Source organism: Psittacula echo (assembly GCF_963264785.1).
Source record: "Psittacula echo genome assembly, chromosome: Z".
Classification (NCBI taxonomy): Eukaryota; Metazoa; Chordata; class Aves; order Psittaciformes; family Psittacidae; genus Psittacula; species Psittacula echo.
The window spans coordinates 12,032,805-12,171,343 of record NC_137742.1 but is presented as its reverse complement, the minus strand read 5'-3'; the positions used below and the strand labels follow the sequence as shown (position 1 = coordinate 12,171,343).

Here is a 138,539-nt window from a genome sequence, read left to right as displayed (position 1 = left end):
GAACTACTTCTACATCCACAGCATCTGGCACCTGCTCATCGCCGGCAGCGTCGGCTTCTTGCTGCCGCCCCGTGCCAAGCCCAGCAGGCGCCTGGGGCCGCTGCCCCGGCGCAAGGGCTGCGGGTACCAGCTCTGTGTCAACGAACAGGAGGAGCTGGGGCTGGTTGACCCAGCTGTGGCCTCCATCAACAGCATTTGTACCAGCTGATGGTGACGGCACCTGGACTCCTGCACGGACAGCAGCCCTGCGGGGCCTGGCACCCACTCTCTTTGCCAGCCACCCCTGCCCAGGAGCACCAGGACTCCTCCAGGAGGGCACAGAGCCATTCGTGCCATCCTTTTCTTGCAATTACAGCCTGGTTGAACTTGTCTCCAGGAGTTGTTGTGGCTCAGTCCGGTGCAGAGCTGAGGTGACTTGAGGTTGAGCTGAGGCCATGCTCCTCTCTTTGGATGTGGCTGGTTACAGAGTGAGGAATGGCAGTGCCCTCCAGCTCTCACTCAGGGGTCTGTAGCAAGAGCTGTTACTCTGCAGTAGGGCTGACACAGCACTGGCATAGAGCAAGGTGGCCAGCAAGAGGCAGGGGGCCAGCAGCTCAGTCCTTTGGCTCGCTGCAGGGCGGGCTGCAGAGCTGGGATGACTTTGCCATGGCACTGTGCTCTCACAGGATGGCTGCAATGCCTGACCCATGGCAGCTGTGCTATGCCAGGGCTGCTGGGGTCCCCTCCAAGTTGGCAGGACCATGGGGAGCCCGTAGCCTTGGGGGTGACTGCCACTGGGGAGTGGCGGTAGTGCTGCTTGCCACGGCAATGCGTGGGTCTGTGAGCACTGTGCCTGCAAGGACCACATCCTCAGGAGCCCACAACCCCTTGGCGACAGCCCACTGCCTGGAGCAGCCTCCCTTGGTGCCCAACACAAGTGCACCCACCCAGGAGCAGTGAGTGGAGCAGTGATTCTGTGTCCCCATTGTTGCCACCAGCTATGAGCAGCTGCCCTGTCCCTGCAGGGCGCTGGGCATCAGTGGGAAGGGTATTGCATGGACTGTACCTCCTCATGGGCTGGGACAATCCTGTTCCAGTCCCTGTCCATCCCACCTCATGGCTCAGCACCCACTGGAGCCAGTGATGACTGTGGTGTGATAGCAAACACCCGTGCTTTGTGTGTGGCCCAAGGACAGGGCATTTCCATCCTGCTCCTGCAGCTCAGTGCAGGGAAGATGAGGAGAGGGGAAACCTCACTGCCCCTTCTTGCACTGTACCCAGGGAAGAGCGCAGCGTAGGTAGACTTAGTGGATGCCTAACAGGATTAGCAACTGCAAGCGGGCAGGCAGCTATGTAAAGGGATTGCAGTCTAATTAAAGCTGCTGCTTGGGAGCTGGGCCGCAGCTGACTGCAGCGGGGTAGGCTCAGGGGGCTGCAGGAGTGGCAGCGATGGGGTGTGCAGAGCAGAAGGAGGGGCGAGCCAGCGAGGGCCATGCTCATGGTAGCGGATTCAGGGCTTTGCCGCCTGCCTCTCTGGGCCTTTCGGGGGGCGATAGCCATAGGGAGCCAGCCTGGCTTGGAGGTGTTCTGGGCAGCCTAGGGGGGACAGGCAGGAGCCCTGTTTGCTGTGCAAGGAGGCTGGGGGACTTGAATCCACCACTGTTGCTCCCCCCAGGAGCTCACCCTGCAGCCCTTTCCGTGCCATGCAGAAGGCCCTGTCTGGCCCAGCCAGGCGGCTGATTAAGGATTAATTTTTTAATTAAAAACATTACTCACTTCACCAGCTCCAACTGCATCCCTCCTCCCCCACCTCTCACAGCAGCAGCAGCCTCCAGAGAACCAGGAGCTCAGCTTTGGCTCTCCCATCAGCAACGCGCTGGAGCATGGTGCACACCGAGCTTGGGGGTCATGCTGCTCTGGGGCAGGCACACCCCAGTTCCATACAGATGTCAGGGCTCCATGCAGCATCCTTACCCCTCCTTCATCCCCCTGTTCACTGCTGCAGGGCTGCTTGCCATGCTGGTGTAGACCCTACAGTAACAGAACCTAGCAAGCACTTGGTGGGATGCACATACTCCTTGCAAGCAGCTGTGCAGCCCTTGGCTTGCCCATGGCAGACACCATGGGATGGCACATGCAGGGCTGGACCCCGCAGTGTCCTGGCAGAGGTGGGCAGGGGATTTAGCAGGCAGAGCTGCCCAGGAAAGCCTGGAGAAGCCACTCATGGGCTCTGGTGGACTCTGCTGCTCCAGGCGGCCGGGTGGCTCCCCACTTCTCATGTTAAATAAACCTGCGGCTGCATTTCTCCTCTCAAGGACAGGCCAAGCAGCCAACCATGCTCCCAGGAAGGGAGCTCGGCCAAGCAGCACTGGAGGGGATTCAGGCACTCTGTGCCATCCCATCCCATCCCATCCCTTGGGGCCTGCTGTAGGCTGCCCACTGAGAGCTGGGGCTCCCCGTCCTCACTGCAACCCCAGCCCCAGTGGGGCAGAAACCATCCCTGTGCCTAGGAGCCTGCAGAGCACAGGGGGCATCGTAGTGGGGTGCAAGTACAGGACATGAGGTCTTGCAGCACCGACAGGTTTGTGCCCAGTGCTTATGGCACCAGGCATGGTAAAGCTGCTCTCTGCTGTGGGACATCCAGTACAGAGAGTGTGGCACCTTGTGTCCCATCAAGCCTGACTGGGACACTGCATGGGAGACTACATCCCCTCAGCCACTTCCTCTTCATTGCAGGGTTGGAAGTACCAGCCAGTTCATCCCTATGAGGCTGGGTGAACTTTGATGGTTCATTCTCATGGTCTCCAGCGTCGTCCCCATGGGGATGTGCTTGGGGTGAAGAATGGGCTCTGGCTTTCCCCGCTGCTCAGAGAGAGCTGGGATCTCTGTGACTCCCTCCCCCTCAGTGTAAACAACCTTCCGATGCTCCATCCCTGCCTCCACCAGGCACAGCAATCACATAACCATGGCAACAGTGTCCCTATTACAACCAGGTACATCTGACATCTCCATGGCAACTGACTCCCCGAACAGCCGGTGGAGAGCTTCGCTTCCTCTCCTGTGCGGAGGGATGGGGGTGTTTGGGCCCTGTGAGGCCAGGTGGCTGCAGGGACGTGGGGATGGACACAGCTGAGAAGGGCTTTGAGCTGATGCCTGGGGCAGCACAAGCTTTTGTGGCCTCTGTCCTGCCAGGGAGGCTGCGGGGGACACAGGTCATGCAGGAGAAGAGGATGGTCCTGGGGACAGCATCACCCTCAGCTCAGTTTCCTGTATCCCAGCCCTGGAATGTCAGCGCCATTAGGCCAGCATTCCCATGCTCCCAGCAAATGCACATCCCAAAAGCCGGGACTGTGCTTCCTTCCACAACCTCATCCCACCTCTAACTCCCACTGCAGGGATGCTCTGCCCATTGCCCGCACCCTGCCCTCCCTGTGGGGCTGCTGGACCCTCTTGCCCTCCCATGTCTGTGGGGCCAGGCTCACCAGGCAGTGGCTCTAATGCAGTCTGTCCTTGCAAACAGCAATAGCACGTCATGCAACTTTAATGTGTGAGGCCTGAATTATTGAGCCCTGCAGTGGGCTGTGTGCGTGCGGGCAGGACACAGCATCCTCCTCCTCTCCCTGCCTGTGCCCACCCCAGCAGGCAGCTTGGAGGCTGTTGAGAAAGGTCTTGGGGGTCTATCTGGGTGCAGGAGGCTGCTCTGCTCTTTACTAACCCAAGGGGCTGTGAGGTTTGGGTGGCAGGGTGGCTGTTGGTGCCATCAAATTGGTCACCTGGGGGTTGGTGGTCTGTGAGCGTGCTCTTTGCAGGTTGCAGGGACAGGCGTGTAGATATCCTGCTCTGTCCCCACCACAGGATGCTCCCTCCCTGCATCCTTAATGAAACCCCATGGCCAGAGGCAGCAGATCCCCCACTACTGCCCTGGGAGCTCCTTACCGCCCCCTGTTTGCTGTGACACCAGGTCCCAGCGAGACAAAACCTTTCCACCACAGTCAACGTAAATCCCGCTGTGGGAGCAGCCAGAGCTTGCTCCCTGGCCGGGCAGGGCTGTCTCTGTGCTGCTCTGGGGATGACGAAAGCCTGGGAGAACGGCCCGGCTGCTCTCTTCTTTAGCAATTTGCCTGCTGCAGCCTCCAGCCACTCGATGATTTTCTCATCAGAGCAGCAAGCCTCGACCGCCCTCCCCGTGCAGACCCATCCATCACCCGTGGCTGGCATCACTGCACAGATCACAGGCGCTGGAGCTGCCTGCCCTGCTCTGTACCTGCCATCCCTCAGACCCCGGACAGTGTCCCCACCATGGTCAGCCTCGGGGGAGCAGCTCTGAGCGTGCAAAGGGATCCCGTTTCTCCTGCATGAAGGCACACAGAGCCTGCTTGCTCACCCCTCTTCTTCCCCATTGCTAACGCTGTGTATCACCCTCCCCACTGCCTTTCCGCAGCCCTCATCTCATGTCAGAAACCCCTCAAACCTTCAACCACAGTCTGCAGATTGTTGGGTGAGGACCAGATAGGAGCCGGGCACCTGCAAACAGGAAATACAGCTACAGACAGAGCAAGCACAGCCTCACTGCCTGCTCCTGCATTGCTTCCGCCATGGGGCTTCTCCCCACGTTCCTGCTCCATGGCAGCACCATGGCATGGGTACCTGTCCTGTGCAACTGGGACAGAGCTGAGCATGACAAAAGCCAGTCCAGAGCAAGGACAAGGAGCTCAGAGGTGGATCCAGGGCATGAGGAACCAGTATTGCCCAGCAGCATCCTGTGCCACAGGATCTGGAGACGTGAGAAAGCGGCAGGGCATACCTGGTTTTAAATCATGGTATGGGTACCAGGAACATGGAGATGAGGGGCATACGGCTTAGGTGTATCCACAGGAACTTAAGCATTGCAGGGGGACAAAGAGCAACTGCTACAGTCTCATGGCTGGAGGGGAGCAGTGAACAGGGAAGGGGAAGGAGACCATGCAAATGTGGTGGTGATGCAAAGCATCACGATTTTTAGCTGCTGGTAATTTGTTTCTTGGAGAGGCTAGGGCAGGAACTCGAAGGGGGCTAGACTCAGGACTTTATCCCTGGCAATTTAGAAGAAGGCTGTTGAAGAGCTGTTCTGCCAAGCGGAAAAGCCACTTGAGTCGTGCTTAACTTCATCAAGAGAACTGCATAGAAATCAGGGAGCTTGCTAAAAGAAATTAATAGAGCAGCCAGGAGGGCAGAGCGCCTGCAGGCAGCATAAGAATTGCTCAGAGCAGCATGCTGGAGACTTCCAGTAAATGAGCACGTCCTTTAATGAGATTTGCAGAGCCAGCATGGCCAAGGAGAGAAGCGGATGGATGGGTAGGAAAGGTCATTCCTCAAGAAGGGAAAGCTGTGTCAAAATGAAAAGCACTGGAAAGGGGATGAAGTTACATGGAAAAAAACCAGAGCAAAACAACAACCAAAAAGTCTTTGGGGAAGATCTTGGCAACACCATAAAACCAAATAATTTTGCAATGCCAACTTTGAGGCGTTGCTGTAGCAATGAGACGTTGGGGGTGTGCTTTGACCTGGACCTACCTCCTTCAAATGAGTCTTGGGGTAGGACCTGCATGTCCTGCAAGGCTTTGCCTGTTGTGCTAGGACAGCAAAGTTAAGCTTTTCTCCCCAGGCAGACACCTGGGGCCCATTTAGCAACACAGAGGGATGCTGCTGGAGGAACAGCCTTGGTGTGCTGTGGCTGGCGAGCAGGGGAAGGATGTCCTGCGGGCTGCAACTGTGAGAACAAAGTCTACAAGTACAAAGTGCAGCTGTGCTGGCTGTGGTATGAAATTAAGGCAGTTACTCTCGTGAGAAATCAGCCTCGCACCAATAGAAATCAAACTGCTATGCCAAATGCAATCCTGGATAAATTTATCTTAAGAAGCCAGCCTGCAGAGGAAGATAAAACCATGTTAGCGGAGGCTGAGAACATTTTCCATGGGATGCAAAGCCACTGTTCCCTTTATGGCTTGCAGATTAAAGTTTTCTCATAAAAACCATTTCGCCCCACTCAAATACCTCCACTAAAATTTCCCTGGAGAGAACCAAGTGCTAAGCAATACGTTGTTATGTATGAATAGTGCTCTCAACGGAAGCTGGATTAAAAAATCACGTTGAACCTTCCTGTTGGAGTGTGAGTGGTGCCTGCACCGAGGGGTATATTATGGTTTATTCTAACTTCAGATAAAGATGCTTCCCCACCTCCAGGGATAGAACCCGAGGCTCCACATTCCAAGGAGGAGTGTTTTGGCTAAAATTAAATGGACTTGGAACAAGTGCAGCCCAGAGGCTCCTGGCTCAGCAGTAGCTCCTGTTGGGCTCCATGCAGCGTGTCCTCCTGAGGAGCTTTAACCCACTGCTCAACCGCAGTCAGTAAATCTCCTTCCAGCACAGCTATGAAGGCATCTCCTGTGGGAAAGATGAACTGGAGGCTTCCTCCCTGCTTGGGGGGAACCCAGAACAACACCCAGCTTCTCTCAAGGGACTCCATAAGCTTTAGTACACTCCGAGGCTCAGGGGTTGTGGTGGGGAAGTGCTAAGTGCTCCGAAACGCTACACATCTCCCTGCACCCTGCCTTCAACCCAAATTCAGTCTCAGACCCCTGGTGTGCTCCAGTTTAGGGCTGCCTTCAAAAACCCACCCAACCCCATTCTCTGCCTGATGGGTCCAAAGGCAGCTTGTCTGCACTCATCCCTGAGCTTCGCTTCTGTTTCATCCTGTCTGCTGCAATGTGGAGGCTGTTTTTCTGTTTCCAGGAAATCACATGAGAGAAATTAACTTCTGATGAGGGTGAATCTGTGCAAGAGCTCCGGAGCCACAGCCAGGCGCAGTGCAGGGAGGATCCACTTCAAAGGGGGGAGATGCTTCATTAAGGAAAGTGAAATAAGGCTTTTGACATCAAGATAATCATCTTGATACACTTCAAAGTAACTTCCTCCCCTTGTCCTTAAATGCCCTCTCCTGCTTTGCTCAAATCTGGAGTTATACTTCTGCCTAATCAGTCCTGTGCCGTATCCCAGATGGGTGGATGATTGGAGGGGTTGATGCTGGGTATTGCTCTGCAGCGTGTGACACCTTCAGGGCATGACCATGAACTCAAATACTCCATCACCGCCTTCTCGCCCACCTATGCTGAGTTAAGAGTTGCAGGTGAAAGTGACTCTATTTCTATTGAAAAACATAATGGGTTTAAAAGCGTAATGGAGAATTGCCCAAGGGCCAGCTGGGGTATCTCCATGCCTGGAGGTGTCCATCCCTCCAGATACCCTGCTGGTAGAGGCTGCAGACTCATCTCTTGCAGCAGGTTGGGCATTCAGCATCCTAGGAGAAAGCTCTGGGGTGTGAATGCCAACCACTTGCACAGGGAGAGGCATGAGGAGGTGGAAGCGGTGTGTGCGTGGGGTTATAGTGAGAGTCACACTTGCACTCATGGTAAACCTCTCCTTCAGCATTTGGAGTTGATGAGAAGGATTTCGCAAGGCTCAGGTCCTGGGCGACTGCACTTAATGCCAACACCCTGTGCTTTTGCCAAGTCTGGGGGCTTTAGCAGTGTTGAGAGATTTTTATTTAGTTTAAATAAGTAAGTTTTAAATAGTTTGAATAATTTAGTGCAGATAGAGAAGGTTTTGTTGCAGCTTTTGGCGGTGTGTGGCTTGATCAGTGTAAAGTGCACACAGCGGTGGGATCAAGTCCTTCTTAACAATACAATCCTTTAGACATAAACTGTTAACCAAGTCTGCGACTAAGACAGGATCCAGTTGCACCTCAGCTCCTCTCTGAGGGGAGTTTAGAAAGCAAGGGTGTCTGAACCTTGAGACTCAATGGAAGGGTCTCCCTGACAGTTATTTTTGCTGGTAATGGGGAATATACCCCACACAAAGAAGGGGGCACCCTTGGCTGAGGTAGTACAAAATTGAAAGGGAATTTCTGGTACAGCAGATCTGTCGGAAAAGCACACAGATATTTTGTTTTGAGAAGAGTGACCAATTATAGCTAGAGATGGGACCCTGGCAGAACAGTGGCCACCACAAGGGCTCTTTCAACCAGCACAGACTTACCTTTCTATGACATCGGCTAGAGGATAGGTTCCTGGGACACACGGGTTACTGATCTGTTTGGCATGTTTGGGGGTGGGGGAGAAAATGCACAAGTCAGGAGTGCAGGATGAAAGAGGCATTGCCAAAGGTAACACTCACAGTAGCTGAGCCTACTGGCCTGGACAAAGCTCCAGATAATCATAGAATCATAGACTGGTTTGGGAAAAGACCTTCAGATTACCCTGTTCCAACTCGGTGCCATGGGCAGGGATGCCTCGCACTAGACCATGTCACCCACTGTGCCAGTGCCTCACTACCCTCACAGTAAAGAGTTTCTTCCTTATATCTAATCTGAACTTCCCCTCTTTCAGTTTGAACCCATCACCCCTTGTCCTATCCCTGCAGTCCCTGATGAAGAGCCACTCTCCAGAATCCCTGTAGGCCCCCGTCAGATATTGGAAGGCTGCTCTGAGGTCACCATGCAGCCTTCTCCAGACTGAACAGCCCCAGCTTTCTCAGCCTGTCTTCAGCTTCACTTGTCCTACCTAATCTTCCATCTCTGTCCTCCAATTCTGCTCTGCTGGCTGATGGACTCGACTCTATAGCTTCTAATGTACTGCCTAATCCCACTGCCAGGACACTGGGGCAGTGGACAGGGCTTCACCTGTAGTGCATCTTCTTACTAACCCACCTTGGAATCCTAGCTACTTGGCTCTATGGGGAATTAAAAATGCCAAGACCGAGGGAGGATGCTGAGAAATGTGCTCAATTATTTTCTAACATGTCCACTGGGCACAATCCCAGCAGGGAGGGAATTATTGCAACCAGATGAGAGAGATAAAATAACTAATAAGGATCCTGAATTGGAGGTAACAGAAACCCAAGGCCAGCAAATGATCCAAATTGGGACTATAATAACGTAGGGAATCGAGGCATTTGTCAGACAAGGCTCCAGAATTCGTAGAAGCTATCAGAGCATTTGGGGAATGAGGAATGAACTGGACTAAAGTACAAGAATGCAGGCAGAGACCCAGCGAGCATCCTAGTGATTTCTGGGGATGGCTCTGGCAAGCTTTGGGAAAATATGGAGGAATGACACCATGGAATTTTAATGGTGCACTTGCAGTTAACATGTTTGTGGATGAAGCATCCCCCGATATACGGAAATACTAAAAAGAACACATGCCTGGGTGTCAGAGAGAGAATTTGCAAAAGATTTTTAGTGTGTTTGTATATGATGGGGGCGAGGAAAGGCAAAAAGCTGAGCAGATTAAAGAAAGGAAAAAACCAAAAGAACAGGAGGTAAATTTACCATCTGTGGCTTTAGAAAGGAACTTACAAGTGAAAGACCTGGGCCTCAGAGGGAGAAGCCCAGACACAAGGTTTGAACTAAGACCTGGACATAGGGAAAGAGGAATGGGAGGGAATACTGGAAAGGAGTGTTATTATTGTGAGAATTTAGGGCATATAAAGCAATAATATCCACTTTGGCCATGAGAAAGGGCAGAAGGGAAGGACCCAGGAGAATTCACCAGGAGAGTCACAACCACAATGACTAGAGAATAAGAACCTGTGGATTTTTTTGGGGACAACTAGAAAGGTTAGACGTTTTTAATACCTGTGTAATTCATCTGAACCCACAGGGTCATACTGTAGGTGAAGTTGAAGGGTGTGAGGCTGAATTCTTGGTAGATACAGGAGACACATTATCCCTTCTGAATTGTACCCCAGGAGCCTCTAGGACTACAGAGAGAATTTTAATACATAGACTCACAGGACAAAAGGAGCAGAATTTGACTAAGCCCTCATTAGTAATAATAAGAAATGAGTATATGGGAGCAATTTGTATTAGCAGGGGACTCCCCACAGTGCCTGCTAGGGAGAGGTCTCTTGCAGGCTCTGGATATTGAATTACATTTGTCACCTGAAGAGATGGACTTAATAATTATGGGGATGAGTGTGATCACCAGAAGCTTACAAAATGAGCCAAAAAATCTGGAGTGTTGAAATCAGTACTAACAAAGCTGTGTGGTAAAACTAGCACTGAGGTGGCATTACTAGTTTAGCCCAACCTGTAAACATGGAAACAAAGGGAGGAAACACAGTCCTATTCGCCAAGAATATGAGAAGAGCATTTGAAAGCATATAGAATGGTATTTAGTCCAAGGAATTTTGGAAGTGTCACCATATAATACTCCTATAGTCCCTCTAAAAAGAATAGATTAGATGAACATAAGGATCCAGAATACTGTTTAGTGCAAGATCTGGGGGTAATTAATCAGAATCCAATGGCTCCTCACCTAGTGGTGCCTGATCCCTCTACCATACTTCTGCAAATACCACATTGTGCAAGATAGTTTACTGTGATTGATCTAATTGCTGCCTTTTTTAGTGTCCTTTTAGATGAGGACAGCCAACTTTTGTTTGTCTTTACATGGAAAGGACAACAATTTACGTGGATGTGTCTTCCATAAGGATTTGCAAGGTCTCATGTATATATGACACCTTGCATATATGTTTTGCAAATACTGAGAAATTGTTTGAAAGACATAAAACTGCGGGTGAATCAGCTCTTGTACAACACGTAGATGTTGATACACATTGATAGCAAGTAAAGATGAAGATGCCTATGTAAACTATATTATACATCTATGCACTGCCTTAGCAGAGAAAGGTCATCACACATCTCCCTCCAAACTCTAGCTGTGTAGAAGGAAGTTAAATATTTAGGGTTTATCCTAAGGGAAGAACAGTGAAGAATAGCCCCAGAAAGAATAGAAGCTTCTGCGTTCAATTACAAAGGAGCAATTGTAAGGGGATTTTGTCGACCATGGATTCCTGGGTTAGGAGAATCACAGAATTCTTATGAAGCAACTAGAAATGAGGAGGTGGAACCTATTGCATGGGGTTTGGGAAGGGAACAAGCTTTTAAAGTGATGAAAGGGGCTTTGCCATCAGCTCCCGCTCTTAGGCTCCCAGATTATACAAAGGCTTTTAGTGTATATGTGCATGAACAAAAAGGAATAGCCAGTGGAGTGATAACACAGAAATCAGGACTGCTCCAGAGACCGGCTACATACTACTCTGTGCAACTAGATCTGGTTAAAACAGGAGCACCAGCCTGTATTGAATCAGTGTCAGTAGTGGCCACAATGTTAGAGAAAAGCTGCCCCCTCATTCTAAGACACCCTGTAGCAGTTCACATCCCACACGAGGTGCAAATATTGTTAAAACAATATGCAACCCAAGCATTATCAACACAACAGGCACACAGATACAAAACTGATCCTTTTAATGGCGAATAATGTAATTCTGATAAGATGTAATACCTTGGGTCCATCAACCCTGATGCCTTTACCTGAAAATGAAGAAGAACAGTGCAAGCAGGTGATGAGCACTTCAAATAAACCATGAGTAGATTTAACCCATGTTCCTTTGCAGAGTCCCGATCTAACTCTATTTGCAGGTGGCTCTTCTTGTTACCTGCATGGACAGACAGGATATGCAGTGGCCAGCCAAGGACGTGTAATCGATGCTGAACCTCTCCCAGCAATGATGAGTGCACAAGAAACAGAGCTGGTAGCTTTAATGTTTGCAATACCTCTGGGAAAAGGTAAAGGAGTTAATATTTGTAGAGAGTCTTGGCATGCCTTTGAGGTATGTCATGCAATTGGAACGCTATGTAAAGGACAAGGGTTTGTCACATTAACCAGGGAAGGGACTATCCAATGGAGAATAAATATATAACTTGGAATCAATCCAACTACCTAAAGAAATTGCTGTCATACAGTGCCCAGCCCATACCAAGGACACTATGGGAATTAGTGAAGGATATGACCTAGTTGTTGGAGCCATGAAGGCTGCAGCCCAATAAACTCTAAGAAAATGCATGGTTTCAACTCCAGCAATAGGCAAAAGTGAATGAACCCCAAAACAACTGCTGGGGAGACGAAAAGCAACAGTGGAAGAAATAGAAAGCAAACAAAGACGGCGATGGAAGATAGACAATTGGAGGGATACCTATACTAGCAAAGGGATACGTAATTACTGTGGCTAGCTGGTTCCACTACAAGACTCGTAGGGAAGCGGAGGTGATAGCTAACTCATAGGGTCACAGAATGGTTTGGGTTGGAAGGAATCTCAAAGCTCATCCAGTTCCAATCCTCTACCACAGGCAGGGACACCTTGCATTAGAGCAGGTTTCTCCAAGCCTTGTTCAACCTGGCCTTGAACAGGGCCAGGGATGGGGCAGCCACAGCTTCTCTGGGCACCCTGTGCCAGCGCCTCAGCACCCTCACAGGGAAGAACTTATGGCTAAGAGCTCATCTCAATCTCCCCTCTGGCAGGTTAAAGCCATTCCCCTTGCCCTGTCCCTACAGGCCCTTGTCCAAAGCCCCTCTCCAGGTTTCCTGTAGCCCCTTTAGTCATTGGAGCTGCTCTAAGGTCTCCCCTTCAGGAGCCTTCTCTTCTCCAGGCTGAACCAGCCCAGCTCTCAGCCTGGCTCCAGAGCAGAGCTGCTCCAGCCCTCAGAGCATCTCCATGGGCTCCTCTGGACTTGCATCCAGCCCCAGATCCCTCTTGTATTGGTGGCCCCAGAGCTGGGCACAGGACTGCAGAGGGAGTCTCAGGAGAGCAGAGCAGAGGGGCAGAATCACTTCCCTCCACCTTCTGAACACGCTCCTTTTGGTGCAGCCCAGCACAGAGCTGACCCTGGCTGTGAGCACACACTGCTCTGTTGTTTGGAGCTTTGTATCAACCAGCACCCCTAGAGCCTCCTCTTCAGGGCTGCTCTCACTCCATGAATGAAATGCAATGTTTTAACACTGTCTCAGCCCTAGTGAGTACTACAGGATAGTTATGTATAAAGTAAAGAGAATGGTGGTCAAGTCTGGCCATGTTGTACCTGTTACTGGTAGAATAGTCCCCTTGGATGTGAAACTGTTGAGACTGATCGCATGATTTGAAAGATTTTGTGAAGCTTGTTCACTATATTAGCAGGAATGTCTAATAAAAACAAAGAGAGAACTATTGGAAGATGTTATTTAGCTTAAATAAGGAAGTTTAAAATAGTTTGAGTCACTTAGTTACCTTTTTTGTGGTTTAGTGTGCTATTGGCTTAGCTTTACCTGCTAAACTAGATTTGCTGAAGCCTTGGGCAATAAGCTGTGGACTTTCACCTAGATATGCTTTTGGCTGGTACGGAGTTAGTTTTCTTAGTGATAAGCTGGTACACTGCTGTGTTTTGTGTTTAGTGTGAAAATAACTCTGATAACACACTGATGGTTTAGTTGTTGCTCAGTAATGCTTATTCTAGGTATAGGACTCTTTAATGGCCTGTGGTTTGCTGATGAGCAGGAGCAGAAGAACTGCAAACCACTTTACAGTTATCTTCATAGCTCCCTGCCTTCATAAGGAAGCCACCAGCATTAGCAGAAGCTGCAGCTCAACAAGATAAGAACAGCTTGTGGCCTGCCAGTATGGGGATGGAGAAAGGATCGAAGAGGTGTTCCCAGACCAAAAAATCCCCATTGAAATAAAAAGGTGCATGAGGTGCAGGTGTATAGATCATAGGGGTATAACTGCCCAGGGATGTCTCTGTTTGGGGTCCTACTCTGCAGGCACCCAGCTGGAGCTGCCCCTTTTTGCAGCACCACATTCAGTTATTAAACTGCTTTTCCCTGGAACTGAACATCTGAGGCTCTGCTGTGGGAAACCTTTGGGAAGCCAGAAGGAGGAGGGGTGAATCCTGTCCCAAGAGTGAGTGTGAGTGAGGAGAGAAGGGGACTGGTGCAGTGGGAAAGCCGCAGGGCTGAGCGTCAGGAGCAGGCAACCAAAGAACACAGGCTGAGAGAGTTGGGGCTGCTCAGCCTGGAGAAAAGAAGCTGCGCGGAGAACTCATAGCATCTTCCAGTATCTGAAGGTGGCCTATAAGGATGGTGTGGAGGGACTCTTCATTAGGGACTGTAGTGATAGGACAAGCGGTGATGGGTTAAAACTGAAACAGGGGAAGTTCAGGTTAGATATAAGGAAGAAGTTCTTTGCTGTGAGGGTGGTGAGGCACTGGAATGGGTTGCCCAGCGAAGCTTTGGCTGCCCCATCCCTGGCAGAGTTCAAGGCCAGGTTGGACACAGGGGCTTGGAGCAACCTGCTCTAGTGGAAGGTGTCCCTGCCCATGGTAGGGAGTTGGAACTGGGTGATATTAAGGTCCCTTTGTACCCAAACCATTCTGTGATTCCATGACACGGCTGCTATCAGGGCTGTTGTTGTGATCACACTCCTATTGCCTTTGCTTTGCAGGATGGGAGGAAGATGCAGGGGACACACAGCATCACACCCAGGACATGGTGTGTCAGCAGCGGCTGGGAGCAGGGTATAGGGACAAAGGGGGCGCTGCCTGCTCCACTGGCAATTCTATTATTTCAGTTCCTGCAGACAGGCTCTGGGCTGGACAGGCCACATTGGAAGGAGAGGATCGAGAGTGGTGCAGCTTTGCCTTGTTCCAGAGCGGGATAAATCCAGGGAGGAATCTCCCCAACACTACCCCAGGGGGCCCTGGGGTTTGCATGGCTGTCAGGGTACAGGGGCACTGCTCAATGCGCTGTGGCTGCCCTGTTGCAGGCAGTTGTCTGGGATGGAGGGGGAAGGAGCCGTATCCATCCCCATCCTGGCTGCCTAGAGCAGGACCCTCACGCTCCCTGGGCCACCAGTCGGCAGCACTGAAATGTGCTGGGATCTGCTGCTTTTACCTCCATTTCCAGCTGGATGCATGGATTGCATGTCCCAAAAGGAGCCTGCCTTCCTCTCCCCAGGCTTACCTCATGTTCTGGTTGTCGCTTTCCTGTTCCCCTTCAAGCACGGGCACATTACCTGTATCCAGGGAAAGAGGGATCCCACCAGGCACAGGGGTCATTTCAGACGGACACCCCAGCAATGGGGGGCCTTCCCCACTGCACTGGCTTGGTGCCAGTCCCAATTCCCCTTGCTGAAACCGCTTGATGCCTGCATCCCAGGGCTTGGGGCTTGCTGGAAAGGGGCTAGGGTCCCACCATGCCCCACTGCCCCCCTGACATCCCCCTGTGACCAAGTGTTTAGGGGCACGTTTGGGCAGGGAAGGGGGCAGTGTGAGTGCCAGAGGGTGTCTTTGGAAGAACACCCCCTGCCCGCCCAGCTGCCCACCACAAACACCACTGCTCCCGCTATGGGGAAGCTCCCAACTGGTCTCACCCCCTTGGTACTGAGGGGTGACACTGTGCTCTGGGGGGGCAGCCCAGGGGGTGGCGATGCCCCAATCCTGGGTCAGACTGGACCAGACTATGTGCTGCACCACACTGTACACCACTGCATCCCACTGCACAACAGTGCACCCCCACTGTACACCAGTGCACATCACTGCACTTCCAAATTACCCCACTGCTTCCCCATTGCACTCTGCTTCACCTGCACTTCATCCCCACTGCACCCAACTGCACTCCACTGTACCTCCATGTCACCCCTGCATCCCACTGCACCCCGATATCACCTGCTGCATCCCACTGAGCCCTCACTGCACCCCCACTACACCCCCAATGCACCCTGCCTCACCCCACTCCACTCCACTGCACAGCACTGCACCTCACTCCACTCCTTCTGTACCACCACTGCACCCCCTGTACCTCCTTCTGCTCTTCACTGCACCCCCATTGCACCCTACTGCACCCCATTGCACCCCACTATACCCCCCACTGCACCCTCACTGTAACTCCCACTACACCCCACTGCACCCCACTGCAACCACCTCACCTCCACTGCACCCCCATTGTAACCCCTACTACACCCCAATGCACCATGCTGCACCCTGCTGCACCCCACTACACCCTCACTGCACCCCCATTGCATACTGTCTGTATCCCCACTGCACCCCACTGCACCCTGCTGCACCTGCACATCACCTTCTACATTCCACTGCATCTCCACTGTGCACCTACTTCACCCCCACTGCATCCTACTGTACCCATACTGCGTCCCACTGTACCCATACTGCATCCCACTGTACCCATACTGCATCCCTGGTGCATTCCCATTGCAATCCGCTCCACACCCCTGAGCCCAACTGCACTCCCACCTCACCCCAGTGCACGCCACTGCAACCCCAGTGCACCCCAGCTGCACTCCACTGCAGTTCCTCTGCACCCATTGCATCCCCACTGAAAACCACTGCACTCTGCTGCACCCCTTGTGCACAGCACTCTGTGCACTGCACCCCAACTGGACTCCACTGCACCCCACTGCACACATTGCATCCATACTGCATATCCTTCACCTCACTGCACCGCACTGCACTGCGCATTCCCTGTCACACAACCTACGCCTCCTGGACCCTGGTTCTGCATGCTGCTGTCTCCCACTGCACCTCCAATGCCACCCTAAGCTCTGGAATCCCCTCTGCACCCCAGACTCCTGCAGCCAGCCTCCTGCTGCACTGCATCCTAGGGCACCCTCCCCACGATTGCCCTGCTGCCCCTCTCTGTGTGGGGAAACAGCCTGCCCCATGGCCCCAGCACCACCAGGGCTCAGGGAATGGGTGCCATGGAGTCCCGTGGGTGATGGAGGGACAAGGCTGCAGCCTCCAGTGGGGAGCACCGCAGGATGGCAGGGAAGCAAGGATGGTGTCTTGACCTGGTTGGAAGACACATGAGACTCAGACCTGGCCACAGTCAATAGATGTGTTGCCTGGTCGGAATGAAGGCACAAAGGAGGCCAGCCCCTGAAACCCTTTATCAAACCCAAGTGTTTATTCCTGGAGAGATCAATGCAGGGAGAGAGGAGAGGGGGAGAGAGAGATAAGATAAGAGGAGCTGCAAGCAGATAGTCACCACTCACAGATCCAGGGGCATCTCACTGGTCATTACCCAGGGTGTTGCAGAGATGGGAGCTCACCCTCTGAGCCTGTTCGTGTTCTTTGGGGTGTTACCCATAACTGTGTGCGGTGGGTACAGAGGCGTCACTGTGATAATGATGGATGTGCTTTAGTGAACACGCGGTTCCAAAGGTGGGGTTCTGCGAGGGTCCTCTGGGTGATTGCTGTCCCTCATAGTGTGTTTGCTATCTGACCGCATCCTTCGGGTCAGCACTTTTCACAGCCCTGTGGAGGGTTATCAGCTTCGGACAAGGGGATTGGGATGATCCTGCCTATGCAGAATTGAAACCAACATCCCTGTTGTCTGCTTCGATTCTGATAATTTTTGCAAGGCCTCCCATGGTTGAATGCAAATGGTATCTGAGATTGCGGTGTTTAGGACAAACACAGTTTCCTGGCTCTCACATCTGGGCAGTGGGGAGCTCAGTGGGACGATGGGAGCACATCTGGGTGATGGTGAGCTCAGTAAGGTGACAGGAGCACATATGGATGATGGGGAGCTCAGTGGGATGATGGGAGCACATCTGGGTAGCTGGGAGAACAGCCGGGTAGTGGGGAGCATGGGCAACTACAGCCCAAAGGTGCCTTCTGATTGCAACCTCATTGGCTGCAAGCAGCCAGGCTCAGGAAGGGAGATCCCACGTTTCTCCTACCTTCATCCACCCTGGTCATGCCCCAAGGAGAAGAGCCAGGGCAGACCTCTCTGCAGGCAACAGCCCAAAACCATGAGGCTTCTGGGCAGAGCTTTCTGTTCCATGCTCAGGAGCACAGAGGACACCTCACTGGTGTCACAGCACCCAGCCACCTCGCTGGTGGACTCCCTTGGCCTCGCCTCCGGCCCCATTCCATGGCTTGGCCACATGTGGTGAAGGGCAGGAGTTGGGGGACATCTGCAACCTCACCTTGAAGGTGATGCATGGCATCGGGGCAGCGCCAGCCCTGCTACATCCTCAGGAGAGATGACAGTACGGATTGCTTGCCCACCTTCCTGGCTGGGCTTGACATGGCACAGATCAGCCCCTACATTGGGTCCCTCTTTTGGGAGAAGGGGCAGGTCACCCACCAACAAATGGTATGTGGTATGACAGGACTGCCATCCTGATGTCTATCCACCCTACACCAGCACCATCAGCCACATTCTCTTCTAGGACATTGCCAAGAGATTCTGGAGGCAGCCAGTACACCCACCCCACCCCATAGAGGATGTGGGCATCCTGTGCAAGAGCCAGTGACCACTTTGCCAAGCACAGCATGCTGTGCATGTCTGCAACTACTTCTGATGGTGATCCATGTCCTGAGCCCTGGGAGCAGGGCAGGGCACACAACAGCATGCTGCCAACTCCACTCTATCAGCTGTGACAGCACCAGCTCATGCACTGGACGCGACCCACCAAGGATCTGGTGACCAAGCGAGCACAGCTGCAGCAGCACTGCCTCCCCAGCATTGCCCATCATGGGCCCTTCCCTTGCAGAAGGATGGGACACCACATATCCTGTGCCCTGTGTGGTCTCCCCTGTCCTCCACAGCCCTAGCAGCATGTTCTCCAGGCTGGAGTCCTGCCCAGCTGCAGCAGGAAGACATCAGGCAGTGGGACGGGGTGAAGAAAGTACTTCTGCCTCACGGTGCGTGGCCTGGGAGTTTCTCGGAGGCTGTAAATAGCCAAGTTTCCCTTCTGCTCATCTCGAAAGTGAGAAGGGGAACATCCCCCGAGGAGGGGGAAAGAACTGGTCAACTGTCATCACTGGTACAAAAGCTATTTTTAATTGTATTAAAATGTCTCTCTTCTATAAACTTCCAAAACATCCGGTGCCTCTGCTATAAAGATCTGTGGCTGTGAGTGAACCATTGTCCCTGTGTCTGCGGATGGTGGCACTCACGGTGGGATGCAGCCTGTGACAGGGGACCCCCGAGGCTCCTCTTTGTGATCCGGGGAGGTGTGGGCACCGCTGGGGGAGCAGGGCACCCTGGGGCCCCCCTCGAATAGGGGTACATGGGGGATGTAGTGGCCAAGGGAGCTCGGGTGGGTCTGCGGCCGGAGCAGGAGCTGGTGCAGGGTCTCCCCCACTTGCACCAGGCTGTGGGAGAGGAGGTGGAGGTGGGTGACGGTGTCGCTGGCCAGGCTTTCCAGCAGCGCCTGCTGCTGCCGGGATGTCTGCAGGATCTGCACCAGGAGCTGCTGCACGCTCTGGAGCAGGCCCGGCACGCTGGAGCCTGTGACGAGGAGAGGCTCAGTGGCTGCAAACCCTCCCCACAGCCCCGAGAGTCCCCTGTAGGGATGCTGCAGGGAGGACCCACCGTGCAGGCTGGAGCCAGATGCCTCTTCACCCGCTGCCGGCTGCTCGATCACGGCAGCCGTGCCCGGGGAGCACAAGGCTGTGGTGGCCACCGGTAGCACTTGGCTTCCTCTTGCCATCCCCAGGGATGTCTCACCAGGAAAACCTGACACAATGGTTTGGCACGGAGGAAGTAATCAGAGTGCCTGCAGGAGCCCCTGCCCTCTGTCCCCATGGCAGGACACAGCTGCTCCATGGGGCAAGGAGACCTGCTTGAAGGCACAGACACTTACCAGCCTTTTGCTCATCTCCTTCCTGCTTCAGGGCAGTGTGACAGCCTGAAAGGAGAACAGACACAGCCTGTGAGCTGCAGCTACCTCCTGCCCCAGGGCACCTAAGCACAGTGGCCAGGGCATGGTACTCACCCAGGAATGGAAGGGGAGGGAAGCAGTCACCGGTGTCTGCAATGAGAACCGTATCAGACCCTGCTCGTGGGGCTGAGGGAGTTTACTGGACTGAGCAGGGCAAGGAAAGCCTTACGTGGCACAGCGTGGGGAGCGGATGGCCCTCCAGCGACGTGGTCCCCATCCGCTGCTGGGAAAGAGCAGAGAGGAGAGATGCGCGGTCTGATGGGACCTGCTGTGGGGGTCACCACCAGCCCAGGGTCTGCCCGGTCAGCCCCGCAGCCCGACATGCCCTAGCCACAGCTCCACAGTGCCCTGCAGGGCCCCAAAGCATTTCACAAGCTAGATACAAAAGCAGGAGTCACTCACCCACCACTGCAATGCAGCCACCTCTGGGCTGGAAGGCAGCAGCGGCGTAGCAGCACGCAGCAACGCTACACAACAGACTAGGACTGGAAGTGAAGGAGAATCCCACATCCACTTGAAACTGCAGGGGGAATTTAGGGAGACAGAAGGTGATTACCCAGTGCGGGATGCTGGCTGGGGCGCCCTCACAAATCAGACCCAGGGACATAATCTGCATCACCTCTGTGCCAAACGCCTGCGATGTACAGTGAGAGGGATGCAGGATCTGCCCCTGGGTGGGCTGCAGGGCAGGGGAGCTGCAGCACCTCTGGCCCTCACATCCAGCCCTAACTCATCTGAAGATCTATGTTGTTACCAGGGAAGCAGGAAGCCAGGACCTGCTGGAGGAAGGAGTGTCATGCCCTGCAGTGCTATACAGCTGCCAGAGCCCCCTGGCCTCATCCTTTAGAGACCTAAAGCCATGAGGCTGCCCTCAGACTGGGTCAGAGCTGGGGAACCCCTTCTGCCCTGTCCCAGCCATCCTGTCATGCTCTGGGACTGGTCTGGAGCCAAAGCCCCTGGATGGAGAAGTCCCAACACCCATGCTGAGGGACTTGTGATGGGGCCCCCAACCCTCTAAGCCCTCCATTCCCACCATGCTGGCATGGGCTTGGGCTGGAGCCGTGGCCGTGCAGCCCGGTGCAGCGGGGCAGACCGGTACTTACAGGTCTCTGGCTCGTCCTTCACACACCGCAGCAGTGGGGACATCAATGTGCCCGGCGTGTCCCCGTCAACGCTGTGCTCTGCAGGAGGGTGAGTGGGTGCAGAAAAGAGCTTCAACAATCAGAACACAAGGGGGAACCTGACACCCCACAGCCAAGACAAGCCCCCCGCCGGCTGCCTGAGCCCACAGGTACCTGGTGGCTCTGGTGAGGATGAAGAGCAGGCAGCATGGGCTGACCTGCGCTTCCTGGAGGAGAGCTTCACCATGTCTAGAGGAAGAGAAAGAGAGCGTTAGCAGACCCTGGGTAGCCGTGCAGCACCAGTGCTCACCCGGTATCCCACATCCAGCCACCCTGCCAAACCCATTTACTCATGCCGGCACTCACCTGGCATCCTCCGCTCCCCAAACACGGGCCGCCCGGCCGCCTTCCATATGCTCTTCATGGCTCTGTAGTGCGGAGGCAGGCGGGCTGAGTGGTGTCCTGCCCTCTGGCGCGTCTCCCGCTCCGAGTGGAAAGCCTGCTTCAGCGCCTTCCACTTGGAGCGGCACTGGGCGACGCTGCGCGAGTACCCGGCCGCTGCCAGCCCTTGGGATATCTCCCTCCATAGCGCCTCGTTGGGTCGCGACGTGGAAGCCATGAGCAGGGCGGCCTCCCCCGAGCCCCCCACCAGCGCCAGCAGGCTGCTGACCTCCGCCTGCGTCCAGGCTCGCCCGCGGGGCATGCTGCCAGGGCGGGGGAAGCTCGGCTCCGGCCCGGCGGTGCGGCACCCCCGAGGGTCTGCTGCGCCCGCAGCGCACCGGGACCCGCACTGGGGTCTGCGCAGGGACCCGCACCGAGACACGCCGAGAGCTGCACCCGGAGCAGCACCGGATCCCCACCGAGCGCCTCCGCGCCGCACCGGGCGCCGCGCCGGGAGCTGCCGGGAGCCCGCACGGAGCATGTGCAGTGCCGGGAGGAGCCGCTGGGAAACGTAGTCCCGGCCATGCCATCCAGCGCAACGCCGTCCAGCCGGGCGGAGGGTCCGTGGTCTGTACCTGCCCGGCTGTAGCGGTGGTGTGCCGCGGACAGGACTCTCCCGCAGCTGGGGGGCTCTGCCCTCCACCCCGATGGCCATCACGGCAGCACTCAAGGCTCTGGGACGGGATGGAGAGCCCCAGTGCCCTGCTTTCCAGGGCTGGGCTGCAAGCAAGGCTGCAGGAGCCATGTGTGAGAGCAAACACCCCACAGCCTTGCTGCTGTCAGAGTGCAGAGCGTGGGGATGCAGAAGGGGCCCTGCTCCCGAAGGATACACAGTCCCCCAGGGCAGATAGGCTGAGCACTAGGGGGGCTGTGGCTGTCGCAACATTGTGGTGGGGGGCACAGGAACCTAGATGACCTTTAAAGACCCCTTCTAACACAAACAATGCTGTGACCTTTCAGTTCTTAGAAGAGGCCTGTAAGGAGGATGGGGAGAAACTTTTTAGCAGGGCCTTATTGCAGTTGCAATAGGAAGAGGGGTGATGGTTTTAAACTAGAAGAGGGGAGATTCAGGCTTTATGTGAGGAAGGAGTTCTTTGCAAAGAGGGTGTAAAACACTGGCACAGGTTACCCAGAGAGGTGGTGGATGCCCCATCCCTGGAGACCGTCAAGGCCAGGCTGGATGTGGTTCTGGGCAACCTGATCTACTTGAAGATGTCCCTGCTCATTGCAGGGAGTTGGGCTAGGTGAGCTTTGAAGGTCCCTTCCAACCCAAATGGCTCTGATTCTATTCTGTAGTCCCATGTCTGAGCTAGCAGCCATCCTCACAGCTCCCTGCCCCGCAGTGTGGGTGCAGGGTTCCCTCATGCAGGGAATGCCTGGGTGCCAGCCTCGTGGGTCTCCCCCTTGCCCCAGTCGGTCACTGTCAGCACTGTGACCCCCCCCGGGTTGTGTCCCAGGTGGTTCCCCTGGGGCCCCACCAGGAAGTGACACTTTCCATTACACGTCACAACCATCTGCCAAAAGGGGCTGGGAAGGAGTTGCTGCTTCCCCTATGGGTGCAGAGCGAGACTGAGGGAGGGATGGACGAGGGGGTCACGTACGCTGATCTGCGCTTGCCCCCCACCCCAGGTAATGGTGAGCTGCTCTCAGCTCCTGGCACCATGGAGGGTCCCCTGCTCTTCTGCAGCCCCTTGCCTTCTGTGGGACCATTTCCCTGACCCCTTCTTTTGGGTACCCTCTCCCAGACAGCTCCTCTCCAGCACTGTTGCAGTCTGCTTGCTCATGGGGCAGAGGACAGGAGGAGCTCAAGGGCAGGGGATGCCCACTGCACCCCACTCTGCTCTCCCTGCCTCATGCAAGCGCTGTCTGCAGCGAGACACTAATAGGATCAAGGTGATGCAAAAGGGCTCTCTCTCAGTTTTCTTGGGTTTCCCCACTGCCTCCTGAGACCCTGACCAGGGTTCACAGACATCTCCTGGCTGGGGATGTCCCCACTGCTCCAGCCAAGCCCCCAGAGTCCAGGTTAACTCTGTTTTTCAGCTCCTCAGCAGACGGTGCGGCTGCCCTGGTGCTGGGCTGCCCTCAGCCTGGCTGTCCTCTCCCTGCTGCTCCTGCTGGCACAAATCATCCTCATCAGCTTGAGCTTCCACTGTGAGTACCTGCTTGTATGTGGACCTCTCTGGTCGGGGTGTTGGGGTTGACACCATGGGGACCATGTACCAACAGACAGAGCTCATGTCCCAAGCATCCTCCTACGTGGGGCTGAGGGTGTTGCGGGTTCTGGGGCAAGCAGGAAAGTTGGTGGGGCAAGACTGTGCCTGCCTGGATTGGAGAGGAAGGTGGTGGGACGGCGTGGACTTGGGGACTGCATCAGGGCATCCTGCTCCATCACATGGTAATGAAATGAAGACAGGAGGGAGAGTGGTGACACTGAAACTGAAAGAAGCACTTTCCCCGAAAGCCTGTTCTGTGATGGGCTCCCAAGCACAGCAAAAACCACAAGGACCTTGTCGGGCTTGGCTGGCAGGCCACCTAAAGGGGGGGATGCCCTCAGCCGTGGGGCTGTTGCATGGGAGAGGTCGCTTGGTGCTGCTGGGAACAGGAGCGCAGGGTTGGCAGTGGCAGTCTTGTATTCTTCTTCTGTAGATTTAGGACAACAGGCGAGCTGCAGCCGTGGTGCCTGGAGCGTGGAGGAGAGCCCCAGCTATGCGGGACAGACGCAGCAAGGTAGGAAAACCTGGTGTGAGGCTTGGAGAGGGTTTGGAGGGGTCCTGGGTGTTCTTTTCAATAGTCAGGACCTGTCCCTGCTCCAGAATGTGCCTCCCCCCAGCCTCCCTTCACCCTTGCTGCCTATCCCCTGGCTCATACCATGGTGCTGCCCTGGTGCTGCTGAACAGGCTGCACTGCTGGGATCCCTTGGAAGAGATGGCCCCAGCATGGCTCTGCGTTGCCCATACACTCCACCAGCACCAAGATCTTGTTTTCCATGTGCTGGACAGCACTGGGGGTTGTCTTTCAACCAGTCTCTGGTGAAGCTGAAATCTTGACTGCATTGCCTGGGCTTTGCAAATGATGTTTGTATCACAACCCGAGACCTGGATCTCCCTTCTCTAACCCATCTGCCCGATACCATCACCTTCGTGTAACCAGCCTGTTACACTGGGATGCAGGAGCTGGGCTCCAGAGCAAGGGCAAGCAGAGGGTCTTCTCCAAGGGGTATCCGTAGAAGTACATTGAGTTGGTTGGTACTCTGGCTGCCACTTGTCACCCTCCTGTCCCTTGGGCTGCAAGCTGTGTTTCTGGTGTGCAGGGCGATGCCAGTTCTGCCCAGCTGGCTGGCTCTGGGATGCGGGGCAGTGCTACTACTTCTCCTTCACCAAGAAGAACTGGGAGCAGAGCAGAGAGGACTGCTGCTCCAGAGGGGCACAGCTGGTCACCATCCGAACCAACACCACCCTGGTGAGTGGACCCATCCTCACTGGTCCAGTTCCCCGTGGGCATCTGGCTGTGCTGGTTCCCTCAGCATCATTATCACCAGCATCATCTCAGCTCTCTGGCTCTGACCCTAATCCCCAAAGCCTCCAGACAGAGAGCTGAAGATGCTGTGTCTGTACTCTGCAACCCTCATCACAGGGAGGGGCCTGCGTTTTCCCCTCAGGTAGCTCATGCAGATCCTCTCTTTTGCTAGGCTTTCCTGATGCGCACAGCCAACACGGGGGTCTTCCACGTGGGGCTGAAGTGGGACAGCTCCAGGTCTGACTGGAAGTGGCTGGATGGCACCGCACTGAAGGGGTGAGGCTGCCCGCTTGTCCCTAGCTAGGGATGCTGAGGGAGGTGATGGGGAGACAGGCAGCCTGCTTGCATGCGGGGATGTTGTCAGGGTCCGATTGGAGAAAAACCCCAGTGCTGGACCCTGTTTCAGGTCATGATCCCAAGAGTGAAATTAAGACACAAATGAGGTCAAGTACCATAATTGGACACTTTGTTTTATTACAAATTGCAAAAAGACAGTTATTATAAAAAAGGGAAATTATTGTAATAGAGGGGATAGCGATAAGAGAGATTGGAAAAAAGGTAGAAAATGAAGCAAGGATTCGGGGTGCAGAGAGAGATAGAGAGTCACCACCACGGATCCAGTGGTGTTCCAGGGATCCATTGTCGTCATTGGTGGTGGGAGTTCTTCAGGATTCGTAGTCGGTATCGGAGCAGAGTGTCCCCTAAGAGTCCATCGGAGGTGGCTGTCCTCGTGGAGGCGCCCTTCTGGAGTCCCCTTGAAGGTACCCCATGGAATGTGTCTCATGGCAATGTCTCATGGAGGGTGCCCCTCAGGATCCGGAGTAGTCATCGACGGAGAGTGTCCTCATGGAGGTGTCCTTCTGGAGCCATCCTCATGGCAATGGCTCGCTGGTGATGTGCCTCCTGGTGATGTGTCTCTTGGTGGTTACCTCTTTTGTCAAGAGCTGGGGGGGAGTACCTCTGTTCTTCATGTCACATATTACACGTTCCTGGTGGACCAGTTTCCCTGGTCTTGCAGCCAGCTCTTTGACACACGTGTGTCTGCAGTGATCCTTGGGATAGTAGCTCACACCAATCCTCAAACTAATGGATCGAAGAGTCTTATCTCAACTCTTTCCCACTCATCCCTCAGGCAACAGGTGGTGGAGTCCCAGTTCAGCTCCTCACACCCTTCTCCCAGGCAATGGATATTGGAATCTTATCTCAACTCCTGCCACCCATCTCTGAGACAGGAGACAGGTGGATTTCCAGCTCAGTTTCTCAGACCAATCTTTGAGACAATGGACAGTGGAGTCTGATTTCAGATCAGTCTCTCATAGATGTGCTCCAGATTTTGGCTACCTCTTGCCTTCTGAGGGCTGCAGTGGGAAGGGATGGTGCCCACATCCCACCTGGGTGAGGAGCTGGGGTGGCACACCAAAACCAGGTTCTCAGGCTTTTCTTAGTGCAGCTGGTGCTGAGCCCTGCCAGGAAGGACCTGGGGGTGCTGTGTGCATGATGGGAATGGGAGCTGCATGTCAAACAGGCACAGGTAGGGTCGGGGGGATCAGAGCATGTGTCTTAATTAAGAAGAGGTTATCAGGGCACAGTGCTCCCTGGAGAGGGCGAGCTTTGCCCCCATAGCATCCCTGATCGCTGTCCTGAGGAGTTGCTGATGGGAGAACCCCAGCCCTTCCTGTCCATCCCATCTCTGACCTCTCTCTCCCTGCAGGCTCTTCCCAATCCATCGCTCCACCAGCTCCTTCCTGGCCTGTGGCAGGGTGTCAGGGCTGGGGCTGTGGGGTGGTCTGTGCAGGGAAGACCTGGGCTGGGTCTGTGAGCAGCGCGCATCCACCCTGCAGTGGGTCTGGTCCTCGCCACCCGCCCTCCTCTGGGGAAACACCACCTACACCTGCATTGGAGCCTGATGACCATGGGGACCTCCAGCCTCTCCTATCCCAATGCATGGGTATCCCTTGGAGCTGCTGCTTCCCCATTCAGACCCTTCACCCTGTTGGATCTCTGCAATTTTCCAATAAACTCTGGCACTTGAATGCTGTGGCTGGTTTTGGGGGATGAGGGCAGTGGGATGGAGGTGCATCCTCTGGTGCCCAGACCCAGTCACATTGCTGCTGGGTGGGAAACTGCACTGGTGGCATTGATCTGAGCATCCTCACGTCCTGGGGGCAGCTTGGAAAAGCTCATGTGCAGGCTGGAGCAGATCCCCACAAAGCTCTGGGCTTTTGGCTGTGGTGGTGGCTGTCCAAGGTTTATTCTGCTTGGGTAAGCCTCTCTGGTCCCATGGAGGGCTGGGCAGCAGCTTGTCTCCTGGTTCCCATCCAGTCTGAGGAGGTCACAGCAAATGCCTTCACTTTGCCTTGAGGCTGGGTGATGGATGAGAGCCTAAAAGGTCTGCAGGGTCCTGGTTTGGAGGGGTTTGGCCCTGGGGCCTATTATGGTTTTGCTATAGACCACATGGGTTGTGCCAGCAGGATGCAGCTCCAGCATGGACATCCCTGGGAGTCTCTCCTGAGAAATGGTGAGGGCAGAACTCCACAGTCACTGCAGAGTGCCTCCAAGCGGGAGATGGGAAGGTGATGCATGGGGCAGCATGGCCCTGGAGTGCCCAGCACACACGGGCTCCTGGGGCTCCTCACAGCCTGGGGACATAGAGGCAGAGCGCGCTGCCTGGGAAGGACCTGGTTCACCCCCACTCACTGCACAGCAAGAGCAGCCTCAAAAACCCCCCACATTTGCAAATAAGAACACTTCTGCTTTTCTGATCAAGAAGTGTCTCCACCCCACGGGGGTTTGGCCAGGGCAAGGCAGGACCGAGCCCTCACTCTGCTGCTGCCTGGGGCGCCTGCAAGCATGGCCCAGAGCGTGGTCTACGCCGACCTGAAGTTCGCAGCATCCCCACCGCTGGCCGTGCCCTCCTGCCCCGCAGCCGCCGATGAGGACGACAGCCCCTACGAGAATGTGCTGGTGGGGACGGTGCCTGCAGAGCCCAGCCCAGGTCAGAGCCCAGCCAGTGACACGAGGATGCTGCAGAGCAGGGTGGGCAGCGGGAGGTGGCAGTGGGACCATGGGGGATGCTGGGCTCATAGCTCATCTCATCTCATTTCAGGTCTTGCAGGGCGATGGACCCGGCGCTGGCGTGCCCCCAGGGGGCTGCTGGCCACCAGCCTGATGGTGCTGCTGGTGCTGCTGGTGGTGGGCACCGTGGCCCTGGGGACCTGCTGTGAGTCTGAGTGAGGGCCGTGGGGTGGGGGGAGATGAAGGATAGCACTGGGGGTGGGTGCTACCCACTCCCTGGGGACCTGCTGTGAGTCTCTGGTGACTACCCAGGTCCTAGGGACCTGCTGTGAGGCTGGGAAAGGGCTGGGATGCTGCGGGGTGTCGGGGCCGAGGGGTGCCGGGGGCTGGTGGTCTAAGGCTGGCGTTGCTTTTGGTTTGGCCACCCTGAGCTGCCCTGTCTGCCTGCATTGCTTTTCCTGTGCCTACCACTGCTTCTCACTGCCTATCGTAGAACCATAGAATAGTTAGGGTTGGAAAGGACCTTAAGATCATCCAGTTCCAACCCCCCTGCCACAGGCAGGGGCACCTCACACTAAACCAAGTTACCCAAGGCTCTGTCCAACCTGGCCTTGAACTCTGCGAGGGATGGAGCATTCACAACTTCCTTGGGCAGCCTGTTCCCAGTGCCTCACCTCCCTGACTGCTTCCCACTACCTCAAACTGCTTCCACTGCCTTCCCATTGCCTCTCACTGCTTCCCACTCCTTCCTCATTGCTTATTGCCACGCACGGCATTCCTGTTGCCTTCCCATTGTCACCTACTGCCTTCTCATTGCTTTCCACTGCTTTCCAGTCCTTTCCCATTGCCAACCTCTGCCTTCCTACTGCCTTCCCATTGGCTCCCCCTGCCTTCATATTACCTCCCATTGCTTCCCACTGCCTTCCCATTGCTTCCCATCCTTTCCCATTCCCAACCATGGCCTTAACGTTGCCTTCCCATTGCCTCCCAATGCTTCCCACTGCTTCCCACTCCTTTCCCATTGCCTCCCACTACCTTCCCATTGTCCTTCCACTGCCTTCCCATTGCCTCCCATTGCCACAAATTGCCTCCCAAGGCCTTCCCATTACTTCCCACTGGCTTCCCACTACCTTTCCACTGTCTCTCCATGTCTCCCACTGCTTCCAACTCCCTTACTATTTCTTCCAAATACCTTCACACTGCCTTCTCATTGCCTACACATTCCCTTCCCATTGCCTCCCACTGCCTCTTACTACCTTCCCAGTTCTTTCCCGTTGCTTCCAACTTCCTTCCCACTGTCTTCTCATTGCCTTCCCATTGCCTTTGTATTGCCTCCCATTGCCTTCCTTTTACCTCCCATTGCCTCTGAATGCCTTCCCATTGGCTCCCACTGCCACCCATTGCCCCCCTTCCACTTACCACCACAGACCCTTCCCTTCCTTTCCCCCTGGCACCCCCGGACAGTCTCTGCCCACATCCCGACACTCTCATCCCGCGTCCCTCGCCATGGCCGTGGGCGCGCGGGTCGGTCCCTGGTGCCCGTGCCCGGGCTGTGCCAGCGCCGTGCCCATCCCTGTGCCTGTGCCCAGACTGGCAGGTCACCCGCAGCCTGCGGGACGCCTCCCGGGAGCACGCGGCCGAGCAGGGCCGCCTGGAGCAGGAGCTGAGCGCCCGCGACCAGCGCCTGGAGCAGACGCGGCTGGAGCTGGCGAGGGCCAGAGCGGAGCTGGGGCGCGCGTGGCGGGACGGCAACAGCAGCCGAGCGGCGCTGGAGCTGCAGGACTTGGAGCTGGGGCGCGCCAGGCGGGAGCTGGCCGAGCTGCACAGGGATGTGCAGCGCCTGCAGGGCGAGCTCAACAGCAGCCAGAGCACCGTGGCCAGCCTGCGCGCCTGCGTGAACACAGGTAGGGCCGTGCTGGGCTGCGGGACGGGCAGGGGTGCTGCCGGGGAGAGCTGGCGCTGATCCCCGCCGGGATGGGACCCCCGAGCATCCTTGCGACAGCGAGCGCCTCAGCTGTGCCCCTGCCCACAGAGTGCTGCCCCTCGGGCTGGGTGCTCTACAAGGGCAAGTGCCTCTTCATCTCCGTGGAGAGCAAGACGTGGAGGGACAGCCACCAATACTGCCAAGGGAAATCTGCTCAGCTGCTGCTTCTCCCGGGCGACTTGTCATCGTGGACAGTGCCGGTACAGAGCAGGGGGGCTGCAGCACCCCAGGGCTGGGGGCAACGGTGGGGTGGGCAGATCCAGCAGCAGCAGCGCTGCAGAGGTGCTGGGGGGCACCACCAGACCCGGGGTTCTCGGGCACCCGGTGGGTTCCGGGCATGGGGCAGGCCGTCGGCAGCTTCTCTCCCCCCAGATCTTTGTGCAGGGGAATGGTGCCATGTACTGGATCGGGGAGAGATACAAGCGTCATCCCGATCCATCTGAGGACAAGTATGGATGGTCATATAAAAAGTAAGTTGTTCCATCTCAGCCACCTGCATCTCTCACAGCTTCACCAGCCACGGGTAGATGTGCTGGGCACTGTGCTGGCATCTGTCCTTGACATGGGACTAATGCTTGAATGTGGGCAGTGGCCTGACCCTCCTGCCCAGCCTAAGGGGCCCTGAGGCTGCAGCTGTGTGGGGTACACCATGGTGGCAGCAGGCTGAGAGCATGGTGATGGCGCCTCTCACATGTTCCCTCTCTTCTTGGAACACAAGTTGGTCCTGCCCAGGAATATCCTACGGGAAGATAGAGAGCGTCTTCTGCTCAAGAAATTTTCCATGGATCTGTGAGAAGCTGCCAGATGTGAAGAGCACGTCCTAGACCGTCCGTCCTCTCCTGGCCAAGTGGTAACTCTGGAACGCCCTTTCCATCATACATCTGAGTGACTGGAGTGCAGGGTGCACAGCAGAGACACCTTTTCCCTCCTGCACAGCCACATCCCTGCGTACTCTTGTCTCCAAAGCTGTTGCACTGCAAAGCTATTTTAAAGGCAGACGGATTCATAGAGTCACAGAATGGTTTGGGTTGGAAAGGACCTTAAGATCATCCAGTTCCAACCGCCTGCCATGAGCAGGGTTGCTTCACCCTAGACCACTGCCCAAGGCTCTGTCCTGCCTGGCTTTGAACACCGCCAGAGTAGGAGCCTTCTCTGCTTCTTTGGGCAACGAATTCCAGTGTCTCACGAGCCTCACAGTAAAGAACTTCTTCCTTATACCTAAGCTGAACTTCTCCTGTTTCACTTTGAACCCGTTACCCCTTGTCCTATCACTACAGTCCCTAATGAAGAGTCCCTCCCCAGCATCCTTAGAGGGCCCTTTCAGATACTGGAAGGCTGCTATGAGGTCTCCACGCAGCTTCTCTTCTCCAGGCTGAACAGCCCCAACTTTCTCAGCCTGTCTTCATACGGGAGGTGCTCCAGTCCCCTGATCGTCCTCGTGGCCTCCTCTGGACTTGTTCCAACAGTTCCATGTCCTTTTTATGTTGAGGACACCAGAACTGCACACAATGCTCCAAGTGAGGTCTCACAAGAGCAGAGCAGAGGGGCAGGATCACCTCCTTCGACCTGCTGGTCATGCTCCTCTTGATGCAGCCCAGGATACGGTTGCTTTCTGGGCTGCAAGCTCACACTGATGTCAGCTCATGTTCCGTTTCTCATCGACCAACACCCCCAAGTCCTTCTCCGCAGGGCTGCTCTGAATCTCTTCTCTGCCCAACCTGTAGCTCTCTTCCAGGAGAATCTGTTCCAAGATTTTGCCAGGCACAGAGTTGAGACTGACTGGTCTGTATTTTGCCATTTTTCCATTTTTCCCTTCTTGACAATGGGGGTTATATTTTCCTGTTTCCAGTTGTTAGGACCTTCACCTGACTGCCATGATTCTTTCTAACATGACAGACAGACTGGGACAGGACTGCATTTTACAACAAGGCTTACAGAAAAGAGACTGTATTTCTGTGTTCTATACTTATGCTCATGCTTACATCCCCAGCCCCTGCCCTCCAGTCCTGGACCCAGAGAGGGGATACAAGTAATGAGCCTTGCTTACTTCTGCTGCCTGCTGCTGAGGATGGCTGGAGAGGTGTCTCTTCCACCCTGTGAAAGCGGGTATGTGGTGCCATTGGTGCCCCAGATGTCTCCCTTCAGTTTTAGTTTTACTGGCTGCCCCTTTCTTCTGTCACTGGCTGCTGCTGGCTCGTGTCCTGCCCTTTCTTCTCTCCATCACCTGCCTTTGCTTCCCAGGGGTGAGCTTCGTTCTTCCAGTCAGAGAACAGCCTCGATCTGAATAAGACTATGGAGCATGTCCTCCTGGCCATGCAGTGCTCCAGGCCCAGGGAGGACATGTTGGTGGATGGGGAAAGCCAGGCAGGATTTACCAAGAGCAAGTCATGCCTGTCCAACCTACCTGTGTGATGGGAATACTGGGCTATGTTCAATAGGAGAGCAATGGGGGAAGTTTACCATGAACCTTTGAGGTCTAGGACATGGTTTCCTATAGTCTACTTGCTGGCAGAGTGGGGAGATGTGCCCAGGAGAGGAGAAGAAGGAAGGCGAAAACTTGCATGGCAGGAGGGCTGCAGGGGGTGTCAGCATGTCCTTATCCAGCTGCAACATCCATGTGGGGTGGAGCCTGGGGCTGGTGCTCCTTGAAGCCTTCACCAGTGCCTCGGATGGTTGGATGGGGATGGTCTCAGTCAGCTGGGTGGCAATACCAAACTGAGCAGTAATGGGTATACCAGAGGGCAGGACTGGTGTTCAGAGGGGCCTGGAGAAACACTGATGGAGCTGGCAGATGTTGGATGGGGGAAAGGGTGAGTCCTGCCACTGGGAAGGAAGGAGAAACCTGACGTGTCAAGATGGGCGAAGAATCAGCCATGCTGAACGGGCCTGGGTACCCATGAACTATAGGCTACACAGCAGCATGTCCTTATGGTGGCAGAGCCCAATGACACTGTGGGCAGTGACAGCTGGAGCTCAGGGCTCCAGGGGCAGGGAGCCTGCTCCTATCTGGGTACCAGAGAAAGTATGTCTGGGTTCCTCAGGATAAGCCAGACATGCAAGTCCTTGTTTTGCACACTGGCTGAGATTGCAGGGGACCTCCTGCAATCCTGTCCCCACCTCCGAGCCTCACCATGCCTTGGGCTGGCTCCTACCACACCTCCTCACATTTGGCTTAGCAAATGGGTCCCTACCCCATCCTCCCCCTGCAGAAATGCTGAGTGACACAGGGAGGGTCAGCCCTGACCTGGGCTCCCCCCACAACCAGGGTGGGGACAGAGCTCCCTCATCACCCCGCTTGGCATCTCAGGTCCCACCATGATCTTAGGGGTATTTCTCCCACGGTGGCAAGGGTGTTCCCTTTCCCCAGTGTTCTCAGGCCTCTCCAGTGCTTCCCCCTCTCTCCCACTGTTTCAAGGCTCCTTGCTACATTCCCGTTTCCCCCATGGCCACGGGGCTCCCTTATCCAGTCCCTGTGGTCTCAGGAATCGTCAATGCCTTTTCCACCCATAGTCTCGGGGTTCCCTCATTCACCCCACATGGTCTCAGGGCTCCACAGCAGTTTCTTCATGCTGATGGCACTGCTGCCTGCATCCTTCCTAGGCAAGGCCCAGCCCCAGGTGATGGAGGCAGGAGGAAGGGCAGGATGGGACATGCCAATGCTGAGCAAAGGAACAAGCAATAAATCCAAAGGACTCCTTGGAGAGAAGAGGTTGGGGACATCTCTTGCATTGTCATCCCCCAGCTCCAAGAAGATGCAAATGCCACATCCGGCACCAGTGCACACCGGCAGCCTTTGGGAGCACAGAAGGCAGGAGCTGGGCTCTGTATCGGAGTCTTGGGTCACTGTGAGCTGCGCTGGCACAGGGACACTCAGAGAAACAGTGCAAGGTGGTATAAGTGTAAGCTTGAGTGTGAGAGAGGGGAATAAGGTCTATTTTCCGTGAGCCTTACTTTAAAATATAGATGCCCTTTCCCAGTGCTTTGCAATGCGTGCAGAGGGGGAGGGTCTCAGGGTGCACCCCCAACTCCTGTCCCCATGTGCTGTAGTCGAGTGCAGCCAGTTCTTCACTAGGAGAGGATGGAGAGTCTCGGATGCGCTGCTCAGATTCGGGAACTACTCACAGATCCACTGATACATTGGCAATTTGAAGTCTGCCTTTTCCACTTATATGATAGCAGGCATCTTAGAAGATAAGATAAAACAAGATCTAAGATAGCTTGCAAGGGAGAAAGGGCATGTCTCAGAGGAGCAGCAACAGCATCCTCACTGTGGATGCCTCTTCCCAGTGCTATTGGGGCAGGCAGGAGAGTCTGAGGAAGGGTCACATTCCTCCCTCCCAGCCTCCTGCTGCTCCACTTGAAGATCTAGCAATGTACAAGGTGAGAGTGGGGCTCTGCACGAGGACCCTGCCTTGGGGAACCACTTGTTAGAGTATCTCCCCTCTGTGGGTGAAACAGCACCTTCCTGCTATGGCTAAAGGGCAGATGTTGGTGTCAAGGACTGCACCTACAAGTAGAGCTGTTGGCTGCCCTGCCATACAACACTGCTTTCATATCAGAAGAAAATGGCACAACAACCCAACCCTAGAGACAGGACAGACACCAGCACAGTGCCCAGCACATCTACCGGTGGCTGGTGAAGCTGTGAGAGATGCAGGTGGCTGAGATGGAACAACTTACTTTTTATATGACCATCCATACTTGTCCTCAGATGGATCGGGATGACGCTTGTATCTCTCCCCGATCCAGTACACGGCACCATTCCCCTGCACAAAGATTTGGGGGGAGAGAAGCTGCCGACCGCCTGCCCCATGCCCGGAGCCCACCGGGTGCCCGAGAACCCCGGGTCTGGTGGTGCCCCCCAGCACCTCTGCAGCGCTGCTGCTGCTGGATCTGCCCACCCCACCGTTGCCCCCAGCCCTGGGGTGCTGCAGCCCCCCTGCTCTGTACCGGCACTGTCCACGATGACAAGTCGCCCGGGAGAAGCAGCAGCTGAGCAGATTTCCCTTGGCAGTATTGGTGGCTGTCCCTCCACGTCTTGCTCTCCACGGAGATGAAGAGGCACTTGCCCTTGTAGAGCACCCAGCCCGAGGGGCAGCACTCTGTGGGCAGGGGCACAGCTGAGGCGCTCGCTGTCGCAAGGATGCTCGGGGGTCCCATCCCGGCGGGGATCAGCGCCAGCTCTCCCCGGCAGCACCCCTGCCCGTCCCGCAGCCCAGCACGGCCCTACCTGTGTTCACGCAGGCGCGCAGGCTGGCCACGGTGCTCTGGCTGCTGTTGAGCTCGCCCTGCAGGCGCTGCACATCCCTGTGCAGCTCGGCCAGCTCCCGCCTGGCGCGCCCCAGCTCCAAGTCCTGCAGCTCCAGCGCCGCTCGGCTGCTGTTGCCGTCCCGCCACGCGCGCCCCAGCTCCGCTCTGGCCCTCGCCAGCTCCAGCCGCGTCTGCTCCAGGCGCTGGTCGCGGGCGCTCAGCTCCTGCTCCAGGCGGCCCTGCTCGGCCGCGTGCTCCCGGGAGGCGTCCCGCAGGCTGCGGGTGACCTGCCAGTCTGGGCACAGGCACAGGGATGGGCACGGCGCTGGCACAGCCCGGGCACGGGCACCAGGGACCGACCCGCGCGCCCACGGCCATGGCGAGGGACGCGGGATGAGAGTGTCGGGATGTGGGCAGAGACTGTCCGGGGGTGCCAGGGGGAAAGGAAGGGAAGGGTCTGTGGTGGTAAGTGGAAGGGGGGCAATGGGTGGCAGTGGGAGCCAATGGGAAGGCATTCAGAGGCAATGGGAGGTAAAAGGAAGGCAATGGGAGGCAATACAAAGGCAATGGGAAGGCAATGAGAAGACAGTGGGAAGGAAGTTGGAAGCAACGGGAAAGAACTGGGAAGGTAGTAAGAGGCAGTGGGAGGCAATGGGAAGGGAATGTGTAGGCAATGAGAAGGCAGTGGGAAAGAAGTTGGAAGCGATCAGAATGGAATGGGAAGCAGTGAGAGGCATTGGAAGGCAGTGGGAAGCAGTGAGGGTGCTGGAAGAGATTGCTCAAAGAATTGGGAAATGCTTCATCCCTGGCAGTGTTCAAAGCCAGGTTGCGGAGAGCCTAGGGTGACATGGTCTAGGGTGGAGCAGTGGTTGGCAGTGGATGATGTTATGGTCCTTTCTTACCCAAACGATTCTATGATTCTGTGATTCTATGATAGGGAGTGAGAAGCAGTGGTAGGCAAGGGGAAAGCAATGCAGGCAGACAGGGAAGATCAGGGTGGCCAAGCCAAAAACAACGCCAGCCTTCGATCACCAGCTCCCGGCACCCCTCGGCCCCAACAGTCTGCAGCATCCCAGCCCTTGCCCAGCCTCAAACCCACTCCCGGTGCTACCCTTTATCTCTACACCTCCCCCACCCCCCCTCCGCCAAAGCCACGGTGCCTACCACCAGCAGCACCAGCAGCACCATCAGGCTGGTGGCCAGCGGCCCCCTGGGGGCACGCCAGCGCCGGGTCCATCGCCCTGCAAGACCTGAAATGAGATGAGATGAGCTATGAGCCCAGCATCCCCCATGGTCCCACTGTCACCTCCCGCTGCCCACCCTGCTCTGCAGCATCCTCGTGTCACTGGCTGGGCTCTGACCTGGGCTGGGCTCTGCAGGCACCGTCCCCACCAGCACATTCTCGTAGGGGCTATCGTCCTCATCAGGGGCTGCGGGGCAGGAGGGCACGGCCAGCGGTGGGGATGCTGCGAACTTCAGGTCGGCGTAGACCACGCTCTGGGCCATGCTTGCAGGCCCCCCAGGCAGCAGCAGAGTGAGGGCTCGGTCCTGCCTTGCCCTGGCCAAACCCCCGTGGGGTGGAGACACTTCTTGATCAGAAAAGCAGAAGTGTTCTTATTTGCAAATGTGGGGGGTTTTTGAGGCTGCTCTTGCTGTGCAGTGAGTGGGGGTGAACCAGGTCCTTCCCAGGCAGCGCGCTCTGCCTCTATGTCCCCAGGCTGTGAGGAGCCCCAGGAGCCCGTGTGTGCTGGGCACTCCAGGGCCATACTGCCCCATGCATCACCTTCCTATTTCCAGCTTGGAGGCACTCTGCAGTGACTGTACTCAAATCCACCTGTGGGTCCTGAAGGACCCTGATGAATGCAAGAGCTGACAAATGGAGTTGCGAAGCCACTGCCCATCATATGTGAAAAACCATGGCAGTCAGGGGAAGTTCCTGATGACTGGAAAATGGGAAATATAACCTGCATTTTCAAGAAGGGGAATATGGGAGATGCAGGGAACTAGGGGCCAGTCAGTCTCACCTCTGTGCCTGGCAAAATCTTGGAGCAGGTTCTCCTGGAAGGCATGCTAAGGCACATGAAAAACAGGGAGGTGGTTGGTGACAGCCAGCATGGCTTCACTAAGGGGAAATCCTGCCTGACCAATTTGGTGGCCTTCTATGATGGGGCTACGGAACTGATGGACAGGGGCAGAGCACTTGATGTCATCTACCTGGACTTGTGCAAAGTGTTTGACACCGTCCCACACGACATCCTTGTCTCTAAATTGGAGAGACATCAGTTTGATGGGTGGACCACTCAGTGGATAAAGAACTGGCTGGATGGCTGCACACAAAGAGTTGTGGTCAATGGCTCGATGTCCAGCTGGAGACCGGTAATGAGTGGTGTCCCTCAGGGATCAGTGTTGGGACCGGTCTTGTTCAACATCTTTGTCGGTGACATGGACAGTGGGATTGAGTGCGCCCTCAGCAAGTTTGCCGATGACACCAAGCTGTGTGGTTCGGTTGATACGCCGGAGGGAAGGGATGCCATCCAGAGGGACCTCGACACGCTTGTGAGGTGGGCTGATGCCAACCTTATGAAGTTTAACCATGCCAAGTGCAAGGTCCTACACCTGGGTCAGAGCAATCCCAGGCACAGCTACAGGTTGGGCAGAGAAGAGATTGAGAGCAGCCCTGCAGAGAAGGACTTGGGGGTGTTGATCGATGAAAAAATGAACATGAGCCGGCTTCAGTGTGCGCTTGCAGCCCAGAAAGCAACCGTATCCTGGGCTGCATCAAGAGGAGCGTGACCAGCAGGTCGAAGGAGGTGATCCTGCCCCTCTACTCTGCTCTCGTGAGACCTCACTTGGAGTATTGTGTGCAGTTCTGGTGTCCTCAACATAAAAAGGACATGGAACTGTTGGAACAAGTCCAGAGGAGGCCACGAGGACGATCAGGGGACTGGAGCACCTCCCGTATGAAGACAGGCTGAGAAAGTTGGGGCTGTTCAGCCTGGAGAAGAGAAGCTGCGAGGAGACCTCATAGCAGCCTCCCAGTATCTGAAGGGGGCCTCTAAGGATGCTGGGGAGGGACTCTTCATTAGGGACTGTAGTGACAGGACAAGGGGTGATGGGTTCAAAGTGAAACAGGAGAAGTTCAGCTTAGGTATAAGGAAGAAGTTCTTTACTGTGAGGCTCGTGAGACACTGGAATTTGTTGCCCAAAGAAGCAGTGAAGGCTCCTACTCTGGCGGTGTTCAAAGCCAGGCAGGACAGAGCCTTGGGCAGTGGTCTAGGGTGAAGCGACCCTGCTCATGGCAGGCGGTTGGAACTGGATGATCTTAAGGTCCTTTCCAACCCAAACCATTCTGTGACTCTATGAATCCGTCTGCCTTTAAAATAGCTTTGCAGTGCAACAGCTTTGGAGACAAGAGTACGCAGGGATGTGGCTGTGCAGGAGGGAAAAGGTGTCTCTGCTGTGCACCCTGCACTCCAGTCACTCAGATGTATGATGGAAAGGGCGTTCCAGAGTTACCACTTGGCCAGGAGAGGACGGACGGTTTAGGACGTGCTCTTCACATCTGGCAGCTTCTCACAGATCCATGGAAACATTCTTGAGCAGTCGAATCTGTACATCATTCCATAGGATATTCCTGGGCAGGACCAACTTGTGTTCCAAGAAGGGAGGGAACATGTGAGAGGTGCCATCACCATGCTCTCAGCCTGCTGCCACCATGGTGTACCCCACACAGCTGCAGCCTCAGGGCCCCTTAGGCTGGGCAGGAGGGTCAGGCCACTGCCCACATTCAAGCATTAGTCCCATGTCAAGGACGGATGCCAGCACAGTGCCCAGCACATCTACCGGTGGCTGGTGAAGCTGTGAGAGATGCAGGTGGCTGAGATGGAACAACTTACTTTTTATATGACCATCCATACTTGTCCTCAGATGGATCGGGATGACGCTTGTATCTCTCCCCGATCCAGTACACGGCACCATTCCCCTGCACAAAGATTTGGGGGGAGAGAAGCTGCCGATGGCCTGCCCCATGCCCGGAGCCCACCGGGTGCCCGAGAACCCCGGGTCTGGTGGTGCCCCCCAGCACCTCTGCAGCGCTGCTGCTGCTGGATCTGCCCAACCCACCGTTGCCCCCAGCCCTGGGGTGCTGCAGCCCCCCTGCTCTGTACCGGCACTGTCCACGATGACAAGTCGCCCGGGAGAAGCAGCAGCTGAGCAGATTTCCCTTGGCAGTATTGGTGGCTGTCCCTCCACGTCTTGCTCTCCACGGAGATGAAGAGGCACTTGCCCTTGTAGAGCACCCAGCCCGAGGGGCAGCACTCTGTGGGCAGGGGCACAGCTGAGGCGCTCGCTGTCGCAAGGATGCTCGGGGGTCCCATCCCGGCGGGGATCAGCGCCAGCTCTCCCCGGCAGCACCCCTGCCCGTCCCGCAGCCCAGCACGGCCCTACCTGTGTTCACGCAGGCGCGCAGGCTGGCCACGGTGCTCTGGCTGCTGTTGAGCTCGCCCTGCAGGCGCTGCACATCCCTGTGCAGCTCGGCCAGCTCCCGCCTGGCGCGCCCCAGCTCCAAGTCCTGCAGCTCCAGCGCCGCTCGGCTGCTGTTGCCGTCCCGCCACGCGCGCCCCAGCTCCGCTCTGGCCCTCGCCAGCTCCAGCCGCGTCTGCTCCAGGCGCTGGTCGCGGGCGCTCAGCTCCTGCTCCAGGCGGCCCTGCTCGGCCGCGTGCTCCCGGGAGGCGTCCCGCAGGCTGCGGGTGACCTGCCAGTCTGGGCACAGGCACAGGGATGGGCACGGCGCTGGCACAGCCCGGGCACGGGCACCAGGGACCGACCCGCGCGCCCACGGCCATGGCGAGGGACGCGGGATGAGAGTGTCGGGATGTGGGCAGAGACTGTCCGGGGGTGCCAGGGGGAAAGGAAGGGAAGGGTCTGTGGTGGTAAGTGGAAGGGGGGCAATGGGTGGCAGTGGGAGCCAATGGGAAGGCGTTTGGAGGCAATGAGAAGGCAGTGGGAAGGAAGCTGGAAGCAACGGGCAGGTAGAAAGAGGCAGTGGGAGGCAATGGAAAGGGAGTGGGAGAAAGTTGAAAGCTATCCGAACAGAATGGGAAGCAGTGGGAGGCATTGTGAGGCAATAGGAAGGCAGTGGGAGTCATTGGGAGGCAATGGGAAGGTGGTCAGAAGCAGTGAGGGTGCTGGAAAAGTTTTCCCAAAGAACTGGGAAATGCGTCATCCCTGGCAGTGTTCAAAGGTTGGACAGAGCCTTGGGCAACATGGTCTTGGGCAAGGCAGGGAGTTGGAACTGGTGATGTTAAGGTCCTTTCTGACACAAATCATTCTGCGATTCTCTGATTCTATGATAGGGAGTGAGAAGCAGTGGTAGGCAAGGGGAAAGCAATGCAGGCAGGGAAGATCAGGGTGGCCAAGCCAAAATCAATGCCAGCCCTGGGCCATCAGCCCCTAGCACCCCTCAGCCCTGACACCCCCAGCATCCCCAGACTCAGTCCTGATCTCCCCCTTCATCTCCCCCCACCTCACGGCCCTCACTCAGACTCACAGCAGGTCCCCAGGGCCACGGTGCCCACCACCAGCAGCACCAGCAGCACCATCAGGCTGGTGGCCAGCGGCCCCCTGGGGACACGCCAGCGCCAGGTCCATCGCCCTGCAAGACCTGAAATGAGATGAGATGAGCTATGAGCCCAGCATCCCCCATGGTCCCACTGTCACCCCTCGCTGCCCACCCTGCTCTGCAGCATCCTCGTGTCACTGGCTGGGCTCTGACCTGGGCTGGGCTCTGCAGGCACCGTCCCCACCAGCACATTCTCGTAGGGGCTGTCGTCCTCATCAGGGGCTGCGGGGCAGGAGGGCACGGCCAGCGGTGGGGATGCTGCGAACTTCAGGTCGGCGTAGACCACGCTCTGGGCCATGCTCTGTGCTGCCCTGATGACTCTGGCGGCTCCTGCTCTCTCAGGGGTGTAAGAGAGAAGCGCAGCTGGTTTCTGCGGAAGTGTAAGTTTGCTGTGAGGTGCAGCAGGAAATCCCAGTCTCAGGGACCAGTGCCCCGCCATTGTACCTGACATCACCATCCTGTTCCCTTTCACACCATGAGTCTGCTCAGGGTCCCCAGGGATGGCAGCACGGTGCTGTAGAGGGTTTGGGTGCTGGGGAGGGCTGCCGGGCTCAGCTTACTGACTGTCAGTCTGAGGGCCTGCTTCCACATGGAAACATGTGGCTCTGGTGCTGGCCCCCTCCAGGACAGAGGTTCTCCCTCTCTATATTCTGCTCCAGGGTTTAAGCATCACTGTTGTGCATAAATGTTTGCCTAATGCCTAAAAGGGTTTCCACATTGCAGTATGAGCTCTTGCTCTTCTCCCCTTCCCCTGACCACATCTTCCCCATTCTTCCAGAGAGAAACATGAATCACAGGGGAATCCGTGTCCCAGATATCGAAGGCTCATGATAAACAGTCCCCAGCACGGTGCTCTTACAGTAGCAGGCAGGCAGATGTCATTTGCCCTTGCTAAATCCTGCTGAGCTTCCTCCAGCCTCAACCATGTTCTCCCCAGGTCTGGACTATGTGTTCCCTTGGAGCATATGCTCGATCTTCTTCCTGGGTATTGGGTGGAAGCTGCTCAACGTTTGGCTTTCCAAACCTCTTTCTGTCCTCTTCAAAGCTGGCCATGATTTTTAACTTTCTACAGTGGTGAAGGACTTCTCCTGTTCTTGCAGAGATAACGGAGGGCGCAGCCTTGCAATACAACAGCACTTCTACACCCTTCCATTGTCCCAGGAACTGGCTGTGTCCAGATGTGACCAGCTGCTCCCCACCTCAGTGCCCTTTCTGAAACCTGCCTTTCTCTGGACGCAGTTCAGCAGAGACCTCAGAGATGCTGAGGGGCTGGAGGCTGGGGCCAAGGAGGAGATGCTGTGAGTGCTGGGGTTGTGTCTGGGGATGGGAAGGCAAGGTTGGTGTTGTTGCTCTGTGCATCTCCCCGAGAGGGTCTGAGGTGATGCTGATAAAGGAAGAAGGTCTTTACTGTGAGGGTGGTGAGGCACTGGAACAGGTTGCCCAAAGATGTGATAAATGCTCCATCCCTGGCAGTGTTCAAGGCCAGGTTGGACAGAGCCTTGGGTAACGTGGTCTAGGGTGAGGTGTCCTTGCCCATGGCAGGGGGTTGGAACTGGATGATCTTATGGTCCTTTCCAACTCAAACCATTCTGATTCTACGATTCTATGAAGCCAAGTTCTTCTAGGAGGGGACCAGGGGCAGGACAATAGGCAGCTCTACAAGCTACATCATGGGGAAATTCTCATTCCTAGAGGCCAGAAGGGAACATCAGCATCCATGAAGACCTCCATCCCTCCACAGGGCTGTCCCCAGCGCAATGTGCTTCTGTGCCCAGGCTGGCCCCTAGCTCTCCCATGGCCCAGGGATTTGGGTCTACCCTTATTCTACCACTGCCCTGACCTCAGGCCATGCTGCCCTGGCCCTGCCATGTGCTTGTGGGGACTGTGAGCACTTTTGGGGTGTGGGAGGGGACGGGCCAGTGGTGCTTGGACCAATGGGAGGGTGCTGGTCCCCACACCCGTGCCTCGCTGGTCCCGTCTGCTGCAGCTCAGAGCAAACTTCTGCTTCTGCAGGTGCTGCCCACACTTCTCCTTTTCACCCCTGTGGGACAGTGCAACCGCCGAGGAGCAGGACCACCACACGAAGGCATCCCAAGGGCAGGGTGGGAGCCAGCAGGGCTCAGGGCTTGCCCACATGGCCCAGAGCTTGGTTTATGCTGACCTGAGGTTTGCCAAAGTGGTGGGGGGCCGGAGCATGGCCAGCCAGGCACTGGAGGCAGGTGAGAGGCCATGGGACCCCCAGGCTGCCTCTGCCATGCCCATCCCTGTGGATTCAGCCTCTCTCCCTTCCTTCCTCCAACAGCCCTTGGCATGGAAGAGGCGGAGAGCCCCTACGAGAACATGCAGCCAGCACCAGTGGCACAGGATGGGTCCGGGGATCAGCCCAGCACAGGTAAGTGCATGGCTGGAGCCCAGGAGATGCTGGCACGGGTTGTGGGAGGTGTTTTGAGGTGTTCCTGCTCCCATTCTTGAAGACAGGAAGCACCCACACCATGGCACCGGTGCCACCATGCAGCGGGTCTGTGGGCTGATGGGGCTTTCCTGGCTCACCAAGTGATGCCTGCTGTGGTCTGCTGTGTCTTGCAGGGTGCTGGTCCTGTCGCTGGTGTCTCCCTGGAGGGCTGATGGCAACCTGCCTGCTGCTGCTGGTGGCCACCGTGGTGCTGGGGGGTTGCTGTGAGTCTAGAGGGGAACTGTTGTGGGGCTGGGGTGGTTGGGCAGCATGGGGAGAGGGATGCTGCTGTGTGTGAACAGTGGTGCGATAGATGCATGCCCAGGCACAATCTTCACGGCTGGGTCACTCTGTGCTGTGCCACAAACTGGCCTGTATCCCTCACACACCATGTGCCCAGCTTGCCTTCTATCACTCATCTTCCGCACCTTGCTCTCCATTTCTGCTCGTTGCCCTTCCCTTCCAGACACTGGCCAGCCTCATATCACTGCACCCTCCCTGCGCCTGCCCTGCTCTGTCTGCTCCTACCCCCTGTCCTGCCTTGACTTGATCTCCCCTGCCGGGTCCTGAGAAGTTCTCTGCCATGTCTTTCCCATCCTTTGGGGTGGTCATGTCCCTGCCTTGCCCTGCCTATCCTACTTCTCAAGCAGGGTCAGTTTCACATCCCCCTGCTCGGGCTGTCCCACTTCCTCCCCTTGCTTCCCACTCCCTTCCCATTGCCTTCCATTCACTACACCTGCCTTACCATTGCCTCCCAACGCCTTCCTGATGCCTCCTATTGCTTTCTGCTGCCTTCCCATTGCCTCCCAATGCCTTCCCATTGCCTCCAATGCCTTCCCGATGCCTCCTATTGTCTTCTGCTGTCTTCCCATTGCCTTCCATTCACTACACCTGCCTTCCTACTGCCTCTCACTGCCTTCCACTGCCTTCCCATTGCCTCCCAATGCCTTCCCGATGTCTCCTACTGCCTCCCGCTGCCTTCCCATTGCCCATCCCTGTGCCTGTGCCCAGACTGGCAGGTCACCCGCAGCCTGCGGGACGCCTCCCGGGAGCACGCGGCCGAGCAGGGCCGCCTGGAGCAGGAGCTGAGCGCCCGCGAGCAGCGCCTGGAGCAGACGTGGCTGGAGCTGGCGAGGGCCAGAGCGGAGCTGGGGCGCGCGTGGCGGGACGGCAACAGCAGCCGAGCGGCGCTGGAGCTGCAGGACTTGGAGCTGGGGCGCGCCAGGCGGGAGCTGGCCGAGCTGCACAGGGATGTGCAGCGCCTGCAGGGCGAGCTCAACAGCAGCCAGAGCACCGTGGCCAGCCTGCGCGCCTGCACGGCTATAGGTGGGTTGATGGTGGATGGACACAGGGGGTGTCAGGGCACTGGCACCCCACTGGCTCTTTTGGCCACATGGTGGGAACTTGGTGGTCTAAAGCTGTCTGGATGAGACATTGATCCTGTGATGTCTGCGGGGGTGATGTGGGGCTGTTCGTGGTCCCCATGCAAAGCATCTGTGGCTGAGCAAGCACCTGAATGGTGCCCTTGCCCCCAGATTGCTGCCCCTCGGGCTGGCTGCTGTACAGGGGCAAGTGCCTCTTCATCTCATCGGAGAAGAAGACATGGGAGGACAGCAGAGATGAGTGTGAGAAGAAATATTCTCAGCTCCTGATCACCAAATCCTGGAATCGCTGGACTGTGCCGGTAGGATGCTGTGGGAGCTGAGAGCATCCAGCCCTGGGGTCCCCAGCTCAGCCAGCACTGCCCCTGGCCTGCCAAGACACTGGAGGGTGCAAGGCTGATCTCTGCAGCACATGGCTGGTGGTGGACAGGGGGTACAGAGGCTCTGACACCCTGGGATGATACTCAAACAGGAGCAAGGCACCAGGGCTGCTCATCTGTCCTGTCCCAGCCTCAGGGACTCCATGAGGAGATCACCACCCTCTGCAAACCCCACAATACAAAGGCACTAAAAGGCCGTTTTTCTTCTTTCCCAGACCTTCCTGAAGAACGCAGACATCCCATACTGGATTGGGCTACAGAAGAGCATCTTCCCCTGGTATGACTATGGCTGGCTGGAGGAAGAGGACCTCGGTGAAACCGGGGTCTCGGATGCCTGGTTCTGGGTGGATGGCTCTGTTTATGAAAGGTACTGACAGCGCAGCCTCATGTCAAACCCCCTCTCCTCCATTGTAGCTTTAGGAAATGTTCTGAATCCCACTGGTAACCAGCCCCAGGCACAAGCACAAAGAGCATCAAAGCAGTTGACGCCAAGGGTAGGTGGGCACAGTGGTGTGATGAGATGCTTAGAGGAGGTGCAAATGGAAAGCCAAGACTTGGGGGCACATGTGCAGGGTACATGCAAGCAGGAGGCAGCGAGAGGGGACAAAGGAACCACCAGTTTTATGTGAGGTCTGCACAAACAATTCCAGCACCACCTCTATTCCCTATGTGCTTCCCTGCTCCAGCCTTGAGGGAAAATCAATGGCTCTCTGCCACATGCACCCCTTCCCCAGCTCACCACCGCTTCCTCTTGCAGTGTCTGAGAGCAGTGGGGTTGAACAGACCCATCTGGGTACCCAGCCCCTGCCCCTCCATCCGCATCCCCACAGTGAGGTCTGCACCCCACTGCAGCCCCACAGTCCTGGGCAGCTCCTCTTGACATCCACGTGCCCTCAGGGAGGACCAGGACCAGGGTTTCTCAGCCGGCCAGGGAAGGGCAGGGATGCATCTGCTGAGGGTTCAGCACATGAAACGAGTAGGGGAGGGCTGGGGTATCCCCTCTTTCACTGCAGCATTCAACCCCTCCTGTGTGAGGGTACAAGAAGCAGCCTCGGCAGAGGATGGTAGATAGGGCAGCCCCCTGATGCGTCGTTTCCCCATCCAGGCCATGGCAGTCGAAGTCAAATGGGTCCTGTGCCATAATAAGCCGTGGGAACATCAAACCTGCTCAGTGCGCTGGTCCCGACGACCTGCACCTCTGGATCTGTGAGAAGGCAGCGGGGCCAAGCAACCCTTTCATGGGATGATGGCTGCTGGCCCAGCACCACTGTGGTGAGTGTAGCGTGCCCAGGACAGGCTCTGTCGAGCCTGGGGGGGCATGGGGCACATGGGGGGAGTATGGAGGAAAGTGGGGAGCCTGCCGTGTTGACTCTGTCCCATGGAAAGGGACGCAGGCCAGACAGAGCCTACCTCCATCCCTTTGTTGCCATGGGAGCCTTTGAACTGCTGTAGCCTCGGAGACCCCACCAAGTGTGGTGCAGCAAAGGGGCAAGATGGGGGAAACCCCTTTGCAGGCTGCTTTCCCAGCCCTGCTGCATGCATCTCACCCTCTGCCTTCCCTTGCAGCACCTGCACCCGACAACTGCCTCTGCTTCAGCCTCACTGCACCCCGTCCAGGGATGTCCCATCCATGCGAGCAATCCGCTTCCCTCTCACAGACCCCTATCCAGGTCCTTCCCAGTGCTCCTGAGTGATGCTCCAGCATCACATGGGCTGGGGAGGTGGCAGCAGCGGCTGTTTGCCCCCAGCTGATGTGCTTCAGCAGAGCAGTACAGGCCCCACAGCCCAGCCCCACACCTGCATGAGGAACACTGGGTCCTCCAGAGCACAGGGGCTGGTGTACGATGAGAGCAGAGCAGGGCGAGCACTGATGCTCAGCGCTGCAACACGCTCAGCACAGAGCAAGCTGTGGTGCTGGCACATCAGGACATGGGACTGGGGAACAGCACAGCCCCACACCAGGACAGGTCCTCTCCCCACTGCAGGGACCTCCAGCCTGGCTCCATCACAGGGGCAGCTTGGCCATGGCTTTCAGGCAACTCAGGAAGCAGCATCCTCAGCGCCCAAGGAGGGAAGCTGCACCTCGACTGCGCTGGCTGTTGGGTTTTTTGCTAATTAGAAATTAGAGCAATGACCTTTATGAGTGCACGATGTGATGGCGCCTTGTAAAAGCAACTGTGGCACTTGAGCTCGACCGACGTGCAAGACAAGTTATCAGGACTTTAAACAGTTACTACACACGTGCACATGCGAAGATTAAGCAAAATAGCCCTGATGTAACATCACCACCAGGTGAGAGCAGAGGAAGTCATGTTCAATCAGGCGAAAATGTCCCCAGTTTATTATGGGGTCGTGAGTGCCATATATAGTTGATTAATTGCTATGTGAATTAGCTTGCTTGAAGAGCAGAAGGGTGTTAAATGCAGGCGTTTTGGAGGTGGCACGTGTCACTCCCCTGTCTTGTCCGCTGGCTGAACCCAATTGTAGCAATAAAGAGACAAGGCTTGTTTGCTCTTTGCTTTCTTGTGCACCACGACAAACACAAGACTCAAGAGGCATGAACCCAAAGACCCTAAATAATAAAGGGGAATCAAAGCCATTTCAACCCAGATGGCCACTTTGGGGATACTGAGATCTCGGCCTGAGCCAGGCTCATTTGTGGTCCCCAAGAGGCTCCTCAAGAAGCCCCAGCCAAGCCTGCGTAAACTCTCTTGGCCGCATCAGACGTACAGGAAAGAGACAGGAGCCTGAGTTTCTAGGACATTCATTTCTTATTGAACACTTTAAATAAGCCGGGTATATATTACTAGCAATTATTATTATTATTAATAGTAATAAAACCCACAAGAGTTCAGCATTCACCAGTGCATTGTGCGGGAGAAAGGAAAGCTGGCTCCCACCCTTGCCAGGGGCTGGGCAGCTCCTTCCCCCCTCTGCCAGCACCCTGCTCCCAACCCTATGTGCTGGGGCGACAGCGGGTGCTGTGCTGGCTCAGCACCCAACCCCAGCATAGGGCAGGCAGGGGCAACCCCAGTGCTGGCAATCATCCCCGTGCACTGCTCCATGTGCATTGCCCCTCTCCTGCTAGCCTCTCCCCATGTCAGGGGCTGGCTGTGCAGCCCACACTTATAGGGAAGCATGGGGACACCCCCCAGCCCCACACAGTCCCCCAACACACACACACATACACACCCCGACCCCTCTTCCCCCAGCCCCGCTCACCCCCCAAGTACAGGAGCTCCAGTTCTCCCAGGGGAGCAGGCTCGCTGTGCACCCCTCCACAAGAGCCCGCAGAGGGGTGAGCCCTTGGGGAAGGGGGGTCCTGCACCCAGGGTTTGAGCCCCATGGGGCACCAGCCCTGCTGCCCAGGCAGTGCTGGAGCACGCTCAGGGCTGGGGGTGTTATTGCACTTCAGTCCCCAGCAGGGACCCAGCCCACCCCACAGCTCCCCACAGACCCCCGAGAACCATCCAGGTGGGATGGGTGCCCAAGCGCCTTGGTGGCATCACAGTAGCCATGGCATGGGGCACCGCAGCCACCCGTGGCTGCCAAGCACCGAGCCAGTGAGGGCAGACCATGGGGACACACCAGGCTCCTGGGACAAGGGATCTGTGGGGCAGCTGGACGCAGCCCTGCTCCCCGGGTACCCTGGTACTAGGTCTATGCCTCTGGCAGCTTCAGACTGGGCTCCGCCAGCACCGGCCCTGGGGCTTTCTGGTGGCAGAAGAGGCTCTTGGACTCACAGTTGAGGTTCTGGTAGTGGGGTGGGCTGGGTGCTGGCCGGTGGCAGACAGAGAGGAAGCTGAAGCTAAAGAGTGTCAGGCAGCACCCAGGACAAGGCAGCACCTCATCCTGCTCCAGCACAGCACCGGAGCCGTGTCCAGGCAGCATGGCCGCACGGTCCGTCCTCTCCATCGCCGCCGCACAGGGAATGCTGAGCTCAGAGAAGCCGTGCTCCAACTCGCTGCCCCATGCCAGGGGTTTGCTGATCACCACGTGGTTGTTGTTGAAGAGGAGCCTGTCGGGGGCCCGTGGCTCCGGCTGCCAGAGCCGGGCTCCTGAGGATGCCGTGCGGATGAAGTTGTTGTTGGGGGGTAACAAGGGGAGCTGCGGGGGGTGAGGGCTGTCGGGGCTGCAGTCCATCCGCTCCAATGGCCTGGGGCCGGGGGGAGAGACTCGTCCCCGAGCAGGAGGGGGAAGGAGAACAGGGGGCTGGAGGTCAGCGGTGGGATGGAGGGACCCCACATCCAGCTCCAGGCCCCCCCTGCGGGGCAGCTCGGGGGAGGTGGGCAGCGAGTGGCACTTGCGGGGGGCAGCGGCGGGGGCCGAGAAGTCACACTGCACCTCCACGGCGGGCTCAGGGGTCACAGGGGTGCTGAGCTGCAGCGGCGCAGGGGGTGGCAGGTCGAATGTGAGGGAGATGACAGACTTGCTCGGCGTGTCGAAGAGCTTGATCCTGCCCCCCTTGAGGTCCTCCCGCTGGGAGAAGGGGTTGATGCGGGGGGACGTCTCCTTGGTCCTGGCCCCGCTGTAAGGCTCCAGCGGCTGCAGCAGGGTGGGTGATTTCGGGGGGAACACATCGGACTGGCTGCGGGACAGGCGCTGGTCCTGTGGCTGTAGGTGCTGCGTCCCCAGCTCGCGCAGGGGTGACTGCTCGGAGCGGCTGGGTGCCCTCTTGGATACCCCTGGATGTGAGCACGGGAGTGGGTCACCACCTGCTGGTGTGGGGTGCTATGGGGTGCTGGGCACCCAATAACACAGAGGTGCACCCCAAGCGACCAGCTCTGTCATGCAGACCTCATGCAACCCTGGTCTCCTTCCCTTACAGCTGCCAGGATAGGATGGGACACCCCACATAGAATCACAGAATAGCTTGGGTTGGAAAGGACCATAAGATGATCCAGTTCCAACCCCCTGCCATGCGCAGGGACACCTCACACCAGACCATGTCATCCAAGGCTCTGTCCAGCCTGGCATTGAACACCGCCAGGGATGGAGCATTTACCACTGCTTTGGGCAGCCTGTTCCAGTGCCTCACCACCCTTACAGTAAAGAACATCCCCACTCCTTGCACACCCCCATGGCCTGTCCCCAGGGCGCCCACCTACCCGTGAGTGTGGCTGCTGTCGCAGGCATGGGCAGGCTCTCCCCAGTGCTGAAGACGGTGTCCCCAGTGTCCTCGACACTCAGCTGGTGCTGCAGGATGCCCTCCAGGCACTGTGTGATTTCCAGGAATGAGGGGCGGGAGGTGGGCTCCATCTGTGGGCAGGAGGGGGTCCCGGTCAGATCTGCGGCCCCCCACGCACCCCAGCAAAGGTAGGGAAGGGCAGGGGAGATGGGAGGCTCACACTGCAGCAGTGGAAAGCGAGCTGGAGGAAGGCCGCCGGGCAGTCAATGCCCACCATGGTGCGGAAGGTGGTGACATCCAGACCAAAATCCTGAGCCAGGGAAAAGAAGAGGAGTGAGGCTGCGTTCCCTGGACACCACATGGGACCCAGGGTGGCCAGGTCCCCCCTCCCTGCATTGACTGCATGTCACCCAGGGCTGTGGACCTGGCAACACCCCCCTGGAGGGTCCCCAAGCTGGGGCAAGGCTGGGGGATGCTGAGACACAGACCCTGCTCTTTGCCTCAATAGTGTCCCCTTCTCCCACCCAGGCTGACCATGGGCTCTGAGGACAGGTTATAGGCAGAGAGCATCCCTGCCTGGGCAGCAGTCAGGACACAGCACCCTTGCTCTGAGATGTAGGCAGCTCCCGTACACGGGGCTCTGCCCAGCACAGCAGAATGGTCCCCTTCATTTGGTAAAGCAGTCCCAGTCCCAGTGCTGCTGCCCACCATTGTCCCTCCCCATCCCGGGGAGTCACCTCAGTGCGGGGCAGGTAGTCAGGGTCAGCAGGGACACGAGCGATGGTCTCGCACAGGATGATGCCATATGCAAACACATCAGCCTGCAGAGAGAAGGGAGTGATGAGGGACCCTACAACCCCAAGGCGATGGGCCCATCATTCCATGAACCCACAGCCTCCCTCCTCCCTGCAGAGCCACACCAGGGGCCCTGCCACCCCACCACCCAGTTTCTTCCCTCTATGAAGACCCAGGGGTGCAGAGCTCTGGCAACACAAGCCTGGATAAAGCCCCAGGCACGGCACGCACGGAGCCTCACCTTCTCGTTGTAGATCTCCCCTCGCAGCACCTCAGGCGCCATCCAGTACGGGGAGCCCACCACAGCCAGCGGCTCCTTCTCACTGCCTTCACTGGGGGACATGGTGGGACATCAGGGGCTACCCACAACCCCCTGTCCAACCTCCCATCCTCCCATTGGGACAGCCCAAACCATCATCTCCATCTCCCTCCCCAGGCTAAACCTCCCTCAAGCACCCACAAGCTCATCTCTTCGCACCCACACCTTCTCCATCCCCTCACAGCCAGCCCCAAACATGTCCATCAGCCCCACACATCTCCACCACTGGGGAACACCCCCACTGCTCCCATCCCTGCCCTTCTAGCTGCATCCCAAACGTCCATCCCTCCCCAGCTCCTGCTCCAAGTGGGCTGGGAACCCCTCACAATAAGGATGGGGACAGATGGATGGACACTGCCCATGTACCTGTAGTTGGGGATCTTCTCTGCCAAGCCGAAGTCACCCACCACTGCTGTGTAGCCATTGGCCTCGCAGCGCACAAGGCAGTTCTGAGGGCACAAGAGGACCCATCACGTTGACTGCGCCATCCTCACTGCTCCCGGGATGGTGCAGCCAGCACAGCACAGCCAGCAACGTGGGTATGGGATGAGGACAATGGGATGCCTTTGGAGCAGGCCGTACCTTGGAGGTGAGGTCACGGTGGAAAATGCCCTTGGAGTGCAGGTAGCGCAGGCCACAGGCGATGTCGAGGGCCAGCTTGACACGCATGGACCAGGAGAGGGGCACGGGGCTGTCCAGCAGCTGCTCCAGGTTTCCACCATTGATGTACTGATGGGAAGAGCTGGGCCACTGCACCTCTGTGCCCCCCTTCCACCCATAACCAGACGCCCATCTCATCCCAACACACCTCCCAACCACCCCACAGCACTGCCCCGCAGTAGACTTTGCTCTGCACGTGTGCCATGGGCTGAGAAAGTGTTCCCACATCACTGCCTCCTCCCCAACCCTGCAGGACCCCCAGGACTCACGGACATCGCCCTGCTCTCACCTCTGTCAGCGCATGCAGTTGTCCTTGGTGCACGCACACCCCCATGAACCTGCAAGGCAGAGGGAACCTGAGCACAGCCACGGTGAAGACCAGCCCTAGGAGCTCACCCAGAGCCGGCAGTAGCTCCAAACCCCTCAGGCTGGGGAATAAGGGGATATGGGGACGACAGGTCCTACCTGAGGATGTTGGGGTGCGAGAGGCGGTTCATCAGCTGCACCTCCCGCAGCATGTTGCCCCTGTTGCTGGTCAGCTTGTTCATCTTCAGCACCATGACCTGCCCCGACTGGCGGTGCCGTACCTAGAGGCAGCGTGTGCAAGAGAGGCTGAGACCCATGTGTCCCTGCAGCACCCCTGCACATGAGGTACATCCTCAGGGACCACTAGAGCTAAAGGGGGGGGTCTTCCAGCACAGCAGCACCCCCAGTGCTGATGATGCACATTCCATCCTCCTTGGGGCACCCTGCTTGTCGTGTTCTCCCCATTGCCCCATTCCACATCCATTCCTCCCAGAGGCTGTGGCATCTCCAAGTTGTGACCCCAACCCTGCTGCAAGGCCAGGCAGATGCAGGATGGGGATGCACCAGCGAGTACCACAAAACCAGGGTATATTTCTGGGTCAGCACCATGCAGCCAGACCCTACCAGCATGGGTTGGAAGAGAGAGGGTGTATATTGCCCCCCAAACCAGACCAAACACTGCTCCAGAGGACGACCCCAGCCTGGTGGGGCACGGCACTAAGATAAGGCTGTATATTTAGCCATCCCCAGCCTGACGCTGTCATGCAAGCTGGAGCCTGGTCCCCAGCCAGGAACAGCAGCTGGGAGTGTGGCCAAGCACGGATACTCCGGTCCTTCACCCCCGGCACGTGCGGGACAAGGGATGAGCACGGGATTCCCTGTCCCAGCACCATGCTGGGGGGGAAGGAGGGGAAGGGGGGGCTGAACCAGTGCCGAGTGTCCTTTCCTGAGCTGGGGGTGGGATGGGATGGGACCCCCCTTGGAGCAACAGCCGGTGGTGGGGACAACCCAGCGGATCCCAGCTGCCCCCCCCCGCACACACGGAGCGATCACGGAGGCGCAGGCATTCCTCGGCGCTGCCGTCAGCTCCCTGCTCTTCTCCTTTTTAGTCGATGCTGGTGGAGGCTGCGGCGCTGGTGCCAGCCCCTCCTCACCTCCCTGGGCAAAACATGGGGTGCTGGGTGGAGGCAGGGCCCACAGTGCCCCCCATCCTGCTTTCAGCTTGGCCTCTGTCCCCATCACAACATCCAGAGTGCTGAGCGCTCCAGGGCTGTCTTTCCATCCCATTGCTTTGGGAAGCAGTTATCCTAGGGTGCATGCTGAGATGGGGACCCACCCAGCACCCAATACCCAGGGGATGGGGAGCAGTTTGCCCACCAAAAGGTGTAGGGGGAAATTAGTACTTTACAAAGATCTAAAAGTCCAAGCGCATCAAGGCGAACCCAGCCACAGGCAGAGTGGTACAAGAGGCAATAGCCCAGCCCTACCCAAACCCACTGTGTTACCAGCAGCTCAGTGAGCTCATGGAGAGGCTCAATAATTCAGTAGTTGCCTGCCCGTGGCTCTCCACTCTGGTTACATGTTGATGGCTGGCCTACAGGCATGGGCCACGTGGCAGCAGAGATCAGGATGGACCCTGGACAAGCAAGGGGTGAGGGGACACTCCTGCCACTGTGGGTCCTAATCCCAGCCCACTGCCACCCTGAAGGAGAAGGGAGGATGGGTTTCTCCACACCTCCTCCTGGCTGAGCACTGCACAAAGCTCCTGGGCTCAGGAAGAGCCCATCCTCGGGTGCTTCACATGTGTGAATCACAGCTCCTCGAGCCTTGCACGCACCCATGGCGCCCCATCTAATGACAACAGAACTCTTCCCCATGCCCACCTCCCTGCTCACCCCACTCCATCATTGCCCTGCAGTGCCTGGCACAATGTCCTAGGGCTCCCTGCCCACATCTGCACGAGCAGGCAGGGCAAAGACCCCCCTACCTCATGCCCACCATCATTTCCTTCTCTCCACCCCATTCCCACACACAGGGCAGCATCAGACACAACATCAGGGCTCCCAACCTCTCCATACCCCCGGTGCTGGGTGCCAAAGCCCAGCATTCCCAATGGCAGCGCTGCTCTCTTCCCTTCCCACGCCGGCAGGACTGGCTGGGTCGGTTTGGCTGGCACAGGCAGCTGCCAGGCGCCGGGACCCGGTTCCACAGCACTGTGCCCTGCCGGGATGGCTGCGGGCGGCGATGCTCCGGCGCCAAGCCATGCGCCCACGATGGGAATGCCGTGTGGCACGCACAGCGCTGGCCGTGCACTGTGGGGAGGGCTGTGTCCTTGCCAGCAATGTCAACTGTGCACCAGGGAGCAGCCCCCAGCTCACCCCCACATTGTCAGGATGTGCCTGTGGATTCATTCTGGTTAAAAAGCCTCCCGCCATTGCAATAGTCTGAGTGAGTGCAGCCATGTGGGGTCTAATGCCTGGAGGACAGGCAGCTCAGGGCAGGGGAGGTCTGGTGAAAGTCCCTTCCCCAGGATTTCTCCCATGTCAGCACAGCCCTGTCCTGATGCCCTCCTCTGCGACTCCATCCCCAGGGGCATGGAGGGCTGTGAGGACAGCCCCAGCCCCACACCCATGGGGCATAACCTCCTTGAGGGTATCCAGTACCCCGAGCTTGCTTGCAAGGCCCCATCCTGCTGTCCCCCTCGCATGCTTCATGCTCAAGGCCACTAGAAGGGGTTATGCCCACAGCCTCCCACATGTGCTGACCAGTTCACCCAGCCTGGCCAGCCGCTAGCACCAGCCCAGCACCCCCTGGAAGGACCCCAGGCAGGATGCAGCTCATACCCAAAGGGGTTTCCTTCCTACTGTCACCCAGGAAAGGCAGTGGGCAGCAGAGCCTCTCCGGGCAGCACGGCTGGGTCCCCCCTTGCCTCTCCATGCTCTGGCATGGAGCCCAGGAATCCCAGCACATTCCTGGGAGCTGAGCTCAGCCAGGCAGCCGTGCTGGGGCGCGGGGGGAGGACAAGCCACCGGTCCCCCATCCAGACACCATGCAAGCCCTCATGATGTGACACGGCCCCTCCATCGTGTGCTGCATGGGGGCACCCATGAGCTGGGGTGCCGTGGAGCATCGGTCCCCATCCCATCTGTTGGCAGCACGCCGGGCTGGGGGATGGGACAGGGCTGGCTGCGGGCCCCAGCCTGGGCACAAGGGATCTAAGCTCTTTTAGCAGCGGAAATTAAGAGCCTTATTTAAAGAGCATGCTAATCAGAGCGAGCAGACGGCCTGCTCCCTCCCCACAGCCGGTGATACTGTCTAGACATGGGGTGAAAACACCACCGCCACCTCCCCATCTGTGGGTCTCAGCAGCCAGACTCCCTGCACCCCGTGCTGTGGATGGGTTCACAGCCCCGCTCGATGCCCGTTCCCTTGTCCCACCCCTGTGCTGGCAAGGCACAGTCATGCAGGGACATCAATCTGCAGCCCTTGGCCTGGAAAGCCCAGCAGGTAAAGATGGGGGGGGGGGGCAGGTAAATGAGCTAGAAACACTACCAGTAATCCCACAGCCATGAGAATCCCAGCAGTGCAACAGGTCTTCTACCGCGTGGGACTGGACAATTTGTTCATTGCACAGAAAAGGCAGAATCAGTCACGACAGGTTCCTCCAGGGAAGTGAAAGCATCAGGGCACATATAGCACTACCTGCTCCCCACAAATGCTTGAGCACTCCGTGCTCTCAGGAGCGGCTCCACGGGCACACCAGCAGCACCAGAGCATTACCGGTGCTCACAACCAAGGCCAGAGCGCACCCCGTGACAACGCAGCAGAGGCGCCAGCAGGTCGCCAGCTAACACAAGCACAACACGTGCCCAGCACCCGTGTCTCCCCAGTGTTGACAGCAGGGCCAGGGCTGCTCCCGGCCTCCCCACGGCTGGCTGACCTTGGTAAATCCACTTCCTCCCCGCCTGCCTTGGTTTCTCCATCTGTGTCACACCGCTCCACCCTCCTTTGTAAACCAATGCAAGGTCCACTGATGAAGGACAGCAGATAAGAGGGAGCTGTGTCATTAGCTGCAATGGTAAATGGGGAGTAAATGCAAAACCTCAGAGGTTGGTGGGAAGTGATGCTGAAGCCTTCTCCCAGGTTCTGTCCACTCTGGGAGCTGCCAATTCCCCCCTGGCCCCAGTACCATGGTGCTTTCCCAATGGTCTGCACTATGGGAAGCAGTATCTCCAAGAGGCTGTGTGACAGCGGGGCACATAAAATGCAGAGTTGGATGAGTGAAGACCTCTGAATACAGCCCCCCAGAGAGTGAAGCCAGGATGGTGCTTGCAGCCCTGCATCTGCTGCAGACCACACTTGGTAAAGAGAGGGATTTGGAGAAGAGATGATGTCTGGCACAAACACACCTGGGTCAATTTGCTCAGTCCAATAGACTGATGATGAGAGCCGGAGAGGTGGCTCACTGCACTGTTTCTTTCCACCTGAGAAAAAGGGTGGGCCTGCTGCCTCTGGAATCTCACAGGGAAAGGCAATGAGAACCAGCTGCTGCAGAAGGAAACTCACTGCAGCAGAGTGGAATCAGGTGGGAACAACCCCCAGGGCATCATTTCATCACTGGTGTCTCCTGTTTGCTCTGGACAGCCCTTCCAGAGAAGCACTTGGGTCAACCCAAGGGCTCAGACAGACTGAGTCCTTTTGGTTTTAATGCTGGTAAGACAGACACCAGTGCCCCAACATCCTGGCTCGGGTGCACACCAGTGCTGAGCTACCAACGTAGGGACAGAGAAGTTCAGGTCCCCTCCCCGTGCCCCGCGCCTACCAAGGCTGGAATGAGGCAGCAGCCACAAAGAAGAGGGGGCTGCAAGTGCCCACGGCCATGGAAAGCAACAGCAGGAACAAGGGCGGTGGGAGGAACCCGGGTCCTGTGCTGCCCTGCCAAGCTCCATCCTCCTTGCATGCTCAGGCAGCCAAACCCCAGCTGCCTGCTGGGGGCCTGCCCCACCATCCTGCTGAGCTCTTGGACTCAACCCACCACACGACCACAAAGCCCCATCTGGCCCCGTCCTGGCCCTGCCTCCTCCTCAGCATGCACACACATCGTCAGCTCCTGTTGCCTGATCCAGCTCCCACCCCCCCCCCCAACCTCCGCCTGTCCCCCAAATTGTACATGGAAGTGGCCCCACGAGAACATGAACACAACAGGTTGGAGAAGGAGTGTTTTGTGGCTTCTGCAGGGCCCGGGAAAACAAACAGCAAGGCAAGGAGAGACCATAGCCTGGCCGAGACATGGGAGCATCCATTATTAAAGAGCCATATCCACACTGGTATTATTAAATGCCTCCCTCTGCTCAGAGGTGCTGCCACATGCTCCAAGCCAGAGGTCGATAGCAGGAACCCAGCCAACAAACAGGCTCTGCAAGGGAAGGAGGGAGCACGAAGGAGAGGGACCCCTCTGCATGCCTGCCATGGCCCCTTGCAGAGCACCTCTCTTATGGCTGCCCAGCAGCCAGGTCTTTGGGTCTCCCTGCTGAACGAGGAAAGGTAGCAGGGCTGGAGAGGGGACCCCAGGGTGCTGTTGGGATGTGGATGCCCTATCGTGGTGGGAGGTGGCAGGAGTCCTGCCCAGCCCAAAGCTGCCCTTTGAGGGTGGTGAAGCCACAAGAAGCACAGCTTAAGAGCAGTCCTTGCCCAGCAGCTTGTGATGCCTTAAGTGATGCCGAGGACGAAAACAAGTGCACGCCCCCATCCGCACTTTGGACGGGGAGAGGCAGCTGTGGCAGCGGAGCAGGGCACAGCCCCGGGGCTCTTGGCAGGGTACCATCACCATGCACTGTTGGGACCCTGAGGTCCCCACCAGCACCCATGCACCCCTAACGAAGGTGCAAGCCACATGCAGCCATTCCCACTTCGTCAGTTCCAGAGACGACAGAGGACAAAGACAGCTACGGGGTCCCAGCCGCAGCCAGCCCCATGCAGGGTGCCCCTGGCTCCCGTGGAGCATCCTGCACATCCACCTGCCCAGCACAGGCTGGTACAGGTCCAGCAACGCTGTAAATCACCTCGGCCCGGCTGCAAACATCATTTCCATCCCCTGCCACAGGCACACGCCGGGCCTGCCGGGGTCGTGGCTCCAGGCTGTTACACGGGGGTCCCCGGGACCGCGCTGCCCACCACCCCACCGTTGCCCCGGCCCTCCCCGCCGCCGCTTCGGAGCGCTCAGCCTTCCGGGAGGTAAACACAGCCGGCGCTGCCGTCCCCTCCCCCTGCACGGAGGGACGGAGATCGAACACCCCGGAGGGACCGGGCTCCCCGCACTCCCGTGTCCCCGCATCCCCATTGCCCAACTACGGTGGACGGGGGGCCCAGAACCCCCCGTCCCGCACCCCACCGAGGGCCTGCGCGGGAGCCCAAACCCGGGACGCCCAAACCCGTCGGGACGCCGGGGTGACACCGCCATCTCCGCTCCCTCCCCGCACACCTTGAAGACCTCGGAGAAGAAGCCGGCGCCGATCTTCTCGCAGTAGAAGTCGTCGATGCGCGCCAGGGTGGAGACGGCGCTGCGCAGCGCCCGGTACGAGGAGGGCCGCAGCCGCCCGCAGCCCAGCCACGGCCCCGCCGCCTCCCCTTCGCCCTCCCCGGGCCGCCGCGGCAGCTTCTCCCACTCCATGTCGGTCCCGCCGAGCACCTCCAGCGCCATTCACATCCCCGCACGGGGCGCGGCCGGGGCACCACCGCCTTCCCTTCGTCCCTTCTTGTCCCCTTCCCGTCCTCCCTCCGCCGCCCCCCCCGGCCCCGGGGCGATGCTCAGCCGCGGCGGCGCGGGGCGGGCGGCTCAGTGCTCATGGCCCGGCGGCAGCGCCCCGACCCCCGCCGCGGCCCGGCGCTGCGCCTCCGCCGCCCCGAGCCTCGCACAAGCTGGGCGGAGCCGGGGCGGGGACAGCCCTTAACTCCTTGGGACCCGCCGCCGCGCCCAGCGGCGCCTCAACGATAACGCCGAGTATCTCAAGGACGTGGGGGCTGTCCCATCCCTGGCAGTGTTCAAGGCCAGGTTGGACGGGGCTCAGAGAAACCGGCTCTAGTGGAAGGTGTCCCTGCCCATGGCAGGGGGGTTGGGACTGGATGAGCTTTAAGGTTCCTTCCAACCCAAACCATTCTGTGATTATAGAATCATAGAATAGTTAAGAGTTGGAAAGGATCTGAAGATCATCTCGTTCCAACCCCCCTGCCGTGGGCAGGGACACCTCCCCTTCGATGATTCTATGATTCTACGATCTGACCTCCCCATATACGCAGCCCCACCTCACAGTGTAGTGGGTCCAGTTCCCCCGCACAAGCTGCCTTTGCTAGAATGGGTCCCTTTGGTATACACTGAGATGTCTCATAGCCATCACTAGGATGGAGGGATGCTGTGGATGTGGGGATCTGATTTCCCCCCTGCACCCACGCTGTGTGGCTGAGGTCTATCCTCTGGAGGAGCAGGGAAGGCAGCCTCTCAGTGACTATGCCCAGTGCCTGTTGTACCCCTTCATGTTTCTCCCTATCCTGAGCTCTTACACTCCTCCCTGTTTTCCTTCTGCTTCCTGCTCCCCCACAGGCCTTCTCCCGGCTCCAAGGCCGATCTGTCCTGTCCTTCGTGACGAGGGACTCCCTGCAGCTGGATCTGCCCTTGCTCCGTCCCACACATATCTTTGCTGCTCTTTTTGGCATCCACCCGCCTGTGCTGGCCCAGCCCTGCCCCAGCCGTCTCCAGGGCGCTGCCACAACCCTGTTGTGCTGCCCTGCTCCCACAGCCACCCTGTAACTGCTTTGTTTCAGCCCTTTCTCAGAACCATAGAATAGTTTGGGCTTGAAAGAACCTTAAAGCTCACCCAGTTCTAACCCCCTGCCACGGTCAGGGACACCATCCACTAGGGCAGGTTGCTCCAAGCCCTGTCCAGCCTGGCCTTGAACACTGCCAGGGATGGCTTCCCTATGAGGTTCTGCTGTCTCCACAAGCCCAGCACCACTCCAGCAGCCACGTGGAGTGTCTCGTGGTGTGGCATGTTTTTGGCTGGTGCTTGTCTCCAGGTGCCACCACGGATAAACACCACGGATCATGAGCTCTGGGTTTTCTTCCTTGTCCCAGGAGGAAGAATAACCCTGTGGACTAGAGCCTCGGACTTCTTTATAGCCTCCTGCCTCCTTCCAGCCCCCCCAAAATACATGGTATTCTGCTCTTAGAGGTCCACAGAAGGGAGTGGGTTTGTGCAGGGCAAGTTTCTATGTGTAGGGAGGCAGAGTCTGGGGCAAGGCTCTGCCAGTCCTCATCTCATGGGGTCTGAGCTATCCCTTTCCTCTCCAGTACTGCTGCAGCCTGGTGCCTCTGCCTGCCAGGAGTGTGCCAGGGAGGCTGCTGCAGCTGTGGGGAACCACACTGTGCAACAAGCCACATTCTTGGGTTTCATGGGCCTCATGTGTCTGTCCTCCTGACAACAGAATGACAGGAGCAGCTTCACAGGCCTCCTGTGGTGGGCACAGGGAGAAGACCAGCATCTGCATGTGGGGATGAGAGGCAGCAGGCTCTGCCCTTCTACTGTGATGCTGCTCGGGGGGGTGCCTTCCCTGCCTGGGTTCAGCCCTGGTACCCAAAATCTGAGCATCCTGCTGTGCCCACAGCCCATTAACCAGCTCCTCAGTGGTGTAGGGAGCTTTTCAGAGGAGCAAAGCCAGCTAAGATTGGGCAGCAGGAGAGTGAATGTTGCCTCTCCCTTTCCCTTGAGTACATGCGAGCAGCAGCACTGAGGGTCGAGGCACAGCAGCAGAGATGGGGAGTCCTTGTTAGGCATCTTGCAGAGAGAAGCTCAGGACCAGTGCCTGTTCAGGACTCCTGCTGCTTACAAGTGACTGGGTTTAAATCCAATTAAGTTGTAACAGATAAATTAAAGCCCTGGAGATGGCCCTGACTATGGAAATTGCCATGGCAGGATGTACTGTCCCTTCTCCCTTAAGTGCCTGTAATTCTACTGTGCTATTTCCATCATGCTGTGTTCTTGCCTGGCGCAGCAGTGTTCAATCTGAGACATGGCTAAAGGTCTCCGTGCCCCAGTCCCTCCTGTGGTGCAGGCAGGTACACTTTGAGCAGCTGGAGAGAAGCCAGGCAGGGCTGAGACTGCAGCAAACTCTGAATGAAACTCCTCAAGCTTCAGTGAGGACAAGCAGAAAGGTCTCCATGGCTCTGTGGAGCTGCAGGTGGGAGAAGGAGGCTTTGTTCTCCTTCCCCTTCTCCTTCTGGACTCTGCACCATCCCCCTTCTTATAGGGAAAAGGCTCAGGGATTAACAAACATTTTCTCCATGCCTGCTGGTGATGGTGCATCACACAGGCAGAGCATGGGTGAGCGCCTTCAAACAGCCCAGGGTGGCCGGTGCTGGAGAGCTGCAGGAGATGGGGGTGACCTGTAATGGGTGTATGGGTGCAGGGTGGTGAGGGATGCAGATGGGATTCCACACAGAAAGACTGGTCCTTGCTGCACTCCCACCTCTATTCCACACTGGCATTAGGTCCTTGCAGTACAGCTGTGTCTGGGATCAGGTAGCAATAAGCTTGCCCTTGCTCAGACCCAGACCTATAGCATTCCCCTCCTCTCACTCTTCCACTGAGTGAGAGCCCATCTGCCCTGTTTTCACCTGGGATGAAGTTATTTTTCTTCTTAGTACCTGGTGTGGTGTTTTGTCTTCAGTTTGGGAATAGCGCTGATTTGTTGTTGCTCAGTAGTGCTTACTTTGATTTTTAGTTTTGTTGTTTTCCCTTTTCCATGCTAGTTTTATATCTCTCTCATTGTTATTTGCCTTATTATTATTAGTAGTATTATCATCAGTAGTGTTGTACTGTACTTTAGTTATTAAACTGTACTTATCTCAACCCACGGGTTTACATTCTTTTGATTTGCAGAAGGCTGAGGTTCTTAATGACTTCTTTGCCTCGGTCTTCACTGGCAAAGTCTCTGACCGCACCACCCAAGTCTTGGAAGGCGAACGCAGGGACTGTGAGAATGAAGACCCTAGGCCCACTGTAGGAGAGGATCTGGTTCGAGACCATCTTAAAAACCTAAATGCACACAAGTCCATGGGACCTGATGAAATCCATCCGTGGGTCCTGAAGGAGCTGGCGAATGAAGTTGCTAAGCCACTGGCCATCATATTTGAAAAATCATGGCAGTCAGGTGAAGTTCCCAACGACTGGAAAAAGGGAAATATAACCCCCATTTTCAAGAAGGGGAAAATGGATGACCCAGGGAACTACAGACCAGTCAGTCTCACCTCTGTGCCTGGCAAACTCTTGGAGCAGGTTCTCCTGGAAGGCATGCTAAGGCACATGAAAAACAGGGAGGTGCTTGGTGACAGCCAGCATGGCTTCACTAAGGGGAAATCATGCCTGACCAATTTGGTGGCCTTCTATGATGGGGCTACGGAACTGATGGACAGGAGCAGAGCAGTTGACGTCATCTACCTGGACTTGTGCAAAGCGTTTGACACCGTCCCACACGACATCCTTGTCTCTAAATTGGAGAGACACCAATTTGATGGGTGGACCACTCAGTGGATAAAGAACTGGCTGGATGGCTGCACACAAAGAGTTGTGGTCAATGGCTCAATGTCCGGCTGGAGACCAGTAACGAGTGGTGTCCCTCAGGGATCGGTGTTGGGACCGGTCTTGTTCAACATCTTTGTCGGTGACATGGACAGTGGGATCGAGTGTGCCCTCAGCAAGTTTGCTGATGACACCAAGCTGTGTGGTTCAGTTGATACGCCGGAGGGAATGGATGCCATCCAGAGGGACCTTGACACGCTTGTGAGGTGGACTGATGCCAACCTGATGAAGTTTAACCATGCCAAGTGCAAGGTCCTACACCTGGGTCAGAGCAATCCCAGGCACAGCTACAGGTTGGGCAGAGAAGAGATTGAGAGCAGCCCTGCAGAGAAGGACTTGGGGGTGTTGGTCGATGAGAAAATGAACACGAGCCGGCTTCAGTGTGCGCTTGCAGCCCAGAAAGCCAACCGTATCCTGGGCTGCATCAAGAGGAGCGTGACCAGCAGGTCGAAGGAGGTGATCCTGCCCCTCTACTCTGCTCTCCTGAGACCTCACTTGGAGCATTGTGTGCAGTTCTGGTGTCCTCAACATAAAAAGGACATGGAACTGTTGGAACAAGTCCAGAGGAGGCCACGAGGATGATCAGGGGACTGGTGCACCTCCCGTATGAAGATAGGCTGAGAAAGTTGGGGCTGTTCAGCGTGGAGAAGAGAAGGCTGTGTGGAGACCTCATAGCAGCCTTCCAGTATCTGAAGGGGGCCTCTAAGGATGCTGGGGATGGACTATTCATCAGGGACTGTAGTGACAGGGCAAGGGGTAACGGGTTCAAACTTAAACAGGGGAAGTTTAGATTGGATATAAGGAAGAAAGAGGGTGGTGAGGCACTGGAATGGGTTGCCCAGGGAGGTTGTGAATGCTACATCCTTGGCGGTGTTCAAGACCAGGTTGGATGAGGCCTTGGGTGCCATGGTTTAGTGTGAGGTGTCCTTGCCCATGGCAGGGGGGTTGGAACTGGATGATCTTAAGGTCCTTTCCAACCCTAACTATTCTATGATTCTATGATTCTCCTCCCCATTCTGCCCAGGGGAAGAAGGGTGAATAGCAAGTGACTGCTTGGTTCTGAGCTGCTGGCTGGGTTTAAACCATGACACCATCCATACCTGAGGCTTGTTCTCTGCAAACACACAGCAAAATCAGTGGCTGCTGCTGTGGTGGGAGGTCTGGGGATGGCTGTGGGGTGTGTGTGTGAAGCTGTGCCAGAGCAAGCACAAGACTTCATGGCAGGAGGGTTTTCCAGCCTGGAAGGGCTGTGCAGACAGACCAAGAGATGAGCAGAACAAGGAGCATCGACTGACTGATGACTCCTTTTGGTGCTTCCTTCCAGAATATGGATGCAGCCTTTTGGTCCCAAGCATCCTCCCTCATCCTTTCCCCTGGCAACCTCTGCTCTTCTCCCACCACACATCACCCAGCAGATCTCCACAACTGCCTGTGCCCTGCATGTTCATGAGACAGGCAGTCCCTAACAAACATCTTCCTCTCCTGCCTCATAGGAAACAGGAGAGTGGGGCACAGCAGCATCTGCTCCAACCTGATGAGGAGGCCTGGTCAGTGTGAGGAGCCCAGAGGACATGTGAGAAGGTCCCAACCCCAGTGATTTATGTGCAGCCTGGTTATGTCCAACAGCACAGAGTGCAAGTGATGCAGCAGGACTACATTTCCCATCACACTGTGCTGTGTGTTGTTGAGCTTGGTGGATGCCTGCACCATGGCTGCGAGCTGCAGCAGCCCATGTCCAGCTGCCAGCAGGGACTGGTAAACTGGTAAGGTCCTCACCATGCAGGCATGTGGCTGATCCACACATTCCCTACCTGTCACTCCAGCTGCAAGGCAATGTGGGGCTTGTGTGCAGCAAGAGAGCTGCAAATATTTGTTGTGTCATGGATTTTCTACGAGCAGAGTCAGCACAGCACCTAGCAGCATTTGCTCACTGCCTCCTGCTATCTCCTGTTGATGCTTCTCATGGCTGGGTGCTGGTATCATCACATCTGCAGAGACAGCATCCGCATCCCATCCCTATCTCTTAATGGTGGGCAGTGATTTCAGCTCCCTGCTCTGCTTCTCCTCAAACAAGCCAGGGTGTCAGGGGACTGAGCAGCAGATGCCTGAACCCAGCTGAGTGTGTACCTGCTGGAAGCCCTGTGGGCTGTGAATATGAAAACATTGAGAACACAGATAAAACAAAACCAACCACCTCTGGAAAGGAGAGACAGGCAGCTCCGGTCATGCCTGCACCATCTGTGACATGCAGCCAGGCGAGCACAACACCAGCAGAGCAGAAAGCTTCACTGGTCACCAGGAGCTGGTCACCTTATGCCAAACTGATAGGGAAAATGCCTTCAGCATCTTCCACCCTGCCTGCTCCTGAACCAGCCTGAACAGCCTATCTCCCTATACCTGCCATGCTTCCATCCTCCAGGGGTGCCATCGGGAAACAGGACTGCTCCTTCTTCTCTTGACTTGACCCTGGGAAACGGGGCTCTCAGCAGCTCCACACTCATCCCAGGAGGCTGTGCCAGCCTTGCTCCATCTCCTGCATCTTGCCAAGCTATTAGTAATGCTCCCTAGCCGCAGCACAGTATACTGAAGTGCTTGTGGTTCTGCCAGATGTAAGCCAGGAACAGAGATGCCAAGAACCTGGTCTGGCTGCAGTGTGGGCTGAGCGGGACCACATCAGAGCAGGTTCAGGACCGGCATCAGCTGAGCTGGTGGGAGCAGCCCGGTGACCCACAGCACCAGCTGCAGGAGAGCAGGGCTGAAACTGCTCAGTGGATCTTGGCCTAGGGGAAATTAGGTCTTGGCTCTTCACCTGTGGTTCATCACTGCCCTTTGATCTGCAAGGCTTGATGTTGCTGCAGGGAGGAACAGCACAGCAATGCGGAGTGAAAGGCCAGGGAGGGCATGCATAGCTCAGCACAGTGCCTGCCAGACACCCACAACAACAAACCCACATGCACAGCCCAACCCCAGAGACCCTATGTTAACCAATAACCTCAGCCTTGCCCTGGCTTCCTTATCCTTCCTTACTTCCCAACCCAGAGCTGACAAAAGGAAAACATTCCAGAGGAAAGCAATGCATCAGGCTGCAGAACCATTCCCCTGTGAGCTCTGAGCTTCTGTTTGGGAAGGATGCATCCCACCACAGCAGCATGAGTGAAAGACCCCTGTCCCTTCTGCTCCCTTGCCCCCAAGCAGAGATAGTGGAGCCCTGCTTGTCCTTTCAGATGCCTGAGCAAGAGGTAGGAGCTACTTTTCTTGGGCTGGAAGGGACCTTTTGAGCCAGTGGTCACTCAGGCCACACCTGTGTGAGTAACTCTTTGGCCTCAGCATAGTCCTTTAATCATCCACACCACTCGTCTGGCTCCCTGACACAGTTTTGGCCTGTCTAAATAGGTCATATTCAAGGGAGGTCATGGGCCAGGACCATTCCCAGGAGGAAACACGGCCACGGCCACCTCCTGGCAGAGAGGATAGCTGACCTGTGTGCCTGACTTCCTGCATCTACTATTCTATGATTCTATGGCCGGTTCTTTGTGCACAAGCAAGACTGGGAGCTCCCTGTGGCTGGGGGCACTTCCCAGCCCTTTCCTTGTCCCCATGCCCTGTCCAGACCCTGTGTGGCAACACAGGCTGGAGCATAGCTGTTGCAGGAAGGGAAGGCAGCTATGCTTTGCTTGGTGTGGAAGTTGCTGTCATGCTGCTGCTTGCAGCCAATTCAATCACAGCTCTTTATTGCTTCTCCCTCCTGTTGAAAATCTCATTAGGTTTAGCACGGTCTGTGAGCAGCACTGCCAGCCTTTCACATCCACAGTCCTCTCCCATGAGTCACCATGCTCCATGGGGCTGAAAACCCCTCCTGTACCTGGCCATACGTGGACAAGTCTGGCACCGACACGATGCGCCAGGATCTTCTGCAAACACAAAGGGAAGGAGGTGTGTGTTGTTCTAAGCGGTGATGTCTGTACCACACAGCAGTGAGGGAGCAGGGCTGTCCGTACACAGAAACCTGCATCAGACGTTATGAAGAAGCTCTTCCCTGTGAGGGTGCTGAGGCACTGGCACAGGTTGCCCAGAGAAACTGTGGCTGCCCCATCCCTGAGAGTGTTCAAGGCCAGATTGGATGGGGCTTGGAGCAACCTGGTCTAGTGGAAGGTGTCCCTGCCCATGGCAGGGGGTTGGAACTAAATGATCATTAGGATCCCTTCCAACCCAAACCACTCTGATTTTATGAAACTACAATTTAGTGCCACCATCATTCTGCTAAGGAAGAACCTGTGTTCTTATGAAAACAAGGATGGAGAGTGGGTCCTACTCAGCTATGTTAGTGCAAACATGTGAGGCTGATTGTCCCAGGCCAGCAGCAGTAGAAGCAAATCATGCTTGAGCTAGGACGACTGTTGGTGGTGCTGCCTTGACCTGGGATCTGTGCTGGCGCCAGCAAAATGTAGAGCTGAGATGAATGGGACAAGGCTTTGATCCTGCTGTGCCCTGCACGCTGGAGCCCTGTTCCCAGGCAGCACCTGGATGTCACCACAGCACAATTAATACCTTTGATTATGGTGGCCTAATTTCTGTCCACCTGTGTCATGGGTGGTTGGGCACCCCACCCTGCAGAGCCCTTGTTCTGCAGTGGCTGATTGCTCCAGCACTGGACAAACTGGTGTCCTGGGGTAATTACACCTGGTGCTGCAGGCTGTGGGTGAGCCAAGCGTGTCACCACCAGTCCAGCACCCGGGATGTAAGTCACAACATGATGCATAGCGAGTCCTTTCTTATGGGACATTCAGGAGCATCCGTGTGGATGCCCTGCAGCCTGGACTGTCATGAAGAAGGGCCATCACAGGCGTTGTCTTGCCAAGCTCCCCAGAGGGATGCTGATCTCCTCCTCCTAGTGCCAGTCACAGATTTGACTTCCTGCGTGGAAGGGTGAAGCAGCATCCACCCTCCCTCCTCACTGCCTCCCTTCCGGAACCTGCCTCCCCATCCTGCTTGTCTCAGAGCCCTGGGCTCCACGGGATTTCTGCCTGCCAAGGGGGAACATGCAGGGCTAAGTGGGGGTTCTACATGGGAGGTTGTTGCATGATACAGGACCTTCCCTTTGTCCCCCCGTCAGCTGTGGCGCTGCTGTAGATGTGCTCAGGATCTTGGCTTGATCCTGGGCTGAGACGCACGTGACTTTATGCACGCATTTATACAACAAAGGGCAGCTGCTCTCTGGGCTCCGGGCACGGTGCCATACCCACCACTCACACTGACTTACCAGGGCACAGTGCCCTCCTCCCTCCTTTTCCTACACTGCTCAGACCCAGCCTTGGTCAGAAGCAGGTTCTACAGGGCCGCACACTGAGGAAAGGAGTGAGAAGGGCCCAGATCAGATCTTGGTTTGTGTTCTGATGATGGCAACTGCATGGTCAGGCATCCTGGGATGCATCATGTGGGAGCTGTGCCAGCTTGGGTTCCCCCTGCTATCTGTGCTGCCTCCTCCAAGGCACGATGGGTGCATCACCATGCAGGACAACGCGGCTACACAGCCCACAGAAGACCAGCGAACGCCACCAGATGTGCCATCTTCCCCTCTAGCAGCCACTGGTTCCATTTCACCAGGGAAACAGCTGCTTGGCGTTTTCTTCCCTATTCATCTCTTTCCTTCCGGGCTTGGGATATTTTGGGCACTTCTCTGTTCTCAGCTACCCTGGGTGGCATAGGCGGCTCCTCAGGATTTGCCTTCCTCAGGAAGCTGTACGGGATGAGAACTGAAAAGGGGAAATGCCAACCCCTTTATTTAAGACTCTGTATGAAAGGAGACGCTCATGACTCCACCACATGCACACCATCAGAGGCCTATGAAAGAGCTGTGATGAGTGAGGCCAGCACATCGGCTTGGGTGGAACATTTGAATGGGAGCAGTGTGGAAAGGCTTATGTAATGAAGGAGGTGCAGAGTGAAGAGTTTGTCTAGGAGATAGAGAGCTGTCCCATTCAAGGAGTGAGAGAGACCACAGGCACAATATGCCAGAGGGCAAAAGCGGGAATTTGGGTATGAAACACAGGTGCAGAAAGAGCAGGTCAGAAGTATTGATCTTGGTGCAGAGAGAAGCAGCACCTTCAGCCAGCAGGGTTTGAGGGCAAACTAATCTGGCCTGGGATGCTGCTCCAGATCTTACAATTCCCACCTCCTGGCTCCCTGTCCAAGAACTAGGGCAGGACGTGATGAAGATGGCCCTGGGGATGGGAGCAGGAACGTCTGGACCACACGTGGAAGTGCTCAGTGGTCAGAGCTGGAAAACCCATTGCTGACCACATCTTCCTCAAACCAAGACGCAGCATCCCACGCCTCCCCAGCCCCACTCCACCCTGCTCCCAGCTGCAAACAGCTTCTGTCCAATTCTGTGTGCTAAGAATATCTTTGTGGGCTGTCAGCAAGTGCACGGCTGGGTGGGAGAAAGCTGTACTCTGACAGTGAAGGGGAGTTCAGTGTCTTTGGGGTAGGTGTGTGCTGCAGGACCTGGGCAGGATGGGTGGGGGGCCATGCGCTGGCTGCCACTGCAAAGGGATGTGTGCCATGACAGCAGTGCCAGGAAAGGGAGTTTTGACTGGCTTGGGTCCACGCTTCTGTGGAGAGGGGTACATAGATGGGGGTACTCACAGATGGAGTCAGAAAGGTGGGGAGATGCTCACTATGGAAAGCAGGCAGCAGGTCCTGCTCCCTGCCTTGGAAAGAGGTTGCTGTGGCAGGCAGAGCAGAGGGAAAGCTCTTGTGAGACCTCACGTGGAGCACTGTGTACAGTTCTGGTATCCCCAGCATAAGAAGGACATGGAGCTGTTGGAGCAAGTCCAGAGGAGGCCATGAGGATGATCAGGGGACTGGAGTACCTCCTGTATGAAGATAGGGTGAGAAAGTTGGGGCTGTTCAGGCTGGAGAAGAGAAGGCTGCGTGGAGACCTCAGAGCAGCCTTCCAGTATTTGAAGGGGGCCTACGAGGATGCTGGGGAGGGACTCTTCATCAGGGACTATAGCGATAGGTCAAGGGGTAACAGGTTAAAACTTAAACAGGGGAAGTTCAGGTTAGATATAATGAAGAAGTTCTTTACTGTGAGGGTGGTGAGGCACTGGAATGGGTTGCCCAGGGAAGTGGTAAATGCTCCATCCCTGTCAGTGATCAAGGCCAGGTTAGACAGAGCTCAAATCCAACAACATGGTTGAGTGTGAGGTGTCCCTGCCCATGGCAGGGCGGTTGGAACTGGGTGATCTTAAGGTCCTTTCCAACCCAAACCATTCTGTGATTCTATGGTTATCCAGCCCCCCCACGGCCTGCCGCAGCTCTGCCCAGCACCCAGCAGCGTCCTCCTTGGGACCCCTGCACGCCCATCACGCGTCCACTATAAGGCCCTGGTCCTGGGGCAGACCTGGTGGCTCTAGAAACTGCCTTGGGAGGTGATGGCAGCTCAGGGTGGCCAGTGCCACAAGAGGGCGTGCCTGCCCTGGGCACTCTCTGGGTGACAGCAAAGATGCCCCAATGCCACCCCTCTCCCAGGCCAGCACGAGTCCCTGCACACCTCCCAGATGGTTTGGGCCCAAAGCAGACTGTGATAACCCATCACGACCATGCTGTCACTGCGGGGATCCTCCTTCTGCCTCCATAGGTGTGGGGCTGTCCTGCCAGCTCTAGGTGGGGACATGCTAAACAGAGGACCAGGTTGTCTAGGTTTCATTGTCAGCTTGAGGAAGGGGCTGGAGGGTTCCCAAATGTGGTGTATCAAGACATGGAGTCAGGTCGGGGAGAATACTGAGACCAAACTTTATTACAGTTAAGCCCTTTTATCCCCTTGTTCGGTGCTTTCCCAACCTGCACAAGCGAGCTGCGCTCAATCTCATTGGCTTCTGTAACAATCCCCAGGTAAATAGTCCAGTCACAGTGCTGGCACACACTGGGCTCACGGAGACAGTTCCACCTTCTTGCTTCACTTCTCACATTCCCCATGTCCTCCGGCCTTCAACTGAAACTCTGTTACAACAGCATCCTGGCTTATTCCTCCACGGCTTGCTTGGTATCAAGGCCTCAGAGCTTGTTCGCAGAGCGTTTCCCATGCAAATCTTATCGCCTTCACCTCCCACATCTCCCCCTTCTTTGTTTTATACATATACTACCAATACCTGCTTAAGGGCTTGATCAATAAGAGATTGTATAAGTTTCATTAAACAAGGAGTACAAATTAACAAGCTAATAAACACTAACAAAACAAAAGTTCCTAATACAATCAACCTTTTTATCCATGCTCCTAGTCCAACAAATAAACCTGAAAAAGGGTTCCAGTCATCCTCAACCTGAACTTCTCCTGCAAGTTCTTTGAGAGTTTGTATACTTTTGTGAACTGATTCAGAGTGGTCTGAAAGGTTCATGCAACATGGGCCTTCAAAGTCCTCACACCACGACCATGGGCAAGGAGACGAAAATCTATGGCAGCCCGATTTTGTCAGGCTGCATGTCTTACGGAATCTACATCAAGGAGGCTGGAAAGAGCATTGGATGTAGCATTTGTTTGCTTTGCAGAGAAATATTTGGGGTTAACATTGTTAATCTGCCTAGACTACAAGGGCCTCCTTGTAGGTGAGAAGGGATGCCAGGCCATACTGGATCTCCACAGATTAAAAGGATACCTTGAGGAAGTGATATCCATGCATTAGAAGAGCAAAAAAAAGGTTGTGTCGTGGTTTAAGCCCAGGCCGTAAATCAGAACCACGAAGTCCACTACCCCCCCCACCTTTCTTCCCCCCGCTCCTGGAGGGATGGGAAGAAGAATCAAAAGAATGCAACTCCCACGGGTTGAGATAAGAACAGTTTAATAACTAAGGTATAACACAAATCACTGCTGCTACCACTAATAGTAATAATGATAAAGGAAATAACAAGGAAAGAGAATACAACCACTCACTGACAGGTACCTCGCCCCCACCCTGCTGTGATCCAGCCCTTCCAGGTAACTCTGATGTACATCCTGGGCATGACGTGCTGTGGTATGGAATACCTCTTTGGCTAGTTTGGGTCAGGTGTCCTGTCCCTGCTTCCTCTCAGCTTCCCCTCCTCCCTGGCAGAGCATGAGACTCACAAAGTCCTTGGTCAGGGTAAACATTCTGACCAGTAACTGAGAACATTGGTTTTATCAGTATTATTCCCAGGCCGAAAGTCAAAACCACAGCGCTGCACCAGCTACTAAGAAGGAGAAAAAGTGACTGCTGCTGCTAAACCAGGACAGGTTGACAGAAGTGTACTTACATCATACAGAAGCATTTCAATAAACAGCTAAAGAAGAGTTAACATCTTGCACCGATTGGTTTCAACCTGCATAATGGGAATACAAACACATGTCTTTCACAGATCCTAACAAATCAATTTCCTGTGGTTCTAAAAAGGCTACTGGCCTTCGCACCACCCAGCCATCCCATGTGTCCACACGGTTCGAGGCTGCCATTGCTTGGGCTGCTGAGCGGATGACAGCCTCCATCCAGTTGTCCAACAGCAGTCCTACCGGGCATGTACTGAAAGGATTCCTAGGTGTGGCAACCGACTGGGATAGGGTGTCTTGTCCTGTCACATTGGCTAATGTTACCCAGATGTTTTCTTCTGGCTGGGCAGGAAGCACAGTAGAGTCAATTCCCCTGTGATGTAGAGGCAGAAGACAAGGCCGGATGAACCCATCGTGCAGTGACCCAACGAGGTCCTTTATCTGTGGAAACACAAGCATAACCTCGTCCCCAGGTTATTAAAGGGAACGGGCCTTCTCATTCATAAGCTTCAAGGTTACGTACTTTAACATCAGCTTTCCCTTGTTTAAAATCCTTAGAAGCCCCAAAATGACACTGTAGCATTGATACAAGGTACAGAAAAGGCAAACCACGGTGCATCCTGCAGAGCAAGAGGTATTGTAAGTCAATGACTATGAGAGTTCACGTTTGTAGTAACGTTGGCAAGGGGAGCCTGGGTTGTGAAGATCCCATATCCTCAATGACCTCATTTATCTTTCTTAGGTCATGTAAAAGCCTCCAAGTGTTATTTTTCTTCTGAATCACAAAGGTAGGAGTGTTCCATGGGCCGGTTGTGGGGACTATGTGACCACCTTTCAGCTGTTCATCCACCAATATGCGTAACTGCAGCAGTTTTTCTTTTGGGAGGGGCCACTGATCTACCCACACAGGCTCATCTGATTTCCAGGTTAAAGGTGGGACCTGCCGCAGAACAGGGGCCCCCGGGAAGAATCTGTGCTCAAGTGCATTTCCCATTGGCTTAAACAGTCTCTGACCCATAGGGTAGGAGATCCAGGTAACACATAGGGCCTGATCAAGGCAGATCTTCCTTCTGGTCCAAAAATAACAACAAGCTCTTTGCTCTGTTTTGGAGAGGTCTGACCACCAATTCCTGATAAGGAAGCATGAGCATCTATTAAAGGCCAATGATTTTGCCACTGTGGTGCAGAAATGACTGTAACATCTGCTCCACTATCAACGATTCCTCGCAAGTAATTTTTGTCCCTCCTGATTTTAAAGTACAGGACAATTGGGGTTGGTTCATAGTTAATTGTTGGATCCAATAAATTTCAGGCATCCCCGCAGATCCAAAACATCCTGAGCCCTGCATGGTGTGGACAGCACCTGGTGACTGTGGTGAAAAATACACTAATTGTGCGATTCAGCTTCCTGCTGGTATAGTACATGGTGGCATTGAAGTCCATGCCATTATTTTAATTTCTCCTTCAAAATCAGCATCTATGACTCCTGGCATCACAAAAAGGCTTCTTATTGTTGCAGAGGTTCATCCAATTAACAGTGCTGCCTTTCCATGCCCGAGTGGGCCATGTGTGCCAGCTGGAATGAGCACAACCGATGTGTCTTGAGTTACTGTCTCTCCCGAGGTGGCCAGGTCCACTCTGGCGCTGGTGCGCAAACTGCGGCAGCTTCGCGAGGGGGGCATTCCGAAGGGTAATTTGCTGTCATGGAACGGCCCGTCGCGGCGCTCCGCTTGAGTTTTGCAGCTAAAGGCTGGCCATCCCGGTCAAATTTCGATTGGCATTTATTTGCATAATGACGCCCTTTATGACAACGCGGGCAGATTCCAGGTGCTACCTTTCTATTGTTTTCGTTTTGGGCAGTTCTTTCTCAAATGGCCATACTGACCGCATGAAAAGCACTGCTGTGACTTAACCGACAAAGCCGCAAATGCTTCCGCAATCAGAGACAGGTCGTGTTGTCTAGACCTGACATTCATACAAGCATTTTCAATAGCAAGTTGTTTGAAAATATATTCCCGTGCTTGCTCATTATCAATCTGTTTTTCCAGAGCCTCATTAACTCGGTCTAGAAATTTCAAAAATGGCTCGTTTGCCTCTTGTTTGATTCGGAAAAAAAGCTGTCTCTGTTTACCGGCCTCAGGGGACAGCTTTCAAAGCCCGCAGTGCCAATTGTTTAACTTGCTGCAAGCCCGCCTGGCAAATCCTGGCTTGCGCAGCATTGGTGCCAAAATCAGCTTGCCCCAGTAATGCACCGGCAGTGACCGCTCGCAATGGGTCATGCGCCCCCAGTGCTAAGTCTTCAGCAGCCTGGACGCCCGCGAGCTGCCTCATTTTCGACCCCCACATAGTGTATTGCATGTCCGTCATTATCAAGCGAAACAACGTTTTGAAATCATTTGGGGTAAATACATAATTATCACAGAGAGATTGTATCGAGTTGTATATGGGGCCCTGAGTCCATGGTCCGTCACCGTTCCCTTGATATCTTTGCTAAGAGCATACGAGAGACCTTCCCACCGCGGCTCTTGATCCGGCACATACACCCCGGGAAAGCACGCAATACATCTGCATCCCCCGCCCGTCTCGCTTCTCCCTTTACAGCTGCTCATTTATCATGAGGGTCTGGGGGATATAAATCAGGCTCCTTTTCCGGATCAATAGGCCCTGGGTCAAAAGGACCATCCAGGTCAGCATCATAATTATCAGGCGGCACAACCACAGGAACTGCAACAGCAGTCTGACTTTCTGATCTCACGACAGAGTCCGGCAAAGGGGGCGGTGGTGAAGGAAATGACGGTGCCGCTTCTGCTTCCTGTGCTTGGGAGCAGACATGAACTTTTAAAGTTTCAAAAACAGTTCCCCAAGGGCTCAATTAAAGTAGCGGCAACTTTATCATCTTTTGTGGCAAGTCCCACAAATTAACGCCAATTTTATCCCAAATCTCCGGGGTATAAATATTAGCAGTATTAATAGGTGGATCGGCTTTTGATACCCAGAGAAGGATACGTTTCAATTCCTCCTCATCTACTTTCCCCCCATACTTCTTAAGAATATTAACAAAGACTTCTCAAACATTCCGTTGTTCTTTTGTTATAGCAGTCCCCATCATTCTCAAACGCTTACCCTCGTCCTACGACAGCCAATCGAGCGCTCTGAATTCGCTTCCTTTCAGCGTGTAGTTCCTTAGTTCGGCTGAGCTACGCCACCGGATCGACGACTAGTCGCTTTCGTGCCCCACACGTCGGGCGGCATTTGTGGCTCAGGTCAGGGAGGATACTGAGACAAAACTTTATTACAATGAAGCGCTCTTATCCCTTTGTTCGGTGCTTTCCCAACCTGCACGAAAGCGCCGCCTTCAATCTCATTGGCTTCTTTCACACCTCGCCCCCCAACCCCCCCCAGGTAAATAGTGCAATTACAATGTTGAGCAAGCGTTGTTCACGCGACAGTTTGACTTCCTTGCTTCACTTCTCACATCCCCCACGTCCTCCGGACTCCAGCTGAGATTCCTTGTTACAACGCCATCCCGGCTAATACCCCCAAGGCTGGCTTGTTTACGTTTACTGTCTTTCAACATTCCAGTTTATCGCCCCTAGGCTTGTTCGGTATCAGAGCCTCAGAGCTTGTTCCTAGAGTCTTTCTCATGCAAATCCCATCGCCTTCACCTTCCACGCTGAAGTTCAGCGTGGCGTGGTGCATGGCCTTTGTCCTCCTGATAACACTGCAAGATCCCTTCGTGGAAGAAGGTTCAGTGCTGGTGGGATGGGGGAGGTTGCCGGAGGGGTGAGGAAGACCCCACAGCAGGGCTCAGGACTGGGATGTAGCTGGGATCCTGTGTGCATTTTCCAGCTCTCCCTGCCAGAAGAGCCCCTGGGCTCTGGCAAAATATGGGCTGCAGCCCTGGCTGTGTCCTGGAGAGGAAGCAGCAGCATGTGGGCACCCCCAGATCACAAGGGGTCCTTCTCTGGTGCTGTGCAGGAAGTGGACCCCTGCCTGGCCATCCTGGATCTGACTGAGTTACCCTTCCCAGGGCTGATCCTGACCCACCATCCCAGCCTGGCCTAGCCTACCCCATCACCATGGCTGTGTCTGATGGTCTGTAGATAACCCCCTACACCAGGCTTCCTCAAGGACAAGTATGGGATAGGGCGAGGGATAAAGGCCAAATGTATTTCTGTTATTTGTGAAGTCTGACACAAGAATAGACTTTACCATAGGGGAATGTCATAGATATGTTAGCAACAAATTCTGATCCTCAAAAGCTGCAGCTACTTCTTTCCTTGTATCTTTGTGGATGGCTATGAGTGCTTAATGTTCTTCTCTATCAGAAATAAACCTGCTTGTAAATTGCAGGTGGTTTGGGTTATTCTCTCTTCAGTCTCAAGGGCTGAGTACTGCTACATCATTGAGCACCAAACAAACAGGACCTTCAGGAAACAGCCCATCAATCATGTTTACAATGATTAAATCAAGTGCCTTGGCACCTCAGCCCCATTGAGAGGAAGGTATGTGGCTTGTCTGGCTTTATTATGTGCAAAAATGTCCACATACACTTGTGTGTATAACACACAGTTGTATCTGTATGTTATACAGATATACAGTTATATAATACAGGAAATCTGTATTAGAAAGCCTCTAAGATTGTTGAGATTGCTGTATGAGACTTAGTCCTGCTGCAAGGGCTAAAGTGGTATGTAAAAGTGGCAGACTATGAGCAACCGACACATGCTGTGTTCTTGGGAGCACACGAGAAGTCTCACAGAGCTGGAGCTCATCATCTCCTGTTGATCATGACATGCTGAGTGGGATTCATGAGTTGGTGTGTGACCTGACAGTCCCTTGGAAACCTTCTCTCATTTGAACTCTGCTTTGTGGTTCCCAGTGAAGTAAGGCATCATCAATTTAACCAACAGCTCTGATGTTAGACTGTAAGAGCGAGGCATATGACAGAGTGCACTGGGTTTCAGTATTTCTACATCATTTTTCTAGTGCATGCTGTACACCAGGACAACAAATCTCAAAAAATGATGAATTTCTGAGGAGGCCAAACACAGATTGCTAGGCTCCAGTGCATTTCAGGATGTGGGAAAAGAGAAGAAATACATCAGCTGTGCTAGGAAGCCTCTTGCACTACATGTACATTTTTGAAGCTTGGCTGTTTTCTTTCACTGTTTTTCATATGTCAAAAGAGAGGCAGTGAGAATTTCTACATCTATCATTGGGATTTTAAGATACATTACCCAGTAAGTGCTGGTTGTGGCCATTCTCTTGGGTGCTTTCACCTTTCCTGGCTGCAGAGGGATAAAAAAAGCCTGGCTCCCAGAGCCCAGGGAACCCCAAGAAAACAGGGGGGACATGACATAGTGCTGCTGCTCCTCTTGCTGTGAGCTTGCTGGAAGTCTTTACCCCATTAATCTCACAACAGCTGTGTGTGAGACAGCTGATGTTCCTGAATGGACCTTGGGAGAGACCTAGATTTCAGAACCCTGTTGGTGTTGCTGCTCTACTGGGGTAATGCAGATAGATTCACCAAGCACTGTCTTGCAGTGCTGAGGATGGTGACTCCTGGGAAAGGATTTGCCATGAAACTCTGGGTTAACTGGTCCCAGCTGTATGGGTCTGCACCTCTCCTGTGCTGGGTTACATGGATACCTTTACAGAGTGGCTCAGAGCATGTTCTGCTTTGCCCTGTGATGCCTGGCTCTGGCCTTTCTCCTGGTCCTTGCCTCTCTGCTGCTTGCAAGGGGGCAGAAGGACCTTGGTTCCAAGAACCAGGGGGAAGCCACAGAACCAGGAAAAAGCAGCTTGCACCTCTCTTTACAGAAAAGGTTTTGCTGCTCCTCTACCTGCATATTTGCTACACGGCTGTCGTGGTTGAAGCCCAGGCAGTAAGTCAGCCACGCAGCCCTCTCGCTCACTCCCCCCCCCTTTTTTCCCTCCGCCCCCCGTCTCAAAGGGATGGGGGGGAGAATCAAAAGAATGCAACTCCCACAGGTTGAGATAAGAACAGTTTAATAACTAAGGTATAACACAAATCACTACTGCTACCACTAATAGTAATAATGATAAGGGAAATAACAAGGGAAGAGAATACAGTACCACCCGTCGATACCCAGCCCGACCAAGCAATCAACTAGCCCTGCCAGGTAACTCTCAGTTACATCCTGGGCATGACGTGCTGTGGTATGGAATACCCCTTTGGCTAGTTTGGGTTAGGTGTCCTGTCTCTGCTTCCTCCCGGCTTCCTCTCCTCCCTGGCAGAGCATGAGGCTCAGAAAGTCCTTGGTTGGACTAAACATTTGAGCAGCAGCTAAAAACATGGGTGTTATCAGCGCTGTTCCCAGGCAGAAAGTCAAAAACACAGCGCTGCACCAGCTACTAAGAAGGAGAAAAACTGACTGCTACTGCTGAACCCAGGACAACGGCTTTACCCTATTCAGCCCATAGCAGCTGTGTTGGGGAGGGCTGAAGCTGGTGTCTGCTTCACTCCTGAGATACTTGGGCATCCATCAGGTTGTGGTGTGGTGAAGCTCTTGTGTGGGGATGGAGGGCAGCAAGACTTGGTGTGCCAGGAGTTGAGTGTCCCTCCAGAGAATGGGTAATGTCCCTGAAAACAGCAGATGGGAAGTGGTTGGGAAGGCTGTAGTTTGGTGGGATTGTCGTTTAACAGTGTTCTCTTCTTTGTCCATGCCAGGAGGGCTGGTGGCACCTCCTGAGTCTCTGCTGGGCTCTTCCTATGGACAACGTGGGTTTTCCTACAGAGACTGTGTGCTGTGCCCTGGGGTTGCTGATACCTGCTGAGGTCCCTGGAGGGCATAGCAGGAGCACCTGCTCTTTGCACAAAGGGCTGGGGGTGGTGGCTGAGGTGAGAAATGAGAACAGAAGCAGTTTGCCAAGTCATCTGGTGTACCATGACTCATGTTACCCATCACCCGTGAGTGACAGGAGGGATGCTGCCCTTCCCTCAATGGGCAGCCCTCAGCTACCCAGGGCAGGATGGAGCCTGTTTCCCCCAGCTCAGCGACGGCTCCTGTCCCTTTTTCCTATCCGTGAGCTGGAGGAGGCTGTGATGGGCTTGGTAGAGATGCTGATAGGGGGAGATTTATTGGATTTGTGTCTGCAGAAGAGGTGTGGGGCACCAAACCGAGGATCTTGCTGTTGTCCTCTACTGTGCCGCTGGCATCTGCAGCACTGAAGGAGGCCATTGGAGTCTGGATTATGGGTAGCCCAGCAGATCTGCAGGCAGGAGCAGAGCTTGCCTCTGCCTGCACTGACAGGAAAGCCCTCATGCCAAGCCAAGCCCCAGCAAGGCTTTTGCTGCAGTCAGTGCTCTTCAAGTGCCATTAAGGAATCATGCCAGCCATAGATGTGGGCTTTTTTCCACTTTCTGTTTGTGTCCTGTGTCCTTGTTGTTCAGGGATAGCCATGAACATCTGAATGACCCACATGCATTTTCTAGATGAGATCTAGACAACAAAGGCTCGCATTAATTGCTGACAGTGCCTGTGGCCCAGTTTTGCTCACCTTCCCACTGGGCTCTGCATGAGACAGCCTTGTGCTCCCATTGCTCTCACTTACTGTGCCACTACTTGTGCCTTGGCCTTGCCAGCTGTTTCCTTGCTGGCTTCTGTTGATTTCTACTCCTTTGGGCATGCAACCTCCTTGTCACTGTGTCCTCTTGCATTGCAGCTCATTGTCATCCTCCTGCCTGAGCCAGGCTGTCCTCTTGCTCCATCCTCCATCCTCTTTCTGTGTAAGAGTGTTTCTGCATAGCCTTCCAGATGGCAGAGCACCCTGGGGACAGCCAGACCTGTTTCCTGACAACTGTCAATAGGGAAGGAGCATTCTCTTCGCTGGTGGAATGTACTTTCTGAAGCGTGGTTCATTTTCCCATAGCAGAGGGGATCACGAGGATGTCCCTAGTCAAATACTTGGTACTCTGCTGGGATGGGAAGAATCCTGGATGTCACCCTATGAAGGCATATGGGCTCCTTCAGGGGAGTTAATGATGGGAGAGGAGAAGGTGCATGCTGGGGATGCCTACCTAGGCTCGGACTGAGTCAAGGGCTTCAGGAGTGCCAAGGCTTTTGGTTATCACGATGCCGTGTGTGACCTGAGGGTGCTGTGAGACCCAGCTGCAGGGGAAGAGGTTTCCTATCTGGACAGCACATGTGGTCTCAACGGACGGGGGTCGTGGCCACTGTCCTTTGCGATGGAGGGCCAGAGTGCAGGGTTGAGGTGATGGTGTGAAAGTCTCCTACCAGATAAGGGAAGTGTGGAGATGCTCCTCTCCCAGTGTAGGAAGAAGCCCATGTGTGCTGGCTAGCACAAAGTAGGCAGTTGTAGACAAACATGTTGTTTAAGAGATGTGTTTCATCTCAGTTTAGGAGAGGCCACCTCCTACCCTGATACCTCTTCATGGACTTGGCTTGAACTGAGTGAGCAAATCTGGGTGACACATCCACCAGGACAGGACAAGGCAGGCTCATTTTGGGTTAAAAGGCTGGGTACATGGAGTAGGGTGTGAGCTTAGTGGCCAATGCTGTCAAAGTATGTGTGGAGGTTTGAGGGCTGGTTGTTGGGGACCATCACCCCTCCAGACAGGGCTCTTGCACCAGCTAGGACTCAGACCTTGTGGAATGTCACTCTGCCTGCTCTGTCTGGGCCCCCAGTAAAGGCTTGTGGCTTGGAGGGGGCTACCTGGTTCTCTCATTGCCCTGAGGGGTCGTGTCCCCTATGGGGTGCTGAGCTGAGTGCACCTTGCTGATGGGAGGCCATGGGCTGCTGTGGCCCGGAGCTTCCCCAGGCTTTCATGGCTGTGCTGGGCAGCTCTGATGTGTTTGCATGGGGATGTGTTGGGAAGCAGTGAGTGGTGGTGCTCACCTCTATTCATCCCGGGCAGGAGTGTGTGCTGTGAACGTGCTGAGGCCAGGCTGAGGGACCAGCATGGTCCTTGCTCCTGTGCAGCCCCTGCCTCTGATCTCCCAGTCCTCTAGCACCTGGGATGCCCCAGGAGGTAGAGGACCTCTGAGAAAGCACAGGAAGAGCTGGCAAGAAGCAGGGGTAGGAATGGGGATGTGAACTGCAAGGAGTGGACCTCCTTGAGAGACCAGAGGAGGCCACAGAGGTTATGTGAGGGCTGGAACAGCTTTGCTATGGAGACAGGCTGAGACAGCTGGGCTGGTTCAGCCTTGCAATTCACACCCCCATTCCTACCCCAGCTTTTTGCCAGCTCTTTAAGTGCTTTCTCAGAGGTCCTCCAACTCCTGTGATCCTTGAGGGGAAGTGCAGTGACTCATCACAGCACTAAAACCCACAAGGTTACATTGGGCACATGCATATTGCCCTAAAAATAGGAGCAGTGCTTCTCGAATGCACGGTGGTAACTAGGAGGGTTTTGGGTGGAAACTCTGGGATCTTGGTGACAGGAGTTCTTCAGTTGGGTACCACAGCCTGGGTGCCCCTGGGTGCCACAAAGTGCAGCAGCACTGACACTGTTGAGAGGTTCCCTCCCAGAAGAGGAACACATCTATAGCTCAGGAGGTTTCCCCATTTGTCTGTTTCCTTCCTGTACGTGCCAGTCTTGCAGCCAGTCACTGATGCCCGGGCTCAGAGGCAGCGATCTGGGCTGAGATTTCAGTTCTGCCTGGGGACTTCCGTGCTAGCATGGCTCTGCAGTTGCTGGCTCTGAGGATTCTCCTGCTCCTTGTACCTCTGCTGGCAGCACGGGGCCAGGAAGAGCCTCATCCCAATGTCCAAGGAATGCCCAGGAAACCAGGTAAGAAGTGTTTTCTTCTCGTCCCTGGGAAGGTTTTGGTGCTCCTCCTGCTGTAAGTCTGATCTGCATCCTCAGTGCCTGCACAACCCTGAGGGCTGTGTGAGCTGAGGTGCCTGCTGTTGTTGGGACACCCTGGGCGCACGATCTATGGGTGCACTGAAAGTGGTGTGGGAAGGATGGGATTGGGCTGGAGGATCAGGAACGGGTCATGGCCTGCACCAGGCCTGTTTGACAGTTGTGCCCTGAATGCTGAAGGCATGAATGAGGTGTGAATTCATGCATTGTGAATCAGGGGAAGGATCTTCATGGATCAGGGCTAACACAGGGCTTGTGGCAGAGAAAAGGGGGAGGAGGTAAAGGGGGTAAAGCAGGGGATTTGAATGGAGAAGGTGTGCTCATCCCCATGCCCCACTTCACTGTGTAATGGGACAGAAGTGGGACAGAGCTGAGGGAGTGACTGATCCAGCCCAGAAGTGTAAGAGGGACACCTCTGGTCCCTATGGGAGGGATGAGCCATGGCTGCAGAGACCTGCATCCCTGCAGGGCCGGTGGTGCCATGGCCCATCAAAGGCAGCCTGAGCTGTGGGGTGGCAATGTCTGAATGGGGGCCTGGACCGGGTCTGCTGGTGCGGGCTGAATGTCCTGGGAAGCTCCGTGCTGTGTGCTATGGAGGAGGAAATATGGTGTCCTTGGACACAAAGGTGAATGGGGAGGTTCATGGATGAGTGACCCTTTGTGCTACAGGTACACAAGGAGAGCCCATCTCAACCAGACTGGCCAAAGGGTCTCATGCTGGCAGCAGGACATGTCACCTTCCCTCTCCATCCAGGGCCTGGTGGATTGCTTGGGATTTCTTTCCCATGTCCCACCTCAGCACCTCTCACCCCAACTAACACCCACTGTTACCTCCACCAGAAATATGCCAGAGGCCTCAGTGGGACTCAAGACTTCAGCTGGCACCAGACCAGAGTAATTACAAGATGAACAAAGAAGTGATGCTGAGCTGTCCTGAGGGTTTGCAGCCATCCTTCACCCATGTCAAATGTTCAAGAGAAGTCCAGTACAACAGCAATGGGAAACCTGTATACAGAGAGGTTTGGCTTGGACAGGACAGCAGTGGCCGGTGGAACCGCACTCAGAAAAGAGTGGAGTGCATCGGTAAGGGAGGCATCAGGAGCTCTCCTGGCTGCCCTGCTCTGCCCATCCTGTGTGGTGTCCTGGAGCTGCACCTCTCACTTTACTGTCAGGGCAGATGGGCCTCTCTGCTGGGTCTGTGCGGAGGGAATGACGGGGAAGGTGAAGTTTGGCTGCAGGGCTGGGAGGGGAAGGGAAGGCAGTGACCCTCTCGCAATGTCTCCTACACAGAGGTGCTCCACGTTGACCCCGGGACCCTGGAGGTTTCCAGCACCAGCATCAAACTGAACTGGTCCTGCCAGGCCCCTGAGCTGTGCTCACGCATGCGGGCCATGTGTCAGCTGGCAGAGCCTTCCTCCCCTCCCTGTGAGGCTGAGGAGGTGCTGGGAGAGCAGGTGCTCCATGGGCAGGAGGGGACATTCTCCTGCGCTGCTCTGCAGCCCTTCACTGAATACAGTGTCACCATCTCCCTGCCGCCCAGCACCATCCTGTTCACGTGGCTGGTCAGGACCACGGAAACAGGTTTGTGTTCACAAGGATAGGAGATAAGGAACAGGCTTGGGATATGTCACAGGGGAGGGTGGATTAATGTCCTCTTCACCCGCAGTGTTGTCTCCCTGCAGTGCTGTCCTGGGAACGGGGCTGCTCGGATGCTGTGGGGCTCTGGGGAAGGGGCTGTGTAGGGCTGTGTGCGCCCTGCTCTGTGCTCAGCCCCTGCTCATCAGCCTTGTGCTTGACCCCATCCTCCTGTGCTTCCAGTGCCGGACAAACCAGAGCAGCTGTGGCTGGATCCCAGCACGGGATCCCTCAGCTGGGAGCCGCTGCCCTCCTGCAAAGGGGAGATCATCGGATACCAGGTACCAGGGGACCATGGGCTGCCCATGTCCTCCTCCCCTTGGCACGTGTGCCCTCCTTGGAGCTCAGTGCAGGCAGTGTGGGGATGGTGGGGATGGAAAGCTGTGATGACCCATGTTTCCCAGCCAGGCTGGGGGAATATGTGGCTGTGATGAGCAAGAGCATTTTCTGTCTCACCCTTGACATTCCTTGTGGTGTGCAGTTGCCTGGGGAGGTGATAGGTGCTCTGTGCCCTCTGGGCTTCCTCCCTGGGCATGCTCAGCCTGGGGTTGTGCAGACTTTGCAGCTCGGTGTGCAACACTTGGTGATGTGCCTCCTGCAGTGGCCTCCCAGGGTTTCCTGTGCCTCTTGGGTACTTGTTTCTGGTTCCTGTGGTTTGTGTTGTTCTCTGTAAAACCCTTTCCTCTGATGGAGCTGCATCGTTTCTTTGGGCTTTCTTCAGTGCCTGGTTAGAAGCTCTTCCTCTGTGGGTTTGGGGCTTCTCCCAGGGTGCATCTCTGCTTTCTAGTACACTTGCCAGTGTGCCCAACGCCCTCTCTGAGGACAGACCTTCCTGTGAAGTGACAGGGATTCTGAAGACAAGTTGGTTCTTTGTGTCCCTCTTGAGAACCTGGCAAACAGGGTCCCTGACGGCATTGATTGTGCATCTGTTCTAGCTGGTTCCCTGCTCCCAGACACCTCTGTTTGCAAAAGGAATCCTTTATTCTGCTTTCAGTTCACTCCTTCTTTGCATATTCCCAAGATGCAGTTTCCATAAAAACCCTCACAGAAGCGAGGATGGCCTGGAATGCCATGAGAAATTCAGATGTTGCATTGGCATACAGAGAGCCTCCATCTGTATCTCTTGTAGGCAGTCTGTCCTCTTTTGATGTAGACAAAGCCTTCACAGTCCAACCTAGCATGGGGGAAAAGAGAAGTCAGTGCTCCCCTGTGGTGCTGTCACCACAGTGCCTGTGGTGTTGCAGTGCCAGACTGGTGACCTGGCCCCGGGCTCACTGCACCTCTTCAGACAAGCAGCCTCCCTCCTGCCCTCAGCTGCTCACCCAGGCTTGGTCCTTTGCTCACAACCGCTCTGAGAGCTGCGGTGCTGGCTCCACATCCCTGCTCTCCTCCTCCTGTCTGCTTTGAGCTCCACGCGTGGGGCCAAGGCTCCTGCTGGTTCCTCCGCAGGGGCCTGGCACAAGCGCAGAGAAGGGGCCAGTTGCGGGGCGCTTTGCTGTGCCCCGCTGCGGGGCGGGCAGGCTCCCGAGGCCAGGGGGGAGCCGCTGCCCCAGCCCTGCCTCTGTCCCCAGCTGAACATCACGGCCAGGAGCGCGCAGGACCGCGGTTTGCTGGAGCTGCAGCGGCTGCGGCTGAGCAGCTCCGTCACCGAGCACCCGCTGCCCGCGCACGGCCCCGGCAGCAGCTACGTGGTGAGCGTGCGGGGACTCACGGCCGCCGGGGCCGGGGCTGCTGCGCTCCGGGAGTTCCAGACCAACCGCTCGGGTAACGCTGGCGCTGTCCCGGTCCCTCCGCGCCGGCCCCGGCGGCTGCCCGGCTGCGGCAGCTCCCTGTGCCCACCCCCGCGGCCTCCCGGCCAGCGCCAGGAGCCGGGGCACCAGGAGCTGGGCTCTGCAGCCTGCGCTGCCCGGGGCCGCCCCTGCTCCTCGCACAGCCCCCGGCTGCTGCCGCTGATGCTCACCCCGCCTCTGCCCTTCCAGGCGCCCCGCAGCCCCTGGCCATGAGCTGCCGCAGCGCCCGTGACGTCTCCCCATCGCAAGGGACGGCCGTGCTGCCCCTGCACCCCATCGCCCGGCACCACGAGCCGCCGACGTGAGTGCGGCCCCGGCAGCCCTGCTCTCCGCAGCCCCCTGATGGCTTCCCCACCGCAGCCACCCCCGTTCCGCTCTCCCCATGCCCACCTCCCGGGTCCCTCTCACCGCCTCCTTGCAGGGAGCACCAGCTGCTCGTGGCCGCGATGCACAACAGCACGACGGTGGAAGGCGTCTGCTCCGCTGAGCCGCAGCCCTTCAACGCCAGCCGGCAGCCCGGGGCCTACGTGGCCGCCGTGCTCAACCTCAGCACCCCGATGGACTTTGTGCTGGGCGACGGGACCCGCGGGCAGGGCTACCACAACGCTGCCCTGCGGCCGGACTGCAACTACACGGCCCTGCTCCGCCTCGTGCGCCGCTCGCAGCAGGTACCCTCCTGGGGTCCTGCTCTGTGGGGATGCTGCCAGGGCATTCAGTGGCCTTGAGTGGGAGACTTTTGCCCCTGGGGTGGGCACTGGGGCAGGAGTGGACTGAGATCTGCCTCCCTTCCTCCTTGGACAGGCAGAGAAGTTCACCTGCATCTGCTACAGCTTCTCTGTTGGTAAGTGTGTTCCCCGCTCCCTGTGCCTGAGCCTTTCTTCTGCATGTTCCCTTTTCCCAGCCTGGTCACTTCCCATTTTGAGGATCTGACTGAGCACAGGAGCAGTGGGGTCTGTTCTGGGGGCAGAGTTAACCTTTTGTTTCCGACGCATGGGGTTGTCCTCCATCCCAGAAGAAACCCAAGTCAAGACACACATCTACGCAGTTGTGCTTATCCTTTCCCATTGTTTGGGCCATTGCCAGAAAGTGGCCCAGGCTGTGGCACCCACTCCTGGCTGTGTGTTAGTTGCAGAGCAATCTCCACGTCCTTGGCTTTGGACTGTGATTGGGGTGTTTGTGCTGTTGGGTGTCCTCCTGGTGTTTGCAGGGATCCACTGGCTTGTGGTTTCCAGGTGAGTAGGAAGGGGACAGGTTCAGCATGTCTATGGGCAACACCAGTCTCTTACTCAGGACTCTTCTTTGTCTTCCTAGGAAAAGGAATTTTCTGCCTGGAAAAGCTAAGGAGGATAATTAAAAAGGTAGGAGAATGCAGTTCCCTGGACCACCACATCACAGACAGGGATGTAAGACTGAGTGGCAGCTGGGAGGAAAACCTGACCTTCAGGAGAAACATCTACTCATCTTCATCACTGACATGTCCCCCCTTTTTCCCCAGCTTTATGGAGCCAGGGATGGTCAGGGTGGCTCCAAGCACAGCTTGGCTCCAAGCAGTGCTCCCAGGCTGGACCAGGGGCAGGGGCCAGCCCAGACAGGCATCCCAAAGGGTGTCTGTTGGCTCAGCCCTTTGAGTCAGCCATGGCTGAGGCACCCAATGCCTTGTGCCTGCCTCAAACACCCATGGGCGCAGGCTGTGAACTCCCCATGCAGCCCAAGGGCACACAGCATCCTCTGCCCTGCGTGCCCTTGGTCTCCACAGGTAAAGGTGACCAGGCTGTAGATCAGCAACTGCAGCCCCTGCCCAGGGCCACAGGAGACATTCAGAGCAGAGAGGGAGTGGAGAACATGGGGAGGATGACCCCAGCCCAGTGCTGATGGCTGCTGGGACCCCTGGCGCTCCTGTGGCTGTGACCAGCACTGGAGTCCCATTCAGTCCAGCAGACCTAGAGGAAAACAGGAGGCCAAGTTGGTTGTGAGCTTTCTGTTTCCTCATGCCCTTCACCTCTCAGCTCTCACTTACTGATGTTTAAGGTCTTTGAATGGGGATGTCTGTAGTTTCCTCTTTTAGGCTTTGCTTTCATTTCTGTTTCCAGGAAGGAGGAACATGTTTCCCAGTCCCTGACTCGCATGGGCTCAGGCTGAAGGATGGTCCATGCTCTTGCCATGTCCTGGGTTCTCACCTCCTCTCCCTGCTCTGTTTGCTGATATTCAGCCATACCCAGGGCTCTGCTGGAGCTTGCCCTCACTGGGCTGCCTTCGTGACTCTGCCTGCTCTGTCTGGGTAACCAATAAAGAACTGTGGTTTGAAGGGGTCTGCCTGCCCCACTACAGCTCTTGCCTGTCCCCTTATTGCCCGTGTGGGGCCACATTCCCCTGCAGAGAGCCAACTACACCTTGTTGAGGGGAAGCCATGAGCAGGGCTGCTGTGCTCCACATCCCTAAGTGGTGCCTGACAGTCTTCCCAACCCGCAGGACTACACTGGGCAGATCTCACATCAGTCTGGGTGAGGTGCATGGTGGCAGCCAGAGAAGGATGATGTCCCCCAACACACATCTTGGGCAGGAGTGCGTTCTGTCCCCGTACTGTGATGAGAGCTGAGGGACCTGTGTGCTGTCAACTCCCCTGTAGCCCCTGTGCCAGGTCAAACCTGGAAGAAAAGTGAAGATTGGAGGTCACCACCACCATGGTTGGCACAGAGCCTTTATTGCTGAGATGCAGAACAGAGCCATGGGGTCAGTCCTGGCTCTGAGGACCCTTGAGCAGCAAAGGCAGAACCAGTCTCTGTGGTGCAGCAGCCCCTGCTTGCAACCACATCCAAGATGTTAAGCTGCTACAACCTGAGAGCCAGATCACCTAGCCATGGTGGAGCCAGACAGGATGCTGAGGGAGCCTCTTGGAATCTAGCAGGGCTGTGGCACCTGGACCAGCATCAGGAAGACAGAGCTCCAGGAAGGGATTGTGTGGGATGGGAAAGACTGTGGATTGTCCCTCCACTGGCTCTTGCTGGCCTTGGGCTTCATGGTTCTCGCAGATTGGGCCAGATCCTCCTGAGCCCCATGGATCTTACAGCAGTTCGATGTTCCCCTGGCAGAACACTGTTTGGGTGTTGGTAGAGCTGTGCCACTTTCCTGGGGCTGCCTGAATGGACAAGGGAGCCTGATTCTCTTCATCCCTGGCACAAAGAGGTCAAGTCCTGATACCCCTGCTCTGTTCTGCATACTCAGGCTGTGATTCCAGTAAGTTCCTGTGCAAAGGCTGGGCAAAGGGTCCTGCTTCAAAGCCTCAACACAATTTGGAGACGGTCCAGCTAGTGCTTTCCAGCCATAGAGGACCCTTGGGGTGGCTTCTCATGGCTGTGCACACCCTTCTTGCCTCCTATGGTTTCCATTGTTACTGACGGAGGGCTGGAGATGTGCTGTGGCCATGTCTCTACTTGAAATTCCCATAGGTTTCAAATGAATTCAAGTAACTGAGGGCTAGTTCGTAGCAGAGCCCATACTGCTCCTGTGGACAGAAGGATGCATGTGAGAACCTGGTACACCAACAACTGCAATGCAAAGACAGTCTTGGTTGCTAACAGCTTCCTGAGCAAGCCAGGCGTAGGTACAGCTCACTCTCCTCCTCCCAGTGAAGCCCACCTTCCCCACTGAGGAATCATAAGCATAGCAGAGGGCTGGGCTTCCCCACTGCTGGAGCCAGCATCCATGGCATGAAGTGTTTACGGCTCACTCCTATCTGGGCTGCTCACCCTATAATGGCCCTTAGCACCCAGAGTGGTGTGCAGGATAGGCATCTGAGCACCCACCAATGCAGCCCCCAACTGAGCTGGCCAAGTGGACCAGAAAGGGCAGCACCAAAGCAGGATGCTTTGGTGCCCATCCAGTCCTGCAGAACCTGCCCTCAGTCAGTGTGTTTGTCGCAGCAGCAGAAAACAGGATTTTCAGAGGTCTCATCTGCCCCTGCTAGCCCCAGGGTGATCTGAGCACATTGGTGCTAGGGCAGCTGCTGGGACAGTCCAAGCTATAGCCATAGCCTGTGCACTGGTCTTGCCATGTTGTCTGGGTTTGAAGGCAGCACCTACCACATCTTTAATCAGCTGTCTCCGCTGTCTCTTCAGCATCCTCACAGCCTGGGACACATCCACCAGCCCTTCACTTTGGATCTGCTCACACAGGAAACCAGCAGCACAGAAGATCCCACTCCGGCTGGCGCCATCCCTGCAGAGGAGAACAAGGGGAGAGCAGGGCTGACCCTCAGAGGTGTCCCACTAGACATGCAGGCTCTCAGGATGATCTTGTCCACAGGTCCTGCATCCAGCCAGCCTCCACAGGGAAGCCTTCTTCCCTGAACACAGCTCATTCATGTCCTTATGTCCACCCAAGATTGAGCTGTGACCCAAGGTCATTGCTGCAGCCTGTTCTGAGCCAGCTCTGCGCCATGGCTGCTCCTCTCGGGGACATCACTCACCAGCAGGTGATGAGGATATGTCCATCCCGGCTCTGCCGGTGGTGTGTCTCTACATTCCCTAGCAGGCTGATGATGGTGGCAGGGTGTGGGGGAAGATGCTGCTTCATGGGCCAGTCTTTCAGTTGCCAGAACCGCACCTCCAGTGGAGGCTTCTTGGGCTAGTGGGGAAGAAAGACACTGGGTTGGGCAGGGAAGAAACCCGTTTGCTTACACAGCAGGAAACGAGGAACAGTGTGTGTTAGTCCTGACCCAGCCATGCACACTGGATCAAGGGAGCAGCTCCACAATGGGATAGCCCAGTCCCAGACTTTGCCCTTCTCCATTGAGTGCTCTGGGACTGGCAGATGTACAGACCACAAGCATCAGGTTCAGCACAGACTCATGCCAGCCCAGTGCCTAGCCACCCATAATAGCTGACCCCATTCATGCACCATCATGAGATGCACAAAGTCTACCCATGGCTGCTGTCCTCCAAGTTAGAAAGGTACAGAAGCATATAGAAAGGTACACAAACATACCTCTGCGTGCAGCCTCACCCTCCTGGGACTAACCTTTCTCCCAGGGCAAAAGGTCCTGCCCTGGACAGTGCCATTCCAGGCCCCCATCACATCCCTCTGACCATTGTGGCCCCAGCCATCCTTAGCTGTGACTTTGTCCCCAAATCAAAGCCTGCTGATGCTGGAGTTCGGCAAGTCCTCCCAGCTCTTGCAAAGGCCGTTCTCAAAGGACTTTCTCCACCTCTGTGCAAAGTGCTTACCTGTTGCTTGTTGGTGAGGGCAAGTGTCCAGGCTGTGAAGCCAGCTCCAGGCTCCTCCGAGATGAGGTGGACATGGAAACGGCCATAGGCAGCTTCGCCCTGCATGGGCCAGAACTCTGCGTATGTCTGGAGACACACACATACGTGTGATCACACACAGCCCCTACCTGCACGTGTGGCACAGCTCAGCCTTCACAGGGGTTTGCACAGAGCAGCCCCTTGTCCGTAAGCCATAGTGTGCACATGTGTGCTCTTCCTGCCATTTGCTGGGGACCAACCCATGGTGCTGCGGCCAGAAGAGTAACACTGGGCAAGGGTAAGGAAATCCCGAGGGATGCTCCCTTGCTGTGAGACTGGGTACATCCCACTGCTGAGGTGTCCTCAGGGGTCTCCTGGATGGAGCCCACAAGCTGGCAGTGGGCTCCTGCAGCAGGCAAAGGGGCAAAGGCAGAAAGCATATGGGAAGTACCGAGGGAGGTAGGGGAGGGCAGGGATGCCCATATGCTGCTGACCTCATCCAGCTCCTGCAGCTGGTTCAGGACAACCACTGCTGTGCAGGTGTAATCCCAGACCAGAGCCCAGAAATCCACCACTGTGGTGGGGAAGGGCATCTGGGTGATGATGAGTCTGTCCTCTTCAGTGTACGTCTGCAAAACACACCGGTGTGCGGGGAAGGAAAAGGTCACACAACCCACCCCTTGGGAGCCCCTTTGACAGCTGGCAGGACCAGGGCAGGACCCAGGGAGATGCAGCCCACCCCATTCCTGCCCAGAGCAGGCTTTGCATCCAGCTGACCTTCAGCTCATCACAACCCAGCTCATTATATCCCAGCAGGCAAAAGCCATCAGCTGCCTGCTGAGCTGCCTGTGCAGGCAGGGTTTAGGCTGATCACGGGGGCCACCTCCTGGCAGCAGGGCCCAAGCCGCTGGGATGTAGTCACTATGATGAAGCCCCAGGGCTGGAACACCTCAGCCCTGCCTTGAGCAGTGGTACCCTGGTGGGATCTCCGCTGCTCCCAGCATCTCCCACCTCCCACTGGGGCTGAAGCCTTACGTTGACAAACACAGCGTTGATGTAACCTGGTGAGCCATCTGTGTTCAGCGAGGACATCAGGATGGGCCGACAGGAATCCGCTGTGGAGGCAAGGGGCAGAGAGAAGTGATGAGCCATCCTCTCCCTGCACTAAGGCATGGGGCTCTCCTTGAAAGGTGTGGGGTTTTTTGGCGTGGGCTGAAGGGGCTTGGATGAACAGGCACCACCAGCCCCCACGGCCATGACAGCTCAGGGCTGCCTGACATGGGATGTCCAAAACCCCATAGGCAGAGGCATAGAGGCACAGCAGGTCCCCTCTCCTTATTTCTCCTTAATGTCTCATCTGGGCTCCACCACTGGGAAAGAGTAGACCCAGGGACATGTTTATCCTGTGAATGCATGTTTCCTGCAAGCCCAGAAGGAGGCAGGGATAGGGTCGTGGTCCCATGGAGAGTCCAGCCTCATATTTATTATCAACCAGAAAATGCCAATTGGACCTTGGGCAGAACCTGCCAGTGTCATGGTGCTGGGGAGGGAAGCAGCAGGGCAGCATTAACCCCTCACCCTACTCTCAGGCTGCCCAGCCCTGCCAGTGGTACCTGGCAGGATCCCTGGCTTGCGGTTCTTGGGCTGGTTGCTGGGTTTCTCTGCTTCTCTGCATGGCAGGAGCTGGAACAACTCGGAAAACTTCTGCAGGGCCTGTAGGGATGATTCAGTCAAGCAAGTCCTGCCTGTCAGCTCTTCCTCTTCTTCAGACATCCCAAAGGAATGCTCCATCCCACAGCTGGGGTTGGTGGGAGGCATCACAGACCGGCCCCAGTGCATCAGATCCTGGTGGTACCTTGAACTCCTTCTCAAGGACATTGTGCCTTGAGGACTCAGCTTCTCGAAGGCACCGGATGTGGCTGGCAATGCTCTCCACGGGGACCCCAGTGCTGCCGCAGAGCAAGCCTTCGAGCACCACCTCGTACAGGAAGGTGTACTGCTCCTGCATGAGGACATGGGTCAGCTGCAGTCTGGAGCAGCTCCATGAGGACCCCTGGGACTCCAGACAACGGACACCAATCAGCAACAAGCCAGGTCCACCCCTTACTTTACTGCTGTGGGTCACTTAGGTCAGACACCTCCCAGTGCAGGCAGCCCCACTCAGAAACTGCAACAACCCAGGTAAGACCATCTTACTGATGTTTAATGCTCCTTCTCAGATCAGACCCCTGCTCTGGGGAAGAAAACCCAGAAAACCAGTGAACTACAAGCAGCTGCATGATCCTGCCCAACCTAGTGTCCTCCAAAGAGTCCTAGCACTGAGCATCAGGATATAGTCCCTAGGCTTGGACACTGCTGCCCAGAAGATGCCATTAGGGCAGACATCCTGAAAACCTGAAGGCCTCTTCATGCTACTTGTCTAATTCTATATATATTATAGTTAATATATTATATTAATGGACGACTGGTGCATAGGAATGCTGCTGGCACTTCGGAGGGTCTCAGGGGAATATGGATCCTGACTAGGTTTGGATGCAGCACTGAAAACAAGATCCTGCAGTCTCCATCACCTGGCAGCTCCAGTCTCGGTGTCTAGACCATAAACAGTATGGCTAGTGACGTTTTCATGCCACAACCCCTGGGAGGGGAAGAGAGGAAGCAGATCTGCAGCCTGACAGCATGCAGGGAACAGAACGCTCTCCTCACCTTGGTCTGCACCATGCTGATGCGCTGCTCCCGCAGCCTCTGCACGCAGTGAAACACATCTACCTTCCCCTCGGCCTTCCCCATCTTCAGGAGGAAGTCCAGGGCGATGAAGGTACCAGTGCGCCCAATCCCTGCGCTGAGGACAGAGACAACTTGGGGTCAGGGCTGCCCTGGCCAGATTTCCCAGCACCCAACTGCTCCCAGCCCAGTACCTGCAGTGCACCACCACGGGGCCAGCGGGCACTTCCAATGCTCTCTTATTCACTACATCCACTAAGCACAGGAGCTGGGCAGAGTTTCTGGGGACCCCATGGTCTGGCCACAGGAGGTAGTGAAACTGCTCCACCACCCTTGGGAAAGCACAGCCTGCCTGCAAAGAGGGAGATGTGGCTGGGAGCAGGAAACATGGAAACTTGCGTGGGGTAATTGCATGCCAACAAGTGTGGAGCAGAGGAAAACAACACTTCATGGGGATACCAGCACTCACTGTTCCCCCCCGTACCCTCACTGCAGTGAATGCCCCACTATAGGTTATTAGACATCAAAGAGCAAATTCACCCAGCACACAGCTACAAAATTCACTTAGTTTTCTGCTCCCCTGTGCTGTGAACAGTGAACTCAGAGCACTAAAGGCAGCTTGTGCCCCAGAGGGAAAAAATGTAAAATCCAGAGTTTAGAATGATTCCATAGACATTGAACAGTCCTGGCTTGCTCAAATAAAGCATTTCCTAAGGCTGATACTGCAGTGATGTGATTGTAGTCACTTTTGTTATCAGCCCATTATGGTTTTTTCCCTAAACATCACATTCACTTGGCCTGAACTGATGAACTGCTATGTTTCACCATTAGGTGCTCTTGGAATTTTACCTTCCAGCTACACTTCGCTGCAGGCAAGACAAGAAATGACAAGAACATGCATGACTGTAATTTCTTTATATTGTACCTGTTTTTCCCTCCTTCCTACTCCTTCAGTTTCTGTTTTTTATCTCAGGCATAGCTTCAGCAAAAGTACTCATCTTGGCAAATGTCGTCATATACATTATCTTAAACCATGGACAGTCTGTTCAGGTTTAGAAACTGTGAATGACCAAGGATTCACTGTGGACCCTCTGCAGATTGGCCCAGGGGACAGGAAAGCACCAGACCCATCATCCTAGATGTATAGAGATGCCATTTTCTACCCTTTAACTGCTTTCATGCCTTTGTGATCACCTCCTCCAAGCCCTCAAGGATGCACAGTCTGTCCATGTGCATCATCTGTCCAGACTCAGCTGGGGTGAACACTGGAGCTGACCAATTGCCTCTGACTGGCACAGAAACCTGTGGGGCTGATGCCCCGGCATGGTATCCAGTGATAGCAATGCTGCCCTGTTGGTGCAGGAAACCAGGCAGGGCTTCCCATAGCATCTCTTGGCCAACAGCTCCCGCCAGCTGCTGAAACCCTTAAGTACCCTGCATCAGCTATACACCAGGCTTACCTTCTGCAGGGAGAAGATGCGCGTGACAAGGCCCGTGGTGGTCCTGGTGTTGCTGAGTGTCACAGTGAAGTCCCCATAGACCTGCTCCTGCTCTGGCCAATACTGCTCGCACTTGGTCTGTCAACAGCAGCGAGACCACTAAGCACTAGCAAACTCATGGGGGGAGCGTTGCAAGCCAGCAGTGGTGTGGAGCTGCTCTCTTCCTTCCCTGATAGCTGCACTGGGAGCAAAGCAAAGCAGGTAGGGAAGCCTGGGCTTTGGGGAAGCTTAAGCTGAGATCAGGCTAAGATGGTTTCTCTACCTTGTTCTGCTCCACTAAGCCTGTCAGCATCACAATGACTGAAGACTTCTCCTGCCACACCATTTGCCAGAAATCCAGCACTGTCCCAGCCAAGGGGCCTTGGAAAGAGGAGAACCCTGTGTCAGCATCCAAGCCATGGGCTTTAGCTATTCCCAGCAACAACTCAGATGTTCCCAGGCTGTGAGCATCCCCAGGCTTCCCTCTGCACAGCCTGGGCACATCAGCCACTGGCAGAGTGTGCTGGACACCTTGGCTTCATCACACATGTTAGAAACTGAGACAAGGAAGAGGGAGCCCAGAGCACATCAGGGATTCACTGCTCCTTTGAGGGCTTCCCCATGCAGACACTCAAGATGACTGTGAGCTGCTTTCACATTTAGGATCCTATTTCCCAAGGAGTATTCGTGCAGCTTTTGCAAGGAGCATGAGACCTCCTTGCTGCATGCTGCACAGAGCAGACTAACCCATCCCAGCTTTGCATCATTGGAAGAAACCTGTTTCTGAGTGCACTGAGTGCAGGCATGTCAGGCATTTTCAGGTTTGTCCCTGTCACTCAACCCACCAAACGGATGGTGGAAGTTAGGTTAGGGTTAGGGTTTAGAGTTAGAGTTAAGGTCAGGGTTAAGGTTTAGGTTTAGGGTTAGGGTTAGGTTTTCAGGTTAGGTTTAGTTTTTAGGGTTAGGTTTTAGTGTTTATGGTAAGGTTAGGGTTATGTATATTGTGTGTAGAAGTACCATGTCCAGCTTGAGGAGTACAGGGTCCAGCTGTAGCTGTATGCTGCCAAAGTGCCACAGAGGATAGCCACTTTCCAAGACAGACATGTACAGGACATACAGGACTTTGGGCTTAGACACTGACTGCTACTAATCTGCTGTCCCACATCCCCACTCCCCAGAGAGCTCAGACCAGTGACTGGCACTTGCTGAGATGAGGGCTGGGAGCACCCACCTTGAGCTGCAATGAAGAAACGTGGACTCCGATAGCTCTGTGGGGGAGAGGTTAAAACATTTCCAGTCACATGGGTTTAATGTTTAACAGGTAATGAAATGAAGGACACAGGGATCAGAGCCCAGGGCTTCGGCACATTGTGTCACACCACCACTCCTGCCAGCATGGAGAGTGGGTACCTAGAGGCTGCATCTTGGCTCCTGTCCCCTCACACAGGCCCCTTTTTGTTAGAGGTGAGGCCCCTCTACCCTCCCCAGGTGCTTCTAACCTCCTCAAGGCAGCAGTTCCCCAATACCTACATCCACGTAGCTGGCATTGATGTAGCCATTCCCTGTGTCAGAGGGCTGCAGCACCACACGGCAGTGATCATCTGAAAGAGAAGGGAGGCAGCAGTTGGGGGATGGTTTCTTTGGGACAGCAATGAAGTGACTGTTTAAGGAGGGGGATGTAATTTAGGAAATCTGGGATTGTCACCTCCCTCCTCATCAGCACTCCAGGCATCAGGACATGTTCAGAGGTAAAGAATAGCTAATGAGATGAAAGGTGACGTGGCACAGCAGGAAATGCAACGTGGTTTTGGGGAAGACAATGCAATGATCAAATGCCCACGCCATGAGTGCCCAGAGGAGCTTTAAGGTTTGGTAGAAATTGGGTCACTTTGCTTTCCCACAAATAGCCACCTCTGGATGGGACACAGCAGTGTTCAGCAATGACTAACAGAAGGAACAGGAATAGGAATTACTAAGCTTGCAGGGAGATTTGAGGAGCAGAACAAGAATTCTCCAACTGGATGTAAAACAGTGAGGTCAACATGATGCTTCTGGAAAACCTCTTTGGGTTTCAGTAGCCACAGAGGATGAGGTGAGGAGCTCAGCATTGCTGAAGAGTTAGAGGGGCACCTACAACAGCCCAGCACCCTGTTCTGCCCAATCACCCCAAGTGCTTGTGCCAACCCCTGCTTACATGGGATGATGCTCTTGTAGCGGTTCTTGCTCTGATTACACAGCTCCTTCCCGGCATCGCAGGGATGCAATAAACTGGAGGAGAGTTGCTGCAGAGGAAGAAGACAAGCCCGCTCTGCATTGGCATGAGTTCTGGCCAACACATGACATTCCCAAGGAAGGTGTGAGGGCTGCGAGGACAGTGCAGCTGGGTGGTAAAGCAAAACTAGATCAAACCTGGTACTCTCCCAGACGCCCAGCACCATGACTGTCGACTGATTCATCCTCTGTCTGCTCTGCCTCTATTTCGGCCCTCTTAAACCTCTTCAGAGTCTCCAGCAGTGCCTCCACCGGGATCTGTGTGTTCATCTTGCTCACACCTACAGAGACCATGAGGCCAGTTTAGCATAAGAGTGGTCAGGACTCCTCCAAACCCTAGACTGTCCCTATCCACACAGGTCCCTTTCTTCTGGGAGGAGTCCCTTTCCCCGTGCCAGCCAGCTCTGATACCCTCATTCACGTACGGACCTTACAGATCCTGTAAGCACCCTGACTGTGCTTTTAACAGACAGCCTGTCCAGACAAGGCACACTCTGCCCATACTGCACCTCCTCGGTATCTTCGCAGGGGGATAGTGCTGCTGTTCTCCGAGGTTTTTGAACTGTGGAACTTCCGCCTGCAAAACAGCAAATCAGGTCCATAGACCAGCAGAAAAGAGAGAGGAGAGGCAGTTGCCTGTGTAACAGCCCAATGTCCCACCTTGCTTTATCTCAGGGTCTGCTTGGGCACTCCCTGGCAGTGCAAGGTGCTGATGCCTCACAGAGAGCAGCGGAGGGGAGGCACATACTGACCTGAAGATCACAAGCAGCAGCAAAATCCCCAGTGCCAGGAGAACGATGACCAGTGCTACTGCTGTAGCTACAGACATCCTGCTCAGCAGAGGCACCGGCTCCTGCCCTGCAACAAGCACATCCCAGCATCAGGCTCCCACACAGCCGGAACGAGGTGTTGTGGGATTGCATAAGAGCATGGAGTGAAAAAAACATCTTTCATCTCCCAACATAGGCTTTGCATTTGAGAACAGCAAAGTTGGTGAGGAAAGTGTAGGTGCTAGCTTGGTGTGATACCCTCCAGTGTGGACCCTACCTCCCTCCTTGACTGCCCCAGGCACAACCAGAGAGTGGCGAGAGGTTTGTATTTCTGGGGTGGCACATGCATCAGGGGAGCAACACGCAATGATGGCACAGATGATGCACAGAGTCCAGCAGCAATTGGCGTCAACCTGACCAAGTGGCTCAAGGCTGGCTAAAGCTCACATACAATAGGTAGCCTCAAGATTCAGAGAATTTACACAAAGATGGAAGTAGGACAAAGAGAATCCAATGTTGCTGCACTTGGTCAGCTCCTGTGCTCAGTCAGATCCTCAAAATGGGAAGTGACCAGGCTGGGAAAAGGGAACATGTAGAAGAAAGGCTCAGGCACAGGGAGCAGGGAACACACTTACCAACAGAGAAGCTGTAGCAGATGCAGGTGAACTTCTCTGCCTGTCCAAGGAGGAAGGGAGGCAGATCTCAGTCCACTCCTGCCCCAGTGCCCACCCCAGGGGCAAAAGTCTCCCACTCAAGGCCACTGAATGCCCTGGCAGCATCCCCACAGAGCAGGACCCCAGGAGGGTACCTGCTGCGAGCGGCGCACGAGGCGGAGCAGGGCCGTGTAGTTGCAGTCCGGCCGCAGGGCAGCGTTGTGGTAGCCCTGCCCGCGGGTCCCGTCGCCCAGCACAAAGTCCATCGGGGTGCTGAGGTTGAGCACGGCGGCCACGTAGGCCCCGGGCTGCCGGCTGGCGTTGAAGGGCTGCGGCTCAGCGGAGCAGACGCCTTCCACCGTCGTGCTGTTGTGCATCGCGGCCACGAGCAGCTGGTGCTCCCTGCAAGGAGGCGGTGAGAGGGACCCGGGAGGTGGGCATGGGGAGAGCGGAACGGGGGTGGCTGCGGTGGGGAAGCCATCAGGGGGCTGCGGAGAGCAGGGCTGCCGGGGCCGCACTCACGTCGGCGGCTCGTGGTGCCGGGCGATGGGGTGCAGGGGCAGCACGGCCGTCCCTTGCGATGGGGAGACGTCACGGGCGCTGCGGCAGCTCATGGCCAGGGGCTGCGGGGCGCCTGGAAGGGCAGAGGCGGGGTGAGCATCAGCGGCAGCAGCCGGGGGCTGTGCGAGGAGCAGGGGCGGCCCCGGGCAGCGCAGGCTGCAGAGCCCAGCTCCTGGTGCCCCGGCTCCTGGCGCTGGCCGGGAGGCCGCGGGGGTGGGCACAGGGAGCTGCCGCAGCCGGGCAGCCGCCGGGGCCGGCGCGGAGGGACCGGGACAGCGCCAGCGTTACCCGAGCGGTTGGTCTGGAACTCCCGGAGAGCAGCAGCCCCGGCCCCGGCGGCCGTGAGTCCCCGCACGCTCACCACGTAGCTGCTGCCGGGGCCGTGCGCGGGCAGCGGGTGCTCGGTGACGGAGCTGCTCAGCCGCAGCCGCTGCAGCTCCAGCAAACCGCGGTCCTGCGCGCTCCTGGCCGTGATGTTCAGCTGGGGACAGAGGCAGGGCTGGGGCAGCGGCTCCCCCCTGGCCTCGGGAGCCTGCCCGCCCCGCAGCGGGGCACAGCAAAGCGCCCCGCAACTGGCCCCTTCTCTGCGCTTGTGCCAGGCCCCTGCGGAGGAACCAGCAGGAGCCTTGGCCCCACGCGTGGAGCTCAAAGCAGACAGGAGGAGGAGAGCAGGGATGTGGAGCCAGCACCGCAGCTCTCAGAGCGGTTGTGAGCAAAGGACCAAGCCTGGGTGAGCAGCTGAGGGCAGGAGGGAGGCTGCTTGTCTGAAGAGGTGCAGTGAGCCCGGGGCCAGGTCACCAGTCTGGCACTGCAACACCACAGGCACTGTGGTGACAGCACCACAGGGGAGCACTGACTTCTCTTTTCTCTTTCAGGTTATCACAGCTTTCCATCCCCACCATCCCCACACCGCCTGCACTGAGCTCCAAGGAGGGCATACGTGCCAAGGGGAGGAGGACATGGGCAGCCCATGGTCCCCTGGTACCTGGTATCCGATGATCTCCCCTTTGCAGGAGGGCAGCGGCTCCCAGCTGAGGGATCCCGTGCTGGGATCCAGCCACAGCTGCTCTGGTTTGTCCGGCACTGGAAGCACAGGAGGATGGGGTCAAGCACAAGGCTGATGAGCAGGGGCTGAGCACAGAGCAGGGCGCACACAGCCCTACACAGCCCCTTCCCCAGAGCCCCACAGCATCCGAGCAGCCCCGTTCCCAGGACAGCACTGCAGGGAGACAACACTGCGGGTGAAGAGGACATTAATCCACCCTCCCCTGTGACATATCCCTAGGCTGCACAGGGACCCTCCTGAGTGGGGTTTGTCCCACACAAGCTGCATGTGCTGCAGCAGCAGGAACAGCAACAGTGTGGTGAGGAGGGCACAGTGAGAAGGGGACATGCTGTGTCTGCTCCAGGGCCTTGCACAGCCCCTTCCCCAGAGCCCCACAGCATCCGAGCAGCCCAACCCCAGCACAGTACTGCAGGCAGTGGGTGACAACACTGTGGGTGAAGGGGACACTTACACTTCATGTAAACATACCAATTTCCTTTGTCCTGACGCGCCTTTTGTACAGGATGGTGCTGGGCGGCAGGGAGATGGTGACACTGTATTCAGTGAAGGGCTGCAGAGCAGCGCAGGAGAATGTCCCCTCCTGCCCATGGAGCATCTCCTCTCCTAGCACCTCCTTAGCCTCACAGGGAGGGGAGGAAGGCTCTGCCAGCTGACACATGGCCCGCATGCGTGAGCACAGCTCAGGGGCCTGGCAGGACCAGTTCAGTTTGATGCTGGTGCTGGAAACCTCCAGGGTCCCGGGGTCAACGTGGAGCACCTCTGTGTAGGAGACATTGCGAGAGGGTCACTGCCTTCCCTTCCCCTCCCAGCCCTGCAGCCAAACTTCACCTTCCCCGTCATTCCCTCCGCACAGACCCAGCAGAGAGGCCCATCTGCCCTGACAGTAAAGTGAGAGGTGCAGCTCCAGGACACTGTATGGAGCAACCCTTTACACCACATTGGAGGAAGGGGATGAGGGGAAAAAAGGCCCCACGCTGGCTTCCCTGAGCCTCCCAGGAAAGCCCATGGGGAGCAGGAGTTCCAGGGACTAGGGCATTCATGAGGGGCTCACACTACGCACCAAGCTTGCACAGTGCCTGATGGAGCAGCCTTTGAGCCCGGCACCTTGTGGCATTGTGCAAGAAGCCCAGGTGATGTGATGCCCCAGGAACCTGCCACATGAAGCCAGCAAAGCACCTGAGGGGACCAGTTCGGACATGCTGAAAGCTTGGGCCATGCAAGGAACTGTCCCTCTTGTGGGTGGGGGCCACAGGAAAGCATCCCCTTCCCCTGCACAGACCACCCCACAGGACCCATGAGCAGAACTGCCCACAGAGAGCCAGCCCTGAGCCCCAGTGCTCGGGGCCAGGTCTCAGAGCACTCAGTGAGCTGGGGAGCAGCAGAGGACCATTGTTGTCAGACCTCTGTCTGCCTTCCGAAATCATCCCCCTGTTGCCCTGTTCTCCCCTGGGAGCTCAAAGCCCCAGGAGGTGAGAAGATGGTGCCAAGCCTGACCCAGAGCCTGGAGGTGACAGCCCATGGGAAGCAGGCTGTGGGACACTGAGCTGCATGGCCTGGGGGACACAGGCAGCAGAGCCCTGCAGTGCTCCTGCCCCAACCCTGATGCTGTGCAGATCTTGGACTCCACCACACACCGAGCTCTCCCGTGCTGCCCTCCTTTGTGCACATGCTCCTGCCATGAGCCCTCAGGGACACCCTCATCTCCTGCACCTCCAGCAAGAACCTCCCAGCACTGGTGAATGCAGGCAGGACTCAGGGCAGGCTCAGAGGCTGCCTCAACACTGCTTCAGCAGCACCTTCTATTTCCCCAGGCTTGTGCACACAGAGCCTGCCTTCTCCTACTCAGGATGGGCAGAACAGGGCAGCCAGGAGAGCTCCTGGTGCCTCCCTTACCGATGCACTCCACGCTGTTCTGAGTGAGGTTTGGAGAAGGGATCTCACAAGGTTCAGACCATCTTCTGAACAGCCACAAAGCCGTACAGACGTGCTGGTGTCAGGTCCCTCATGGTAAGGTTTGCTCCCAAACAGCACTTGTTGCAGAAGGCAAGAGATGCCCTACTGAGCACCACAACCACGGCCACACGCCTTTGACCTGCCCCACCACAGGCACCTGGACAGTGCCGGCTCCCAGGCACATCCAGCTGGAAAAGCAGCAGCAAGGTGCCTTCTGATGGACGAAACTCATCACTCCTGCCCCCTGGTAGGGGAGTAGGAGGAGTTTGGTGTCACTGTGTTCCTAGGAGCTGGATGTGAGCTTTTGGGAGAGTTCCCACAGCTAGACAAGTGTTTGCGTTTGTTCGAACATCAGGACATGTGGCGCAGGGAACAGAGGGAAGTGCAGCACAGTGTGTCCTCTCCTGGGACACCTTCATCACAGCTCATATGAAGCAACAAAGAGATCCTTCTGCCCTCACTCTCTCTGAGGTGTGTGGTCGCCAGCAGCCTTTGGTGCCGTGCAGAGCACAACATGTACATTCATCCTTTAATTGTAGGAGCTGCTCCAAGGTCATCAAACCTCCCAGCACTGGCCTCAGGGGAAAACTGTAACCTTCCCATGCTGACTCTCACCCCTACGCAATCCTAGCATCCTGTCCCCGCAAAGGACCATCCTGCTCCTGATGCCTCCCTTACCGGTGCACACAACTTTGTCCCGAATGCGGTTCCACCAGCGTCTGCTGTCCTTTCCAAGCCAAACCTCTCTGTATTCAAGTTTCCCATTGCTATTGAACACGTTCTTTCCTATACATTTGACATGGGTGAAGGGTGGCTGGAAACCCTCAGGACAGCTCAGCATCACTTCTTCATTCTTCTTGTAATTGTTCTGATTTGGTGCCAGCTGGAGACTTCTGTCCCACTGGGGCCTTTGGCACGTTTCTGTCATAGGGGAAAGTTGGAGGTTAGATGGGGTGGGGGGTGACAAGCTGGGACAGGGGGTGGTGGTGGGATATCACCAATCATTCAGTTAGGAGCAGAGCAGGGCAACCAAGAGAGGTTCTGATGCTTCACTTACCAATGCACTCCACTCTGTCCTGAGCCTGGTTCCACTGGCCTCTGCTGTCCTTTCCAAGCCAAACCTCTCTGTATTCAAGTTTCCCATTGCTATTGAACACGTTCTTTCCTATACATTTGACATGGGTGAAGGGTGGCTGGAAACCCTCAGGACAGCTCAGCATCACTTCTGCATTCTTCTTGTAATTGTTCTGATTTGGTGCCAGCTGGAGACTTCTGTCCCACTGGGGCCTTTGGCACGTTTCTGTCATAGGGGAAAGTTGGGGGTTAGATGGGGTGGGGGGTGACAAGCTGGGACAGGGGATGGTGGTGGGATATCACCAATCATTCAGTTAGGAGCAGAGCAGGGCAACCAAGAGAGGTTCTGATGCTTCACTTACCAATGCACTCCACTCTGTCCTGAGCCTGGTTCCACTGGCCTCTGCTGTCCTTTCCAAGCCAAACCTCTCTGTATTCAGGTTTCCCATTGCTATTGAACATGTTCTTTCCTATACATTTGACATGGGTGAAGGGTGGCTGGAAACCCTTACGACAGCTCAGCATCACTTCTTCATACTTCTGGTAACTATCTTGGTTTGGTTTCAGCCGGAGCCTTGTGTCCCACTGGGGCCTTTGGCACATTTCTGGTGGAGCTGAAAAGAGGGTGTTAGTTGGGGTGAGAGGTGCTGAGGAGGGACATGGGAGGGAAATCCCCAGTGATCCATCAAGCCCTGAAGGGAGAGGGAAGGTGAAATATCCATCTGCTAGGACATCACCCATAGGTAAGTCTTGTTGGGAAGGGGTTCTCCTTGTGTACCTGACGCATGAAGGATAACCTTCATCCGTGAGCCTCCCCTGCCCACCCACTTCTGTCTGTGAACACTCTTAGCCATCTCCCACAGCCTCAAGCAGGGAGGTTCCTATGTTGTCTCTCTCCTCTCATCTCATCTGAGCACTGGGCTGCCTGCTCATTTATCCCCACACCCAGCACAGCTCTGCTCCTGCCCAGGCAAGTCCCGCACCCCCATCACCTGAGGACAGGCATTGCTCTTCCCTCAGCTCCATCCCCCTCAGCCTCCAGCCCTGATACCAGGGGCTGACCCAGGGCTCAATTCAGCCCCTTCAATCCAGCTCCTGTGCTTGCAGGGTTCCTCATCTGCACGGGCAGCCATGGGGACAGGCAGACCTGTGCAACCCAGGGAGGCACAGCAAGGATCATGGCACTTCTGTGGGCACATCAGTGCTGGCCCCCAAACTTGCACCATGCCCTGGCACCCATCTGCAGGGTCCCACACTTGCCCTGCTCAGAAACCACTGCAGGAGCTGCTGGCTTGCCTGTATGGCTTCCTCATCTGGCACTACCTTGTCTCTTGTCTCCTGGCTGGGCTGTCTACTTAACACTTGCATGGGCAACACAGCACCAAGCAGGGACTGTGGTGTGCATGCTGCTCAGCTTGGCAACATCATGACTGGCTATCAAGGATGAAGGCAGAGAGGGGACATGGGAGAGCTGCTGCTGCCTCGCCTATACACTCTATGGACCTCAGAAAGTGTATCCAGGCACCTGTGCTATTCCTGCCCCACCAGGCGTTTCAACAGACTGGTTTTACAGAGCTCGCTTGCAGAAATCCACTTGCACACATTTGGCTTTGGGGAAGGATGACTTGAGATCTCCAGGACAGGAGTGTGTGTCTGGGCAAGGTGGTGATATAGGACACTGGGAGAGGGGTGAAGTGAGGGGCAAGATCTGATCTTCTCCAACTTCCCCACGTCCTGCAACTCAGGAATTGACTGCGAAGAGATGCAGGGACAGTCAGAAAACCTGCCCCACACTAAAGGCTTCTAAAGGAGTCTGCTCCCAACTGGTGCCAGTCTCTGAGCTGTGGCCACGGATATGTCAGGATATTCAAGGTCCCTCCTCAAGAAGAGATGCATGTAGCAAGGAGACCTACTGTTCCCCACTTACCTGTGGTGCAGGTCAGGTTCTCTGGAACCCCATGCCATGTTCCCTGACTGTTCATCTCCCAGTCATACTTAGAATCTGGAGATGTCCCTTTTGCACATCTGATCACGGCAAGGGGAACAGGATCCTCTGTAGAGCAGCTCAGTGTCACCTCTTCATTGATCCTGTAAAAACTCTTCTGTGGCGTAAAGTGGAGCCTCGAGTCCCACTGGGGCTGCTGGCATTTCTCTGCACAGAGGAGCAGGAGACAGTGTAAGCAGGATGGAAAGGGGCCTGCAAAGAGGTCTACTGCCCTCATTTTGACACTGTCCAGCTCCCTTGGTTACCACACTCAACTCCAAATCCCTTTTTTGCACCCAGTTAAGGTAGCAGGAGAAAGATCTATCCCAGGAGCAGTCCCATCTATTCCCACAGACATGTAGGCTTCCCCACTCAGGCTCCATTTGGATAAGGTTGTCCTTGGACTGGGCTCCTCAGTTCCACTCTCACCACCTCAGCCGTATGCGCGGGAACTGTTTGAAGGCATGGGACACACAGTCGGTCTCAGTGCTGGGACCCTTGTTCCTGCCTTTGAACCTCTCCCAAGGACCACAGACACTGATAGCTGCCCTTGGCAGAGTGCTGAGACAAAAAGTGCCCTGGCACTGCCAGGACAGGGGAGAAAGCCAAGACACCCAGGTCTCCCATTCCTGGACTGTCACCTCAGTGGGGCTGAAGCACGACCTGGTCATGGAAGGTCTACCACCAGCTCAGCACCCTTAACCAGCACCACAGGTAAGTAGGCTCAGAGTGATGCTCTGCTTACCCTTGCAGGTGGCAGTTGTGTTCCACAAGGTGTGGGTCCCATTCGAAATGCATCTGATTCGGGAGACTGTTGGCATATACTCCCCAGCACAGCTCAGCTGCACCAATTCATTCAGGGCATAGCTGCTGTAGTATGGGGTCAGCCGCAGCTTGGAGTCCCAGTCGGAGGGAGCTTTGCATCTTCCTGTGTGCAAAAGCCATGAGGGAGAGCCCTGAGCATCACTGGGCTCCAGCAGCATCCACGGGGGGTGACGAGGTCCCCATCACTGCAGAGTGGTGGCGCAGATAATCACCTCCCAGAATGCAGCCCTGGGATTATTGATCCCCTTGCACCCTCAGTTGCAGTGCAGGAGTGTACCAGAGCCCCTCTGTGCTGCAGAGGGGTCACAGCCAATGAGTTCCAGCAGCCTGGAGGATGCCGCTCTCTCCCCCAAAGACAGGGGCTGTGGCACCAGACCCAGTGAGTCCTTGTTGGCATCACTCACTCATGTCCCCATCATCCTGCTGAGCACAACTTGCTTATACTCACATAAGCACTTATTTGCAGCAGAAAGCCTAATCAAGCTGCCAGTTTGCTTTTGCTCTGCAGGTTACGCTTTCTATTTAATCCTTTCCACCCCTTGCACAAAATACCTGCTGGCTCCTAGGGCCGGGTACCTCCCATCCCATATCACTCCCATCCTTACCCAGGAGGGGAAACATTCCCACAGCTGGGTTGGCAGAAAGGACTCAGCAGGGACTGCAGGTACTTATTATTTAACCTGCTGCATGTTTAGTGGCATTTTGAAACATGCAGATTGGGCAATTGGTGGAAGTAAATCACTATATTTGTTTTCCATTAGTTCCTAGACAGGAGTGCAGCTGTCTGTCTGCATGGCACTAATGTGGGTCTCGAGCTCTGACCAGGTACCAATTTTCATGTAATAAGAAATGTACCTCTCTGTTAGCTCTTTTCTACAAACAAACTCAGCTGTAAGTAAAGCTGTAAGTATATTCAGCCATTGTCCAAAGTTACCAAGGTGCATCCAGGCAGGCACAGTGAATTTGTACTCCTTCCCAGCACAATGCCCAGGCGGCATTAGAACTCGCCAGGAAACCATGATTGTTCTGTACTCCTCACACAGCAGGCTAAGAGACCACAAGAGCTCCATCACCTCAGCCAGAATAAGACCCCTGCCAAGTAAATGAGATAGATAAAATACCACCAAAATGGTAAATAGAGCAGCAATTATTTCAGGCAGGTGACAGCTACTCATGAAGGCATTTATAGTGTTTCATTTTTCATCGCTTTTCCTTTTCTAAGTGCTTCCGTACCTCCTGACGGCTGTTACCACCCGGGCAGTGACACAAACCCCACCAGCAGCACAGACCATGGCAACCTGCAGAGCAGGAAATGAGGAGGTAAAGGTGAATTCTCCTCTGCATGTAACAGAGGTGCAGATTTCAAGAGGTATCTGGGACAGTGCCTTCCTACAAACACTGATGCTCTGCTGACAGGGTTGACTGTGGCTGTCTGCCAGAGCTCTGATTTGCTCCCAGCTCTCTCTGAGCCGCTCACCAACACATTTAGTGCCTTTTGTGTAGCAAAGCATTTGCCACTGGTGGAATGAACCTCTCTAGAGGTTTTTGGCTTTGCGTGGTGCTTCCTTACAAAGGCCAGGGGTAACAGTGAGTTTAAAAGGGCCACTTCTCATGGTTGCTGTGTTAAAGATGTCACACAGTGCAGACTTGATGTAGTACAAAAGAGAATTGCTCTTTGTTTAAAGTTTACGGTGGGTTATTTTACTGAAGGGTGAAGTTTCTGCATGCTCAAGTTAGGAGTATGTAGTGTTGTAATTATTACTGTTGGCAGGCACTTGGAATAGATTCAGCCTTTCCCTTAGCTTTCAGTGGTTCAGTAAGGTACAACAGGTGCTGTGCAAAGCTTCCGGGCTGCAATAGGGTGTGAAGGGATCCCTTGGACCAAGCTGGAACAACAGCCACACATTTCTGACTAGGCTGGCCACCTCCATCAGGTCTCCAGTGAATCACTTCTCTTAAAGCTGGGCATTTATCAGCCCCAACCCTTTGCCAGAAATGCCAGTACAGAACCATAGAATCTTTTCCTTTTTCCTTATTTTCAGGTGAAAACAGCTTGGTAAAGGCACAAGGACTGCATAAGTGAGCAGTCCCATAGGCAAACCCTCTTGCTCCCTCTTTGTACCTGGCTGTGCCCACTGAGCACCATGCAAGGACTAGTGCGATGCCTGTCCTCTGCAACTTGTCCTTTCCCTTCTGAGCCCTCTGAGCTATGGGGATGGTCATTTGGTCTCCCGTTTTCTTCCCTACAGGCTCCCCTGTGCACTTTGGCCTGCCAGATGTGGTCATGTCATGCTCACACATAGAGTGGGCAGGAACTGACACAGCACCCTGACCTGGGGTGGGCATGGAACACACGGGACAGGGCATGAAGCCTGGGTGGGATTGATCAGAAAGGGCAAGGCAGATCCCACAGCTCAACCCCATCCTCTGAGGAGCCTGGAGGGTGCTGCTGTGGGAGAGTGCACCAGCCTTAGAAATTAGGCTGGGGATTAATGCTGTCTGACAGAGGGATGGGTATGACAAAATGAGCTTGCCTGCCTTGCAAAGGGGTAGTGTACATCAGTGAGACAGCCTGGGAGGCTGCCAAAGCTCCTTGTAAACAGAGCATCCTTCTAGCAGTGCCCATGCCATCCATGCAGAGGAGCTGACAACAGGCAGGGTGTTACAGCACTGACACCATTTGCATTCAGGCACCTGCAGCCGCTCAGAGCCCTTCCTGGTGGCATTTCTGATGACTGCTTGAGGGTAGAGCCTCGAAGTCTCTGCTTCCACACAGAAAAGGGAAGAGAAGACACTTTCAGCCCATGTCTGTTTTTGTCTCAAGAACGTCACTGAATACAATCCAATTCAACCTCACTTCTCCAATAAGCCAAACAGCAGGGATATGGGTACCATTTGAAACTCACTGAAAGAAACTAACCCATGACTGTGGGATGCAGTCGAGGTACACAAGCTAGGGGAGGGACACCTCCATCCTCACCCTCTTTCTTACATTTTCCCATAACATTTGCCATGGGAAAAGAGCTCCTTGAAGCAAAGGAGCCTTTGCTCTAACCCATTTGTGTGCTTTGGTGGTGGCTATGGAAAGTCTCCATCAGTCTAGAGCTCACCACTTGTGCAAAGGAGATGGATGCACATATCTGTGTGCAGGAGGATGGGGCACTGCTGGGAAAGGGAGTGTGTTCAGAGAGAAAGGGGAAAGAAACACTCAGCTTCTGGCCTCATAGGGACTAACAGCATCCGGGAGAGCAAAGAAACAGTCATCAGACACCGTTTTTCACCCTGAACTGTGGTATGCAGAGAGCTGCCCACAGGCTCTCCACCCCCAGCTATAGGAAAGAGGCTGAGACAAGTGAAATTTCAGCATGGAAAATATGGTGTAGATGTGATCAAACAGGCACTTCTTACAATGTGCAATGTGTGCTTACTGCAAAATGGACAATGCTGAATGCCTAGGCAGGAGTGGTAACAAAAGGTTAGCTTATTTGCCTCAAATAATCACAGATTAACTGTTATGTGGGTTGGTTTTGGGTTTTTTTTTCAGTTGATTCTACTAAATGAATACCCTCCTTGTTAATATGGTTTAATACCCATGAATATAGAGAGCATTTTACAGAAATATCTGGGCTGCCTGTCCCTGCTGCAAAGGAGTTATGAGCCTGGCAGGCAAAACAAAGCCCCAGCATGCACCAGAAGCAGATGTCGGGGAGGATCAGGACAAATAGCTATGCTGGTAATTCAGGTCAGCCCTTTGCTTACCAGCAAAAGATGTACTTTCTTACAATGTATTATCCCCTATGTCAAGAATAAAAGACAAGGGGAAATCTAAGGAGCAGCAGGCAAAGTTCAACCCTTTTCCCACAGCAGCTCAGCAGCTAGCAGAGATGACAGCAAAGCACACTGGAGTCTTGCTGTGTTTGATGCCATGTGCTTGCTAAGAAAAGCAGCCACCATTTCCACCGTGGAAAGTGGCATTGCAAGCCATTGAGAAGACACACACATTTCTTAAAGCATCTCTGTACTCATCACTAGCAATCAAAGGTGCTGGGTGGGTTTTTGAGAGCGATGGGCAGGGTGAGAGTGGAAGGGGCAGAGACATCTCTGAGACGTTCTGCTTGAGAGCAGTGCTGGGAAAAGAAGGTGGCAAAGCAGATCACTGAACAAGGCACTGCAGGAAGAGTAGGGAAATGGTGGCACTTTAACCTGTACTGCTCTGCTGTAGAGAAAAGGGGCTCTGACATGGGTTGAAGAACAGGAGGTGAAATACTTGTTTCCTGAATCTGTACTCTGGTAATGAGAAGCATGGTGGAGCACACAGCTCTGAGCCCCACGGCACATCTTTGCAGCATCTCCTAGTGTTTGCACTCTCAACAGGATTTACTCTAGGCACTGTTTGAAATCAGAGTCCCACCTATGAAAAATCTTTCAGACTGAGTGTGGCCTTATTTTACCCAGCACCCTCGTACACACCGGGCACTGCAGTATGCTCCTAGTTAGAGCATCTTGGCAGCTGTGATTAAATCACTATGTAATGTTAAGCAAGGCTGATGAGAAAGGGATCGGGGCCAGCCTGGGTCATAGACCCTGCCTCTGCAGGGAAATCATTCCCTAGAAGCTTCTCTACCTGTCTCCTAGGCACTTTGGGACTGTAAAAGAATGAGGGTTTCGCAGAACTGCAGCATCTCAGGTGGGAGAGAACCCCTGTAAGAACAGCAGAGCAGGAAAATAAGGTGACAATAGGACAGTGAGACAATGCACCCCACACGGTGTGATGCGGAGCAGAGAGCAGTGCTGTGCTGGCTCACACTTGCACCACACACACCGACCACATCCTCTGCCTGCAGCTGCTCTGCTTTTACCCAAGATATCCCACCAAAAATACTGCCATGCCTGTGGCTTTTCAGGAACCAGTGCTGCCCGTGCTCAGTGCTGGGGGGGAGCTGGCACAAAGATTTGGGCAGGCAGGAGCCCTGCTGAACGGGGACAGCCTCACGTTACCCAGCACCCTGGTCCCATCAGCACGGGGGGACTTTGTAAGTTCTGCAAGGAGTCAGCAATGTGAGTGGGAGCAGCTTATCCAGTCCTCACTTGGCTATTGCCCTTCCCTGATTATACCCTACATCAGCAAGGGTTGTGGGAAATGCTCAGGGACCCCTGGAAAAGGAGACCTTTAGGTCGTGTCCTGTGCTCCCCATCTCTGCCCAACAGTTTTACCCTGCCCCACTGCCTCTGTCTGCCCCATAGAGGCCATTGCGCCCTAACGTGGGTGAGAGGGACCCTCCTGCCCCATCCTGGCCGTTCCCCTTGTCCTGTCCCTCAGCAAGAGGATGCCCCCAATCCATAAAGCACAGGTCCCAGAATGGGATGAGCCCACGTGCAGAGGATGCAGCAGGACTGCCTGCACTGCAGGGTGCGGCTGACAGCCCTCTTTTTTCTTGGTTCCTCTTTTCACAAACAGCAAAGTGCGAACTCAGCAATACTATCTCTGCCGCAGGGAGCCCCAGGGATGAGCTGGGTGATCGAGATATGCAAAGCGCATCGAGTCTGCTGCCCACCCGCTGCATCCCACCGCACATGGTGGGGACAGGTCCTGGCTGTAATGTGTGCTGTGCAAGCAAGCTGAAGAGCCACCCTTGGGCATGGTTGCAGATGATGTCCTGGTGGCAGCTTGAGTGGGGAATCTGGACAAGGGGAAGCCAGTCTGGGCAGGAGGATATCCTCTGTTGCAGCATTAGCCACTTGGTTTTTGAGTAACAGTGTGCTGTGCTCACAATCCCTGCAACCACAGAGACACATTTCCCTTGGGAACGAGCTCCTATGGCCCGTATCACACAGTACAAACCCTGCCGTCACTTCACATCAGCAACCAAATGTGCTGGTCCCATTCCCCAGCCTATATCATACCATATGTAGTCATCAGGTTTCTCTAGCCTACATCAGCCCAGACACATCCTTGCCATGGACTGGGACACAGCTGGATGCTAATTTAGTGATTTTTATCAAAGATTGGTTTAGAGAAATACTCCAATTCAGACAGAGGCAGAGCAAGGCAAGGTCACAGCCCCTGAACCACATCTCAAACCTCCTGAGAGGTCAGATAACCTGTGAGCCTGCAGATACCCAGTAACTGACTGTTGAGATGAAAATGTGCAGCCTGTGTAGGAAGAGCCTGGCAGAGCCCTGGGGGTGCCCTGGGCTTCCAGCACCAAGGAAGCCCATTAAAGAGCAGTTCCAGCACTTCTCGTGCCTCCTGGATACACAGGGACTCAGCTTATGGCTCCCTATGTCCTTGCTGGGCACTAGCACCCATCTCCACTGCAGTGAGGATGTGGTATCTTTGCAATGTGCAAGGAGATGCGGCCACCTTGTGCTCCCAAGGACACTGCCTGCTCCTCAGAGGAACATTACGGCCCCTGCAGAGGCTTTTCCATCATGCTGAGATCTTCTGCCTTCCATCCCCAAACACAGCTTCACCTCAAAAACCCAACTAATACCCAGATGTCTTGGGCTCTGGTGTGGACATCAGCTGCAGTTCTCTCTGGTACATCCTGCATGCGATAAAGATACAAGGCAACCGAACAGCAGGAGGGTAACAAAACCTTCTCTTGTGGGCAGAGGAGTGAACCCTTCTTACCTGTTTCCTCGGCTTCTCCGGAGATGTTGGGGTCTGGCTCTTCCTCCTCCTTTGCTGCCATCAGAGGTGTGAGGAGCAGGAGAAAGATCCATAGCGGCAGGGCCATGTTCGCTTATGCTTCCAGGGCAGGACGAGGTGCCAGTCCTGCCGAGTGCCTCACAGCGCACCCGTCTGATTGCAAGAGGTGCGAGCACACAAAGGAAACAGAAATCACATATAATGCAAGAGGCTTCCTCATTGGAGAGGGAGCCTCTGCCAGTGTCAAGTGCCGCTTTCGTTCTTCTCTTCTTTGCACCGAGGCAGCTTCACGCCCCTTTTACAACTGCGCTGCCCTGAGAACCACAGTTGTCAGGCTTTCTGGCAGGAGATGCTACCAGCCACAACAGCTGGGTTGCTGCTTCCTCTCCCAACACAGATATCGACAGCCCCCAAACGACCTGTGAGCTGTGCTCGCTCATGGCTGGGTTTTTTCAGGAAGATGGAGCCTCCATACACACACAGTAAAACCAGGCAGAAACTGCAGCAGGACAACTCTCGCCTTGTTACTGCCTGATGAGGATTGTGATGGAAAGGACCTTTTGAAGCGCACTGATTGTCTTAATTACCTGACAGCGCATGCCACGGGCAGGAAAGACATGGTTTTGGGGGAAGGGGCTGGGTACTCAAGACTGGGCTGAGAGCATATGCTCAGGAATAAGCTGATGAAAGCCCTGGGGACCTGGATCCCAAGTGTTGGGGCAGGTTGTGTTACCAACACATGCGGGGTGTGGGAATGGCCTTGAAGAGGTGAGAAGGTGGCATGGGGACAGCAGTGGGCAGGGAGGGGGCTGCTGGTGATGCTGTGCAGCTGGAGGCTGGTGGCACTGGCCAGAGCAGCAGACCTGAGGTGGCCCAGGGCAGGAGCTGATGAATCTGTGCTCCAGCTGGATGTGATTGGTCTGCATCCCAGCTATAACACACAGCAGGGATTAAAACAAGCTCTGACATCTTCCCTGAAGCTTCGCTACAGGGCTGCAGCCCCTTGTGATGGCCTTCCTCTTCGCTCTTCAGCAGGACCCAGTACTCCCAAGCCTGGGGTCAGGCTTTGCTTTCTACTGATGCACATGCTGTGCTTGATTTGCACACCCTACAATACCTTTATTCAGCAGCACCAAGAAGGCCACCATGAGCTGGCCCCTCCAAACACTCCAGCGACCCCAAAAATCTGAGCACAATGTGGTACAAGTCTTCTTTTTCTGCAGTTATGATGCTTTAGGGCAGAGCCTCCATCATTCCTTTACGTCTAGGAACAAAGCTGGAGTCTGCCTGGCCACTTCCTTATGCCCTTTATGCTCAGAAATGCAGTGTCATCCTCTCAATCTTGTCTCTGTTTCACCTCCTCCTGCAACAGAGCTGGCAGGGCCAATGGTCTCCCCAAGGAACATGACTTTTTGTTTCCTTTGATCAGATTTGAAGCTCGCCCATAGAGAGTTTACCATATGAAATGCTAACAAGTGCCTTGGGGTTGCAAGTGCACAGCCAGCAACTCAGATGTCGATTCTCCCTTTCCCTTGATGCTTGTGGGTCTTTCAAGAAGTAATTGAAGGGATACAAAAGCACAATCTATCAGTAGGAATAGGTTCCTCATTTGGAATATCTGTGCAAAAATGCTTAGAGAAACCCCATAAATTGAAAAAGACTGAAAAAAAATCACATCCCCAATCCCTCTGTGCACCACTGCCCACACAGTGGCTGTCAGCAACTATGTTAACAGTATATGGAATCTCCAAAAGCCCTTCATTGCCCCATCTGAAACCTCAAAAGCCATGAAGGAAGTGTGGCCCAAGCAGTTGCCAGGAAGCCCTCTTGCTCTTTCGCTCTTCACACTTCCCCTTGCTCCACATCAGAAGAAATCCAGCCTTGAGCATAACGTGGGCTCTTGCATGGAGGGTAGGGGGTGTTGCAAGCCAGTGCCACCTTCCCGGGTGGGTCCAGGAGCTACATGCTCTGGTTGCACAAGGCAAACCCAAAGCCACAAAGACAGCTTTGGCTTGTTTGCAACAAGACAGGATGCAGGTGTCCTGGGGCTTCTGGGTTTGGCAGGTCCCACTGTGACACCCCATCACAGAGCACAGGTCTGGCACAGCGGGAAGATGAGCAGGGTCTATTTGTGTAGGGTGTAGGCAGGGAGCTCCATCCTGATGTGATGCCAGAATCCAGGCATTCTGCCTCGCACATGTCCCACTTTACCACGGCCTCACAGCGTGCTGCCATCTGAGCCACGTTTCACAGCCATCTTGCCACCCTGGGGGATGTCATTTCTCCTCTGTAAGGGCATGCTCTCCCATTGACCCTACAGACTTTGTGTCGGATTTGAAACTCTTGAAGTGTTTTCAGAAAGGACCGCTGGCTGCTTCTACAGGCTGTTCTTTGCTCTTTTCTCCTGTTTGTCTTACTGAACTTCTACATCTTATATACTGATACTATTTTTTGTCATCTAGACAACTCTTTGAAGGGGCCTCTCTGCTCCACATGACCTCTGGCCCTAGTGGTTAGCCATGCTGGTTTCTCTTTACCTTTTGATACCAAAAGCCCTGAACGACTGCCTTAAATCTTTGCAAGCTTGCTGGACACTGTGTGACCATGTTGCTTCTTTTAGCTTAATTTTATCAGTTTCCTCATTTCACACATTTCCCCTTTCTGAAGATAAACAAGATGCTACTGGATTTTTACAGCCTTTGGTGATTATGCAGGGTCATGGAAATTAAACACGTTGCGGCCATCACCATCGGGCATCCCTTTCCTGAGAACTTGCTTATCCCAGTCCTGCATTGAGCTCAGTTCCCTATCTTCTCCCTTGGCTTTGTGGCGCATGTGGAGGAGCCACAAACCAATGCCTTGCTTGCCTCTGCCTGCTACTGCAAATCAGCCAATGGTAGTACTACATCCAGTCTTGTTCCTAAAAGCCTATCTGTGGTGCAAAGAGGTCTGCATCCCTCTCCTAAAGTGGGGACCCCATTGATGGGGCCACTCTTGGAGAAAGGACTTCTGCCTGTTCCTGCCTGCAGCTGGAAGTTGGTGCTTGCACCTACATGACCTGCTCCCTGCATGATGCTCTCCAGGAGCAGCATCTCACCCAAATCTCCTCCATGCTGTTACCCATGGACCACAGGCAGATGCTGGTATGCAGAGGCTGGTTCTTGCCCCATGAGCATCTCAGCAAGGGGAAATAGGGGCTCTGTGCTGTGAAGGCTGCTTGAGGGCAGTGCTGACACTGAGGTTCATTCAGAGAAACCTTGTGGGTTTCCTTGTGCAGATGGGGGCACTGAGACAGAGAGAGAGGCAGTGAGGGGTCAAGGAAGTCGACACGGCAGGCGCCTGTTTCAGTGCTGAGTACCAGGACATGCCATGACTGCAGCGCCGTGTGTCCTCTGACCGAAAGGGAACCGGGATGTGCCTGCTCCTGCCTCAGCACTGCTCCTGCCATGAGCAGGGTCACACCGACCAAGGACCAGGGAAGCAGATCCTGTAACACTGGAGCAGGAGCTGGCCTGTCCCCAGGCGATGCTGCAGAAGGGCTAGCCTGAAAACTGGGTATTTTGACCATGCATAAAGCTCTCATGCGCTCATACGCGGTTTGACATCCCCAAAGCAGTGGTCACAGAGGTGTCAGGGCCACCCTCATACCCATGCCCAGCCTGGTGGTCCCTGCCTTGTATGGCATAGCTGCTGCATGGCGGCCTGTGGGATCTAGGGATGTGTCACTGCCTGTCACACTGAGAGGGTGAGCACTGGGTCTGGCTGCCAGGAAGGGCATGGGAAGGAAAGGCGTTCCCTCCCTTTCCGTAATATGTGGACCTTTCCCCTGGATGCACACATTCCTGCTTGCAATCCATGCTCCCTTGTGCAGACATCTCCTCTCTGCTGCCATCAGACTCTGTACTGCCTGCAGCCCTTGCAAGAGAAGGGTCCCAGCAGAGCATGAATCCATCTTCCACCACACTCACACTTCCAGGCCAGCTTGAACAGGGCTTGGAGCAACCTGGCCTGGTGGAAGCTGTCCCTGCCTATGGCAGGGGTTTGGAAGGGGATGAGCTTTAAGGTCCCTTCCAACCCAAACCACGCTGTGATTCTATGATTCCTTGAAAAGCTGCTGTGTTAATGTGCTACCTTCTTTGTTCTCTGTCGAATGCCACAGCAATCATGATGACGTGACAGTCACACTCCTGCAGGCCTGATACTGGCTGCTATTGAGTCTGTTCGATGAGACACCCTCTGCTTCCCCATGAGTCTTGCTGGCATGGCTTGCAGATACGTCCTTGGAAACTGTTCGTGGCATCCTGGCTCAGCTGTAGGGTTCCCCCTCTGAAGACAGCTCTCTTGCTGTGGCTGCATAACCCCAGGGCCCTGTGCTCACCCCGGGGCTGCCTGTTCTCACCCCATGAGCATCCCCATCCCGCTTCTTGCTGTGTGTCCTTGCCCAAACGTGTGTTCCCATCTCATTTCTCCAAGCCTGTCTCCAAAGCAGCTTGGCAGTTTGCTAAGGGCTCTTCTTTGCTTCCCACATGCCGGATGTTCTGCTCCCAGGGTTTGTTCCCAGAGTCCTGCACCTCTTTGCTAAGACCTACTCCATGATCTGCAAGGAGGCCAGGAGCAACTTCCCTGAGCAGCACCCAAGAGCTGCCTGCAAGGAGCAGGACTGGAGAGCATTGACACTGCTCCAGGACCCTGCACAGGTTACATGAGATGGGCAGGATGGACTGTGCATCTTGCTGCTGGTCTAGAGCTGCCCCTGGCCTCACTCTGCACCTCAGGACATACGAGGTGGGCACTGGTGCTGGGGTGGTGACTGCTCTGCCCTGTGCCTGTGGTGGGCACGGGATCATGGGACTGGCCCTGGCAGGCAGCCTGCAACCAGGACGTTGGGAAAGGACTTTAGCTGGTGCAGGAGAGAGGCCGGGGACTTCCACTGTTAGCTAGTGAAGGGCTGCTCTGCATTGCTGTGTGCCTTCCAGCCTCATGGGCTTCATGCCCCGTGGCCAGTTCCTGATTGGGACAAGCTGACAGCCACCACCAGGACCTGTTTGAGTTTAGCCAGATGACCCTGAACAAGACTTCAGCAGCAGCAACCCCAAATCCATCCCCTGACACCCTGCATCCCCTGCATCCAAGGCTGCCCAGCAGCAAGCACCCAGGGAGCTGCTCCAACATGGAGCAGGGATTTACAGGCAGCTGTAAATCCCCTCTGCTTCCCCAGCACTGACTCAGCATCACACAGCACACAGGCCTCTTCCCCATTTGGGCCAGTGCATGTGTGGAAAGCAGCTTGATCTGTGTAGTTTGTAAACAGCCCTGATCACCACCCCCTCTGAGAGGTTAACTAAATCATCCCATGTGCCAGCCCTAGCTGCTCTGTGCTTCTTCAAGCCAGGACTGGGGCTTATGCTTCTTCATTTATGGACTGTTGTTTTTTAAAGCTCTTTTGACTCACTTCACCACTGCAAGTTGTGTGTCCACATTGATACAACAAACTCCAGTGTGGTGTTTTTGCAACAAATGATGGAGCCTCAAGCAGAGCTTTTCCCTCCTCCCTGGAGCTACTGGGGTGTAAAGTGAAGAGATTGGCTCTTAGGGCTAATTCCTGCTGGACTTAGAAATCCAATGCTTGTGCAAGTTTAAGTTTAAAAGCCCTGGAGCCCTTCCTTCGTGAGTGGCCTGCAGCCACTGACCCTTGTGGACAAGTTATCCCAGGTTCTGTGTCCCAGCCCCACAACCCATCCTTCACCACCTCCTTCTCTTGCTGCTCAGGGTTTCCTCCTGCTGCCCACAGGTTACAAGTTCCAGTGTGGCTGCATCTATGGACACCTTTCAGCACCCTGTACACCCTAGAGAAGCTGATGCCAAGCTGAAATGGTGTGAGCTCCGCTGTCTGGGTCCCTATGAGCATGCACAAGGAACAAAGGCAAGGAACCCCTAACAACACTGCTTCCCAAGATATACCATCATCTGGTGATGTGATATAGCCCCCTTCCCCAGCCTGAACTGGCAGGTCTGATTGATTGATAGGTGGGAGCAACCTATCTCCTTCTGAAGGTCTTGTGTTGGTTGTGGTGGAGGCAGGACAAAGCCTGCAGTGCAGACCTGTGCAGTGAACCGTTGGACCCTTTGCAGGGATGAGCTGAAATCACAAGGCTGGGCAGCAGTGAGCTCAATCAGCACCTTTTTTATTAATATGCATCATAAATAAAGAAATAAATAAAGGTGAGACACCTTGTTCTAACAGGGAAATACAAATTAAATATGGTGCAACGTCCACTAAGCGATGTACAAGCAGGAGGTAACCTTGCAAGACCAGGGTCCCTTGCCATGGGGAAGCCAGCCCAGGCATGACACTGCAAGCAGCATCAACCCAGCCAAGGCACCAAATACTGGCATGGCCTTCCATTAACACTTTTCCACCTGATGGGCCAATGTAGATCCCCATCCCAACAGGTGGCATAAACATGGCAAGGAAAGGGTTGACTGGCATTGCATCTACCAAACACCCCAGGATCCCCAGCAGCCCCTTCTGCTCGTACACAACATTTGTCCCTCCCACCCCACAGCATTGCTCACCAAGACCAGAAGCCCTATGCCAAGGGGAGCACCACCTCTCCCTCCCCAGCTCCCCATATCCCTCTGGGAGCACCCTCCAACCTACCTGCTGGGAGCACTGCCCCCAACACCAAAGAACATCCCTAGCCCAGTCAGGGACCCTGCCCTCACCCCCTCCCCTCCAGCCCCCCTCCTCTGAGCATCCCAGGGCTTCCCAGGCTTCCTGCTCAGCGTGGAGGGCACAGGACCACCCCCCACAGCACCCATCTCCACACAGGGTGGCACTACCCATCCCAGACCTACATAACACTGAACATCCATGCTCCTTCCTCAGGACCCAATGCACCCCTTTGCTCTGCATACACACCTGTACCCCGTTCCTATCCCCAGGCCAGGCACAGCCCTGCACTGTGGCAGTGCCAGGCCACTTGGCCAGGTACAACGCAGCAGGAACCACTATAATATGTTAGGACAAGGCTGCTCCAGTGCGGGGGAGCCTTCCTTGTGGCCCCTAATCAAGCCACCGTGCAACCCATCAGCCCAGACTTGCAAAGACTTTGCCAACACACAGTGCTCCCAACCCTGTGGCTGATGATGTCAGGGATGCTGATGGCTGCAGATGTCAGTGCTACCCCCAGGGAGGGGACAGCCAGCACCCTGCACCCTCCAGCATGAATCTGAGCTGGGGTGCTGCTCTGGGAGGGTCTGCTTGGGTTCCTGCTATGTACGAGTCCATGGCCTATGGGTGCAGGAGATGGTGTGGGGTGGAAGGGGTTCAGGTGGTCCCCAGTGTGGCTGCATGCACGGCAATGCCTGGCAATACAAGGTGCAGCTTGCAGAAGACCCTGGGAGCCGAGTGGCCTTTGGCAGCTGCATGAGGAGGAGCAAGAAGGAACCACCTATGGTTACTGTATTCTGTAATGGCATGAAAGGTAAGAAACTAGCAAGAAGCTGTGTCTGTTCCCCTAAGCAGGGTGGGCTTTCCCAGAGGAGCCTAAGCAGCCCCTGGTACTGTGCTTGGCCCCCCAGCCACATTAATAGTCCTCATCCTCTGGGTGGGTGACATACATGATGGGCACGAGTCCCTCCTCGGAGCCAAGACTGCACTGCAGCCAGTCACCATCCACCTTGGAGATGACCTGCAGGATATCCCCTTTGTTGAAGCTCAACTGTCCTGCCTCGGTGGCAATGTGATGGCAAAGAGCTTTCACCTTGCTGCAGGCAGAGGGAGGCAAACGTTAGCTCACCACAGGACACTCACCCCAGGGACCAACACAAGCATAGAGGAGCAAAGAAAACACCTCCTGCCTCCCTCCCCAGCCAGGCTCCCAGCTCCCCTCACCTCCAGATTGCAGGGATGCAGCTGGATGCACAAGCTGCATCCCTGCCCCAAACCATCCCCTGGTCCATGAGGGGCAAAGCAAACTGCAACAGGCAGAGCCATGACAACCCCAACCCACCGTGTCCTAGCACCACAGGGTTGACACTCACCAGGCAGAGTGAGGAACCAGCCCCTGGGCCGGCCGTGCCACGGGGGTCTCTTCAGATGGCTCTGAGGGCTGAGGGGGCTCCGGCTCAGGAGCTGCTTCTCGCCACATGCTTGCTCCGACAGTCTGGGCTACCAGCTGAAACACGGACTTGTCCAAGCTCAGCCAGCCAGAGGGCAACCTGCAATAAGGAGACAGAGCACGTAGTGGCAGGGGAGCTTGCCTGGGGGTAAGGAACAGCCACGGTCATGCCTTAGAGATCTGGCTTCACACACTGCAGTTCCCAGTCTGTCTCCTGGAGACACACCACCAGCATCCTCCAGACACACCATGGCCTAGACTGGGAAGGACATTTGCAGCGTCCATAGAAGCAGTAAGGGTAGAGATGGAGAGGCAGTGTGAGGAGGTCTTAGCTACATGGGGCAACCTTGTGCCTTCTCCTGACCTGTTGTGTGCAATAGGGGTGGCTCCATGTTCGATTCTCCATATGTGTTTTTGTGAGGGATGAGGTGATGATGGGGCCATGCAGCAGAGTAGTGGTAGAGCTCAGGTAGAACAGCTCTGAGATAGATTAGGCAAAAGAGCCATGAGATGGATTAGGCAAAGGTAGGAGCCAAGGGGAGTGGTGGTGTAGGACGAATTAAGGCAGGCCAGGAGGCTGGCAGGGGTGGGCAGGGATCACAAACCCCTCTGTTCACACACTCTCTCTGATACACCACTGTGGTATATCCCAGTGGTGGTCTTGGCTTCCACCCACTCTGCTTAACCAGGCTAACCAGCCCTCCCCAGCCCCAAGCCATCCCTGCCCTTACCTGTTAGGCTGCCTGGGCTCTTTTTGCACCTTCCTGGACCCAAACAAGTGTCCCCACTTGATGGGCTGGCTGCTCTCTGATGCACTGGGGCTGCTCCCTTCTTGGGGGACTGCTGCTGCTGCTCCCACTCTTTGCTGAGTCCCAGCCTCCTTCTCCTTGCTGCGCTTCAGCTCTGTAACCACTGAGTCTGGGGGGCTGCCCATCCAGAAGGGCCAGCTCCACTCCTTCACCTCTTCGCTTACTGGTACTTGCTGGGGCTTTTCCAAGGGTTCTTCCACAACTTCAGGACTCGGCTTGTGGGCAGCCTTGGGCCTCTCCTCTAAGCTGCCCTCAGCAATGGGGCAAGCCTCTGCACCCTCCACCACCCCTTCGCGGGGAGGTGGTGCCTTGTGGGTCTCCACTGACCTGGGCACAGTGTTCAAAGCCTTCTTTTTCTTCTCATACCGGATGAACTTCGAGCCTTCAGCCGAGCCCTCAATGTAAATCTGAGAGCTCTGCATGAGCTGGTACCACCAGCCCGCCTGCTTGTCCTTCTTCCCCTCCCATGTGCTGTCTCGCATCTTCGTGCTCTCTCGCATCTTCTTCCTCTCTTCTTCCCTGTCACCATCCCCGCAGGAGGCCCCTACCCCCTTGACCCTCTCTTTTGCAGCTTGCTGGGGGCTGTGGCTTGGTGAGGTGTCACCATCCCTGGTTCCCACTTTGCATGCTTCAGGGGCAGTGCTGCATCCATCCGGATCCTCGCTGCTGCCCCGCGTCCGCATCAGCTGCAGCGTGGAGTGTGCAGAAAGCAGCAGGTCCTGCTTCACACGCAGCAGCTCCTTCTGCTGCTGCTGCTCTTTGCCCATCTGCATCAGGTGGTGCTCAAAAAGCAGGTCTAGGTTGAAGGGCAGCAGGGAGAGAGGCTGGAGCAGGAGCAGGAGCTCCTCGAAAAGAGGCTGGCACACGCTGTGAGACAGGCACAAGAAGCCCACCGGCTGGTAGTGTGCCAGGATGATATCTGTAGGGCAAGAGACATTAATTACAGCAGAGGCCCTTGCACCTTCGCCAAGCCACCAAGAAGCTGCTGAAGCCATGGGGAAAGGAGCTGGACACTTGGTGACAGCTGTGGCTGCAGTGTGAGGCTCAACATTGGGTCCAGAGCACCAGATGCTCAGTGAGCTCTCAGCAGATTGGCCCAGATCCTGCTTCCAGTTATGCCAGCAGCCAGGACCTGCCTGGCAGAGCATCCACCGGAATGACCTCTGCCATAAAATACCATGGGAATAGTGTGTGAATAAAGAGCATCAGTTTTGCCCAGAGAAGCTGTGGCTGCTCCATCCCCGGCAGTGTTCAAGGCCAGGCTGGACAGGGCTTGGAGCAACCTGCTCTAGTGGAAGGTGTCCCTGCCCATGGCAGGGTGTTGGAACTGAGTGATCTTTAAGATCCCTTCCAAGACACGTTAAATTTCTCTTTCGCACCTCCTGGAGATGAACAAAGAGATGCAGATCTCACTAGTACCAGTTCCTTGCTGAGAGGTGTCAGGGACAGTTGAATAGTCTTCCCAGGGACCTGTCTGGCTGCACTGTGGATCCTAGCAGAAAATGGACTAGCATTTCAACCTGCAGCATTCATCCTTCACTTTACTTGACCACATCTGCAGTACCCTCTGCCCCAGCTTTGTTGCCAGGTCTCACTCCCAGGGACTGAGTTAGGAGCAGGATTTATGAACTCTGTGAGATAACAAACTTACACCACAGACAGGACTTGCACCTTTCCTCCAACCCCTTTGCTAGGCCTTCATCATCCTGATAGCCCTAGCTTTTGCTCACACTGCCAGCTCTTAATGATGGCTTGAAACTGGTGGTCGTCTTCTACTCCAGAAAACCAGGATGCTTTCTCTTGCCACACTGCTCAGTATAAAGGCAAGTCTACTTTCCTGTCTGCTCCAGAAAGAAGTGCTGGCTGCCCATGAAAACCTGGGGAATGTCTGCTGTCAGTCCCCGGGAGATACTGGGCTCTTCTTGCAAAGCTCTGGGCTGAGCCCAGGCTGAGCCAGCAGCACTCTCTGGGCATCCATCAGGTTGAGGGCGCCTGTCTCACTGTGCACTTAGCACTCAGTCATGCTGCTTCTAGGCACCAGGCAGCTTGGTTGTGCTGCTGGGTTACATGCATGCTCTAGAAACGTTTCTCGTTGAAAAAAAAACCAGATACATCCAGTAAAATCTGCTTTTTGTTTGTCAGGAGGTTTTTGTTTCCATTTTGTTCCATTTCTCATGCCTGAAGGTTTTCAGCCAAGTGTGTGTATCTCTGTCTATACAAAGCTCTCAGACACTGGGCAGGGGACACAGAAATTCAAAGAGGGTCTCCTGTAGGTAGGTTGAGGGATCTTCACTGGAGGTGATAGCCTTAGGTACTAACTGCAGCTGGGAATGATGTGGTGGGAGCTGTGGTGGGTGCTGCATGGAGCTTGGACTTCCACCTAGGGCTTCTCTGGTATACTGGGACTGTGTACAATCTTGTCTTTCAGCTCAGAGCAGCCTAGGCTGAGAGACCAGGAAGAGAAATGCATGTTCCTCCTGTGCTCTACATTGTGCAGAGTTTGGCTCTCACTGCATCCCGCAGCCCTCAGGCTCTTACCTTCATGGTTGTAGAGGTGGTTGAACCAGAACTCCAAGGACCGGATACTGCAGGAAGGGAAAACAAGCAGGGAGAGAAAGAAAGAATGAAAATCAATTCACCCCCTTCAGCCTCACTGTTCTATGAAAAGGAAATGTGGCTTTAGAAGGGCATTTACACAGCATGAACCCGTGAACCTCAAGACTTAGTGAAAGGACAGTGGCTCACTTCTATCTGTATGCACTGACCACAGCCACCCAGCCTGTCACAGGTCCAACCAGTTTGCTTTGCATGAGGCATTGTGCGACTTATCCCTAAAAGCCACATATCCAGCAAGTTTCCTCACCATTTAGCTCCTATGTCCTTTTCAGAACTTAGCTTTGCTGAGAAGAGCTCACATGGAAGAAGCAAATCATCAACAAACATAAGACCATTGCTGAAGGCTTGGACCGAAATATGGTGGTATCTTGTGCCAGTATGGACAGCTGAGTCACCCTTGGTAGGGAGACCAGGGCAAAGCTTGGTCCTGCTTGTAGATGTCCTCCGACATTTGGAGATCTTGGGGACTCCATTGCCACTGCTGTTGTTGTGCTGTGCTCTCTTGTGGAGAGGAGTAGGGAAATACTATCCTAGCAGCACTCATCCCTTCACCAGCAGAAAGACATTGCTGGCTTCTTCTGCTTAATACTGTGTGTAGTGTGCATACACCTTATCCAACCTTGAAGGGCCAGCCTTGAGTCCTGGACCAGGGCAATTTCTCCTTCAGAGCCTCATGTCCTGGGATTCACTACAGCTCCAGGAAGCAGTGATTTAAGCTGTGATTTTCAGGAGTAATTTGTGTATATGTTATGTCTAACGTTGTATAAACCCTGACATACAGAGACTGCACACCTAATGTTATGGGGCTAAAACAAGCTGACAATGTTCGCCAGTGGGCTACAGCCATCGCTGCTCAGCTCTGGCCTGGCAGGGTAGGTTTTAAGCATTCTGGAGTTCCCTGAGGCTCACAGCTTCCTCCTTTCCTCACCTACAGCTAGGGAGCAGCTTACCAGGTTTCTTAGGTCTTTTCATTGGCAACTCTGCCTGCTTGCAGTCAAGGACCAGGACAGTGACATGCAGCCAACCCAAGGAGCCTACTTACTTGAGGAGACCAAAGATGAATGCATTGAACCTCATGCTGTGGTTGGTGAGCTCTGTGTACTGGCTGATCTTGCTATAGAGGCTGTGCAGCAGCTTGGTAGAGGGGCCTATGGAAGGAAGTAAGATGCTGAGATTAGTTGTGGTCAGCAAAGCCAAAACCGCATCACGGAAAGCAGCATCAAGGCAAAGACAGATGTCTTTATGTCTGTCTGGGTGCCTGTGCCTGTACGTGCATTGCCTCTTCGCCAAACACCAAGGTGAACTCACTCCATCCCAACAGTTAAGACTCCACAGGAGAGATGGCTTGTGGTCCGTGCCAGACTGACACTCCAAAACTCTGGGAGAGTTTCAATACCACAAGGACCTGCCTGCCACACTTCAGAGACAATCACAGCCCTTGACTCAAAATCAGCAGGTAAACAGAGAATTGTGGTGGGTGGTTATAATCTGGGGTATATGCAGTCACAGAGACAACCACAGAGCTGCAGATTTGCCACAGGCAGGCTAGGATACTTCCCAGCCCTGGATGTAAGCTCTTCATGATGCAGAAATCAGTGTGGCCCTGCCATCTGTAACCTCAGAAAGGAGTTTTCCTGGATGGCAGCCACAATCCAGGGTGCAGACTGGTGCTAGCAGAGGGTACAGATGTGAGAGCATGCTTGAGCCAAGAGAGCTGTGAGTGCAAAATTACTTACAGACCAGGCTAGAGCACAACTCTGCCTTATACAGTAGCTGTGCAGGACTAAAGATGAAGGTCCAGAAACACCCTGGAGACACAGAGGGGGAAAAGGGGCATTCTTTTTGTTTGTTTGTTGGGGTTCTTTTACTGCAGGATCCTGTTATAGGAGAATTCGTAAATTTCAGGGTAAATGACAATAAATATTTGGGCAGAATAGAGCAGTGGCTCTCCTGTCTTGCAAGATAAGATCAGGGTGCACCCTGTTCCATGCAAGTAGATGGGTAATAGTCTGCATTCCCATCTTTATAGTCCACCTTCCCCAGTAGCTCCCCACCACAACACAGGAGGACCACAGAGTGATGGGCATCATTGCACTCCCTCCATACCTAGCTGGGTGGATGCCTCCACCACGCTCCAGGGGATGTTCCTCCTTTGGCCAATGATCATGTCTAGGACATAAGCCTTGAGTCCGTCACTTAAAATGTCCCGGACAGCAGGACACAGGTATTTCAGGATGAGATGTCCCACGTTGGGGCTCACGGAGCTGTTCCCAAGTTTGGCCTAAAGGGCAACAGGCAACAAGGAGAGTGTTGGTAAGTACTCTACAAGGTACAAATGCATGCAAACAGTCCAGCCCCACTTGCCTGCTAGGCACCCAGCAGGCAATATCCAGGCTACAATGATGCTCTGCAGCTCCTTGAACAGGCAGGCCTTCCCCTTCACCTCTGCTGCCTCATACACCAGTTCTGGATTGATCTTTGCAAAGTCTGCCCCAGGGTGGGATGAGGCAACATCTCGGGAAGAGAATACCCCAGTTTGGGAAGAGGATATTCCAACTAGAAAGAACGACTGATTCTGCCTATAACAAGGCTGTCCGGCTGGAGGAAGAAAAGAGTAGGGGATTTTTCTGCTGCAGATTTTCTTGTTGCTATTTTTGAAGCATCCTGCAAGCCACATACAAACTACCAGCACTGAGGGGTTAAGGAACACTTAACTCAGTGACATGTCATGCTATAATTCCTAGGGATTACTATAAATAAACAGGGTGAGGGCAAAATGGATGGTCAGAGCTCAGGTTGAAGTGAGGAAGCATGTAAGAGCCCAGCATCCATAGAGCAGAGGCATATTCTGCTGCATACAGTCTTTGGGCTGCTGAGGGGTGTATACAAAGGGGTCAGCCCCAGGCCTTGCAGGTGATGTTGGTGGTCCAGGCAGTTGTGTTCAGCTCATAGATTTTACCAGCTGAGATGGAATTACATTGGCCAGTTGGCACAGGTCCACAAAGGCCCTGAACTGAGGCTGAACCTCTGAGTCAGGAATAATCCCATCAGATCCACTGAGCGTGGGAGCATCAGGGATGGGTGCTGCCTTTTGACAGGTGAATGCTCAGCCCTTGGCACACTGATGCATCATGAAACTCCAGGTCAAAACCAAAGTGTTGTCTGGTAAGTAAAGGAATGGGGGAATACTGCAAGTATTCCCCAAACCAACATTGCAAGAATAAGAAATTCATATGAAGCCTTAGAAAGCTGTGGGAATCCCAACAGCTCTGGTTACCCTGCACAGCAATCTCTGCATCAACAACAATTGTAATTAGCAGCAAATTACCCTGCACTCTGTGATAAGATTGAATGGGCTTGGAATCTGTCCCAGTCAGATGTCTTCTTGGAGATGGCACTCCAGAGCAGTTGTCATGTCCAAATAATGTCACATTGCTGCCCCAGAGTCCCCTGGCTGAAGCAGAGCCTTCACCATTGAGAGGAGGCACCACTGACGTTCATCGAGAATGGCATTTGCCACGGTGATTACAATGTCTGGCTGATTAACAGCATCACTTAGAAAAACAAGACTTTGTATAAGCAATATATTAATATATTCCTTAGTAACTACCTTAACCTTGGAAGAAGAACTGAATGACTGATAAAGGGAGAACATCTGCACCAAAGGGTGCTGAAGACACAAGAAGTACTAGAAAAACAAATAGTCAATAAGGAATTGCAGTAACTGGGTGAAAGTTAAAGGCAGCAGGAGAGGATTGTGACCACTGAATCAGTTCAGGACTGGAAAAGCCTGTGTCCGTCGTTTGTTGTGTCCGTTGTCTCCCGTGACACTATCACACATGCTAATTTACATGACAAGCAAGGACAATTTACCCAATAGAAGATAAAGTACTAATTAATTACATATTTGGTAACTTCCAACGAATGAAAAGCAATTTCTTTGTTCTCTGAAATGTATATAATGTGCTGTACGCAAACTAAGGTGCGTCAGCTTTGTGGAGCTTGCACCGAGCACCCTATTTTGCAAGAGAGCTGACAATAAATTACCTTGACTTTGTGTGTGCACTGGTATTTGCCCACCAGGTTATGATCCCACTTTATGGACAACACCACAATCATGCCACATATCACAAGACTGCAAACACTGCCTGGCACAGACAGAAGCCAACTTGCTTTGCTTTTGTGTTATTTCAGAGATGGGAGATGAGGGGAGCACAGGCTAAAGACAACCAGACCCACAGGCAACCTAGACGCACTGTGAAGCCAGTGGGTTCATGGCAAGGGCCATGGGGGGATGCACACCTGCCCCAGTGAATGATGACTTTTTTATCATTATGGAGCCCTGTGACACAGAACAGAATCAGGGGATCATGGAGGAGGGAGACACAACTCTCCACTGTATGAGAAAAAAGAGCTGGCATACTGCATCCGACAAGAAGTCCTGCAGGCTCGTATTCTTCCTTATAAAGAGCCATGAGTGAGTACATAAGAAAGAGTCAAATCAGAGCAAACGTATGTAATACTTGCCCTTAATACTCTTGCAGCCTACAACTCAGAGACTCCCTATGCTGGAAATTATTCTTGTGTGTTTAGTAGACCTCATTGAATTTCCCTTCCCTGTTTTTTTCTGATCTTCCCTAAAATCCACATACCCTTTTAGCATCCCCAGCATGATGCAGTGAGGATAGTCATAGGTTTACTATCTGCTGCGTGGCGTACTATCGCCTTTGTTTGGTTTATTCTTGGTACTACTACCTTCACTGGATAACCTGCAGGTTTTGACTGGAAGAGAATGGAGAGGCAGTCTTTCTCCATCCTCTCCATGCCACTCATGATGTTGAAAGCAAGACATACCTTCACCCCTGGATCCCTGCTGGTTCCAAAGTGAGCCACAATCAGGTCAACAGCAGTGTTGATGGCCTTCACCAGACCTAGAAGGAAAGAAAAAGTCAAGAGAGGTGCCTGAGGGGCTTCTAGGACAGATGCAGACCGAACATTTCATGAAGAAATCAGGCAGGGGCATTTCAAGCCCATGTTAGTGCATGTGCCTGCTCTACCAAAACCACACAGAGTTCCCCCTAACTCCTCATTAGGACACCCCTTACCTCTGAAATTATACCAAATCAGGTCTGAACAACTCACCCCCTAACCCTGCCCCTAGCATGGCTCTCATCACAACCATATGTTGTCTGCTTTGAATCCTCTATTCCACCCTTTTGCATAAATAGTTTACCATGCAGGACTACCAGTCTTACCATGCAGACCTTTTGAAGTACAAAATCTCAGGCAAGCATGTCTGCAGCATCACACAGGTACACAGGTCTACCCTTATACTGAGACAAGGACAGCAGCATACCCTGCTTTAGGGTCATTCAGCTCTGCCTGCTTGCTCTCTTTCTTGCGGGCTTAAGATCCTTTCTAATCATACTTCCTGCAACAAGCAGCTCAAACATACTCTGTGGCACACTGCATGGTGCAGAAACCACATGAACCTGCCGTGAAAACAGCCATCAGTCCAGGGGACATGTGTTTATGATGCTGCAGAAGAAGGTCAGGGAAAGGAACCATTGTGTCTACAGAGATGAGATGAGATGAGATGATATGAGATGAGATGAGATGAGATGAGAAGAGATAAGACAGAGAGAAGCACTGTTCACCATACGTTGATATGTCACACTCCCATGGGTGATAGATTCACGGACTCACCCTTCTTCTGCAGCAAGTCAATGGAGATGGACTCTGTGTTGCCATCTGGAGAGAGGCAGAACTCAGCCGGGGGTTTCTCTGCTAGTGAGAAGTAGTCAGGGAAGAAGTCAGTGTAGGTGAGCTGGAGTTGCTTCATAGACTGTCCTGCAGGGCCAACACAGGGGAGGAAAGAGTCACCCACAAGCCCTTATACCAAAGCCTCTCCCCACTATTTGCTTTTCCCAGAAGAAACCTGCACCAGCTGCAGTCTTCACCAGCCTGTCCAAGGCCGTGACAGCAAGGCTACAGGCTTGTTACTCTCCTAGCAATGGTTTGCAATGTACAGTTGAACCCACTGCCCTCCCAACATCTAGCTACAGCTTCAACACGGGCCTATGAGCACTGGAAGATGCTGTGGGAGGTTCACCTTCCCGAGCTGGTGGTAAGAAAAGCCTTACTGCAGCAGACTCTCAGGGCTGCTGTGTGGATAGCCCCAGCAAGTGGGTTCACAAGACAAAGGTATGCACAGGCAATAAACTACTTGTCTTCTGCCTGTCCCCTGGGATGGCCTCTGTTTTCAAGGGGTGACATCTGCAGGAGCTCTTTGATATACTTGATTTGCATCTGGTTGGTTCCCTGGCTCTGTGCTAGGCATCTTCCCATGAACGAATGATGGAGAAACTGATTGGGTTGACAGATTGAAGTGTAAAGCTTTGGGAAATTCTCCCCATGACTCGAGGATGGCCTGAAGAATGCTCACCCTCCAACAGATAGGCCACACTGCTCTTCCCAAAGGACTCTCACTGGTTCAGCCAAAACCAGCCTGTCCCTTTCAGTGCTTCCTGCACAGGTTTTGTAGATCAGGGAAGACAGTAAAGGCAAATCATGGAGAAGACAGAGTCCCATGGAGCCCTGCAGTGCTGCCAGCTGCCTATGAAAGCTACAGCATAGCATGCTACTGGGGTTGGGGCAGGTGGACGGACACTGTGGGGCACAGACACAATACCTCTAAGGGCCACAGCTCCTGTGTGAGACATGAAGTACAAGCTGGACACAGGCCAGGAGCGCTTGCTTAGGTCTGAGCAGGGTCTCGGACCATTCACTTTTCCTTCAATCCAGCCCAGGGGTGGACCTGACTTCTCTCAGTTCATGGAGAAGAAGGGACGCTCCACACAGATTATACCCATCAGTGAGGTAATTTTCACCTTCCTCTTGTACCCCTTGGCCCCACTGTGAGCAGATGCATCATCCCTCCTGTTCTGAGTATGCAGAGCAGTGATGAAGCCAGGCTGAAGCCCCAAGGGATACTGACCCTGAGCCCCAAGGACACCTCCCAAGCCCACCCAGCAGAAAGGTGTTGCCCACCGTTCAGCTTGCAATGGAAGTGGCTGGTGTTCAGAGTGCCAGGGAGCTCAAAGATGGGGTTCCCCCGGTTCAGCCGAGGCTCTTGCTGCCTCTTGTCAAGGCTGCCTCCTAAGCTGGGCAGCCCCGAAACGCGGTCCAGACCCAGGGGGTTCCTCCTCCTGTACTCGCGCCACTTCAGTGCTTGGGGAGAGAGGTGGTTCGCTAGGATGCCGCAGGCAGTGAGCACCAGACGGGAGGATGTGAGCAGATGTGGAAGGGAAATGGGGGGAGAAAAGATGAGAAAAAGGAAGGACAGAGAAAGAGAGAGCACATTAGTTAGAAGTTCAGCAGCGTTTATGTTAGCACACCTACACAGAGGGAGGTGAAAGCCACAGCCTAGCAGAACAGGGAAGGAGCCTGGGTGGCCTTACAGCTGCAGGCATATAGGAGGCAGATTTGGGGTGTGAGCACCTGGCATGGGATGCTGTAAAATCAGCATTGGATGCTGTTCTTTCAGAGACACACAGCGTAGGAATCAGGACTGCAAATACATGCTCTTAGTGTAGGACTTTCTTTTGCAGTCAAAGAGATGGCAGGGGCTTGTTGGGCAATTTTGCACTGGGTTGTGGATATAAGAGAGGATGGTACTACAGGGAACAGCCATAGCCATAGGGAGCTGGAGATATTCCTGTCAGATGGGTACCTACCATTGACAGGCCGTATGCCCATGCTGCTCAGGGGACCAGAACTGCCAGTCTCACTGCCACTTCTCCAGTGGGGATCTGCATGGCCCCCTGCTCTGCTCACACCACCCCCCGAGAGGGGTGGGAGGGACCCACTGTGGAGTCGGTACTCAGAGAGCGGTAGGCTTGGCTCCATCACTGCCTCCTTCTTGGCAACCAGCTTGGGGTTCTCCTTTCTCCTCAGGGCATCAGCTTTGGTGGCTTGGGAGGGCTGCATGGCACTGAGAGCAGGGGAAGACCCTGTGGGAAGCAGGCTGGCGGAGATGGGGCAGGACCTGCTCCTGGGAGGCTGGGTCTCTTCAGCTCTCTCCAAGGTGGGTGAGGAAGAGGAGTCCACGCTTTGAAAGAAAGGCACATTGCATCGCACAGGGGAGTAACTGCCCAGGGGGGACGGCCGGGTTGTCTCGGGGGCAGGCTTCTTAATGCTGCTGTCATTGCGGGATGCAGCTCCATCCACCGAGCGCTGGGTCAGCAGCGTGCTGTGGGCTTGGCTCCCCGACACCGCTGCCTGCTCCGTCGAGGTGGTTGAGGCTGAGCACTGGGCATTGGAGGAGATCTGCTGGCTGGCAGGCCGGTTGCAGGACAAGCTGTAGAGTTGGGAAAGGCTGGAAGCGAAATGGCTGTGCAGGGCACGGGCCTTGGGTGGCTTGTTGAAATGGTGCTGGAAAACAAAGGGCTGGATGGGCAGAGTCGTGGGACGCTGGTCCTTGCTGTAGCGTACCACAGGCTTGCTGTCTGTGCCACCACCTTTGGGAAGAGAAAGGGGGACAAGGTGTAAGGATGGGCAGAGGGACAAGCATCATCAGACCTACAGATCAGACCCAAAAGGGAATGTGCTGTCAGCTTCAGGAGGATGAGCTAGAGGCACATGCAGAGTGGTTCAAGGCTGAACTGCTTACACAGATCATAAGCTGGCAGGGTAAAGACATGTGGCCCCGAATGCAGAGTTCCTAGCTGTTGACAGCTGTGTGATAAAGTAAAGCATTGCACCAAGAGCTTATCTCCCCTGGTAGGGTCACCAGTTTCACATTCCTTGACCATCCCTTGCTCCCGGGACAGCCTAAAGTCATGGCTCCAAGTGCCTGCCCTCAACCTGTATGATCTCTTATCCTGAAGGACTGTCCTTTCCCACACCTGTTGAGAACTCACCTAGCTGAGCACAAGCATTGCTTCAATAGCACTGCAGCTCTGAATCCCACATTGCATTTGGTGCTGTTGGAAAGGCTGCTGGATTTCCCGTCTCCCTGCATCTTCTTTCCCTGTAATTGTTCCTCCTCTGAACACACAACTCCCTTCATCCCCCTGCCTGTGCCAGACCTAAGGTGGATGTCCCCAGCCAAATCAGGACCACAGCAGAAACAAGAGAGCTTCCAGCATTGCAAAGCACAGGTCTGCTCCATCAAATGATGGACAGGGATTTCCTGAGATAGTGTTCTCCTGATCTCCTATGTATGTGTGCCCCCAGCTCCTGATAGGGCCACAATATCCAGAGAGACACCACAGAAGTGTGACACAGTGCACAACACACACAACACTGGGTGCACGCATGGGGCTGACTGGGATCCCTGATCACCAGCCTCGATGCATCCCAGTGCAGTGTGGCATCTTCTGTCTTGCTTCCCCCCTGACTCTTCCAGCCCACAGCAAATCCTGGGACAAAGGACCCATCCGAAGCACAGCCTTGGTGTTACCTGGTGCCTGTGGAGTGTGCTAGGCCTCTCTTCCTATAGCTAGCTTTTAGCTTTTAGGCTTGTTTTCCTTCTAGTCCATTCTCAGACCCTCTAGGCTTGCATCCCTATCAAGGCAGAGGGGAAATGCTGGGATATATTTCCCTAAGAGCTCCTATCTGTCTACTGCTCCCTGAGCAACTCTTGCTACTTCCAAACACTGCCTCTGCAAACCAAGAGGGCTGCCTCCATGCTGCCATCGCTCAGCAGAGGCCTGCCTTCCTTACCATCCCACACCAAGCACACATTCAAGACTCAATAAACAAACCGGACAATACCTAAAAGACTCTTGCTCCAAAGGCCAAAATCTCTCCCATGCCTGCCATGGCAATGAATGCCATGTACTTTCTACCTCCTGCCAGAAATCTGCAGGGCATTAAATGGAGACAGTCTGGTCCTTGGCATGCTAGGGGCTGTCTACTGCATTTTAGACAGGCTCTCACCTATGAAACAGGTACAAGAACCCTCTAGGGCAGAGAGAGAGGTCTGCCATGCTGGAGAAGTGGCCGTACCTCTAATAGGGCTGTCACAGAGCTTCCTCACAAGGACAAGCGACAGCAATATCAAGGTGGAAAGCAATTCATGCATTACAGGCTTTCCTGCAGGGGTAACTGTGACAATTACCCTCCATGGGAAACCTTGCTGCAATCCAATGCAGGAGGGTATAACCAAGATACTCCAGCAAAGATACACAGCTCCTCCAATCTCTGCAGGACTCATGATTTAAATCCTGGCAGAGACTGTGAGCTCCCTGCCCCTGCACTGAGAGAAGACTGATGGCTATGCCTCTCCCCTCTCCACCCCTGCCCCATGTAGCTCCGAAGAAGAAAGGCTAAAAGCTCCTCAACGGCTCCCTTCCCGTCATCTTCTGCGAATGACTTTGCTGTGCATCTTCACACCTCTGTCTTAGGAGCTAAAAGTGAGTGATTCCCATGGACTGGGGGAGTACAGCACCCTGGAGGGGAGACAATCCTCCAAGTTGTAATGACATGTTCTCCCTTACATGACAGGTTTGCACAAAACCATAAGAGGCTTTAGAAATAGAAGGACAAGACACTTGCACTGATCAGGGTCTGAAATAAGCACAGTAAGGCTTTGTCCCAGGGGGTGGTAGACCAAGAAACAAGCTGCACAGGCACTGGTCTCCCATTGCCATGCAGATTCATCTGTGGCTACCCTCATGTCCCAAAGAGCAGCCCTTCTTTTTACTTCTCCATTCTACCTGGTTTGGTCCTTACCGTCTGCTCGGGCTCTAACATCTCTTTGTCCGTGGCCACCGACAGAGCCACCTGAGAAGCTGGCATCTGCTTCCATCAGCAGGGAGAGAGAGGCTTGCTCACCTGCCCCATGCCCACTGGGGACCTTCTCACTGGAGACTGAGTCTTTAGTGGAACACAAAGCCTGGCTGTCCCCGAAAGCATGATTCAAACAGAAGCCCTCACAGCTCCGATTCAGGCCATGGATGAAGGACATGGGTGGAAGACTCTGGCTGCGGCGAGCTCTTTCTTCAAGGAAGTTTGAGCAATCCCGCTGTGTCTCAGGGATAGGTGAGAACTCCAAGGAGGAATCACCACTGGACCGAAGTGGTGGGGAGATACCATTCTTTTTCCGGCCTTTAGCTAGTTCAGCAAAAGACGTCACTCGCTTTGGGGGAGAGCTCTGGATGGGTATTGCTGGGCTTTCGCTCAGCTTGACCGGGCAGCTCACCATGCGCTCCAAGGAGCCCAGCCTGCCGCTGGGACTCCTGTCCAGGTTCTGATCATAGCTCCTGGAGCGCTGCCGGCTTGTGTTGAGGTTAGGTGGTGACACATTCACGTACACCTGACCCTCAATCATGTTCTGGGTGGATTCTCCCTTTGCCTGTTCTTCACTGTGCTCCACGTTGCCCTCTTCTTGCGTCAAGTCAGGCCTTCTGAACAGATAGTATTCAGTGGCCTGGGCTGGGCTACCTTTGGTATGGTCTTCTGAGCAACTAGTTATGGAAGATCCTGCTGGGCTGGGGGATGACTGGGAAGACAAGTCACATGTGACTAACTTGTAATAATTCTGAGTGGCCACAACGAGCCGTGCTTGGCTCTGGAAGCAGGCAGTGAGGTCCGAGCTCTCTGAAGTGCAAGGCTCACAGTGGAGGTGGTAGGAGTTGCAGTTAGCATCAAGAACGGGTGAAGAGGAGTGTTGGCACCCACATGCCTTCCCTGAACTCTCTGGGTTATGTGACTCGCAAGACATCTTGGATTCTGTGGGCGATGAATGCAGATCCAGGTAAAAAGCCCCTGTGTCTGAGTGGCTGCAGAAGGAAGAGTCACAGGACAGGTTGGCTGAATTCAGGTTGGATTGAGACTGGCCATTCATTTTGTTGTAGAGAGCGCTGAAGTTCACCAGCACCCCATCAGAGCTGTTGCAGGAAGAGTCACTGATGTAGCCCATCTGCTGGTCAATCACTTCAGATTGACTTGATGAACTGTAGCAACGACAGTGCGGGAGCTCCAAGCTGGAACAGCTGCACGTCCGGCTGTGCAGAGCATCCTGATTCCTCAGGGATTCACCCGTGTTCTGGTTCCACTCCTGGTCACCACCATCAAAGGAGAAGCTGGAGGCGCTGCCACGATGGCAGCTGCAGTCATCCAGATCCATGCGTTCGGAGGCCTGGTGGCATCTGTTCGCGTTGTTCCTCTTCTGGATGTCGTCACTGCTGATTTTGTCCTCTTGTCCGTCCACCACACCGGACCGGCTGGCCATGTTCCAGGATTTCACAATGTTGTTGGAGTCGTGGAGGTGAAAAGGGGGCAAGGCCAGCTCGTGCAGATGAAAGGGAGGTTTGCCAGCCACAAGTGAGTTGTGAAGGTGGAAAGATTTTTGGCCCAAGTCATCCCCAAATACACCGAGGTCTTCACCCTCAGTCAGCAAGAAGGGGTTGTGTCTCTTACTGACACTAGGGACAATCAATTCCCTCCCTTTGCCTTCTTTGTTGTCTGAGGCATCTGCTGAGGTTTCGGAGGTATGGAGAAAGCTGCTGTAGACCAAGGAGTCAGTCTGTGAAAGGTCTCTGTCTGGAAGGGCAGAGGTCCGAGTCACGCTGAGCTCTGGCTGGCAGAAGGGGTTGGTCCTTTTGCTCATGGAGCAGCACTGTCTGTCAGGGACCTGGCAATGGACCAGGGGAATGTGATGGACAATCAGCGTCTCGCCAGTCAGTTTGGGTGGACTATCCATGGTGGGGAATGTTCTTCAGGGCATCAGTTAAGCTGGTGCTACCCATGGACAGGTAAGCCTTCACATGAGAGGCCGGGAAGACACTTCTCATAAGAGAATTCAGGTACCTAGAGAGTGAGACAGAAACACAAAGGAAGTCACCTCTCAGGAAAGGCAGTGACTCTTTCAAGCACCCTTGATTTGTCTGAAGACTTCATGTGCTGACAAGAGCCAAACAGAGCGGTCCTTGTGAGCACAAGTACCAGAGCACTAAGTCCTGAGTCATCCTTCTTCAGGGAAAGCATCACAATGTAAGACAAACAAGTCCCCCTGCCTGCAGACTCCTGGGACAACACTTGTGCTTTCAGCTGACCCCTCTCTAGCTTATCTGAAGTAAATAGCTGATTTCACTCAAGTGGCCAAAGGGCTGCACAGGCTTTGGGCCAGCTGAAGACCTTGCTGCGGATGGCACTGTATGCTCACAGGAAAACATGCGGACAGCACAGGGTCTGAAATGAAGCGCTGCACTCTGATGGAAGCAGCTCATCTTCTACACTGGATTTGCCTCTCTTTAGGAACCTCGAATTTCCCTTTAAGAACCAAACAGTGCACTGTGCTGCCAGACCTTGCAAACTCAGAGACACACAGTTCCAGGCAGAGAATGTAAAGCAGGAGCAGACTGGAATGGGAAAACAGAAACAACCATTCCTCTCCAAAATCCATGAGATCCTGAGCACCTTTAATGGTGCCAGAGAAGCGTGCCAAAGTATGCAACCACTTATGCACCCACGGGCTTCTTATGTGAAAAGGAGTGGATGACTTCAGTGGGGCCATGGGGAGCCATTGGTGATGGTTACATAAGTCCCATGAAGCACATTGCCTTCTGCTGACCTACTGGTGGCTAAGCTTCAGCTTGGAGTAGTTCCTTTTGTGATCTGGGGTGACTGGTTCACAGTTCTCTGGCATTCTGCCACATTACTTGTGGCTTGTATCTGGTTATTTTATTACCTGCTGTACTTGATAACAGTACGACTGCCACAGACCACAGTCCCAGCAGCTGTACAGGCAGGGCTTTAGGTGCCCCAACTCCCTCAGTGTTCAGTACATAGCAGGTTCTCATAAAGCCAGAGGAAGACGTTCACCAGCATTCACTATGGAAAAGCAGAGGATGTTCATTCTTCCTTCCCCACCTAACCCAGGGGTACAGCCTGCAGGCACCTCCACGACAGTTTGGGGGGGGTTCCCCTCCTGCCTTCCCTTCTACACATCAGAGAAGCAGAGGAGTCTATGGGAGAGCAGGTAAGGCAGCAAGGAGAGGGAGAAACTATAAAAGACAACAGTGATCCAGGATGATCCTAAGGGAATAAAAACTGACCTAGTGCTCTCATACATCCCCCACTTGTTCTGAAAATCCTGGCGGAAATACTCTTGGTCAGCAATCCACATCCCATATCGTATACGAGCATCCTCAGTACTCACAGCGTCCTGACACCACATACTGTGATCCAGCTCTGGCCTCCTGGACCCCAGGTCTGCTGCCAACACTGCCCGTTAGACTCCAGAAAGTGTTATTCACGTTACCTATCTTTGCTTACCTTACCCCCGCATTTGTGACAATAATGGGTTGGATGATAATAGACTTGGAGCAGAGCTGCAAAGGCACATGGCAGCCAAAGAGGGAAATTGAGAAATGTGGGATAAATTAAGTTAGAACAACAGTATAAACAATGAGACAGCTCAATAGAATGATCAGGAACTTCAGCTCTTTCAGCTTCATGGCATAAGAATGGCAATTGGAAGATGCTAAAAATAGATATCAAAAGAAGCACTTTCCTCCCACACATAGTAGTGCTTCTCACAGACATGGGATGATGCTGGCAGGAAAAAATATATAAAGATGGAAACGGACCTAGCATTTA

The 138,539-nt window shown here is 54.9% G+C and overlaps 11 protein-coding genes across 11 annotated transcripts in view; 5 read left to right on the top strand and 6 right to left on the bottom strand.

Annotated features, from left to right (window-relative positions):
- The window catches only part of TMEM8B (transmembrane protein 8B), a gene marked incomplete at both ends in the record, with an annotated part of 7,308 nt that extends 7,100 nt beyond the window's left edge, over positions 1-208 (top strand). The window contains one exon of the mRNA XM_080637357.1: positions 1-208. This exon is cut by the window's left edge and continues 128 nt beyond it. Coding sequence (XP_080493483.1) covers positions 1-208 — 208 coding nt within the window.
- Positions 209-18,801: 18,593 nt separating this feature from the next.
- LOC308231694 (uncharacterized protein) lies at positions 18,802-21,659 on the bottom strand (the record flags this gene model as incomplete). The annotated part of the gene is given in 7 exon segments (XM_080637356.1): positions 18,802-19,367; positions 19,495-19,539; positions 20,676-20,753; positions 20,868-20,942; positions 21,060-21,445; positions 21,447-21,601; positions 21,603-21,659. Coding segments are annotated over 7 exon segments (1,362 nt in total).
- Positions 21,660-22,714: 1,055 nt separating this feature from the next.
- LOC308231693 (killer cell lectin-like receptor subfamily G member 1) lies at positions 22,715-26,557 on the top strand (the record flags this gene model as incomplete). Its single annotated transcript, XM_080637355.1, has 6 exons — positions 22,715-22,763; positions 23,175-23,285; positions 23,781-23,861; positions 24,445-24,593; positions 24,823-24,926; positions 26,362-26,557. The coding sequence occupies 6 exons, from the start codon at positions 22,715-22,717 to the stop codon at positions 26,555-26,557; spliced, it is 690 nt and encodes a 229-aa protein (XP_080493481.1).
- Positions 26,558-27,500: 943 nt separating this feature from the next.
- LOC308231692 (B-cell differentiation antigen CD72-like) lies at positions 27,501-30,473 on the top strand (the record flags this gene model as incomplete). The annotated part of the gene is made up of 6 exons (XM_080637354.1): positions 27,501-27,645; positions 27,766-27,870; positions 29,255-29,569; positions 29,698-29,849; positions 30,022-30,119; positions 30,239-30,473. The coding sequence occupies 6 exons, from the start codon at positions 27,501-27,503 to the stop codon at positions 30,471-30,473; spliced, it is 1,050 nt and encodes a 349-aa protein (XP_080493480.1).
- Positions 30,474-33,172: 2,699 nt separating this feature from the next.
- LOC308231691 (B-cell differentiation antigen CD72-like) lies at positions 33,173-36,405 on the bottom strand (the record flags this gene model as incomplete). The annotated part of the gene is made up of 6 exons (XM_080637353.1): positions 33,173-33,440; positions 34,330-34,415; positions 34,600-34,751; positions 34,880-35,186; positions 36,064-36,149; positions 36,261-36,405. The coding sequence occupies 6 exons, from the start codon at positions 36,403-36,405 to the stop codon at positions 33,173-33,175; spliced, it is 1,044 nt and encodes a 347-aa protein (XP_080493479.1).
- A 2,386-nt stretch (positions 36,406-38,791) lies between these two features.
- On the bottom strand, positions 38,792-40,817 carry LOC308231690 (B-cell differentiation antigen CD72-like; the record flags this gene model as incomplete). Its single annotated transcript, XM_080637352.1, has 5 exons — positions 38,792-38,881; positions 39,066-39,217; positions 39,346-39,660; positions 40,448-40,552; positions 40,673-40,817. 5 exons carry the CDS (start codon positions 40,815-40,817, stop codon positions 38,792-38,794), a joined length of 807 nt encoding a protein of 268 aa, XP_080493478.1.
- A 1,836-nt stretch (positions 40,818-42,653) lies between these two features.
- LOC308231689 (B-cell differentiation antigen CD72-like) lies at positions 42,654-45,980 on the top strand (the record flags this gene model as incomplete). The annotated part of the gene is made up of 7 exons (XM_080637351.1): positions 42,654-42,738; positions 42,822-42,911; positions 43,106-43,195; positions 43,983-44,297; positions 44,507-44,655; positions 44,949-45,100; positions 45,839-45,980. The coding sequence occupies 7 exons, from the start codon at positions 42,654-42,656 to the stop codon at positions 45,978-45,980; spliced, it is 1,023 nt and encodes a 340-aa protein (XP_080493477.1).
- A 2,413-nt stretch (positions 45,981-48,393) lies between these two features.
- TESK1 (testis associated actin remodelling kinase 1) lies at positions 48,394-58,641 on the bottom strand (the record flags this gene model as incomplete). The annotated part of the gene is made up of 10 exons (XM_080637863.1): positions 48,394-49,418; positions 49,842-49,992; positions 50,082-50,171; positions 50,599-50,682; positions 50,898-50,988; positions 51,342-51,424; positions 51,558-51,704; positions 51,925-51,973; positions 52,101-52,222; positions 58,423-58,641. The coding sequence occupies 10 exons, from the start codon at positions 58,639-58,641 to the stop codon at positions 48,394-48,396; spliced, it is 2,061 nt and encodes a 686-aa protein (XP_080493989.1).
- A 12,365-nt stretch (positions 58,642-71,006) lies between these two features.
- Positions 71,007-87,272, top strand: LOC308231688 (uncharacterized protein; the record flags this gene model as incomplete). Its single annotated transcript, XM_080637350.1, has 15 exons — positions 71,007-71,100; positions 71,948-72,105; positions 73,168-73,269; positions 73,479-73,545; positions 75,452-75,601; positions 82,549-82,791; positions 82,999-83,289; positions 83,527-83,624; positions 84,111-84,204; positions 84,793-85,107; positions 85,323-85,434; positions 85,555-85,801; positions 85,935-85,974; positions 86,260-86,365; positions 87,224-87,272. The coding sequence occupies 15 exons, from the start codon at positions 71,007-71,009 to the stop codon at positions 87,270-87,272; spliced, it is 2,166 nt and encodes a 721-aa protein (XP_080493476.1).
- Positions 87,273-88,501: 1,229 nt separating this feature from the next.
- On the bottom strand, positions 88,502-112,472 carry LOC308231687 (receptor-type tyrosine-protein phosphatase kappa-like; the record flags this gene model as incomplete). Its single annotated transcript, XM_080637349.1, has 31 exons — positions 88,502-88,635; positions 89,213-89,348; positions 89,599-89,756; positions 90,356-90,481; positions 90,868-91,002; positions 91,409-91,488; positions 91,987-92,086; positions 92,229-92,375; positions 93,080-93,215; positions 93,292-93,449; positions 94,558-94,674; positions 94,859-94,956; positions 95,807-95,843; positions 96,106-96,176; positions 96,770-96,857; positions 96,985-97,127; positions 97,356-97,423; positions 97,599-97,704; positions 98,252-98,291; positions 98,425-98,671; positions 98,792-98,903; positions 99,119-99,311; positions 99,816-99,913; positions 100,365-100,655; positions 101,956-102,093; positions 102,528-102,770; positions 102,907-103,149; positions 103,286-103,537; positions 104,851-105,075; positions 105,653-105,835; positions 112,367-112,472. The coding sequence occupies 31 exons, from the start codon at positions 112,470-112,472 to the stop codon at positions 88,561-88,563; spliced, it is 4,350 nt and encodes a 1,449-aa protein (XP_080493475.1). The 3' UTR covers positions 88,502-88,560.
- Positions 112,473-119,973: 7,501 nt separating this feature from the next.
- RUSC2 (RUN and SH3 domain containing 2) lies at positions 119,974-136,641 on the bottom strand (the record flags this gene model as incomplete). The annotated part of the gene is made up of 11 exons (XM_080638039.1): positions 119,974-120,154; positions 120,431-120,607; positions 121,239-122,235; positions 123,855-123,901; positions 124,975-125,080; positions 126,039-126,213; positions 128,787-128,863; positions 129,639-129,782; positions 130,983-131,183; positions 131,669-132,451; positions 134,670-136,641. The coding sequence occupies 11 exons, from the start codon at positions 136,639-136,641 to the stop codon at positions 119,974-119,976; spliced, it is 4,860 nt and encodes a 1,619-aa protein (XP_080494165.1).
- Between the last annotated feature and the right edge of the window lie 1,898 nt (positions 136,642-138,539).